General features: G+C 41.6%; 2 protein-coding genes across 5 annotated transcripts; both read left to right on the top strand.

Annotated features, from left to right (window-relative positions):
* The first annotated feature begins 32,734 nt into the window (after positions 1-32,734).
* Positions 32,735-58,693, top strand: STIL (STIL centriolar assembly protein). Of its 2 annotated transcripts, none has more exons than XM_063427780.1 (17): positions 32,735-32,939; positions 36,746-36,831; positions 38,530-38,637; positions 40,222-40,334; positions 41,232-41,416; positions 43,175-43,422; positions 45,229-45,312; positions 45,562-45,648; positions 46,336-46,483; positions 46,611-46,720; positions 48,270-48,372; positions 52,248-53,174; positions 53,453-53,591; positions 55,514-55,733; positions 56,342-56,495; positions 56,639-56,880; positions 57,230-58,693. In XM_063427780.1, the coding sequence occupies exons 2-17, from the start codon at positions 36,749-36,751 to the stop codon at positions 58,041-58,043; spliced, it is 3,765 nt and encodes a 1,254-aa protein (XP_063283850.1). In that variant the 5' UTR covers positions 32,735-32,939; positions 36,746-36,748; the 3' UTR covers positions 58,044-58,693. The 2 variants fall into 2 exon arrangements, with proteins under 2 accessions (XP_063283850.1, XP_063283849.1); XM_063427779.1 differs by lacking the exon at positions 32,735-32,939 and adding an exon at positions 33,568-33,605.
* Positions 58,694-76,315: 17,622 nt separating this feature from the next.
* Positions 76,316-92,014, top strand: TAL1 (TAL bHLH transcription factor 1, erythroid differentiation factor). 3 transcript variants are annotated; one of them, XM_063427188.1, is made up of 5 exons: positions 76,316-76,430; positions 80,997-81,675; positions 88,513-88,610; positions 88,966-89,046; positions 91,080-92,014. In XM_063427188.1, exons 2-5 carry the CDS (start codon positions 81,053-81,055, stop codon positions 91,496-91,498), a joined length of 1,221 nt encoding a protein of 406 aa, XP_063283258.1. In that variant the 5' UTR covers positions 76,316-76,430; positions 80,997-81,052; the 3' UTR covers positions 91,499-92,014. The 3 variants fall into 3 exon arrangements, with proteins under 3 accessions (XP_063283258.1, XP_063283257.1, XP_063283259.1); XM_063427187.1 differs by having other exon boundaries at positions 80,993-81,675; XM_063427189.1 differs by lacking the exon at positions 88,966-89,046 and having other exon boundaries at positions 80,993-81,675.
* Positions 92,015-144,179: the final 52,165 nt, after the last annotated feature.

Here is a 144,179-nt window from a genome sequence, read left to right as displayed (position 1 = left end):
AATACCTAGTACCTATACTGCTAAGGGACCTCTATACCTTCAGCTAACAATGGTCCCTTACTGGGATAGTAATACCTAGTTCCTATACTGCTAGGGGACCTCTATACCTTAAGCTAACAATGGTCCCGTACAGGGATAGTAATACCTAGTACCTATACTGCTAAGGGACCTCTATACCTTCAGCTAACAATGGTCCCTTACAGGGATAGTAATACCTAGTACCTATACTGCTAAGGGACCTCTATACCTTCAGCTAACAATGGTCCCTTACAGGGATAGAAATACCTAGTACCTATACTGCTAGGGGACCCTCTATACCTCCAGCTAACAATGGTCCCTTACAGGGATAGTAATACCTAGTTCCTATCCTGCTAAGGGACCCTCTATACCTCCAGCTAACAATGGCCCCTTACTGGGATAGTAATACCTAGTACCTATACTGCTAGGGGACCTCTATACCACCAGCTAACAATGGTCCCGTACAGGGATAGTAATACCTAGTACCTATACTGCTAAGGGACCCTCTATACCTCCAGCTAACAATGGTCCCTTACTGGGATAGTAATACCTAGTTCCTATACTGCTAGGGGACCTCTATACCTCTAGCTAACAATGGTCCCTTAGAGGGATAGTAATACCTAGTTCCTATACTGCTAAGGGACCTCTATACGTTCAGCTAACAATGGTCCCTTACAGGGATAGTAATACCTAGTACCTATACTGCTAAGGGACCGCTATACCTTCAGCTAACAATGGTCCCTTACAGGGATAGTAATACCTAGTTCCTATACTGCTAAGGGACCGCTATACCTTCAGCTAACAATGGTCCCTTACTGGGATAGTAATACCTAGTACCTATACTGCTAAGGGACCGCTATACCTTCAGCTAACAATGGTCCCTTACAGGGATAGTAATACCTAGTTCTTATACTGCTAAGGGACCGCTATACCTTCAGCTAACAATGGTCCCTTACAGGGATAGTAATACCTAGTTCCTATACTGCTAGGGGACCTCTATACCTTCAGCTAACAATGGTCCCTTACAGAGATAGTAATACCTAGTACCTATACTGCTAAGGGACCCTCTATACCTTCAGCTAACAATGGCCCCTTACAGAGATAGTAATACCTAGTTCCTATACTGCTAAGGGACCCTCTATACCTCCAGCTAACAATGGCCCCTTACAGGGATAGAAATACTTAGTTCCTATACTGCTAAGGGACCTCTATACCTTCAGCTAACAATGGTCCCTTACAGGGATAGTAATACCTAGTTCCTATACTGCTAGGGGACCTATATACCTCCAGCTAACAATGGTCCCTTACAGGGATAGTAATACCTAGTACCTATACTGCTAAGGGACCCTCTATACCTCCAGCTAACAATGGCCCCTTACAGGGATAGTAATACCTAGTTCCTATACTGCTAAGGGACCTGTATACCTTCAGCTAACAATGGCTTCTTACTGGGATAGTAATACCTAGTTCCTATACTGCTAAGGGACCTCTATACCTTCAGCTAACAATGGCCCCTTACAGGGATAGTAATACCTAGTACCTATACTGCTAAGGGACCTCTATACCTCCAGCTAACAATGGCCCCTTACAGAGATAGTAATACCTAGTACCTATACTGCTAAGGGACCCTCTATACCTCCAGCTAACAATGGTCCCTTACTGGGATAGTAATACCTAGTAACTATACTGCTAGGGGACCCTCTATACCTCCAGCTAACAATGGCCCCTTACAGGGATAGTAATACCTAGTACCTATACTGCTAAGGGACCCTCTATACCTTCAGCTAACAATGGTCCCTTACAGGGATAGTAATACCTAGTTCCTATACTGCTAAGGGACCTCTATACCTCCAGCTAACAATGGTCCCGTACAGGGATAGTAATACCTAGTACCTATACTGCTAAGGGACCCTCTATACCTTCAGCTAACAATGGCCCCTTACAGGGATAGTAATACCTAGTACCTATACTGCTAAGGGACCCTCTATACCTTCAGCTAACAATGGTCCCTTACAGGGATAGTAATACCTAGTTCCTATACTGCTAAGGGACCTCTATACCTCCAGCTAACAATGGTCCCTTACAGGGATAGTAATACCTAGTACCTATACTGCTAGGGGACCTCTATACCTCCAGCTAACAATGGTCCCGTACAGGGATAGTAATACCTAGTACCTATACTGCTAAGGGACCCTCTGTACCTCCAGCTAACAATGGTCCCTTACTGGGATAGTAATACCTAGTTCCTATACTGCTAGGGAACCTCTATACCTCCAGCTAACAATGGTCCCTTAGAGGGATAGTAATACCTAGTTCCTATACTGCTAAGGGACCTCTATACGTTCAGCTAACAATGGTCCCTTACAGGGATAGTAATACCTAGTACCTATACTGCTAAGGGACCGCTATACCTTCAGCTAACAATGGTCCCTTACAGGGATAGTAATACCTAGTTCCTATACTGCTAAGGGACCGCTATACCTTCAGCTAACAATGGTCCCTTACAGGGATAGTAATACCTAGTTCCTATACTGCTAAGGGACCGCTATACCTTCAGCTAACAATGGTCCCTTACTGGGATAGTAATACCTAGTACCTATACTGCTAAGGGACCGCTATACCTTCAGCTAACAATGGTCCCTTACAGGGATAGTAATACCTAGTTCTTATACTGCTAAGGGACCGCTATACCTTCAGCTAACAATGGTCCCTTACAGGGATAGTAATACCTAGTTCCTATACTGCTAGGGGACCTCTATACCTTCAGCTAACAATGGTCCCTTACAGAGATAGTAATACCTAGTACCTATACTGCTAAGGGACCCTCTATACCTTCAGCTAATACCTGCATAGTATTCGTTGTCAACGACGTTCCATTGATAAGTATTCCGGATCCCTTAGGTTGTATGGTGAAGAATTTTAAAAAGGGATTCAAAACTTGTGATTTTGGGGTTAAAATGTCTCCTGTACGTTTGGTCACTTTGTGTACTAGGGAGTGGCTTACTTTGGTTGCGGCATGGCCGCCACGTGGCAGTTTGGATCCAACTCTGGTACAGCGCTTACACGTGGCTGTATCGGGTAGGCCTGAACTTTACGGCCAGTTTCCTTATATTGATTGTTGGAGACGGGCCGTAAATGACTCGCCAAAATGGCTTCAGACATGCCACGAGGAGCAATGTCGCCTCATGGTAGCTAGGACTTGTTTGTCCACTAGGACTGGTGTTAGGCCCATTTTGGACACGCCCCCTGAGTCCGAGATCCCTTTGCCGCCCCCTTACTTTCCGTTAAGAGGAAGTGACGTAAATGCAGGAAGTCCTGCAACCCTTCCCTCATTGCCCTCATCCACTTCCGCTTCCTCCTCCAGTACAGAATCCACCCCCTCTCGTACTAAATCTCCCCTTCCGGAATCAGAGCCAAGCCCCATTAGATCCGAATATCCTGATTTGGCGCCACTTCAGACTTCCGGTCAAGCTTCTTCTAGCTCGACTCGAAGTGTTTTATTTACAACCTTTTCCCAAAACCAAGCTCCCACATCCCCATACCCTATTTCTCCCTGACTGGAACCTATGACTGACGCCCCTCCACGTAGCCCCATACAGACCCGACAACTGACCGGTACCCAACAATTAAAACACTATCAGATGCCTCTTCGTCTGAATCCTGGGTCAGCCTATATCGATGCCGCAGGCCAAATGGCACATGCTGACCCAGTCTTCGTATATGTCCCGTTCACGACAACCGATCTCTTAAATTGGAAGACCCACAATTCCTCGTATACTGAGAAACCACAAGCTATGACTGATCTGTTCACCTCAATAGTACAGACACATAACCCGACATGGGCTGATTGCCAGCAGTTATTAATGACTTTGTTCAACAATGAGGAAAGGACAAGAATTAATCAAGCGGCCATTAAAGCGCTAGAGGATAAAGCCCGTACTTTAAACCAAGCCAATCCATCAGCATGGGCCGCAACACATTATCCCAACACCGATCCCGATTGGAATGTAAATGGTGCTGATATGGTTCAACTCAGAGCCTATAGAGACGCTATAATTGCTGGCATGAAAGCCGGAGGAAAGAAAGCCATTAATATGTCGAAGACAGTTGAGGTGATTCAGAAAAGTGATGAAGCGCCCAGTGTCTTTTATGACCGATTATTGGAGGCATACCGCTTGTATACCCCCTTTAATCCGGAAGACGCAGATAATTCCCGAATGGTGAACTCCGCCTTTGTCAGCCAAGCTTACGGAGACATTAAGCGCAAGCTACAGAAGTTAGAAGGGTTTGCAGGTATGTCCATCACCCAACTAATGGAGGTAGCGAATAAGGTATATATGAATAGGGAAACAGAAAGAGGAAGAGCGCAAGATGCGTAGAAAGGCAGACATGCTAGCGGTAGCGATCGCAGGCGTAGATAGACGGGGCCCAGATAGAGGCGATAGTAGATGGAGTAGGGAGCCTTTGAGTAGGAATCAGTGCGCGTATTGCAAGGAAGAAGGGCATTGGAGGAACGAATGTCCACAAAGAGAGCAGTACGAGAGAGACCAACCCAGGGCAGGTTACGGAAACTTTAGAGGCAGAGCGAGAGGTAGAGGAGGCCCCGGAGGGAGTAATGGTAATAGAGGGAGCAATGGGAACAGAGGAAGTGTTAGGGAAGATAGGTATTTCCCAGCAGCGCAAAGGTCCCGCGATAGAGAAGGCAGGGACTTTGTAGGATTGGCTGACACGGTCATGGAGGACTATTGATACCGACCGGGCTCCATCCCCCTTGGTCGAGCGGAGCCTATGGTCGATGTATCAATAGGGGGAAAAAGGAGTGCGTTCATGATCGACACTGGTGCTGAACATTCAGTGGTGACTAATCTAGTTGCTCCTCCATCTGGAAGGACTATTACTGTAATAGGAGCAACTGGAAGAAGTGCTGAAAAACCGGTTCTTAAAAGTCGACTCTGTACATTGGGAGGCCACGTAGTAAAACATCAATTCCTTTATATGCCTGAATGTCCAGTCCAATTGCTGGGACGTGATATGCTATCAAAATTACAAGCGCAGATTACGTTCCTACCAAATGGAACAACATCCTTAAAGTTTAATGGACCTTCAGGTATTATGACATTATCCGTACCAAAGGAAGAAGAGTGGCGACTTTATACAGCGTTGACTAGCCAAAACCCTAGGAGTGATGAGTCTTTATTCAACATACCAGGAGTTTGGGCAGAGAACAACCCACCAGGACTGGCCCGCAATATTCCACCTATTAAAATTGAACTAAAACTTGGGGTTTATCCAGTAAGCCTAAGACAATACCACATCCCGCAGAAGGCTAAGAAGAACATCCAATCTTATCTGGATAAGTTCATACGGTATGGTATCCTAAAATTCTGTACTTCCCCCTGGAACACCCCATTGCTGCCTGTTCAAAAGCCCGGTACAGATGAGTATCGACCTGTGCAGGACTTGAGAGCAGTCAATGATGCAGTTGTTAGTATACATCCAGTTGTACCCAATCCATATAACCTGCTTGCTTTAATTCCGGGCGGGGCTACTTACTTTACAGTCTTAGACCTCAAAGATGCCTTCTTTTGCCTCCGAATTGCCGCAGAAAGTCAATGTATTTTCGCTTTCCAATGGGAGAACGCTGTAACGGGCTCAAAACGCCAAATGACTTGGACAAGACTGCCCCAAGGGTTTAAAAATTCACCTACCCTATTTGGTTCAGCTCTAAGTCAAGATCTACTGGATTTCGAGTCCATCCCAGGAGAGTGTGTATTGTTACAGTATGTAGATGACTTGTTGATAGCAGCAGTTACAAAAGAAATCTGTCAGCAAGCAACGCACGATCTACTACACATTCTCTGGAAGGCAGGATACAAGGTGTCTAGAAAGAAGGCTCAGTTGTGTTTGCCAACTGTCAAATATCTGGGATTCCATATCTCTGAAGGTCAAAGAATTATGGGGCCAGAGAGAAAAGAAGCTGTGTGCCAAATACCGATACCCAAGAATAGAAGACAAGTGCGAGAATTCTTGGGGGCAGCAGGCTTCTGCAGGATATGGATTCCCAGCTACGCGATACTGGCAAAACCTCTGTACGCAGCTATCAAAGGTACAGAGCACGACCCCTTCTTATGGACCCAAGAACAGCAAACGGCATTTGAAGATGTGAAGAAGGCTTTGATGAGTGCCCCAGCATTAGGTCTACCTGATCACACACGACCATTCTACCTGTATGTACATGAGCAAAGAAGAATGGCTGTGGGAGTATTGACACAGTACTTGGGATCATGGCAAAGACCTGTTGCCTACATGTCTAAGCAATTGGATGCAGTGGCCAGCGGACTTCCACCTTGTCTAAGAGCCGTAGCTGCAGCCGCCCTGCTAGTAGCTGAAGCTGATAAACTCACTCTGGGTCAAGAACTTTATGTACGAGTCCCACATGCAGTACAGACGTTGTTGGATTACAAAGGAAATCATTGGTTTAGTAACAGCCGTATGACCAAGTATCAAGCAATGTTGTGTGAAAACCCAAGAGTGCATTTAGAGACTGTAAACACCTTAAATCCAGCTACCCTTTTGCCACAACCTACTGAAAGTCAACATGATTGTTTGGAAGTAATGGATGAAGTATTCTCAAGTAGACCAGATCTTCGTGATTTTCCCATCCAGAACCCCGATGTTCAATATTATACCGACGGCAGTAGTTATGTGAAAGAAGGGATCCGCTATGCAGGATATGCAGTGACAACAATAGACAAGGTGATAGAAGCTCGGCCACTGGCGAAAGGAACATCAGCACAAAAGGCAGAATTGATAGCACTGACACGAGCGTTACAATTGGCTGAAGGTTTAAGAGTGAACATCTACACGGACTCCAAATATGCGTTTTTTTTTTTTTTTTTTTTTTTAAATTCTTTATTTTTGCGTGCCAGGGTTAACAAAAAAGTATACATCGCCACAACAGCGGTGATAAACAATATAAAGACAGATGATATAACGTTTTGTCATGGTTAGCGAGGAACTTGCACATTTTTATAATTTGATACGGAACACTTATAAAAGGTATAGCACCCATGTGTGTCGCCCTGTTGGAACAGACATTTTAACAGTAGCCGGGTGGGAGCTTCATAGCGTCAACAATAGCAAAGAGAACCGGCATTCGCAGTAAAGCGAGCGACACATGTTGGGTGTGTTTAAATAAAATATGGTCTGCTACACAGGGGTGGCTAAAAAAAAAGGTGAGCGTCGGGAAACAGACCATGTAGTGTTATCCCCCATAGAGGGTCAGTGACACCATAGGGTGTTTGCGAGTTGCTTAAGTTTTCTTGGGGGGGGGGGGGAGGGTATTTAAAGTACCTGTGGGGCATTTCTGGCGGTGACCAGGGCTCTAATTGATTATCTGGGTGGGATTTTAAGCAGGGTACCTGCCGGTGTACAGTACAGTATGGCCGGGGTCGCCGGTAGTGTGTGGTCATATGACTCAGCGAGGGTTAGCTCTGATTAGCCTATTCGGGGAGTGAGCATAGAGATAAAATATCTCAGTAGCTGGGCAAAAACAATAAAGCACGTCAGTACGTGATGGTCAATGAAAAAAGCAAACAAACAACAATTTAAAATAAACATTGGACTGTAAGAAATAACAGCGGTGGTATAGTTGGGTATGTCCCGTATTAAAGAGAGAGGCCTACTCAGCCAGGTTATCTCCCTGTCGGCATTCTCAGCCTTGGAGTCAGGTTAAGTCTCTGGACGACAATGAGGCTCGGGCCGTGCGGGGTGTAAATTCCGGGATTGTGGCTGGGTTTAGGTGAGCTAGTCCTGAACCAGAGGTTGTGCTTGGGGTTAGGATTCCCAGCTTACCCAGTTGTTCTTCCAGCTCCTTCGAGGTGCCCGCACGGAACGTTTCTCCTTTTGCTTGGAATCGGACTATTCTTGGGTGTCCCCACCGATAGGAGATGTTGTTTGCTCGCAGAAGCTGCAGAAGTGGACGCAGGGAGCGGCGCCATGCTAACGTGTTTCTGGTGATGTCTGGAAAGATTTGCAGCGTTGCTCCTTCAAATTCCAATGAAGACTTCTCTCTCACCGCCGTGAGGAGTAGGGCCTTATCTTGCAGAGATTGGAACCGCACGATGAGGTCTGGCGTTGCAGTTGTCGGTGCGCTCGTGGGCTTCTGCAGGCGAAACACGCCATCGAGCTTAATTGCCTTCGCTTGTTTGTGAGGGATGAGTGCAGCAAAGAATCGCCGTAGGAAATGTGGCAGGTCAGAAGTCTCCAGCATCTCCGGCACACCTCTGATCTTGAGGTTGTACCTTCGTCTCACATCCTCCATAGCGTCAAGCTTATTCATGGCGGTACCTTGTGCCTGCTCCAGTTCTTCAATCTTCTTCTCAGCCCTGGTTAATCTCGAGTCATGGGCACTGCGCGCCACCTCAAGCTGGGCGATCTTCGTTGTAGCGCCTTCCATGGCTTTTTGGAAGTGGGCCATGTCTCCCGCTATGTTGGCGCGGAGCTCCGCAAGCATTGTTTTCAGCTGAGCGGCGGTGACTGGGTCTCTATTTTCCGGGTTGCTTGTTCTGGGACCCGTGCGAAGTCTGAGGGCAGCTCCCTCCTCCGGCTCGGCATAAAAGTCATCAGATGAGTACGAGGAACCTTCCTCGAGGGACGCCATCTTGTCCCATGCGGCCTTCTGTGTGTTGCGGAGCATCTCGCCTATGTCTCGGCTCGGTATGCCTGCGTCCGCTTTAGGCTTTTTATTTTTTCGACCCATAATGGTGTGGGTGCTTAGGGCAGAGTGGGTAGCCCGCTTGTTTGCCAGGTAGCCTTAGAAAAATAGCCTTTTAGGGCAAGTTATAGCAGAGCTCGGAAAAGTGTGGCCGCTCTGGTTCGCTGCTAGGCTCCGCCCAAATATGCGTTTTTAACCACTCATGCCCACGGAGCTTTGTATAAAGAAAGAGGACTACTGAATTCAGAAGGCAAAGAAATCAAATACGCAGCTGAAATCCTACAACTATTGGAAGCAGTGTGGGAGCCGAAAGAAGTCGGTATCATACATTGTCGAGCGCATCTGAGAGGAGATGGTGATGTAACCAAGGGAAATCGGATGGCAGATAGTGCAGCTAAGCGTGCTGCTGAATCAGGAAGACAGGAATATGTGGGGCATATAGCTGCTCTTATACCAACTCCACTGTCCCAATGGACTCCAGTCTATACAGCTCAAGAAGAGGAGTGGTTAAAGACTGAACCAGGAAAGTATTTGGAGAACAAGTGGTATCAGCTAGAAGATGGAAGAATAGTCATACCAGCATCACTAGCGGTAGAAATTGTCCAAAATTATCACAACGGGACACATTCTGGGAGAGACAGCACAGAAGAATCTCTCAGAAAACATTTCTACATACCAAGATTGTCCAACTTGACTCAGGCCATTGTACGAAGATGTGTAACGTGTGCTAAAAATAATGCAAGACAAGGACCAGTAAAGCCACCAGGAGTCCAGTTTATGGGGGGACTCCCCATGTCCGATTTACAAATTGACTTTACAGTGATGCCTAAATCGGGTGGACATCGTTACCTGCTGGTAATTGTGTGCACCTATTCAGGCTGGGTAGAAGCATGTCCTACTCGTACAGAGAAAGCAGGAGAAGTTGTGAGATTCCTGCTACGAGAAATAATACCCCGATATGGACTACCCTGTTCTATAGGATCGGACAATGGTCCAGCTTTTGTTCATCAGTGCCTACAACAACTGACTCATATGCTTGGTATAAAGTGGAGGCTTCATACAGCATATAGACCCCAGAGTTCTGGTAAGGTAGAGAGAATGAATAGAACTATTAAGAATCAGTTGGCTAAAATGTGTCAGGAAACCCAACTTAAGTGGAACGTTCTCTTACCCATAGCTCTATTGCGAATCCGCAGTACCCCTACCAGAAGGATGGGCCTCTCTCCTTTTGAAATCATGTATGGGCGACCACCTCCCGTACTTGGTAACTTAAGGGGGGACTTAAGTCAGTTGGGAGAAGGAATTACCCGGCAGCAGGTTGTAGAGTTGGGTAAGACTACGGAGGAGGTACAGAAATGGGTACAAGATAGATTACCTGTGAATATTTATCCCCCAGTTCATAGTTATCATCCAGGAGATCAAGTGTGGATTAAAGAGTGGAATAATGTACCGTTAGGGCCCAAGTGGAGAGGTCCTTATGTTGTTCTTTTGTCTACCCCTACAGCGATAAAAGTAGCCGAAGTGACTCCGTGGATACATCACTCCAGGGTTAAACCAGCAGCAGTCGATTCTTGGCAAGTTACAGCAGATCCAACGATGTATACTATTGCACAAGATTTACCTTACCGCTATTTCTCGCTCTGCATCTCCTGTGTAACAGTAAGGAACTTAATTGGTGTTGCTACAAAAAAAAAAAAAAACCCTCGATAGGGGGCAGGTATTACAGACTGCATACAGTGAATTGTTGTGGGTGCCAAAGGTGATATATATGTCTTTGATTGTGTGTTCCTGTATATTTTGGCTTCTGCGCAAGCTTACATGTCGTATTACTTTTGCCTTCCCTGTCGAGTGCAAAAATAAAGAATTTTAAAAAAAAAAGTTACAGCAGATCCAGAGAATCCCTGCAAGATCCGGTTATAACGCACGACTCAGTCGGAGTAACGAGGAATTATTGTGGATTACAAATTTTATTATTTTTGGGATTTGGTGCGTGAGTGAGAAGGCCATAATAAAGCCTGTCCGCCCACCGACGTATAGTTTATAAGCCAGGGAAAGTCTCGAAGGGACTCCTGTGAAGACGAGTAGAACTCCATTCCCTGCAGCCCTTACATCCTGGAAGCTGAGGTGCCTTCGCACGGACGAAGACTGAGAATGACGGCGAAAGATGTGTTGATGATAATGTTTATTTATGTGTATTTTTATATTCAGGAAGGTAGAGGTACCGACACTCCTAGCTGTGAGGTATGCATTAAGACTACAAGAACAGGTAACCATATTTCCCAAACCCTAATTTGGCATTCACAATATGAGTGTAAAGGAGATGTATCGAGATGTAGATACCTAAATATAGACTATAGTGTGTGCCATTTAGGAATAGGAGAACCTAAGTGCTTCAGTCCAGAGTATCAACCCCGTACAATTTGGTTGACTCTCAGGAATGGAGATCCTCAGGGGACCCTAATTAATTAGACAGTGTTAGAATCCGTACATTCTTCGGGTGTTCTGCTATTTGATGCGTGTAAAGCGATATCAAGTGGTAGAAAGCCGTGGAATGTATGTGGGGATCTTAGATGGGAGAGGACGTATGGGTCTAATGATAAATATATTTGTCCCAGTAGTAAAAATAAATATGTGAGTCCTAGATGCCCAAATAAAGACTATAACTTTTGCCCATATTGGTCTTGTGTGGGGTGGGCGACCTGGGGACAGACAGTAGACAAAGACATGATAGTGACTAAGTTGCCTACCAGCCCATATTGTAAGTCAATGGAATGCAATCCCATCCATATACTTATAAATAACCCCGATAAGTTCTTAGACAAGTATGGCAATTTATTTGGGTTTCAAATATACGGGACGGGTTTAGATCCTGGGACAGTATTGTTTATAGGGATAGAGACTGATACGGTATCCTCCCAAACTCATCAAGTATACCATTCCTTTTATGAAGAGATGAGTATAGATAATAAGATCCCCCATAATGCTAAAAACCTGTTCATTGACTTAGCTGAAAGTATTGCCGGTAGTCTTAATGTTACCAACTGCTATGTGTGTGGAGGTACTAACATGGGAGACCAATGGCCTTGGGAAGCAAAGGAGGTAATGTCCGGTTCTGAGGCAGTTGACCAATTAATATCTACACAAGCCGATTATCATATGAGTGTTAGAGGTAAATCTGAGTGGAGATTAAAGACCTCCATCATAGGTTATGTTTGCATAGCAAGGAAAGGAATAATGTATAATACTTCTGTAGGAGAATTAACTTGTCTAGGGCAAAAAGCTTATGATGATGATACAAAGAATACAACTTGGTGGTCGGCTTCAAATGTCTCAGAACCATCTAACCCGTTTGCTAGATACGCCAATTTAAAGGATGTGTGGTTTGATTTATCCATCACATCTACCTGGAGAGCCCCAGCAAATTTGTACTGGATCTGTGGTAAGAAAGCCTATTCGGAGTTGCCACAGGACTGGGAAGGGGCATGTGTGTTGGGTATGCTCAAACCATCCTTCTTCTTGTTACTTATTGAAACAGGTGAGACTTTAGGTGTTAAAGTGTATGATGTGAATCATAGGAAGAAAAGGGGACCCATAGAGATAGGCGCCTGGGAAGATGATGAATGGCCTCCCCAGCGTATTATAGATTATTATGGGCCAGCCACGTGGGCAGAAGATGGTACCTTTGGTTATAGAACCCCTATTTATATGCTCAACCGTATTATAAGATTACAGGCGGTGGTTGAGATTATTACTAACGAAACATCACAAGCGCTCAATCTTCTAGCGAAGCATAATACCAGGATGAGGACAGCAGTCTACCAAAATAGATTAGCCTTGGATTACCTTTTAGCAGTAGAGGGAGGTGTATGTGGGAAGTTTAACCTGAGCAATTGCTGTCTTCAAATAGATGACGAAGGGCAAGCAATAGCTGAGCTTACTAGCCATATGGTTAAACTAGCGCATGTGCCTACTCAGGTATGGAAAGGGTATAATCCAAGTAGTTGGTTTGGTAGCTGGTATGAGTGGTTTGGAGGGCTTAAGGCAGTGGTAGGTGGAGTCCTACTGATTTTAATGTTGTGTCTACTCCTGCCGTGTCTTATACCCTTAGTAGTTAGGTCTGTGCAAAGCCTGATAGAAAATATAGCAGAGAGGAAGGCTGCTGCACAGATAATGGCAATTTATAAATATGAGGCTCTAGATCAAGGAGAACCAATGCAGGAAGATGAGTGTTGAAGATTCACATCATAAGTTAAGTCTGGTCTGGTTCAGGGTAACTTGCGGTGTATGCAAACTAAGGTTAAGTGATGCCTCAAGTAATTGTGAAATATCAAGAGGCATCAAAGGGGGGAATGTGGTGGAATCTCGGTAAAAATAAATTTAGTAGGCCGAGATTACCACGTGGCATGTGTACGTGCATATGCTGACGTATCGATCAGTTGGTTGCACGAGGCAAGATACGATCAGTAGTGTACGGAGCATGTGCAAGAATACAGGATGTAGTATTCCCCTCCTCCATTGTGCTGGACAGGCCATGCGGTCAAGCAGGAAGTTAATTCTTATTTGTATTGATTGGTCAAGAGAATGTGCGGGTGGAGCTTAATATGGGAGGAGTTATGTGCCTATATAAGGAGCCTGCACTATTGTCCGGGGCTCAGAACTTGTGGTATTTTGGTGACGCTAGTCCCTCTGAGTCCCGATCGGTGATCCAATAAAGAATCTCTTCCTTCCTGAAGAAACCTGTGTCCATCTCTCTGTGCTTCGCTTCCGTCAGTTTCTCCGGTATCAATAGTAATACCTAGTTCCTATACTGCTAAGGGACCTCTATACCTTCAGCTAACAATGGCCCCTTACTGGGATAGTAATACCTAGTTCCTATACTGCTAAGGGACATCTATACCTTCAGCTAACAATGGTCCCTTACAGGGATAGTAATACCTAGTTCCTATAGTGCTAAGGGACCTCTATACCTTCAGCTAACAATGGTCCCTTACAGGGATAGTAATACCTAGTTACTATACTGCTAAGGGACCCTCTATACCTTCAGCTAACAATGGTCCCTTACAGGGATAGTAATACCTAGTTCCTATACTGCTAAGGGACCCTCTATACCTCCAGCTAACAATGGCCCCTTACAGGGATAGAAATACCTAGTTCCTATACTGCTAAGGGACCTCTATACCTTCAGCTAACAATGGTCCCTTACAGGGATAGTAATACCTAGTTCCTATACTGCTAGGGGACCTATATACCTCCAGCTAACAATGGTCCCTTACAGGGATAGTAATACCTAGTACTTATACTGCTAAGGGACCCTCTATACCTCCAGCTAACAATGGCCCCTTACAGGGATAGTAATACCTAGTTCCTATACTGCTAAGGGACCTCTATACCTTCAGCTAACAATGGCCCCTTACTGGGATAGTAATACCTAGTTCCTATACTGCTAAGGGACCTCTATACCTTCAGCTAACAATAGTCCCTTACAGGGATAGTAATACCTAGTTCCTATAGTGCTAAGGGACCTCTATACCTTCAGCTAACAATGGTCCCTTACAGGGATAGTAATACCTAGTTACTATACTGCTAAGGGACCCTCTATACCTTCAGCTAACAATGGTCCCTTACAGGGATAGTAATACCTAGTTCCTATACTGCTAGGGGACCTCTATACCTCCAGCTAACAATGGTCCCTTACAGGGATAGTAATACCTAGTACCTATACTACTAAGGGACCCTCTATACCTTCAGCTAACAATGGCCCCTTACAGAGATAGTAATACCTAGTTCCTATACTGCTAAGGGACCTCTATACCTTCAGCTAACAATGGTCCCTTACAGGGATAGTAATACCTAGTACCTATACTGCTAAGGGACCTCTATACCTTCAGCTAACAATGGTCCCTTACAGGGATAGAAATACCTAGTACCTATACTGCTAGGGGACCCTCTATACCTCCAGCTAACAATGGTCCCTTACAGGGATAGTAATACCTAGTTCCTATACTGCTAAGGGACCCTCTATACCTCCAGCTAACAATGGCCCCTTACTGGGATAGTAATACCTAGTACCTATACTGCTAGGGGACCTCTATACCTCCAGCTAACAATGGTCCCGTACAGGGATAGTAATACCTAGTACCTATTCTGCTAAGGGACCCTCTATACCTCCAGCTAACAATGGTCCCTTACTGGGATAGTAATACCTAGTTCCTATACTGCTAGGGGACCTCTATACCTCCAGCTAACAATTGTCCCTTAGAGGGATAGTAATACCTAGTTCCTATACTGCTAAGGGACCTCTATACGTTCAGCTAACAATGGTCCCTTACAGGGATAGTAATACCTAGTACCTATACTGCTAAGGGACCGCTATACCTTCAGCTAACAATGGTCCCTTACAGGGATAGTAATACCTAGTTCCTATACTGCTAAGGGACCGCTATACCTTCAGCTAACAATGGTCCCTTACAGGGATAGAAATACCTAGTTCCTATAGTGCTAAGGGACCTCTATACCTCCAGCTAACAATGGTCCCTTACTGGGATAGTAATACCTAGTACCTATACTGCTAAGGGACCTCTATACCTTCAGCTAACAATAGTCCCTTACAGGGATAGTAATACCTAGTTCCTATAGTGCTAAGGGACCTCTATACCTCCAGCTAACAATGGTCCCTTACAGGGATAGTAATACCTAGTTCCTATACTGCTAAGGGACCCTCTATACCTCCAGCTAACAATGGCCCCTTACAGGGATAGTAATACCTAGTTCCTATACTGCTAAGGGACCTCTATACCTTTAGCTAACAATGGTCCCTTACAGGGATAGTAATACCTAGTTCCTATACTGCTAGGGGACCCTCTATACCTCCAGCTAACAATGGCCCCTTACAGGGATAGTAATACCTAGTTCCTATACTGCTAGGGGACCTCTATACCTTCAGCTAACAATGGTCTCTTACAGGGATAGTAATACCTAGTTCCTATACTGCTAAGGGACCTCTATACCTTCAGCTAACAATGGTCTCTTACAGAGATAGTAATACCTAGTTCCTATACTGCTAAGGGACCTCTATACCTTCAGCTAACAATGGCCCCTTACAGGGATAGTAATACCTAGTACCTATACTGCTAAGGGACCTCTATACCTTCAGCTAACAATGGCCCCTTACAGTGATAGTAATACCTAGTTCCTATACTGCTAAGGGACCTATATACCTCCAGCTAACAATGGTCCCTTACAGGGATACTAATACCTAGTACCTATACTGCTATGGGACCTCTATACCTCCAGCTAACAATGGCCCCTTAGTAATACCTAGTTCCTGTACTGCTAATGGACCGCTATACCTTCAGCTAACAATGGTCCCTTACAGGGATAGTAATACCTAGTTCCTATACTGCTAAGGGACCCTCTATACCTTCAGCTAACAATGGCCCCTTACAGTGATAGTAATACCTAGTTCCTGTACTGCTAATGGACCGCTATACCTTCAGCTAACAATGGTCCCTTACAGGGATAGTAATACCTAGTTCCTATACTGCTAAGGGACCCTCTATACCTTCAGCTAACAATGCCCCCTTACTGGGATACTGATACCTAGTACCTATACTGCTAAGGGACCCTCTATACCTTCAGCTAACAATGCACCCTTACAGTGATAGTAATACCTAGTTCCTATACTGCTAAGGGACCTCTATACCTCCAGCTAACAATAGTCCCTTACAGGGATAGTAATACCTAGTTCCTATACTGCTAAGGGACCCTCTATACCTCCAGCTAACAATGGTCCCTTACAGAGATAGTAATACCTAGTTCCTATACTGCTAAGGGACCCTCTATACCTCCAGCTAACAATGCCCCCTTACAGTGATAGTAATACCTAGTTCCTATACTGCTAAGGGACCTCTATACCTCCAGCTAACAATGGTCCCTTACAGGGATAGTAATACCTAGTTCCTATACTGCTAAGGGACCCTCTATACCTCCAGCTAACAATGGTCCCTTACAGAGATAGTAATACCTAGTTCCTATACTGCTAAGGGACCCTCTATACCTCCAGCTAATAATGGTCCCTTACTGGGATAGTAATACCTAGTACCTATAGTGCTAAGGGACCTCTATACCTCCAGCTAACAATGGTCCCTTACATTGATAGTAATACCTAATTCCAATACTGCTAATTTCCAATCAGAATTAACAATCACACGTGGGAGGTATCTAAACCTCCCACTGTGATTGAGGCACTGTGTCTTTAACGCCGGGTCAGGTGACTGACCCCGGCGTTTAACAAATTGGGCGGTCTCCCAGCGTGCAGCGTCATGCATGCTGCCACTGGGGGCTTTGGAGGAAGATGCGGGCGGCATATGTGGCTGGGAGGATGCCGCCCGCCGAACACATGGCAGGAAGGGGACCGCGGACGGCTGGAGGGTGAGTGCCGCGAGCGGACTGCAGCCTCCCCTCGCAGCCGCCCGCGGGATCCTGACATTTTCAGGGGGGGCTAACCCGTAGCCAGCCCCCCTCAACAAAAATGTGTACAAAATGTTGTTGATTATGATAGCTCTACTTTAGATCAGGCAAAATTTTTGTTAGATCTAGTCTAATTACTGAGATATTGCATATATAATTAGGGGGGCTGGCCTTGGTCCAGCAAAGGCATCCCATAATAGGCCAGGGCCTTTGTAATCCTCGCCCTGTGGTCTGTCGCACTTAGCCATCCTGGGAACACGCTGAACTGCATACCAATGTAGCGCCTGGTATGTTTCATTGAGCCCCGGGCCTGTAGTCGCTGCTCCTTGCTGGAAAGAGACGCTCACCTCGCCAACGCTGGACACCCTACAGGGCTTAGTCCCACATCTCTTTCCTGGCGCCCTCTCTGCAGTCCAAACTGGTTGCCTCTGATACTGGCTCACCCAATGGGGCCAAGAGGCTCTGTCACCTCCAGTCAAACTGGAATAGCATGGAATAGCCTTCCAGCTGAAGTGGTAGAGGTTAACACAGTAAAGGAGTTTAAGCATGCGTGGGATAGGCATAAGGCTATCCTAACTATAAGATAATGCCAGGGACTAATGAAAGTATTTAGAAAACTGGGCAGACTAGATGGGCCGAATGGTTCTTATCTGCCGTCACATTCTATGTTTCTATGTTTAAACTCATCCTCCACTTCGAGCGCTGTCCAGAGACTTGCTGGCTCCATATCACTCCGTAATAATTCTCGTGTCTCCAGGATGCTCCTCACACTAGAAAGCCATCCCACCGCTGCCACCACTGTAACGTAGTACGGCGTTGATGGACGCTTCCTAGCTTGCGCCGAGGACCACAAGCACCGCACCAGACACCTCAACCACCGCAGACTCCGCAACCGCCGTAGCTTCACTGGAGTCTTGCCATCTTCCTTCCACCATGAATCAGCTTCTGTCCTCCAGGACCATGTGGGAAAGACCTCTTCCTTCCACCCTGTATGAACCTCCAGCATCCAGGACTGTGTTGGGAAGACCTCTCCTCCAAGAAGAGCGTTCCAGGAACAGCTGTTAAAATAGCTAAGTGAGTCAAGCTCAGGTGAGTATGCAGAACTTAGCAATCCCCAATGTGATTATAACAGCTCCCTCCAATAACGAGACAAGGCTACATTTTGAGGGATCAAGAAGAACTGTATAAAACTTTATTTTACTTGGGACTAGGCCATATGGTCATTACATTAACATTGCTGTGAAAACTCAATAAAATTACAAACAGTCAAATCATAGCAGGCAATATACAGTGACTTATGATAACACAATGGCATATTTTTAAAGGGGTGGGGGAGACAATATTTAACAGAAAATATCTCATGTGCCTGCAGAATTAGCAATATGCAAATCTACCCGAATATGCAAATGAACCAGTCTTGCTATTCAGGTAGTGCATATTGCTGTTGCTACCAACAGAGGCACTAGACAAGCTCCATAGCCAAATCCATCTAGTTGGTAGCAAACCTCAGCAGTACAGGAGAGCAGGCAATACATTTCACAGTACACACACACACTATAAACAATTACATTACACATACCCTGCACCTATAATGGGTACAGGGTGACTAAAACATAAGAGAAATAAAGCAACCTACATAAATAGTCTGTCTGAAGGTAGAATAGGGGCTTTAAAGCCAAATACATCAAAGAGTCATAGTCACAGGGGAGGAGAATGGCAAGCAGGCCTCTCCAGGACCAAGTGGCGAAGGGCACTTTGTCACAATTCCCTTTATGCATTTAAATGTTTCTCTCATATCCCCCCTGTCTCGTCTTTCCTCCAAGCTATACATGTTAAGTTCCTTTAATCTTTCCTGGTAAGTTTTATCCTGCAATCCATGAACCAGTTTAGTAGCCCTTCTCTGAACTCTCTCTAAGGTATCAATATCCTTCTGAAGATACGGTCTCCAGTACTGCGTACAATACTCCAAGTGAGGTCTCACCAGTGCTCTGTACAATGGCATGAGCACTTCCCTCTTTCACTGCTAATCAGGGCCGGCCTTAGGGGTGTGCGAGCTGTGCGGCCGCACAGGGCGCCATGCCAACAGGGGCGCCGGGCAACCGACAAAGCTCGCACAACCAGGTCCTGCCCTACCTCAGGGCGCCCTGGTGGGTGAAAGATTGCGCCCTGGCCGGCCCTTACAGAGTGCGCTCTGCTTTGGTATTGGCTGGTGAGGTTATTGAGTACCTCTCTCACCGGCCCGTTGTTTGGATAATGGGAGCAAGCAGTGAGCGCTATGATTCTGCCCTCCTCTCGCGAGCTCGGCATTCGGAGTGTTGCCGCGGCAACGCTCTCATACTATCAACGCGGAGCTCGCGAGAGGAGGGCTCCTGTTCTGCAAGGTGCAGAACTTCAAGAGCTCGCAGAGACCGCTGGACCACCAGGTAATCGGTATTCTCCCATCCCTGCCCAAAGGTATGCAAGAGGGAGGGGGGCAGAAAGGGGGAATCAACAATTAATTTAAGAAAACAAAACCTAAAATTGCTCTCCCACCTCCTAATTTAAAGTCTTATGTCACCCCCTCCTACCCACAAATCATCACTATCCCACCCTTACTGTGTTAACTACACACACTCTAACACACAAACACACACACACTACATAATCTACTCACAAACACACACACACTACATAATCTACCACCAGGTAATCGGTATTCTCCCATCCCTGCCCAAAGGTATGCAAGAGGGAGGGGGGCAGAAAGGGGGAATCAACAATTAATTTAAGAAAACAAAACCTAAAATTGCTCTCCCACCTCCTAATTTAAAGTCTTATGTCACCCCCTCCTACCCACAAATCATCACTATCCCACCCTTACTGTGTTAACTACACACACTCTAACACACAAACACACACACACTACATAATCTACTCACAAACACACACACACTACATAATCTACTCACACACACACACTACATGATGGCATGGCAACTTCAGGGAGACAGGACACTCATGTAAGAAATTTGTTTTTACTCCTAATGCAAATCTATACATGTGGGAGGAATTCTTCTAGTATATATATATATATATATATATATATATATATATATATATATATATGTGTGTGTGTGTGTGTGTTCTGCTCTTTAACCCCTTAAAGAGGAATAAAAGGAAAATCATGACATGTCACACATGTCATGTGTCCTTAAGGGGTTAAAAATACCAGAAATTGGAGGCGGGGCTTAGCAGCCGAGACAGACAGTCGCACTATTCCGGAGCTCCGTGGCCCAAACGAGAGAAAACTGACACAATCCCAAAGAATCGGCACCCGAACCACGGCAAAAGTCATAGACCTACACCCCAACGATATGGGTCGCAAAACCGGCAAGAAAATCCCGGGGAAAATCAACCCGGGACTGACTATAGGAGACATGTGGCGGCAGGCCCGAGGCGCAAACGAAGCCAGCATGGCGGCGCTCCACGGAGGCTGCTCAGACGTCTCCGACGATCTCTCAGGTGAGGAATACCTACCGGTCCACACAGCCAGACGGCCCTCACCACCGACCAATGCCTCTCCAGACTCCACTCCACTGCAGCACCACTTTTACTATCCTTAGGCCTCACCCTGGACTCCATCCAACCAGAAGCCCAGAAGAGCCAAGCATCCCCGCAACACAGCTGGGACCCATCCAAGACCGTCCCGTTCATCCCGCAGGGCCTCACACCGGACCCATACGCCACCATCACCACCTGAACAGCGATGGGCGACCACAGGGACTATCGGTCCCGAGGACAAGCACACATATGGCAGAGGACTTATACCAGTTTTCCCTTTTTATCCTGGACTTTTTCCTGGAAACCAACTCCCACATATTAAGACCCTACCCAGGGTTGGTTCGATGGTACCGGGACTCTTGGACAGAGCATCACCGAACCCGTGTCATACTGGCCTGGTCACCAACCCTGCTGGACCTAATCACATGGCTTCAGCATTGCACGTCTTCACGCTGTCCCATACGAACTCGTTTTCTCCCCTTTTTTATTTTTTTTATTTTCTTAAGCATGCCACACTTCGCAAAGTGTGACCACCCACAGTCCTAAGACTCCAAGCCAGATGGTTGAATGCTACATGTATAACCTGTCTGTTAGCATTACTCAGCCAGACCTCACATAACGGGTTCCTAAAAGTTAAAATTTTGGTATTCTTTCACTCTCTCTCACTTACATGTAAGAGGCAAATCAACCCCACCCAACGTGTACCAGCCCACCTATACTGACACATCGATTATATACCACAAGTCCCTCCGTTAATGGAGTACTACAGGAATCGCCTTAACAGACGAGCTCACATTGCTGGGTAGGCCAGTGGCAATGTAACGAACGGCTCCATAGAGCTAGTAGGCACCCAGGCTTACCTATATTGGCTACATGCATAATATACTCCACACCTGTACTAACATAATGTGTTCTACCATATAGAGAGGCACACCGCCTAAAGTCCCCAAGCAGACACTGAGCAACGGCTGTCGAGCCCACCTCAGCGCCTCTCAAGTACACAGGCCACGCTTGCTCATAGATGACACACTCCTACTGATACAACACTTTTAACTTTGCTCCAAGTACCGTCTCAAAATTATACTAACGATGCTAGCAAACCATCCGCACACACACGCGTGCAGCCCCTTAATTCAAATGTAATGTCGGGATAACGGAGGTGACCACTACAGTTACAAAAGCATATTTTATTTAACAATGTTATCTTTACCCTTTATTTCGATACCTAGCCTCACAGCCCTTCATGTAAGCACAATATGATTATCTGCTCAGCGTGCACAAAAGCATACTGCTCTCGCTACTCATGCTAGCCTAGTAACTGCTTAGCTTGGTATATTAACCAACAGTTCTGTAAACCCCACCAAAATGCAATATGTTTAGCGAGGTGTGCGAACCAAGCGCCTCATATAAGATCCAGAAAGGGGTTACAAGGAGCTTTTGATTTCGGTTTTGCTTTGTTTTCCTTGTTTGTTTGTTTTTTTTTTTTCTTAGGGTAAATGCCTAAAAATAACCCATCTTGAATATTCTATGATATGCTGCCATGGCAACTTTAACCTTAGCGTCTAATCTGTACACCAAATGTGTCCCGCACATCTAACATATCCTCCCTCCAGATAAAAATGCCTGTATGTTAAATGACCGTACCAACATAATCCCCATGTTCATAGTTAAGGCTTTATGCCTTCCTAGCAATGTTAAGACATGGTATATAGTGGAACTGTCACACACGTACCATTGCATGTTTTTCAAGCCTGTATATAATATGTTTTCGTTACACAATATAAAAACAAAAATGAGGCATCAATGTCGCGGAAATGTACAACTTTAATGTTATTGCTGTAACGGCCCTACATTGTGTATCATTTGTATATTTCACTTTCTCCATTCTGTAACCCAACTTATATGCCTTAATAAAAGAAAGATTGACAAAAATACCAGAAATTGTGTGTACCATAATAAGTAGAATTTAACATGATTTCTGAGAGTAATATTTAAATATACATGTATATTAATATGGGTGTATTATTAATATTATTATATGTGTTATTACGCCTATAACATTTACAAATGTATTAATATACGTGTATATGCATGATATGCCCAGAAATCACATTAATACGTAACACCTATGTAATGGAGGCTTAGCACTTTTTACAAGATGGACGAGGGCATGTGACCATGGAGGGGCGCTGTGAATATTTTTCGCACAGGGCGCCTAAAGGCCTAAGGGCGGCCCTGCTGCTAATACCTCTCCCTATGCAACCAAGCATTCTGCTAGCATTTCCTGCTGCTCTATTACATTGTCTGCCTACCTTTAAGTCATCAGAAATAATCACCCCTAAATCCCTTTCCTCAGATGTTGAGGTTAGGACTCTATCAAATATTCTGTACTCTGCCCTTGGGTTTGTACGTCCAAGATGCATTATCTTGCACTTATCCACATTAAATGTCAATTGCCACAACTCTGACCATTTTTCTAGTTTACCTAAATCATATGCCATTTGGAAAATGCAAATTTTAGTTGAGGGGGGGCTAACCCGTAGTCACACCCTCAAAGTTAAGTAGTGAATACCGCCTCTTGCGTGATAGATCTAATGAAAAACACAGTTGATCAAACCTGATCTAACGAATATCTACCAAAATCAGTAAAATGTTGTCCAAATTTCAGTTGTGGGGGGCCAGCCCCCCCTAATTATATATGCAATATCTCAGTAATTAGACTAGATCTAACAAAAATTTTGCCTGATCAAACCTGATCTAATGTAGAGCTATCATAATCAACAACATTTTGTACACATTTTTGTTAAGGGGGGGCTGGCTACGGGTTAGCCCCCCCTGAAAATGATTGTTAATATTGCATATTTTAGAGTAGATCTAACGAAATAAATTGTTGATCAAACTTGATCAAACAAATGGAATAATCTTTTGTTAAAATTCTCAATATGGGGGGGCTAACCCGGGGGTGGTCAATAATCATGCTGTCTAATTAGCATCTTGATATGCCACACCTGTGAGGTGGATGGATTATCTCGGAAAAGGAGAAGTGCTCACTAACACAGATTTAGACAGATTTGTGAACATTATTTGAGAGAAATAGGCCTTTTGTGTACATAGAAAAAGTCTTAGATCTTTGAGTTCAGCTCATGAAAAATGGGGGCAAAAACAAAAGTGTTGCTTTTATAATTTTGTTTAGTGAATATGTAATACTCAAGGATTAGTAAGTGATGGAGTACTTAAAGGGACATTATAGTCACCCAGACCACTTCAGCTCAATGAAGTGGTCTGGGTGCCAGGTGCCTCAGGTTTTAACCCTTACATGTAAACATAGCAGTTTCAGAGAAACTGCTATGTTTACATAGCAGGGTTAATCCAACCTCTAGTGGCTGTCTTCCCGACAGCCTCTAGAGGCGCTTCTGCGACGTTGGATGCGGTATTCGCATCCAACGTGCAGAACGTCCATAGGAAAGCACTGAGAAATGTTTTCCTATGGACTCTTGCCGCGTATGTGCGCATGTGCATTCCGCTCCACTCGGGAGCTGACGTCGGCGGGGGAGGAGAGGCACTGGATTAAGGGAGCCCGGCACTGGATTAAGATAAACTGCTGAAGGGGTTTTAACCCCTTCAGCCCCACGGGAGGGGGACCCTGAGGGTGAGGGTCCCACAAGGATAATAGGAGCCTCTGTGTCTTTAATAAAATTAATAGCTGTGCTGCAAAGTGTCCCTGGAATTTATTTCAAATGCTCTTTTTTCTTCATACGTTCTAACATTTCAAACGCACAAAGGGGTGGGGGAATTGGACAGGGGTGCGGCTGTTCGGAGGCATTATAGGTGACTTACTAATTAAAAATTATTCAACTAAAATCTAATTTAGATCAAGAGCAATGTATCTTAATTACACAGACTGATTTATAAACATATTTATGGCAGTTCCAAAACACATTACTGTGACTGTTATTGCTGTGAAGCACTCAGATTCACCAATAATATGGAGCTCCCAGAAAAGAGGGACGACATGCATTCTTTAATATGGCTATAGTCTGAATTTTGCAATACAATTGTCAGTTTGCTGAATGAAGTACTCTTTTCAGTGAATAAATGAATTGGGACAAAGGGACTTATAATTAACCCCTAAAGCACTTCCACATGCTGAAGTGCTTTAGGGGTCTCGGCTGCCCCTTTAAAACAGCCATCCTGTAGGGTTGTGTCTTATACAAAGCACTCTAGAATACAGTCTTAAAAAAATAGTATTGCAATAAGAAAGCATTACAAGTGAAGTATATTGTATACCTTATCTTCTGTCTTCTTCATGATCTCAAATGTTCAAGCAAGATTTATTGGGCTAATACCACATTCAACACATCTGAGTTAAAGAACACTGTAGCATTAGAAATACAAACGTGTTCCCCTACCGAATTAGAATGGGTAACCTTATTTGCATGCTCTGTCTGGTGTTGCCCAGCAAAGCATATAAATGTAACAAAATGAAACTAAAGAATTGAAACATTTTTAGCATCCTATCCATAATGGTGCAGAGGATCACTGAGCACCAATGATGCCCTTGGTTGCTCCAAATACTGCTAAGAATCCATTTTCTAATTTTATTAACCAGTAATTCTGGACAAACTGTCATTAGCAATGAAGCACAACCAGCAATAATGTATTTCTGTTGCTCCAATGACTCATGCATTAATCTTGCCTGTGTAAGGTTAAAACCAAATGAACCTGTCTGACGGGCTTTGTAGTGCCATGTCAGCAAATGGGGAAAGGCTTATGTCTGCATTGGGGCAGGGCTTAGATCTATATTGCCTATTTAATTCACTTATACAATGACACTTACAGGGTTATTTACTAAATTGAGAATTAAAAGAGAATTTCAAATTTAGGGCTAGAGTACTCAAACTGAAAGCAAAACTGACTTAAAGAACACTGTAGTCATCTCATTGAAGTGGGCTGAGTTCAGTGTCCCTGTCTCACTTAGACTGCCTCTAATTACATTGCAGTACTAAGACCACCTCTAGTGGCTGTCAATCAGATATCCACTAGAGGCACTTCCTGGTGGCTAATCAACAACTGACGCTGGAAAATATACATGATGTATATGTTAAAAATGAGAAAAACTCATCCCTACCTTTAGTATATGACAGGAGCCTTCAGCCATACACACGCACCTTGGGTCAGACAGTGTTTGATTTCCGACAGTCTCTGTGGTCTACCCTGCATGTGTGTATGGATAGAAGCGGGGAAAATTGTAGAGACTAACTGTCTGTTTTGAAACACTGTTAGACCAAAGGTGCATGTATATCACTGAAGGATCCTGTCATATACTAAAGATACGGACACATCTTTCTCATTGTTTTTTTTACATATACTGTACTTCAAAAAAAATCTATTTTCCTTCAAAACTTGATTATATGATTATTATATTAAAAGATAGTTTTGAGATGACCGTTGTACTTTGAATTTTAGTGAATAACCCAGGCAGAATTACCTCTGCTCCCATGATCTATCGCCTTCTCTCATGCAACATGTTACCAGTTGTCTCTTTTCTATCTCAATGTGGATGACCACAATTCCTTTGTCCCTCTACACCAGTGACAGAACTACCGCCGGTGCAATCGGTGCGCTGTCACTGGGACCCGCACACTAAATGCATGGGCCACCCGGTGGACATTTGTCAGCAGGGGCCCGGTCAGACACTGTGGCCCTTTATCAGTGCGACTGGGCCACCTTTTTTTTTCTGCATCTGGCTGGAAAGAAGTGAGACTGGAGCTGCAATGGAGGGAGCACTGAGGAGCGGGGGAGCAGGAGGAGAATGCAGTGAGGAGCGGGCCTGGACCAGGAGAGCCAGTTCTCCCTCTAGTCTCACTTCCTTCCAGCCAGATGCAGAAAAGAAGGTGGCCCAGTCGCACTGATAAAGGGCCACAGTGTCTGACCGGGCTCCTGCTGACAAATGTCCACGCTGACAGACATACAGATACACACTGACAGACATACACACACACACACACACACATTCACACATATGGCATATAAAAATATGCTTACATTTAAACACACAATCACTGCTCAGTGCTAAATACAACCCTGCATGAATGGAAAAATGGTAGAACCCCAGCTGTCAAAGCATTTTGGGAGATGTATGACATATGGGGAGCTACACTTTGGCCACCCTTGCGATGGGGGGGCAAAAAAAGATTCTTACACCAGGGCCCTCTCTACATGACTTCCGTCACTGCTCTACACCCATTACCACAATCCCTGAAGCTCGTTCGCTTGGTGTGATTTTTGATTCTGGCGTCACCTTTTCTCTCCACATCCAGCCTGTCTGCAAAGCATGCAGCCTCCACCCTAGAAAACGTTACTTGTATTTGGACCTAACTGACACAAAATGCTATTATTGCACTTGTTTGTGCCTTGTCTCAATCTTTGTTAGTTTTTCCAAGTAATACTTAGAATGTTTTTAGCTTAAGGGGAATCTATAGTATTAGGAATTCAAAGTTATATTCCTAACACTATAGTGCTCTCTGCCCCCTCCACCCCGTGCACCTGTCACATACAGGATTAAATAACCTTACCTGATTTCAGTGCCAATGTCCATCGGTGCTGGCTCGCATTCCGCCTCGTCCGACATCATCCAACGGATGGGCACCTAATGCATATGAGCGGTGAACGCTGTGAGCGCATTAGGTTTTCGCCATAGGAAAGCATTGAATCAGTGCTTTCCTATGGGACTTTCACTGGTGATGGATGTCCTTATGCAAAATGTGAGGAAGGTCAAGATCATTTGAGGGAGTCAAAATCCGTTAGAATCCAGGAAGCGCCTCTAGTGGTACAGAGTGACTAGAGTCAGTCTTAAAAGGATACTCCAGGCACCCAGACCACTTCTGCCCATTGGAGTGGTCTGGGTGCCAACTCCCACTACCCTTAACCCTGCAAGTATAACTATTGCAATTTTTATAAACTGCAATAATTACCTTGCAGGGTTAACTCCTCCTCTAGTGGCTGTCTACTAGACAGCGCTTTACAATGTTATTATGGGGGAAATTAACAACAAACAAGACAAACTGTTACAATTTTTTACATGTATGCTAGTTTGATTAAACGAACTTACAGTCTAGAGAAGATGGGTTATAAAAACACAAAAGGAAGGGCAGCATGGGGGATAGCCAGTGGCGGATCCAAAAGCTAATCTCGGGAGGGGCAATGGCAGATCATTTTAAGAAACAATCCAGGCACAATAACCACTACAGCTCTCTGTAGTGGTTTTGGTGCCAGGATTTTCTATGGTGCCCTTCCAGAGTAAGTAGTCAAACCGTTTAAAAAAAAGTTTGATAACTTACCCAGGGTCTGCTGGGATAGTGGCTGTAGTGTGTGTGTGTGTGTGTGTGTGAATGGGTCGCAGTATGTGTGTGGAGGGTTAGTGCGTGTGTGAGAGGGGTGCAGTGTATGTATGGGGTAGCAATTTGTATATTGGGAGCAGTGTGTTTGTGTGTAAAGGGTGCAGTGTGTGTATTGGGAGCAGTGTGTTTGTGTGTGAGTGGTGCAGTGTGTTTGTGTGTGAGTGGCGCTGTGTGTGTGTATGGGTGGCTGTGTGTGTATTGGGGCTATGTGTTTAAGGGGGGGCAGTGTGTGTATTGGGGGCAGTGTGTATAAGGGGGCAGTGTGTGTATTGGGGGCTATGTGTGTTTATGGGTGGCAGTGTGTGTGTAAGGGGGGGCTGTGTATGTGTGTAAAGGGGGGCTGTATATTTGTGTGTGGTGCAGTGTGCAGGGGGTTATAGTTTGTGTGAGGGGATAGGGGGGCTGTGTGTGTAAGGGGGGGCTGTGTGTGGTGCAGTGTGTGAGGGGATCGGGGGGCAGATTAAAGATATTTGTGTGTTTTTTTAAATTATTAAATAGAGACATTGCTTTCTTTCCATCCCCTGGTTGTTCTAGTGGGGAGTGAACTCTAACCTGCAGCTCAGGCCAGAGATCACTCTCGTGAGAACGGAGCGTTGCCATGGTAACCGCTGCAACGCTCCGTGCTCGCGAGAGGAGAACCCGGCGGATGTACAACCAAAAAAAAGTTAAAGCGCACACACACACCAAACAGGAGTGATTACCTGAAATATAGCAAATAGGTATCTCCTCCTTAGTACACAATGATTAGATTGACTAATGGAAAATCCCTATACAAAAAATATAAACACAAAGAGGGACATAGTGCAACCTGTATATTGTATATACTACAAAGGGAAATTTTGAGATGGAATCACTCACACTTTTATGAGCCGTTTAGAAGTAGGCTCAGGACTTATACAGCTTCCATGTCACTTAAATGGGACATGCACATTTCCTTAAATCCTCAGGCCGGTTCCCCTTAGGTCTCAATGATCATCAAGTTTGGAGTCAGGAGTCAGGAGCCAGGAGCCAGGAGCCAGGAGTATCAGGATAAGTAATTCATTTTAACAGATAGTTAAAAGATAAGTAATAAAAAGCAATATTTGCACACACAACGCGTTTCAACCAACTGTTTGTGGTCTTCCTCAGGTGCTCTTCTAAATTACAATGAATATATCACAACTTATATAGGGGGAAGCATTACATCCTTAATTGTTGAATTAACAACACTTGTATAGATAATTACCCTTATATGGTCCGGACCGGATGTAGTCTGCCACCTCCAATATGGCTCCACATCCGGTTCGGAAGGGCACATTAATAAATCCAATAATACAAACATAACAGCAAGAACAAAGTATAGACAAAAAATATAACCTCCCCCCATCATAGTCAGCATCCATGATATAGTGAAATCATGTGTGACTACGAGGCGAGGGGTATCTAAAGTCTTCTCGATGTTCCGTTGCGTCACTTCCGGTGACGTATCCGAAAATGGAGTCCGTCCGTCGCGTCACTTCCGGTGACGCATCTAACCGTAGAAACCGTCCGTATCACTTCCGGTTTCATGATCAGGTGGCGGAAACACTTTCTTCACTCTCCCAGGAGTATAGGCATGTCCATTTTCGAATTGAGGGCAAGGTGGCCATCTTAGGAGTGGGCAAGCAGTCCTCTTATAAATATACTCATTCGCAGGGCACATATTGCATACAGATAAGAAAAAAACACAAAACGAAAAAATATATATATTAATTACATCATCCAATATAAAAGTATAAATGTAACTCATTATGTAGCTCGCTAATATAAATAGTAAGTGAGCTACATTATTATAGGGTGCATAGACCTAAAAATGCTTAATAGACCCAATACAGGATTCCTATACAAAGGTCACTAAAGTAAAAACAGCTGTCCAGTAATTTCTCGATCCCAACCGACAAGACCAGAAAAAATATAGAATAAAAATTTTTCTGGTCTTGTCGGTTGGGATCGAGAAATTACTGGACAGCTGTTTTTACTTTAGTGACCTTTGTATAGGAATCCTGTATTGGGTCTATTAAGCATTTTTAGGTCTATGCACCCTATAATAATGTAGCTCACTTACTATTTATATTAGCGAGCTACATAATGAGTTACATTTATACTTTTATATTGGATGATGTAATTAATATATATATTTTTTCGTTTTGTGTTTTTTTCTTATCTGTATGCAATATGTGCCCTGCGAATGAGTATATTTATAAGAGGACTGCTTGCCCACTCCTAAGATGGCCACCTTGCCCTCAATTCGAAAATGGACATGCCTATACTCCTGGGAGAGTGAAGAAAGTGTTTCCGCCACCTGATCATGAAACCGGAAGTGATACGGACGGTTTCTACGGTTAGATGCGTCACCGGAAGTGACGCGACGGACGGACTCCATTTTCAGATACGTCACCGGAAGTGACGCAACGGAACATCGAGAAGACTTTAGATACCCCTCGCCTCGTAGTCACACATGATTTCACTATATCATGGATGCTGACTATGATGGGGGGAGGTTATATTTTTTGTCTATACTTTGTTCTTGCTGTTATGTTTGTATTATTGGATTTATTAATGTGCCCTTCCGAACCGGATGTGGAGCCATATTGGAGGTGGCAGACTACATCCGGTCCGGACCATATAAGGGTAATTATCTATACAAGTGTTGTTAATTCAACAATTAAGGATGTAATGCTTCCCCCTATATAAGTTGTGATATATTCATTGTAATTTAGAAGAGCACCTGAGGAAGACCACAAACAGTTGGTTGAAACGCGTTGTGTGTGCAAATATTGCTTTTTATTACTTATCTTTTAACTATCTGTTAAAATGAATTACTTATCCTGATACTCCTGGCTCCTGGCTCCTGGCTCCTGACTCCTGACTCCAAACTTGATGATCATTGAGACCTAAGGGGAACCGGCCTGAGGATTTAAGGAAATGTGCATGTCCCATTTAAGTGACATGGAAGCTGTATAAGTCCTGAGCCTACTTCTAAACGGCTCATAAAAGTGTGAGTGATTCCATCTCAAAATTTCCCTTTGTAGTATATACAATATACAGGTTGCACTATGTCCCTCTTTGTGTTTATATTTTTTGTATAGGGATTTTCCATTAGTCAATCTAATCATTGTGTACTAAGGAGGAGATACCTATTTGCTATATTTCAGGTAATCACTCCTGTTTGGTGTGTGTGTGCGCTTTAACTTTTTTTTGGTTGTACATGTTTCTTTAAGTATATATAGTGGTGATATACTTGGTTTTGGCTGCACCATCCACTGATTTGATCCTTTAGCGCCACTTCTATACTATTTCTTGTAACCCGGCGGATGTGCCTGTGAGCCGGGGAGGGAGATCTCTGATCTCCCCTCTGGTCCGTGATGGCAAACAGCCGGGCTGGTGTTTGGATGGCACCAGCTCTGCATGGGCTGGCAGACGAGAGCCTCGGCAGCACTATTTTCTTGGGGGTGGGGAGGGGGGCAATTGCCCCCTTGCCCCCACCCCCTGGATCCACCAATGGGGATAGCACCAAGTGACTGAGTGAGAAATTGCAAAGAATTGAAAGGTAAGAGTGGAATGTGGACCATTTAGTTGAGCAAGTAGGATATGGGTTTGAGGAATGACCATAGGTGGATTTTAAGGGACTTCTTAAAGGATTGAAGAGTAGGGAAGAGCCAGATTGGGGAAAGAATGGTTTCCCCATAAGAATGGAATTGCCCTCGAGTTGTTCTGTAAATGCAAGTTAGCAGTACGGTACAGGTAAGGGGGTAATTCTCATTCCTGGGCTGCCATAACCAATCTGGCAAATTTCAATGTGTAAAAAACAAACTGGGCAAGCCTTAAATTTCACTCTGCAACTTTCCAAAATACGCCCCAGATTTTTGCCTTGCTTCTATAAATTCAACTCGTTATGTAATGAGTGGAATCGCTCTTCGTGCATAAATTGCTCATACAATACAAAATAAGACCTGCTGAATAGGGCATCGCAGGGTAATAAAGACAAGTATTTTATTATTTTTTTAATGCATTACTTTTATTATTATTATTTTTTTAATGCATTACTATTATTATTTTTATTATTTTTAATGCATTACTATTATTTTTATTATTTTTTAATGCATTACTTTTATTATTTTTTATTTTGTAATGCATTACTATTATTATTTTTTATTATTTTTAAATGCATTACTTTGATGTTTTAATGCATTGCTATTATTATTTTTAGTGCATTACTTATACAATGCATTATAAAATAGGGTGTAATTTTTTTTCTCTATGGTTTTCCTTTAGAGCAATTCACAGTAAAGTGAATCAGTTCTATGATAATAAATGGAAAGCTCTCATCAAGCTTGGCTTGACTGAACACACAGATTAAAGAGCCAGCGTCCCCTCTGTTGCTAAGCAACCAGACTCCCCCCTGTCACTGGGCGGAAGCAGTGCGCCTGCGCAGATTTGCCGCGCCCTAGGCTGCCGTTAGCCGTTTGAAAAGTAGGCGTTGTGATAGGCTGATGGCTGCTCAGTTCTCTCCTGTGATTGGCTGAGACGAGCCCGGCGTCGCGGGTTGATGAGGGCGTGGTTTGCGACGCGGGCCTGGAGGATGTCCTGGCGCCATGTTTGTTTATGTCACTGTTTGTGCTCGGGAGCGAGGAAGCCGGTAACTGTCAGCGGGTTTCACGGTGACCCCGCCTCTGGGAGCTGCCGCCTGTCCTGCCGCCTTGCTCTCACACAGTTCCAGGGTGTCCCTCTAAGTCGGGTCTGTCAGTGTGACAGGAAGCAGGATCCATGCTGTGCTCCAGGTAAACCTCCATCCCCTGTGTGTGTGTGTGTGTGTGTGTGTGTGTGTGTCTGTCTGTCCTGTGTGTGTGTCTGTATGTCAGTGTGATTGGTAGCAGGATCCATGCTGTGCTCCAGGTAAACCTCCATCCCCTGTGTGTGTGTCTGTCCTGTGTGTGTGTGTGTGTGTCTGTCTGTCAGTGTGATGGGTAGCAGGATCCATGCTGTGCTCCAGGTAAACCTCCATCCCCTGTGTGTGTGTGTGTGTGTCTGTCCTGTGTGTGTGTGTGTGTCTGTATGTCAGTGTGATTGGTAGCAGGATCCATGCTGTGCTCCAGGTAAACCTCCATCCCCTGTGTGTGTGTCTGTCCTGTGTGTGTGTGTGTGTGTGTCTGTCTGTCAGTGTGATAGGTAGCAGGATCCATGCTGTGCTCCAGGTAAACCTCCATCCCCTGTGTGTGTGTGTGTGTGTGTGTCTGTCTGTCTGTCAGTGTGATAGGTAGCAGGATCCATGCTGTGCTCCAGGTAAACCTCCATCCCCTGTCTGTCCTGTGTGTGTGTCTGTCTGTCAGTGTGATAGGTAGCAGGATCCATGCTCTGCTCCAGGTAAACCTCCATCTCCCGTATGTCTGTCCTCTCTGTGTCTGTCTGTCAGTGTGACAGGTAGCAGGATCCATGCTGTGCTCCAGGTAAACCTCCTGTCTGTCCTGAATGGGGTATTCACTAAACGCGAGTTTATACCGCTCAAATAATAATGTACATTTATTATGCCAAAGTAGTTGGTTGGTAAGGGTTTCCCAAGGCAGCCATGTTAGCAGTTTGGATATTTTGGTTAAATGGAAAATTCCCCCTTGAACCACCGCTCCCCATTTATATTGAATGGCAATGTGGGTGTAATGTAACTGTAGCAGATCACTGACACTCCAGAGGTTATTATCCTTACTAGCATTCGAAATGGGGTTCAGTGCTGTTCCCAGAATGGGGAATGCAGTGCTAACGTTTCCATTTATTAAACATTATATCTAGTCTGTTGTGTTCTAACCAACACAGACCTGATGGATACATTGACCTGATTATTGGATCACCTGACAGGTCCTCAATAGCTTGAGTGTCACATTTTAGCCATCACTGCTTCCTAAAGTTTTAAAAATAACTTTACACTCCTTATATTTAATACATGTTTATTGAATCCACAGGCAAAGCACTGGGCTTAAGTGATGTGTTGAATTTTTTTGTAATCTTTAATAAAAGTGGTCTATTGCTTTACTGTAATCTTTTAGGACATTCGAGGGAAAGGTTTATATGTTCTCGTGTGTGTTAGGAAGTTCTGGCCTTGTTGGGTGAGATTATCTCGAATGTAAACTTGTATGTATTGGCTATGTGAGTATCTCAGTTTTTGTTTCTGTGACTGTGTGTGAAAACCACCATGAACAGAATTGCATTTAGCTTGCGCACTGACGATACTGTCTATAAAAGTTTATTTGGTACTTTCTTTTTCAGTTTGTCAGAGTTCTGCAAGGTTCTGTTAAAGGAACACTACAGTCCACTTTATTGATTATGGTGCACTGAAACCCTCATTGTAAATAGTCAAACACCTTTAGAACACTTTTGATACCTGTCAGCCAATGAGCTAAGCCCTGCACTGCTAGGCTTAATTTAGTAGAGACAGGCAGCGGCATGCTGGCAGACCCCAGGTAAAATGTCAAACTGTTATAAAATGGTTTCACCACTTACAGTGGGTGGGTACCAGGGCATTCCTGATACCATAACCACTACCATGTGTTGTAAACATTATGGTTATTAGAGTGTTTTTCACTACAAAGTGAATTCGTGGGAATTTAAATTCACATTTCAGGCCTAACTAGTCAAAATGGAAACATAACTAACTTTGTTAATTTTTTCAGTTTAGCTGTTTTGACATAAAATGTGCAAGTCACAGCAGTTTGCTCTTTATTGAATAACCCTATAAGATTATACTTACCTAATAGCCCCACGGTCCTGTATTCTGCATGACAAGGCATAATATGTTCCTGCCACCACTTTTCTTTTTTCACACACTTTCTCTATATACCTACCAATTCCAATGCATGTATTAAAGTCTACCTGTCATGCTTAACTTGATTGGTCACTTGTGAATGTATAATGAATAGAACTTCCCTAGCCATTACTTTTAGCCATTGGCTATAGCTGTGTACACAGCAGAACCTCTAAAATATTTTGTCCAGCTAAGCATGTACAATAGTCAGACCCAAAATAATTTTGTTGAGAAACCGTTGCATCAGGCAGACATGCCAATTGATAGTGCAACAAATGCATGCTTGAGGGCTCCATGTAAAATATGCGTTCTTTTTAAATATTGATTTAAGGGACACTGTTGCTGGGTATGTGGTGGCCTGGGGGTGCATAGGAAGTGATTTATACTTGCCTGATGCCCCGCCGTCTTCTTTATTCAGCTCCTGATGCTTTATCCACCAGGAGCCCAGATCAGTGAGGTACTCGAGCATGTGCCAGAGTACAACACTGATGCTAAGGAGAATCCTGCTGGAGTTTCCATAGATATTGTCCTGCGTTGCGCAAGATGATGCTTTTTTACTACATCCATCACTAGTGCAGATTGAGAAACAGCGTAAATGCAAAAATTGTTTTTTTTTTTTGTTTTTTTTTTTAATTTTACAAGACTACTTAAAAGGACACTAGTCACCAAAACCACTACAGCTTAATGTAGTTGTTCTGTTGTCTATAGCCAGTCCCTGTGGGCTTTTTAATGTAAACAATGCCTTTTCAGAAAAAAGGCAGTGTTTACATTGCTCCCTAGTAACTAACACCTGTAGTTTCCACTCGTTAGATGGCTACTAGAGGTGCTTCCTGGGTCAGTGCTGCACAGTTTGCACAACTGGAGTTAAGCATCTCCACACTCTGCATAGAGATGCTGAACGCTCCCCATAGAGATGCATTAATGAAGAGATTCTAATTGGCGCAGTGTGGCATTTGCCACAGTACCCCAATATTGGTGGGTCCTACACTAATTTTAACATTGGAGGCAAACAACTGCTAAAATAGTGACGGTGTTAAATGAATATAAATTAAATTAATCCATTGTAAATGCATTCTTAATATATATCGCTCAAAACACAAGCAAAAGCAATCAAAATATAAAGGGCCATAATTAAAGTAAGAGTGCTTTTTATGAATATATGAACAATGCATGTAATAATTCTTCTATTTATCAAATAAACAAAAAACAAATTTAAGTATATTTTGGATAGCAACATCGCCTTAACAATATTTATTAATTTTTTTGTGTGTGTTTTAAAGAGGGGGAAGGGTGGAGTGGGAGCCCACTCGTGTAATTCTCAACAGTGGTGCTGCCATAAAGAACAACATTTATACAAACTACAGATTAAGGAACAAGACACACAAAAATCCAGTTCTTGTGGCAGCTGGGGGAACTGACAAAACATGACACCGGTATCTCTCCCTCTTGCCAAATTTGGCTAGCAGAGCTGAAGTACATAACACAGTCGTTCTTACTTTTTCTTATATCTTTTGACTATTGGAATGTCAGTTTTTGCATTTTGTAGATTAAAGGGATGCTATAGGTACCCAGACCACTTAATCTCATTGTGCAGTGTCCCTGTCCCACGTAGTCTTGCAGTGTAAAACATTGCTGTTTTAGAGAAAGTACAATGTTTATATTTCAGTACTTAGACTGCCTCTATATTTGTAACACCAAAGTGTTTATAAAATGGATACATTTATTTGAGTATCTTATTTCTATCTCTTGTCTGCAAGACAGATTTAAGTAATTTCCATATAATTTGACTTTAAGGAAATGAGTGCTAAGATAAGCTTGAAGCCTTTCCAGTGCCCAAGAGAATCAAACGGTCTCTCTTCTGAAAATCAGATACATCTAAGGTAATGCCCGCAAAATCGACCTTATTGTTGTGTTTATTGAATTTTAAATTCTACATTTGCCGATTTATACTGTAAATTGCTTGGAATAAACTGGATAATCCAATTAACAAAGGGAAGTTGCTGGCAACCTTTATTGCACCTTAAAGCAGCACTGTCATGCCGAATTTACCTTTCTTTAATCGATTCCTCTTCTCTCCCTCTGTCAGGAAAAACAAACCAAACCTTAGTGTCCACCCTTGCCGCGCAAGTGGGGGCTATTAAACTGAATGTGGGACCTGTTGTCCCCTCCTAAATGGAGTACGGGGCAGGGGGGTCTATTGTCATGTCCCGACCCCTGAGCAGCCAGTGGGGGCCCTAAATAACAATAAGGGGGGGGAGGCACCTATTGTCCTCCCCTGCAACCCACACCGCTGAGCGGCGGGTGGGGGCCCTAAATTACAATAAGCGGGGACCTATTGTCTTTCCCTGCAGACCCCAACCCTGGACGGTGGGTGGGGGCCCTAAATAACAATAAGGGGGGAGACCTATTGTCTCCACCCAATCATAGTGCTCTGTGTCATTTTACACAGCGTGGAAAAGTTCTTTGGATCACCGGAAACGAAGCACACTTTGCTCCTCTGCTGGTCAGAGATGGTCAGGCGTAGGAAACCTCCATAAGACAAAGTAGTCCCTACTTTGTCTTATGTTTTAAAGAAAACTAGAGCAGACAGGAAGAAATAAAGAACAGATCCTAAAAGAGGGAGAGAAGAGGAATCGATTAAAGAAAGCTAAGTTCAGCATGACAGTGCCGCTTTAAGGTGCCGTTGACCCTATTATAATGCTTTAAAGAAAAGATGCAAAAATAAAACTAGAAAATAGTTCTGTTTTTGAAGTTCCTTCATTTGCTGCTAACACCCAGGATTAAAGCTGCAGAGCGTTTTGTAAATCATTGTAGGTATAAGCAGCTGTGTATAGGCGATAAAATAAAAGAATGTAGCATAAGTGATTACCAGTAAGTGCTGGATCCCTTTTTTTTTTTTTTTTTTTTTTTTAAGCATGGAGTACAGTTCTGCTAATGCACATTCATCATAGGTTTCTCAGTCTAATGTTTTTTGTTGTTAAATGTAGGTGAATATTTTTATTTTAACCCTGTGGGTCTGCTTGCTTAAGTTGTGTTCATGCTTATTGGAGTGTTTACATTATCTAGGATATATATATCTCTCTGCATTATCAAACCCTGTGCCAGATGGTTTCTTGAGGGTTATCAAGCTCTACCACTATATCTTTATACCCTTTTTCTTCGTGTCATGTTAGCAATACACCTATTTTGAAATATAACTTCTTGATGTGAAAGGTGACGTTACTTTCATCCCTTTCTTAAAGCGATATTGACACAAGGCTAGGGCTGTAATTTTAATGAACCCATGCTAATTTATGCTAATCACTCTAGTAGGAATCCTTTAAGGGTCTACATTGACAGATGGTAAAATGAGTCTTTACCGAATAAACTCCCACACATCTGTTTCTCAAAAAAATAAATGACTCTCCCAAACTGTGCAGTTAAGGCATTACAATGTATCTTAGAAATAGATTTTGAATAGCTTTTCTTCTATGTATGATTTTTCATATTACTATTATGTAGTGTGTGTGTGTGTGTGTGTGTGTGTGTGTGTATATATATATTTATTTATTTATTTTTATTTTTGTTTTTCCATTTAGGAATATGTCAAATCGAGTACTACCATTTAATTTTCCTCCCTCTAAAATGGCCCTTTGGGATTCAACACCCAGGGGGAATCCTATTGGTTTGCATATCAGCTATTACAGGTATATAAGATTTAATCTTTCCAATTAACTGGTTGTAAAAATAATTATGATTGTCTGGGAATAAATCTAAAGTTTCAGAAATTGGTTTCATCATGTCTAAATTTATCAGTCTTTTAAGGTTTTTGTTTTTTTATAAAGGTATGATTTTTTTGTTTTAATGAAAATTCGGGCGCAATGTATTGAAGCTTTAAAACAAAAAAAAACAAAAAAACATCACTGGGAATCAAAGAATTCGAGGGAAGAAAAAAAAATACACAATTACTTCCTTTGTATTTCTATGTTGTCAATGTGATGCCTTAGACATCCGTGGGTATTCCTTCAGTAGTTCAATACTCGCTCATATGCTATGTGTTTGGCACTGTAGGGTATAAATTTAATTTACATGCAATGTCTAGAACTTCATCTAAAGAGCTCAAAGAAAAATGCAGCATTTTAATAAATAAACCCAGAGCTAATGTTTAACGTTGGTATTTAACTATAGAACAAGTTATCAAAATATGTTCTGTGGTTTCCACAAAGTTATAAAACTTAGAATTAAAGAAACATTCTAATTAGCAAAAGTATATATTATTTATTTAGTTTGACTGTTATTGAACTGTTTGTATATTAGTGCTGGAAGAATCTGTTTGCTGTGTCTTTGACCTGCTTCATATGAATTTATCATTACTGACAACTTGTGTCAATTCAGATGCTTCTCCTAGATGGGTAGTGTGACACATGGTACCTGTTGCTACTCTAGAAGTGCTAATTTATTCTTTGAAATACAGATCATAGCATGAAGCAGGAAACAAATAGACTTTTGTACTTCTCTCTCCTCACCCCCCCCCCTCAATTTTCTTGTGCATTTTGCATCTTAAAGGGGCACTATATTGGTACCAAAACAGATTTTGCTTAATTAAGCAGTTATGGTGTATATATGGTCAATTCTGACATTTGAGTTAAATCACTGTTTATGCAGCCCTAGCCACACCTCCATGCATGTGGCTTACCAAGCATTCCTAAACACTTCCTGTAATGAGATCTAATGTTTACACTTCCTTTATTGCACATTGTTTCCTTTTAGAACTTATGCCTATGATATGCTTATCATGCAGGAGCCTCCTGTGTGTGATTCATGTTTGATTTACAGAGTTAATGTGTAAAGAACGTTAAGATCTTATTTGAAACCATTTTTTCATGTCCGTCACGACCAGGGGAAGGGTGGCTAGGTCTGCATAAACAGAAACAAATGCGATTTCTTCTAAACGGCAGAGAATTGAGTAGTGGGATTGCAGAGGTATGATCTACACACCAAACTGCTTACTTTGAGCCCATTAATGATTATACTCCCTCACTTGCCACATATCCTTTATATATTCACTTTTATTCTTTGCACTGGATCTCAGTACCTGAGTGCCGCCATTTTGTTCTCATTTGTTCATGCTGTTCGTCTTGTGGGGGGATTCAGACCGAGAAAGCTAAATAGAAGAGGATTTGATGAAATTGTATATTTGGTGACAGATCTGCTTTTTAGAGTTTTGACTAAATCAAAACTGTTGGTGATGTATACTGTCTGATACCATGTTTTGTTTCTGAACGGGCTAGAAACCCCAAGCTGTTGGTGTCTGAGAAGGCTCTGCGGCTCTCCTATCGCCACGCCAAATCCGAGAGAAGGCTGTTTTCCTGTTTCCTACTCGGGTCTTTTACTGTGGATGAAGGTCTGTGTTTATGAATGCTCTTTTGCTTTCGCTAGTAAAGAAATGTTTTAAAACAGAAATGGCTCTTGTGGAGTCTTTGCATTATTTTTTTTCCTGTCTGAAAGATACCCTAATTCTGATCTTGTGGTGCAATATAATGGCAAATGTGGTGGCCAAAACTGATTGAAGCTCTGGCCACTTCCACATTATGCTAAATAGTGTTTTATTCATCAAATAAAGTAGTCCTATTTTTTTTTTTTTTTTTTTATCTTCTGAAAGTATTTAATTTTTTTTAAGGTTACAGTGAATTTTAAATATACGGTACTTTTCCCCTTAAACTAGTGATGGATGTTCTTGCCACCCCTGATATTTATTAATTACGTTCTCTCACTCAGATCGGTATAGCCACCAGTGCCCCAAAATAATTTAAAAATGTAGACTCCCTTTCTGACCGAATCCTGAGCCCAGTTTACCTTCTTATCATTGCATTCTTTTTGCATCAATGTTACAATTAAAATTCCGAAACTTTTTTATTTTTTTTAAACTACTTGATCGCGCACATTTTAGATGGTATCTGAAACTGCAATTGTTTAAGTGCAGATCCCATACTTCCTGTATTTATTTAAATACATATATAAGATGAAGTTATTTGTTTCCATCAAAAATGTTTTGCGATTTCAGCCCATGTTGGATAGTTCTGGAAAATTACTAGGAAGTAAAATCTAGAAAATTTTGTGCTGAAGTGAGCAATTGTCTGTCCATACCCATTGATTGTGTGTAATTGTCCAATTAGATATTGTTGTCTTAAATTGTTACCTATATTGCAATGGACTAACAAGTTACAGGTCTGTATAGCCTTAAAACAAGAATATCCCTCTCATAACTCTGGAATGTAATTTCTGGAATTATTTCTTTTAGATGAGGAAGGCATTACTTTAACTGTTGATCGATTTGATCCTGGCCGGGAGATCATCTCTGGTGGTGGCAAAATTCCAAGTACTCTGCTCCCTGGAGATTTTGTTATACCCTGTTCCATTGTCAACAGAGAACATTCAGGGCCTCTTGCTGTGCATACTCCAGAGGATTTTAAATCTTCATTTATGGTAAATTTTAAGAGGAGTTGTGTGTTTTTTTATTTTTTATTATTTTATTTATATCTATCTATCTGTGTGTATGTGTGTATATATATATCTCTATCTATCTCTATATCCAATCTCCCTTTTGAAAAATAAATAAAATAAAACCGTCTTTGCAAACTGTTTACTGTTGGCTAATATTAGACCTTTTACGTTTTGAAACGTCTAGTCTTCCTTTCACCATGTGTTTTATTTTTTTTTAATATGTGTAATGATTAACCTGATAAAGTGTCTCCAGGGACACTATAGGCACCCAGGCCACTTCATCTCATTGAAGTGATCTTGGTGCAGTGTCCCTGTGCCCTATAGTCCTGGAGGGGGGCTTACTCATCGAGAGGGAGAAACAGAGGGTACTATAGTGTAAGGAATACAACTTTTGTATTCCTTACATTATACAATCCCTTTAAGGTACATTGGGGTATACTGGCTAAACAATTGTTCTTCGAACTGAATCCCTGATAAAGAGAACTCTAAGCATCAGTAGTTGTACTGATTTTTGTGCCAGGATTGTCCTGGTGCTGTCCCACTGTCATTATTGAAACAGTTTTTAGTACAATTTCATGGTTTACCTGGCTCCCCAAATGGCCATGCCACATTGGGCCTTATTTTGAAGAAAAAGCTAAATGTCACTGTAGAGTGACGACTGACCGATGTGGGATGGTGCTAATTGGCTGAAAGCACTCAGCTGATCCTGTCCATCAATAAAAACAGTCCTGCATTATACCTACTTAATTCTGTAGGGCTGCAGGTAAGTTGTCAAACCATATCCTTTTAATTTCTCATGATGATTGTACATGCCCTTGGCCTATTTAACAATGTCTGATATAAATAATAATTTATTTGAAGGGAAAAAGAAAAACTAAACTAAATCAGTTTGACAATTATTGTGGAACGGCGCCAGAACACTCCTGGCTCCCTAACTGCTACTGTGAGCTGCAATCTTTGAGGTGCTTGGAGTGTTCTTTGAACCGTGAGATCCAGGGGTGCGTATTCGCTGAACAAAAGAAACCTGAAATTGTGGAGAACTGATTAGGGCACTAATTCTTAACCTATTCTATGAAAGAGGCACATCATGTACTTGGCATTATCTTGGTCACTCATCCTTAAGGTGCAGAAATAGCTCCGTGAACTATTAATTATAGCTTAATGAGCGTTTTTAGCCCTCTTTAGGATCATACCCGTATCAGATGGTCTCCACTCCTCGGGAATGCAATGTAGATGCAGTAAATAGCTCATTGTGAGCATTGTGGCCATGATGAACCTGTTACTTAAAATTAGCACGGGGTCCATTTTGTGTTCCTACTTGCTTATTAATAACAACTGGACCAATTCATTGTTGCACATATCTTTCTCTCTCACTGTCTTTTTATATATTTGAGAAGTCCTTGAGCATAGAAACTCAATGAATCCTGTTAATAAAGAAACATAAATAATGTATGTGTATTGAAACTTCTAATGCCAAGATGCTCAACCACACTGAATGTGTGTATGTGATAACTTTTTGAGTGCAATCTATTTTTTTTAATATCATTGTTTTGTGTGAAATGTTTGGTTTTTAGAGGTTTTTTTTGTTCTTCCTCCAGTTTTATTTTTTGTACGTACAAAGCTGATGTAGTCATTTCAGGATGTCAAGTAGGAAAGAGGAGGTGAAAATTACCATTGTTGGGCTCTAATTGTATTGTTTGACAGATGAAAAAGAAATGCATGTATTTTTTTTGTTTTAAGGGCCTGCAGAGCCATCTTCACTGCAAAGAAGCCTTGGATGTCTCTAAATTGCTGATTACGCGAGCACATATCACTTACACAGAAGACATGGACAATGTTCACTTTGATCTTCACTGGGCGGCAATCACTGTAGCGAATACATTTGAAAGTACTCCCGTCAAGCCTCTCCCAATTATCCCCACAGCCCTAGCCAGGAACCTGAGCAGTCACAATAATATTGCACAGCTTCAAGGAACACACAAATGCGGGTAAGTTCCATTTATTTTGAGTGTTCTTTAATATATCAAAATAATACTAGTTTGTTTCAACTTTACAAATGCTTGTGGTTATGGCCTTGTTGCAAAGTGATATTTAAAGTACTTGTTTGTTTCCATTTTCACAAAATACTACTTTTTGACCACTGATGTAATCTAAATTGAATGCATCTGCACTGAACTCTGAAGGCAAACTTCATGTGAAAGTTTATTATGCTCGCTCTTTTTTTTTTTTTTTTTCTCTCCCCTCTCCTCTATTGTACGGTCTGGTTTTAACCCTTTGAGTATATTTCTAAATCCTAATGTTGCCATGTTGTACTGCTAGAGTGCTTGCAAACAGCATTTTGGTAATAATTGGGCTTTAAGCAATGTGTATACCTTATGCACATCTACAATCTTTTTTTCCTGTTAAAATCTATCAAATTTACCTATAATAAACAAACGCTATTATACTTTACTGAAAGAGGTGTGTGTGTGTGTGTGTAAAATTGTGGCCGTAGATGTTGCAAATCCACTGGAGATTTTCAGTTTCCAAGGTTATTACAATGCATTACATTATGTTGGTACATTTGGATAATCTAATTACGAACAGTAATGGATGCTGAATATGCTCTTCAGAATGCTTTGTCTAATTATTATTTATTTTTATTTATTTTTTTTATCGTGTTTTGCTATGTTTAGTAAGTCAGGGCTCAAATTTTCTACTCACCACTAGCCTTTTAAAGAGTAGAATATTCTGCCCTGGTAAGTGTCGTGGACCCTCTGGGCTTGCCATGTCAAGTAACTTTAAAGGCCTGACTAATGGTGAAAGACTGAATACTTGGTATAAGTTATCGGGGAAGTTAAACAGACATTTTAAAGGGTCACTCTTGGAATTAACACAAGTACAATGGGCACTCTGGCCATCGTAAACACTACATGTTGTTATGGTGCTATGATACCCCAGGTGCTGCCTTCTTGTAGTCTTTTAAAAATCATTTATTTTCCTTGTTGTCCGCAGTCTGCAATTCTTCTGGGCTGGTAAATGATGCTACCGGGGTGGATTTACACCACCAACAGCAAAAGGGTTGAATTTTGTGTGTGCAGTATTTTGTAACGAAGCTCTGCTCCTACAGACTCAAAGCACCATGACCACTTAAAATCACTGAAGTGGTCATAGTGCTTGGAGTAACTCTTTAAATGGGACATTAGTTTAATTCCATACCTTTTTAGTAGATTATTTAGAAAACCTAGATTCTGCTTACCCCTGTGCTCGAACTGTTTGACAAAAAGCCAAGCACGCCCATCTGGTGAAAAAGGATGGATACACTATAAAGTGCTAGGACTACAAATATGTTTGATGAATAATGATAGGTGTATGCATAAAAAAAAGTAATCAAAGGAAATATGTAAATAAATAGAAATTGCATTCCATTGATAGAATGAGCAGTTGGATACCGGTTGGTAATATATCTGAGAAGGGACATGACAAACTTATTTAAGTGCATATGGCGCTTGGAAAATTGTCTTTAGTTTTAATTACTTGGCAAACTGACAAAATAGAAGCTTCAAAGTGCAGCGTGCAGCTCTGGCTGCAAGTCCTGTCCATCAGAAAGCACTTAGTCTCTCAGCACCCTTAGCGTGTCAAGATGACAGGGACTCCGTGGGTAGTTGTACATTTGTTTTTGTGTATGTGGCCTGTATATTCATACACCTTATCTTGGTTATTGCAGCAATACTGTGCTTTTGGTTGGCCTTTTATTGTTCAGTTTTGCACACATGGGTTTGAAATGTACTTTATTCCTCCTGTTCTTTTGATAGATATTTGACAATGGATCAAACACGAAAACTCCTCCTCCTCTTAGAATCTGATCCCAAAGTGTATACATTGCCTCTTGTTGGGATGTAAGTATGAACCTTGAACCTTTTTAGAAAAGCTGCCTGTTCCTAGTATGTGTTTTTTGCTTTTTTTTTTTTTTAAATATGCAATGGTTGCAAAGAAAATAGTGTGTGTGTGTGTGTGTGTGTTAATTGCACCATTGGTGAAATTCAGACCTGGTAATGACTTTTCAGCCTTTTATATTAAATATGTGTGCAATACCAAGTGGGGTAAATATGAATCTGGATGATGTTTCTATTGATTTCTCCTTACAGTTGGCTGAGTGGAATAACCCACATTCACAGTCCACAGGTGTGGTCTAGCTGTCTGCGTTATATGTTCAGCTCTTCAATTAAAGAAAGGTAGCTACTTGTGTTGCAAAAAGCAGTTTTTCGTCTCATTTGATATACATTTAATTTTAAAAATGCCCCTCTTCCTATAGTTGGCTAATCTAATGCTAATGTCTGTTTTCAAATATGAATTCATTTTTAATCTGCATCTTATAAAACGTGATATTCAGTAGGGGGCACTTTGTCCTATGTATTTTTCATATGCTTGACAAATGCAGTACAACCTTTTGTGATTATTTACAACTTTAACATGAAGGCCACCATAGCCACTTTATGTCAATGTAGTGGTTATGGTGCCATTCGGCTGCAGGTTTTTTTTTTTTTTTGGTGTGTGTGTGTGTGTGTTTTAAAGCCATTTTCTGGATAACCTGCTCAACTCACCTGCTATGGGAGTTAATTGTTTTAAAATGTGGGTGACATTGATATTGCTAATATGAAAGCAGAGCAGAGGCCAGGCTACTTGAGCCTCGGGAACCCCTGTTATGGTCAAACCGTTTGAACAGTTTTACTAAGTCCAATGGCATCATAAACATTGTGTGCGCAGGTAGTGGTTGTGTTGTCTAGACTGACAATCCAATCAGGTGGGGATACTGGAGTTTACTAGCAATATGCAACAAGTGTAGCTTATATGGACCAAGTAAATATAGGTGATCACTCAAAAAAAAATAATTTAATCTCTGGCATTGTTTCTGTTCACAGAGTTCTGTCCGAGTTGGGGAGTTTTCTAATCGTCCTTTATTCACGTACACATAAAGAACCTGAGTTTTATGAGTGTGTATCTTGTGCAGGACATGATCATCTTGCCTTCCAGCTGCTAACTAATGAGGATGTTTTGCATCTATTCAAAGTAAGATTCGGTTTGCTCACAGCAATATCCTAGTTTGTGGACCGTTAATCTATTGTATGTGTTTTTCAGGTACAAGGAAAAAAATAACGTTATAACTGATGCAGAAGTTTTCATTGTTTTGTTTCAGAACGTTGAAGTTGGAAGAAAAACACATCATCAGTTTGAGTTTTCCACGGAAAGCCACAATCCTGATTCATTTCTATTTAAGGAAGCCGCCAAAAGCATTTCGGATACAGTGTAAGGTTCCCTAAAAAGCACACCAGTCATGTAAAGGGTTACTCAAACCACCACGACAAATTCTGCTTTTAGTATAAGTGGTCATATTAGTAGGAGTTGTTTGTGTAGTGTTTCTGCTTAAAAAGCTGCAAATACAGAAAGCTTTGTGCCGAGGGCTACTTGCACTCCTGTACATTTCACTTAGACGGTCTGTGTTCCAGGCTGCCTCATGTCAGTTCTGTGCAAAAAATAAATCTGCCGTTGGTTAGTACTGCACACTGGCGAAAGAGGTTCACATCTCATCTATGTCCCATCCCTTCCCTGTTTAAGCCTTTATGTGATCTTAAGATGCTGGTTGTGTCTATTCTGTTTTTGTTTTGTGTTTTCTCCCCTCACTTTGTGTCTGGCCCCATTCTCTCTTTCGTGTGCACTATGAGCAAGTAAGATAGTCCAATCAAATGCTTCTTTCTGAAAAGTATTTGATTGGAGCACAATCAGACAGCAGTGATGTCAATCGATACATGGAAACCAGTGCGGAGAACTTAGTCGAGCATTGGTTTCCAGGTCAGTAATTTCTTTATTTTCAGCATTATAAAGGGAGGGAAAAAACCTGATATTGTCCATTATGGCTTTTTACACAAAATGCAAGAATGTTATGCAAAGAGTAACCCTTTAACAGATATCGTAATATGAAATAATGAATGTCCATGATATTTCATCTGTTGTGCTCAGCAAATGTGTACATCAAATATTTCTCTTGCCTGAATCCGTCATTTTGGTGTGCGGAATGTGTACTAATATTTCACCTTCCCACAATGCTAAGTGTGTAATCCTGCATTGTTTATTGCATATCTACATGTTTGACTTTAGTGTTTAGTGGACTTGTCATGCCCATGCATTTTATACTGAAGTATGCAGCAATGGCATAAGAAACTATTTTTTACAAAGTGTGGGGGTATTTGAATTCACTTTATTGCTGCTCGAAAGGAAGCACTGTTCATAGGTTCTCTACTTCCCCCTTACAACTCCTGGCAGAACTGCTGTTTTGTGTATACACATGCACGCAGACACACAGAACTGGCTTCTGGTGAACATCCCATGTTACAGTTGATTTTACTACAATATATCTACATGGGGGTTCTCTTGGTGTGTCGCCAAGACATGCTATAATTAAAATATGGGTGTCTAAATTCTTTTCATGCAAGTGGCTGCATTGATTACCCTTTCTAAATCTATAACAAATGCCCATTCTCTCCCTCCCAATGACAAAATAATTTTGTTAGGGAAGGGCCTAACCTTCACATTAGGCGCAACCGGTAAAACATGGTGATGCTCAGAAAGTTGAAACCTGCTGAAGTGATGCCCGATTAAGTTGGATTCTCAGCCTTGAGATAGAATAGTCTAAGAGATATGGGGTAGTTTAGGAAAGGATTCTGGTTGTAGCAGGTTAGAAAGACCTGCATAACGAGATCTAGTCTGCAGCCGTAGACTGGGCTTGCTTTTTTTTTCAGAACATGCTGAGATCAGATCATTAAATATATGTATAATCTTATATATTCCCTCCCTGCAGTGCATCTCCAAACAAATTGTCAACAAGCGACCATGACTCGGGAGTGGAAGATGAAGATTTTTCTCCTAGACCATCCCCTCGTCCTCATCCTTCAGTACCTCAGGTAAAACATTGCCTAAATGTTTTATTTACTTTGTGGGCATGTGTTCAAAATCGCTGAGCTTCTTCTCAAAGGCAGTTATTAATTGTGGCATAAATGTAAACGTTTCGTTTTTTTGCGTAGCAGAAAACAAAAACACAGTCATCAAGTTGCATTAAGATGAAAATTTTGTTGCCTCAAAAATGTACTATACTATTAAATGTGAGTTGTGATAGAGATCTACATCTCTCTCTCTCTATATAAATCCGACCTGTGCATCGTATGCTGTGTAGTCACTTTGATAGGGAAAGTGGATGTGATATAGATTCTTTTAAGCAAACAAATAAGTTTGAATGTCTATCTGTTCCTGTCCAAATTTGAGATGATTAAATTGCGTATACGCAGAAGTAAATTCACACTGACACACGGAGTTCAGGTTAAAAGAACTTCGAGAAAATTTAATGGCATCTGGTTAAAAAGCGGGCTCGCAGACCCTTATAAAAGCAATATTACATCATCATAGAATATCAAGATAACCACAAATAAACATCATTAATTGGGTTAGGTGTTAAGTGGCTATGTCAATACCCACCCATCAATATTATTAATTGGCTTAAGTACTAAGTGGCCGGCTAAATGTCCTCCCACCGAGAGGTTGCGTCATCTTGGACACGGGAGTGGACACGATGGCTCAGACGCCATCTTGCTAGCACGAGGCTTCACTCGATGGGAGGGGGGCTTTAGGCGCCATTTTGAGTAGTTAGTGCTGTTAGATTCGAGGTCAGGTTCAAGGCTTTTTAGTGAATGGACATTTCATTAGTACAGTTCTCATGATCTAACTATGGCATACAATGTTTCATACTACAGGAACTTGACCATTCCGGTGTTGCTCATATCCTTCTAGAAAATACATTCTCTTTCTAATATTCTAAATGCTGTTAGGAAAATCTGTCATATATGAAGTTAATGTGAAGTTTTAATAAGAGTTTTAATTATTCTATAACAGATGCTGTAATGTGACCTCGTGTTCTGGCACACGTAGCCTGTACTTTGTATTTCTAACATTTACCGGTATGGTTATAAATTGGTAAGGAGACCAATCTGGCTGGAAATTTATGACCAAATGAAGCAACTAATGTGTGCCACTATTTTAAATAATTTTCAGATGTTCACTCCTTTACTTTTCTCATGATATAAGTATTCCTGTATTGACATTAATAGGGCTTCTGAGTTGGGAGCTTGTTTACTGTAACCACTATTGCTTTTTATCATAGGATGTGCATTATCCCGGTCTTCCTTTTGTTCATTCCATTGACGTAAAATCTACTTCATCCCCAACTCTTTAACAATAGATGGGGAAACTTTGTTTTTTGTGTTTTCCCGGATCTCACAAGGCTTTTTTTCAGCCTGTAGTGCACCTCTAATGTGTCTGATTGCAGGAGTCCAGACAGATCTTGAGATGAAAAGAGGAGTGTAGAAATGTGTGCATGGTTACTCTGCCTTTTCAAAAGGAAATTGTAATGTCAGAGTGAAATGGATCAGACATTCGTAATAGCTGCCTTTATTGTACATTAAAAAATGTTCTAAACTCCAAGCACATATAAATATATTAAACTGCCAGTAGATGGCACTGTTTGTTTTGAATTTAAATTCTGTGTAATTCTTGTGCAATGTGTACTTGTTTTGGAAGCTGATGAAAATCTTATAACATTGGTTAACACTTATTTTTATTTTTCCACACCTCACAAATACATTCTTGTTAAATATAACATTGAAAATCCTGGGAAATGACTGTTCTCTTTAATACACCATTATGTGAAAATTGTACAACTAATTACTGTGCTATCCTGACTTCAGCGGCTGCTAGAACCGATTCACTTTTTTTTTTTTTTTCCATATGAAGAAATGGACATTATAGGCACATAGACCACTTCATCTCATTGATCCCTGTTCCCTTAACACTGCCATGTAAAACACTGCAGTTTTTAGAGAAACGGCAATGTCTACAATATTATTCATAAAGCTTAAACAAATTCCGTAACTCTTTGGGTTAAGACAGCCTCTAGCGGATGTCGACCAGACAGCCACTACTTGTGCTTCCTGCAGTTTCATGGAGTTTGACACCATGAAACGTCGCTGTACCTCCTCACACTTTGCATGAGGACGTCCAGCATGTTGAAAAACTTCACTGGAAAGCATTGAGTAAATGCTTTCCTATGGGGAAGGCATAATATGCTTGTCGCACTTGCCGTGCATGTGTTTTGGCTTCCCCACCATAGGATGACCTCTGAGGAGGCGTAGTCCAACCCAGTGCCGAGGGACATACATGCTGGAGTCTTATTTATTATTTTTTTGTTAATCCTTTTACATGGGTGGGTCAGATGGACATTATAATGTTAGCAATACAGTTTTGTATTTTGTATTGCTAACTTAAAGCGACTCAGTCGCTCCCACTACTACCACCAAAAAAATAAATTTGAGCATTTCGTAAAGATAAAATCTTTATGAAATGCTCATAAAGATTGTTGGAATTTAATTCAAATGCCAATGCAGTCCATATTTATCACAAGTCAGAGTAGGGACTGCTTGTCTGTCTTCGTCATTTGTCAGGTGGTGATGCAAGACAGCAGAAGCTGACAGACCTGCTTTAAAGGGACACTCCAGTGCCAGGAATGTTTTTCTGGCACTGCAGGTCCCCTCTCCCTCCCGCCCCCCATCCCAAGTTGCTGAAGGGGTTAAAACCCCATCAGTGACTTACCTTTTATCCAGCTCAGATGTCCCTCAGTGCTGGTTCATGGTCCGCCCACGCTCCTCCCCCGCGCGCGTTAGACCTCACTATAGGAAAGCATTAACATATGCTTTCCTATGGGGATTGCAGCGACGCTTGAGGTCCTCACATAGCGTGAGGACATCCAGCGACACTATAGCACAGGAAGTGCCCTCTAGTGGCTGTCCAGTAGACAGCCACTAGAGGAGGTGTTAACCCTGCAAGGTAAATATTGCAGTTTATGAAAACTGCAATATTTACAGTTGCAGGGTGAATGGTAGCACCCAGACCACTCCAATGGGCAGAAGTGGATTTTCTTATAGAAATTACCACATACTTGCTTTCTTAATGCACAACAGAGCCCTGTTCAGCTTGCATTAAAAAAAGAAATGGGCAGCTGTTTTGTGTCTGGGTCAGTGATAGTACCTATAATGCCAACCGTGACATTGTTAAAGGGACACTCCAAGCACTATAACTCATTGTATGGTTCGTGGCCTGGCGGCTTCCATTCGCTTTCCTGAGCTAAGCTCTACTGTTTATTAGCTGATAGCTTTAGCTAATTACTCTCAGCCAATGAGCTACTCTGCACTGTGGATGTAAACCATGGACCCCAGGTAAGCTGTCAAACTGTTGGGAAATAGGTTGACTACTTACACTAGGGGGCGCCAAAGGACTTTAGACACCATGTCCTCTACAGTGCACTCACTTGGCTAGGGTGCTTGGGGTGTTCCTTTTTAACATGGGAAACACTGTTTCACTATACAGTTGTTTGACTGCTGTAGTCTTTTTAGTACTATGCGGTTTCCATATCTATACAAACTATAAATATGGATGTGGTGGCTGCATGCACAAGCCATCTTAATGTGCATCTGAGATGGCTGCATGATATAACCAGGCAACTATTGCACAATCATCAAAACTCACCCGATCTCCATGAATAAACTGTCAATATTCTGATTTGAAGGTGTCAAGATGACTGCCCCTATTGGTATACTTTTAAGTTGAATTTAGATATTTATTTTGATCACAAAATACCTTAATCATAGCATCCATGACATTTTTTTGTGTGTGTGTTTGTGTAAACAAACAAAAAACCCTCAAACAATTGTCCACATGTGCTTCTTTCACGCAGGTAACAAGAATTCATCCATCGGTTCCTGAACTTTCTCTCGTCTTTGGCAGCATCATAGAACCAAATTCTCCATCACAGAATCCAGAAACTATCCAGAATAAGCGAATTTTGGCTTCACCCTCTACTCCAGACAGTGAAAAACCTAATTTTGGTGAATCCGTTATAAAATCAACCCCAGCAAATGTAAGCTCAGAAGTATCAACAAGAAAAATGTCCAAAGGGAAAAACTCTCTGGCCGATTCCCAGCCAGCTCGACCGAAATCAAGCAACCAATCCAGAAGAAATTCCACATCATCTTCTTCTCTTTCTACGCCTCGAAGTGGATCCTCACCAGATTCCTCACTCCACCTGAACAAACCTGAGCTAAACTGTCAAATGAAAGGGCCACAACACTGTTCGCTTCCCATGAGAGCGACATCTCGCTGCCGACAGACAGCTGGACCACAGTCTCCTGACTACAATGGGACCTTTCCACTTCCTTCAAGGAAATCTGTGGAAATGCCAAAACAAATGCTGAATTTGCATCCTTCATACCTAAATAGTGGTTGCAACTGCTGTCACAATCCTAGTCCAGTCCAATGCCATTCAGCCAGTTCATGGGCAGGCATGGGTCATCATGTTATGGAGAATAAGTCTGAACAGCATGGAAATGTCACCCCTACATATACTAACATGGCTTGCCAAAATATGTGCTGCAGCCCAATCTGTGTAAATAGCTGCCAGAAAAGTGCAGGACGTGCTTCATTGGATAACGTAATGTCCCCAGGGAGAAGAGAGTCGTTGCTCATGAGTCCTTGCAGCCCTCACTCGTGCCATCACAGCCCACCCCTGATGTTACCCACAGCTAATGGAATGTTGGGGCTTTCTGCCGAAGCATACCAGCTGTTAGCAGAGCAGGATAAACAGCTCAAATTGCTCCAATCACAGGTTAGATTTTCATTCTAAATCATTCTTCTTTCCATGTGTGTGTATCGTTCTCCTGCTGTTATTGTTTTCTTAAATAATTGGCAATAGGAAATCCCCCAAATATTTAACTTTCCCCAAAATATTTAACTTTCAGGGGTACACTATGCTAGTAGTAAAAAACACCACTCTTTGGGTTCTATTCCCCACGATGCTCCACCAGATTGTCATCATAACAGTTTTTTTTTATCTGTTAATATATAGGTAGTGTGTGTGATATATGTACCTCATCTTCTTTGTAGATTCAGCGCTTACTTGAAGCCCAGACTGTAGCCTTTGAATCGTGTAAGCCTCCATTAACCAAGAAACAAACTGAGTCAGTTTCCACGGAAACATCAGAAAGTGAGAAGAAAACATGTGTGAGCATTGCTGTTAGTACAGGTAATTTTGTTGCCCTTGTCTTTGCAACTTTCTTTAAAGGGAAGCAAATTAGAGCAGGTATAGATCTAATCTATGCAGTTTGCTGGTGGGGTTATCTCACAATTTGTAGGAGTTGTTGTATGCAACTGTAATTTAATGGTTTGCAGCCTGCTTTACTGTTATGAAGATGGCATGCCAATGGCACGGCTCCAACCTAGAACAGTGCCTTACTGCTGGCACAGTCCCCATCCATTGAGAAAAAAAATAACAAACTACACTCCTCTTAGATCCCACGCTGAGGCTAAGTTATCCCTGCAAACCTGGTCTTTCTTCAATGACATCCTCGCCCTTCTCGGCAGGCTGAGAGAGGACTTGGGGTATCACGAAAGGGAGGAAAGAGGGGCATGCCACTGCTTGTCGACACCTGTTGCCAGCATGCAATGTGTAATAAGCAGCACCTTTTTATCCACACAATTGACAATAGCAGCCAGGGCTGGTAATGACTCAGAGGTGCAGTTAGACCTCTGGCACCCAAGTGCCATATCTCTGCTTGTGCAGTGCTTCTTGGTAAGATGATAAACATACAGACTCCAGGCACCATGACCAATTCAAACCACTGACGTTGCTATGGTTATTTTGCTTGTGTGTATTTACCCCTTGCTCATTTAAACAAAGCTTTCTTCAACTTTTGCCTCTCTTAATATTTTGTATGTCAATTACTTGATGTAAATGTCCCATTTTAAAATTGTATAGGGCTGCTGAATATGGTGATGATAATAATGGTGCTTGGAGTGACCCTTTAATCCAGAGGTCCTCAAACTCCGGCCCCCCAGATGTTGCTGAACTACAACTCCCCTGATTCTTTGAATTGCCTAGATAGCCAGAGAATCATGGGAGTTGTAGTTCAGCAACATCTGGGGGGCCGGAGTTTGAGGGCCCCTGCTTTAATCTTTGCAATATATTGCTTTTTAAAATATCACCAGCAGATGGCCATGTTGAGCAAACTTTATTAAATGGGCAGTCCCTGCAACTGCTGACACTAGTTTTGGTGTGTCTCTTTACAATAAGCCAAATACACATGCTTTTTGTACTTGTGAAGTTTAACTTTTCTGTTAAGGAAATAGACATGTTGGACTGCATATCTGCCATTTAGTTTGTGGTTTGCTTTTGTACACAATATTAAGTGTTTAGAGTTAGTTCTGTCAAAAAGGAAGCCGTCCTAAAGGCTTTTTGTATAGAACATGATATTTTGACTCCATTATTTTTACTGCAACTCGCAGTGAATTCAAGCCTAGTACTGTGATAGGATGCAACCTTTGTCATAAGTCAGTTTGTAAAATTTTATCCCGGCCAGATATTCCACGCACAACTGTATGTGGTATTATTGTAAAGTAGAAGATATAGAAACAGTTTGGGGAAGGCCCCTTTATATTCCATGACTGTGCCTCAGTGCACAAAACAAGTTCCATAAAGACGTGGTTAGCTGATTGTGGAAGAGCATGACTGGCCCACACAGAACCCTGACCTCCACACCATCAACACCCTTGGGATGAACTGGAATGGAGATTGTGAGCCTGGCCTTCTCGTTCAACATTGTGTCTGACCTCACAAATCCTCTACTGGATGAGTGGGCAAAAGTTCCCACGGAAGCACTCCAACGTCTTTTAGAAAGCCTTCCCAGAAGAGTAGAAGCTGTTATAGCTGGACTGCCTATTATAGTCTGTCTTTAGAATGCAATGCTATAAAAGCCTCATGGTGGTGAAATGGTCTGGTGTCCCAATGCCATTGTGTATTTCTTAATCTAACATGATCTAGATTTCAGTGCTTACACGTAGAAAAGTATCCTTTCAGATTCATTTAAAACATTGAAATTCTGGAAACAAAAGTGACAGAATTCACTTTATTTTTTTTAATTTTTTTTTTTTTCTTCTCCATTCTTTAAGGTGCTAGTTTGTTTTGGAACTCCCCATATCCTGAGGAAGAAGAGTCTGTGGACCAACAGGATGATTCTGTCCTGTGTAATGAGTTACGTGCTGCTGTGAACAATGAACAAGATGCAAGCCGTACCAGCATTGCTTCCTCTCTAAAAGCCGTGGACATCTGCAGTTTTGCAGAAAGCAGTCAGCTGACAGAGAGAGGCAACATCTCCTCTGCTCCATTCCAGTAAGTACCCTTTGTACACTCGCTGTCCTGTTATAATTATTATATATCGCGTATTTACACTCAAACGTTTCAGCAGCTGTCACTTTCCTCTCCTCGTAGAATTCTAGCTGTTATTTCTGTTCCTTAATGTATGTTCAGTTGGCAATATTATCTACCACAAACCATGGTGCAGGGTGGTTATCCCCACACCCTTAGACCCCCGTCTTTATAAAGTTATCTTCCTTTTCTTTTTTGTGATTGCTTCAGAAATGTCACCATTTTATCGATGACTATATTAATTAGTAACTTTTTTTTTTTTTCTCTCAACTGTTCGCTCAACTACTTTGCTTGCCCCACACAATTGCAGTATGGCAGAGAAATTCAAGAAATTATATATTTTGCTACACCAAAACTTTATTAGGTGTTTGTTTTTTGACATTAATTATATATATATTAATTATATGGGCATTTTTCCCCTCCACCAACACCAAAACAATTCAACAATTTCTGTTCTGTCCTCTGTAGATGGTGTGAAGAACAATTTGGGATTGAGGTTGTGAAAAATTATTTGATATTGTGATTATTATTTTTTAATTCAATATGAACTGTACAAATATATTACTTTCTAGTTCTTTAAAGAACAAGCCCTTCTTTCCTGTTTTGCAACGGGATGGTGTCCGTGATCAGGCAGCTCGACCAGAGGACTCAGGGAGCCCAACAAAAGCTGAGCTGGATCAAAATATGCCCTCTGATCCTCCGGAGAAGTTTTACCAAGACTTAATGGTGAGCTTTACTTTATAAGATTAGTGTCATTGCTGCATTTGTGCTTCCTATGCTCTATACAAATACAAATCTCTAATGTGTGATTAAATGATGTTGTGTAGATGTTAATCCAATTTTTGTTTATTATTTTTTTGCGTTCCCAGTGCCAAGTGAACAATTTGTTAAAGACCTCAACTACTGTAGATGAGGAATCTTGTGTCAGTGTCTCAAATACCCCATCCAGATCATGTCCTCCTACCAAGGAGAAGAAAAAGTCTAATTCAAAGAAGGATGACAACAGTGTGTTGAAAGCAACCCTTAAGCAACTGAAGAGTCTGGGAGTAAATATCAATGCGGATGCATCTGACGTGAAGACCAGACATTATGATACAGCAGACAATGCATGGTAATTTTAACTTGATTCTTGTTTTGTTTGAGATGTCCTATTCTAAAGTTTGAGGTGCCAGTTTGCAAAATGTTCTTATTACACCTTCATAGTGGTGGAAAATATTCTGCAATATTAAACGTTCCTGGGTAAATGTGCTTAATTCATGGCAGATCAATACATTGGGTATACTGCACCTTGTTAAAAGCCTCATCTGATTTCCAAAGATGGACTGAGAGCTTGAACATAATGGTTTGTTTAAATAATTCTTAGCATTTCATAGTATGTTTGTTTATTTTTTTTTCTCATTATTATTAAACCTTAATGATGTACAGTATTAAAATATGTCTCTCTCTCTCTCATCTTTCAGTGTACTCGCCTGCATTAACCCAGAGGCAGTCATTCCAAGGTTAAACTATGTCTCGTTTACAAATATTGGCTTGAGTGGGTTTGCCCCCAATGGAGTTGATTTGAGCATGGAGGCCAATGCTATTGCCTTAAAATATCTAAGTGAGTCCCAACTGATACAGCTCTCTGCAAGCAACTCACACAAGGGCAAACTGGTGGATTCTTCAACAATCGCCAGTCTCTTTCCTGGGAATACAGATAAAAGCATGGTTGGCCTCAGTTTAATTTCCCCAAACAATATGTCCTTTGCCACAAGGAAGTATATGAAACGGTATGCCCTGATAGACAGCAGCGACAGAAGTGATGACGAAGATGATCTAACAGCTGACTATAGCTTGGCTGAGAGTACTGGGGATGGGAAATATGTAGATGATAAACGGGCGATTTCTAGTTTCTCTGTCACTGAAAGCTTTGAAAGGATTAGTGACAGATCTTACCGTGATAGAAAGAACTCAAACCGAGATGTTGACGTTGGATGTGTTAATCACCAAGAGACAAATAAACTGAGAAACATTACAAACGAGATCCCACCAAAGAGTGGAATTGTGCCGCAGCACTCAGAGGAGATAGATTTGCCATTTTTTAAGGACTTTAACACCAAACCAAAAGTACTTGGACATGCTCAATTCACCAGGCACCCAGAGAAGGAAAACTCTGGCACCCCATTAGTCTTACCTAAAAAAGACTCCTCGCTAAAGCAAATACCAGATTCCACAGGTTCTGTTGGGGACATTTTAGATGTCAACCGACTTAGACAACTTCCAAAACTGTTCTGAGTGTTTGTTATAAGCGGGTCATTGTAATGCCAAACGGCTCCTGTTCAGTATCCCTTCCTATGGAAGTACTGGCAACAGCTATTCAGGTCTCTGTCAAACCAACACCATTATAGTCTTGTTTCTATTGCACTGCGAATACTGTGAAAGTAACTTGCTGATTACTGTACTAGGTCAATCTGTCAGACCTTGTGTGGCTGTACATGTATTGATATCACAATGTGTGTAATTGGATTAGCAACACATTAGTGCCTTTTCTGTGAGGGAATTTTGTACTTTTTGTTTTGAAACCTTACAGCTTTGTCATTGTCAAACTCGTGAATCAGTTGTCACTTATTTTCGTCTTCAACAAATTTTAATTGAGCTCAAAAGATCGTCTTCTGCAGGGATATTTGTATTGTATTATGTTTTTTTTAATAATGGCATGTTGGATTATTTAATGGTGCCAGGTTTTATTCCTGATCATGTCTGTTGACAATAGGGTAACTTATATACCCGCTGCGTGTTTTGTGTGTGTGTGTAATCAAGGTTTACACTTTACAGAATCCAAAAATGGTTGAGACTGTTACTCTAGATAACTTTCTATATTTTTGTGCACATTTTATGATCTAATGTGGTCTTAATTGTTTCCTCACTTTTTTTTATTTGTATTTGAATGTCGCTATATTAAATATTTTATATTTTTTAATAAAGACAAATTTTACTTTTTTCAGGTTGTTAAGCAAATGCAAAGTAGCTCAGTAGATTCTTATTCAAACATCAGTGTCATTGGTGCTGTTCCCAACAGGGAAAACAAAGTATTTCCTAATCCCTTTCTTGATAACCCCTCCTTGTGGAACACATTTTATCTATGAATCAGGACGTGCTTGAAATTCAATTAAATGCTTAGTGTGTTATTGCTAATAAAGCACTTTGGTGGGGGCAACAAATACCCATTTCTTTGTGAATTATCCACAAATTCCATGTCATTTGACACTGTGAAGTGCATTTTTTTTTTCACAGGCTTAAATAGAAGAGGAGACTGACTCAAGCACTGTGAACAATAAGCAGAAATCACACACACGCTCTCTCGCTCTCTTAGCTTGGAGGAAAGACGAGACAGGGGGGATATGATAGAAACATTTAAATACATAAAGGGAATCAACACAGTAAAGGAGGAGACTATATTTAAAAGAAGAAAAACTACCACAACAAGAGGACATAGTCTTACATTTAATCTAAAAATAATACCAGGAAGTATTACTTTACTGAGAGGGTAGTGGATGCATGGAATAGCCTTCCAGCTGAAGTGGTAGAGGTTAACACAGTAAAGGAGTTTAAGCATGCGTGGGATAGGCATAAGGCTATCCTAACTATAAGATAAGGCCAGGGACTAATGAAAGTATTTAGAAAATTGGGCAGACTAGATGGGCCGAATGGTTCTTATCTGCCATCACATTCTATGACGTGTTCTTTTATTTCCATCAACTTTGTTTTTAAAATGGATACTATATTGGCAGCTTCTAAGATGGTCTCAAATGTATTTATTTTTTTTGGTGGGAAGATTTTGCCCTCATGTTACAGGTTGCAATTGACCGTAACAAATGATAAAAATACAAAGTTGGATTTAGATGTTAATAGAGAAGAAACGTATTAACCTCTTAGGTGAGTCCTACAATTCAAAAGCAATTCTAAATGAAACTCTGTGCCCATGAGTAGGGGGGAGTTTGAGCACCAGGTTTAATTTTGTTTGTTTAAAACTTTAAAGCGGTTGATAGATTTTGGCCTCATTAATGTGCTGTATTTTCTGCCTGCTCAAATCTATATTGTTTTTGCACAAAAAAGAAAAAAATGTTTTGCAGAATGTTGTACCGTAAACCGATAGCCTAGCCACACACCCTCATGCCAGAAAAACTTCCGTATTTAAAGGTATGCACACATTCTCAGCCCCAGCAGCACTGAGTGAGAGAAACTATAAACTGGTAGTGATATCCTGGCTATATGGCTCGCTGGGTGTCCTCTCCTTCTAAAACAGGTTGTTTTGTTGTTCAGTTCATTCAGTACGGTCAATGGCTGAGCTGTGTGCATACATTTGGTAAGGAAGTATTTTTCTGGAGTGAGGGGGGTGTGGTTAAAGAGGTAGGCTTATGGTGCAGCGTTCTGCAAAACTTTATTTTATTTATGCAAAAGCTATACGTTGCTTATTGATGAGGACAAAACCTTCACTAAGGTTGTAATGGTGCTTGGGGTGTCTCTTTAAGAACAAGCACATATACAGTGCTCTTTCAAAAAGGTACAGAAACTATTTCATCAGGTCATCCCAATTGCTGCATACCTCCCAACATTTAAAGTGGGCAAGAAGGGACAAGGAGTGTGGCCACGGGAGGGCTTACCCTGAGACATTTTTGGTAACTTACTAATAACAGTTTATGTAACTTAAATTTAATTTAGAGCAAGAACAATGTGTCTTATATACACAGGCTGATTTTCTAAACACATTTATTGTAGTTTAAATACGCATTACTGTGAGTATTATTGCTGTGGAACTCTGTGATACACTCACACACCAGCTATATAGAGCTCCAAGAAAAGAGGGGCATTGGGATAGAAAACCTATAGGATATGGACAGCGGGATTTGGGATCAACATAGGGGGTTGTCTCTCCTATATAGAGATATTTTGGAGGTATGCTGCAGATAGCGTTTATGGTGTGTATTTATATTGTTTATATGGTATTGTTCTAAAGAGCCAGTGGCTAGAGCTATCTGGCCAGTGGCATATTTTCAGATTAACATGTGCATGTGCTGGACACGTAGGATGGTGTATGTGTCTGTATAGTTGCAGTAAAATAAGCTGGATAAAGCCGGTGTTAAATCTCATTCAATTCCACAAACGAAATTTCATCAAGGAAGTACAATGGGTAGCTAAAGTTACGTTGGAACTGCTACACTGCAATGGTTTGCCATAATTTGTGTCCAATTATACAATTTCAGCAGAATTTGTACAATGTATTGTCTGTTTTATGGAAGTGGCTGTGTAAGTGTAAAAATGATGTAAAGTTGAGTAACTCTTTTAACTACACATATCCTTGCAGATTAGGCAGTACTATGTGTAGTTTGCGTTTTTTTTCTCTCTTCAAAATGACTCCTATACATAGGAAAAAGTAGTCTGTACTTTTTCTCGTGTGTTTTATGAAAAACTAGAGCTCTCTGGGAAAAACAATAAAGTGATTCAGACACAGGGAGCTACATAAGTGAATTTTTGGTGACAGATCTGCTTTAATATCAAGTCAGTTTAATTATGCCAGTTACACTTTACACAGCAGGAGTGATCTATATCCGAAGAGAAGTCCAGAGTACAAAGCATGTTTTTGTTTATAGATGTTGAACTGACTAATGATTTACAAACCACATTCATATTTGTATACAAACCTCTAAAGTGTAATATGTGGTGCTTTTACAAAGTGCAATAAATACTTAACCCCTTAAGGACCAAACTTCTGGAATAAAAGGGAATCATGACATGTCATGTGTCCTTAACCCCTTAAGGACACATGACATGTGACATGTCATGATTCCCTTTTATTCCAGAAGTTTGGTCCTTAAGGGGTTAAAGTGCAGCTAGTTATCACTGTGAAACCAATAATGATAATTTCACACAACAAAGAACACCGCAAACAAATTGTGAACAGCGCACAATAAAATATTGTAATGGGTTATATCTTACTTTATCCGTAAGTGCAATGACTTGCAACCCTCTAAAAATGTGTATACATATGTATTCTAAAATATAATGGCACACATATAGCCCCCCAAGTCTGGTATAATTATCCCTGCAGAAAATTAGAAAACAGAAAAAAAAAAAAAAATCTCATAGGGTAGTATAGTAATCACAGGTACTTGGATGATAATGCTCTTACAGTATCACACTCACATTTTTCTGAGCCTGTTCGAATAACCGGCTCAGCTAATACAGCATAGGGGTGATAGTTGTAGTTCCAGATAGGGTAAGTGGCACAGCACACTTCCTGAGGTGCCTGAGGAAGATGCAAGGAGCGTTGAAACGCTTTGTGCTGTATTATATTACTGTGGACTTGTATTCTAAGGCACTCCAGTTACTTGAATGTAAGATTTTTATATTTTTGTTTAATAAATATTGTTTCTTACCTTAACTGGTGTTGCATTCTCCTGTTTCTACTGTTGAAGAAAAGCTGCCCCTTACCCTGTCTGAAACTCTCACACCTATGCTGTATTACCTGAGCCAGACATTTTGTGTAGAAGTTCACAAAACATAGATTCTGGCAAAAAAAAATGTAATGCAATGAGTTTCCCCTCTAGCAACAGAAGGAACACATTGAAACATTAAAAGAAAGTGTGTAAATAAGTAGATCCTTTGTCTTCCACGCAAACTGGGAAAATGTTTTTATGGTTTAACTTAAAACGCTATTTGACAACAATTAAAAAAATCAGACTGTTAATATAATCTCCATTGCTTGATATTACTCCTATCTTTTTAATGGTTAATCTATCTGAATATTACTCTGTTTACATTTATGATGAAAGCCTAGCCAAACTTCACGTACAACAAAAAAATTGAAATGTCACACACCAAGGTATTGTTATAGGATTTATGAGCGAGAAACAAATAGCTGTTTGGAAGGACTTTAAATTGAAAACGTAGTTTCTAAAAATAAAGAATCCCCTGTAGATAACCCGCCTCCCCGTCTTTTGGGACAAGGTCACACGTTCTTTCAAACGATTATGAACATATGAGGCTGCGGGAGGTTTCATGGAAGTTTGAGTTATGGAAAAACTCCCAATAAATTGCCTGTTCGGTAACACTCGGCTTGTAAAGACGTTTAATCTAAAAATAACAGTCACTTTGCCAAGTCTGTTCCCTCTCTAGCATTTCCTGTTGGGCAGAGGAAGTGGGCTGAAACCGATAGTGTTTCCTGGATGTAACCTAAACATCACAGAGAGGCAGCAGTGAATAGGCTTTCATACTGTAAATATCTCTTCCTGCTTCATACTGAAGGCCTAGCATCGTTTGCTGCCTGTCTCTGCTCTGTAATAACGCAGACAGATAACGGAGGTCTGAGAAGCCAGTCTCTGATTAGTCCGTGTGGGACCTACCCCATGCTGATTTGGGTTTGCATTAAAGACAAAATGTTCAGCATTAAAATCTGCCTATCAATCTCCATAAATCAATAATATGACTACTCTTGTTTCTAAACATTCCTGTGGATTATCGAACGTGTGAATTGTCAAGAATTCAAAGTGAATTTCAAATTTCAGGCTACAGTAACCAAATTGTCAGGGTTATTTTCAGCATTTGCACCAAATATAGTTGAATTGGAAGGTTTCCAGTTCAGTAATTTTATGTTGTAATTATTCTATTGAGAAAAAAAAAGTAATGAATATAAACAATTCCATCATAAATCTATGTATATCAGAATTTAATGATAACTGTACAAAGGATTAAAGACAACATTGAGATATATATACATAAAAAAAAAAAAGTAAATTGAGAAAAATAAATTTGAGTTGCGCCCCCTCTTTCTCCAGTTCAGCGATTTTGGCCTTAAAATTACAATTAACATTTAAATTCTCAGTGCAAGGTTTATTTACTAAATCCGAATTGCCAGGAGTTCAGAGTAAATTTCAAATTTTAGGATAAAATAAGTGCAAATGTAGCTGGCTTGAAGAATTTCTCCAATTTACTTATATGTTCCTAAAATGTGCTGCTCCAAGTCCCTACCATAATAATTTGCTCGCAACACATTCTCTCTCCATTGATCTTGGCAAAGTTTAAAGGGACAATGTAGGCGCCAAAACAACTTTATATCATACCCCTGAAGTCTCACTTCTCAAGTCTCTGTCAATGAGGAGTTAAATCACTTTTGTTTCTGTTTATGCAGCCCTAGCCACACCTCCCCTGGCTGTGACTGACACAGCCTGCATGAAAAAAAGTTTTCATTTTCAATCTGATGTTAACTTCCTTTACATCTTGTTACCTCCTGCTCTGTGAATTGAACTTGAATCACACGCAGTAGGCTCCTGCAGGGTTTAGCAGGCAATTAACAAAGCAGGAGATAATACATTCTATTTTAAATAGTCTGTGCAGCAAAGGAAGTTTAAACATTAGATGTCTCTATGCAGGAAGTATTTAGAAAGGGTATGCAAGTCACATGCAGGAAGGTGTGACTAAGGTTGTAAAAGCAATGTGATTTAACTCCTAAATGGCAGAGAGATGAGCAGTGAGGCTACAGGGGCATGATCTATACACCAAAACTGCTTCATTAAGCTAAAGTTATATATAGTGTCCCTTTAAGCAACACGCACTAAACTACTAGCAAGATATGATATATGCTGTGATTGCTTTCAATCTTTTTTTTTTTTTTATCTGTCAAATCTCATCTTTTGATCTCACGGCTTTATGAATATGCCTTATATTTTGGTTAAATGAAAGAGTTGTCAATAACTTTGATATTGCATTTCTATGTGAAATGTGAAGATCGGAATGTGGGGAGAATTGGAAAGAAAGTTGCCAATTTTGAGTAATTGTTAGGTGTTTTGGCCTAAAAATTGCAAATATTCCCTTATTGACAATCCTCTGGCACTTGAGCTTTTTTTTTGTCATTTTCAACACGTAATACATGTCTGTCAAAGCTCTGAGTGTTCAGCATCTAAAGTGGCAGTTTTCTCTGTATTTAAGGTGAAAAATAATTGAGTGTTCCAGTTCATTACTATTCATTACTTTTCGGCATGAGAGTTGCTAAGTCAGACTGCAAGTCGATGCTTCTTTATGTGTACTGTTACCTCCGCTGACCAAGCAAGAAATGATAGAGATTCGAAAGCCACAAATGCCCTAGTTTTAAACAACCACGTTTTATCATCCTGCTGTTAGAGAAATTGGCTGAAAAAGAACAGATAAGAATTATTTAATAAAAACTCCCAGCCACAGACATCGTAACAATGTAATTATAAATATGGCCTCCCTGCTCCAGCCAATACTTCTCTTTGGAGACACATTAATGGTCATTTTTGTATAGATCTGCTTTACCTAATCTAGCAATTTCGCTTTTTTCTATATGTTTTACAGCTATAGTTGATAGTTCATTGTCCATTCATCTCGGTAAACACTATTGATGGATGTGCCTTCATTAAATGTGCAGATTAAATAACGTTCCCCCATTTACTGAAGCAGGTTCCATGTTTCTGGATAATTTAATATTCAGATATATATGAAAATTCACCTTGATTTCCCACAATAATCTCTCATCATTTTGCCAAAATAGGAAATGTATTTAAGAATGTTTTCTACACTAATCTATAGAATGTAAGCTCGATTGAGCAGGGTCCTCTTCAACCTATTGTTCCTGTAAGTTTTCTTGTAATTGTCCTATTTATAGTTAAATCCCCTCCTAATATTGTAAAGCGCTACGGAATCTGTTGGCGCTATATAAATGATAATAATAATAATAATAATAATACCTGCTTGTATTTAACAGATTCATAAGACTCTCATTGCACCTGTAGCACATATTAAATCTGAGAACAAAACAGACAAACTGGAGAAATAATTCATGTGTTTCTTCCCGAGTAGACTGTTTTGGGCTAAAATATGTAATTTCCTGTAAAAATAAATCCTAGTATATCTGAAAAATAAAGCGTATCCCTTATTTGTGCCATCATATTCTCGTACATACCACAATGGTAAATATTGCAATTATCATGCCCACCCCACTGTTATACATATCTTATTTTAAATTATATGACTTTAGGGAAGTTACGCTTCTGGACTGAAACTGCAAATTATGGTAGACACGGATTCTGTCCCTGTGTAATTAGTAATATGAGTTTTTCATTACAGCGAAAATATCGGATATGAGAACAAAAGCTCAGAGAAACCTCAATAGCTTGCCCTTCGGTTAGTTTTTGATAACTTGTGCCATTACAGAGAGAACCTATACCATTTACATATCAGATATAACCCGCCCATAAGGGCAGTTCAGAACTGAAATGCAAGCAAGTTCCCTCTGTACGAGAGATACAGCAATTGTAAACGATCGTTTTGGCCTTTTTTGGGCTGTATCAGTGAGGTGTAGTTGATCCCCCTCTAAGTACAGTGAGCATGGATGGGATCAATATCTGGATTAACATTTTAACTTAGGGAGAGCCCAAGCAATGCTTTGAAATAAAAACAGAGAATATGAGGGTTTATTCACTAACAACCAGATTGTGTTGAGTTGAAAAATGTAATTTGCAACATTCAGGCTAAAATAAGCAAGTTATGGCCATAAGGAGAGATGGAGACATTTTCCACAGGTACTGTTTGGACCTAAATGTTCCTCTTCAGATTTAATTAGCTACAATTCTGGGTTTATTAAATAAACTCTAGTGCTGACCTTTTGCTCACTGTGAAACTGATCTTGAATGTCTCTATGTTATTGTGAGAACCTCTATGCTACCCGGACCTCCTTACCCAGTGGCGGCTCTAGACTTTGTGAGGCCTTAGGCGAAACTCAAGCATGAGGCCCCCACTAACACACAAAGCGGAAAAAATAATAGGGGTTGCATTGTGTGTATAAGGTGCTGTAGTTGTATTGAAGGACAAGCTTGCAGCGCTGGATACACAGAGCTAGTCTCTGTATTCATTGTTCAGAGGCTTGCAGTGTAGCGGCTCCCTGTGCCGCTGTGTTGTGAGCTCTCCGACTGTAGTTATGGCATAATTTGCAAACTAAATTAATTTGTAATCAACAAATGTAATTAGCAATCATGCTAATCATTTATACATGACTGCGGGTTATGATTACATAGTCTTGCAGTCGTATATACACTACTGCCAGTGTGTGTATTTCTGAGTGTGTCTGGCATTGTCTACCTGTGTATGGGCATGAAAGTGTGTGTCTGACTGAGAGTATCCTTGTGTGTGAATATATGTCTTGATGAGTATGAGTCTGGGACCGTATATGTGTGTGGGGTAGCTGCTTGCAGTGTGTTGTGTTTATGGGGGCTGCCTGTGACCTTTGTGCATGTGTGTATGATGAATGTCTTCAGTTTGTGACTGACAAGGTGAGTAAAGGGGTGAGTGTGACAGGGTGAAAGGGGTAAATGAGACAGGTTTGGAGGCTGAGTGTAACAGAATGAGGGAGGGTAAGAATCAGGCCCGGACTGGCCATCGGGCATACCAGGCAAATGGCCGGTGGGCTGTGATGGCCGTGGGGCCGAGGCCGGCATGGGAGATCACAGGATCTCTCCCGCCGGCCGCTGCAGGGCCAGCGCGCTACCCGAGCACCGACCCTGCTGTGTGCCTCCATGGGCCGGTGGGGAGATCAAAGATCTCCCTCACCGGCCCAGAGGCAGTTACAGGCGGCCGCTTGCTGGGGTGTGAGGGAGGGAGGCAGGAGAGAGGACAGGCGGAGCTCTAGCCAGCAGCTCCGCAGGGTCCTCTCGCGAGGTCTGAGCGTTGCCGTGGTTACCGCGGCAACGCTCAGATCTCGCGAGAGTGAACTCTAGTCTACAGGCTAAAGTTTACTCTCACCACTGGACCACCAGGGAAGGATGGCAGCACGGCACCCACCCTCCCCCCAGGCAGAACGGATCCCCTCCCAGGCTAAAGGTAAGAAGGGAGGGGGGGGATATAACTTTTTTTTTTTATTAATTAAAAAAATATATTTAAATTTAAATAAAATATTCATTCACACTCACACACACAGCACCCTCAGACACATACAGCACCCAAACACACACAGCACCCAGACACACACAGCACCCTCAGACACACACAGCACCCAAACACACACACAGCACCCAGACACACACAGCACCCTCAGACACACACAGCACCCAAACACACACAGCACCCTCAGACACACACAGCACCCAGACACACACAGAGCACCCTCAGACACACACACAGCATCCTCAGACACACACACAGCACCCTCAGACACACACACAGCACCCTCGCTCACACATATACAGCACACTCCCACACACACACACACATATATATATATATAATATATAAAATAACCCTCAGTGAGTTAACAGACAAAGAAAATTAGAAACCTACACACTACACACTACAGCACCCCTCACACTGCACCACTACACACATTACGCTCCCGACACACGCTAGATCCCTTACCCTATATGCACTCTTAATGCTCTACACAGACACACACACACACACAATCTCCTATACACACTCTGGGTCCTTTACACAGTAGATCTCCTACACACACACACTGCACCACCTACAAACACACTACATTCCTTGTCAGCAAACACATACAACATTCTCTAAACACACCCTCTCTACAACCCCTACGCACACTACGTCACCTATACACACACACTACAGCCCGTATGCACACACTAGCTACATCCCCTATAACACTATGCCCCCTATACACACACTCTCTACAGCCCCTAGCCACACATATTACACCACAAACACAAATTAAATTGACCTATTTACACAATACCACACCACACTCTACACACACGCAATCCCACAAGCAGGCTCCAAACATATGCACCATGCCCTTTCCGGGCCCTTTTGTCCTCTGGTATCCCACTTGTGGAGACACCAGAGACAATTTAAAAGCAAACACAGCGCAAGCATGTTATTAAATTTGCTTGCGCTGCACAGAACAAATTCAGGGCCTTTTTCTAATGCCAGAGCTCTTCAGCGGGGCTCTGCGCATTGAACAAACATGCTCACTTTGAGAGGGGGCGTGCTTGTCATTAGTGATGACAAAACACACCCTCTCTGGCCCCGCCCCCTTCTTAGGGGGCCGCTCTGATTGAAAAATGCCCGGGCCTAATTTTTTTCCCAGTCCGGCCCTGGTAAGAATGATATGATTGTGACATGGTTGGAGGAGGGAGTGTGACAGGATTGTAGGAAGTTAATGTGACAGGCTGTATGTGGCATAGTTCGGGGGTGTATCACAGGGTTGGGGTGAATGTGCCATGTTTGGAGGAGGCAGTGTAACAGAACGGGTGGAGAGGCAGTGACTGGGGGGTAGGGGGTTGGAGGGGCAGTGACGGGGGGTAGGGTGGGTGGAGGGGCAATTACAGGGGCAGTGACAGGGGCTAGAGGGGTAAAAACAGAGGGTAGGGGGATGGAGGGGCAGTGACAGCGCATAGGGGGGATGGAGCGGCAGTGACAGGGGGTAGTGGAGATAGAGGGGCAGTGGTAGGGGGGTAGTAACAGGGGGTACAGGGGATTGAGGGGCAGTAACAGTTGGTAGTAACAGGGGGTAGCGGGATGGAGGGGCAGGCGGTAGGGGGATGGAGGGGTGGCGGGGTGGCCTTAACAGGGGATAGGGAGGTGGAGGGGCTGTGACAGGGGGAGGGGGTTCATAAATACCTTCCCTGGTGGTCCTGTGGGCGCCCTCTCTGCCCGGTGGTGCGGCTCTCTGGTCTGCAGCTCCGCCGGGAGTGAGCTGCAGACCACTTGGTAAATCTTGCGATCTCCACTCAGAGCGTTACCGTGGTAACCCGCAGCAACGCTCTGACAGGCGGGAGATCGCGAGACACTTCAGTCTGCAGCTCACTCCCGGCGGAGCTGCAGACTGACGGCTAGCTCTCTTCCGGGCAGACTGACTGGAGGGGCCATGCACCCAGCTGCATTATGGGCAAGATGCTGGGCCAAATCCTGGGCCAACCCGACATGGTAGTAATAAGAAGAAAACTCACCTTTTTCCGGTGCTGTGCAGGTCCTCCGGCGCTGGTCCTGCCCCTAGGAAAGCATTGGATTGGCCAAGATTGTCCATGCAGATGATCTTAGTCAAGGAGGAGGGACTGGGGGAGGAGCCAAACACCGCCCTGGCAAATAAGCATCTCCTCATAGAGATGTATTGAATCAATGCATCTCTGTGGGGAAAGATCAGCGACTTCATGCAGAGGGTGAAGACGCTGAACGTCAGTACTGCACCCTGTGCAGCACTGACCCAGGAAGCTCCTTTAGTGGCCGTCTGAGGTGTGGCCCATAGAAGTGTTCCTGGGCCACAATGTAAACACTGCCTTTTTTCTGAAAAGGCAGTGTTTACAGCAAAACACCAGCAGGGACTGACTTTTCTCACAAGAACTACAATAAGCTGTAGTTGTTCTGGTGACCAGGGGCGTATTTGCCGCGAGGCAAACAAGGCATTTGCCTTGGGCGGCATTTTCCAGGGGGCGGCAAAAAAAGCCGCCCCCAAACGCCCAGGGCAAATGCCTTGTTAGCCTTGCGGCTAACAGACATCCTGGGCTGGTGGCTGCTGGGCTGGTTGCTGGGCGGGCGGGCGGCTGGCGAGGGAGCACTTCCTCTGAGCTGTCTGCTCAGCTCCCTCGCGCGCCGCAGAGTGAGGCTGGGAGCCGGAATATGACGTCATATTCCGGCTCCGCCTCCCAGCCTCACTCTGCGGCGCGCGAGGGAGCTGAGCAGACAGCTCAAAGGAAGTGCTCCCTCGCCAGCCGCCCGCCCAGCAACCAGCCCAGCAGCCCGACCGGCAGCCCCACTAGACCCCAGGGAGAGGGAGAACCCCCCCCAGCATTCCCAAAGGTAAGGAGGCTGGGGGGGTAAATTAAAAAAAAAATGAGTTAATGTGAGTGAGTGTGTCTGTTAGTGTGTGTCTGTTAGTGAGTGTGTCTGTTAGTGTGTGTGTGTGTGTCTGTTAGTGTGTGTGAGTGTGTCTGACTGTGTGTGTCTGTTAGTGTATGTGAGTGTGTCTGTTAGTGTGTGTGAGTGTGTCTGTTAGTGTGTGTGTGTGTGTCTGTTAGTGAGTGTGAGAGTGTGTGTGAGTGTGTCTGACTGTGTGTGTCTGTTAGTGTGTGTGAGTGTGTCTGTTAGTGTGTGTGAGTGTGTCTGTTAGTGTGTGTCTGTTAGTGAGTGTGAGTGTGTCTGTTTGTCTGTTAGAGTGTGTGTGTGTGAGAGTGTGTCTGTTAGAGTGTGTGTGTGTGTCTGACTGTGTGTGTCTGTTAGTGTGTGTATGTCAGTGTGTGTGAGTGTGTCTGTTAGTGAGTGTGTGAGTGTGTCTGTTAGCAGCTAACAGACACACTCACACACTCACTAACAGACACTCACACACACTGACATACACACACTAACAGACACACACTAACAGACACACACACTAACAGACACACTCACTAACAGACACACTCACTAACAGACACACTCACTAACAGACACACTCACACACAGACACACTCATACACTCACACACACACACACTGACAGATACGCATCCATTAGCTAACAGTTAGCTAATGGATGCATATCTGTCAGTGTGTGTGTATTTAGAAGGCGGGGGAAGGGTTGGGTGGGGGGGGGGGTGGGGGTGAGGGGGGCGCCTGAGTTTTGTCCTGCCTAGGGCAGCACAAAACCAGGATACACCCCTGCTGGTGACTAAACTGTCCCTTTAACACTGATTGGAGGGACAGTGCTAGGGGACTCCAGACACTATAAACAATTCAATGAGATGGAGTAGTTATAGTGGGTCCCTTGAAGGGACGTTCCCCAGGGTTCTACTTGTAATATTTTAGACAGGTAAGTTGTCCTGTTAGAAGAATTGTCGGTTTCAACAGTGTGAAGATTTGAGGATCATTGAATTGTTTTACATTGTTTTTTTCTACAGAGAGTATTCTGACAAGTGGCCTACTCAAGTAGGGTGGGCTCAGCAAAGGCACTCTAATGCCTTGTGGTCCAGTTGGGGAAAAAATATCTTCCTCAAATGACCGCATTGCATAACTTCCGTGGAGTAGGTTTCTTGCCAACACCTCTCTTGCACTGTCTCGGCAGTGCTGGGAGAATATAATTATTTTACAAGATGTCAGTTCAAGCACAGATAGAAACCCGAAATTGCCCACTCACCGCTCAGCTCAAGGGAAATCCACGAAAAAGGTGGGAATGAGTCTAGAATACTGAATCCAGGGCACTCACTCAACTAACCACCTGCTACAAATCTCACAAAATGGAATAGTTTTTAAAAACACCTTCGTTGGGCAAAAATAATGGGGGTTTAGTTACATTGTATGATCATACATTGCAAAAGGCCTGCCACATTGTCCCATTTTTGGCAGGTCCTATTATAGCAACCTAGTGCCTGCTCTTCACTTACTCTGGAAATGCGTCCTACCGGGACTCACTGCAATGCAAGGTTAAGTAGGGCCCTGGAATAGGGGTGACAGGGAGGGGTGTCACTAGGGAGTTGGCCTGGACTCCCAAATATAAATATGGAACCAAGATGGCTGCAGCCCTAGGTGCGCTGAATGTTATGTTGTATTGCAATTTAGGAAGCTAAACTCTTTAAAGTCCGTGGGGAATCATATTTACTTTGTTTTCTCCAACATGCATGCGCTGACTTGGTTTATGGTGTTTTCGGTGAGCACACCCAGCCAACTATATGTTTTGATGGCCTTTGCAGCCCAGCTCAGGCAGGTGCTAGGAATTACACTCAGCTAACAAATGAATGATCTGATCCAAATGTTTACAGAAATAATACATCCTGCATCCTCACTTCAATTATTTTTATATAGGATTTGGGCTCCATGTTCCAGGAAACAGGATGCGACTTTCCCAAAAAGGAATCTTTAACTTGTCACTTCAAGAAATCCAATACCTTCCAGAGATACACTAATTGGTCTTTTTAGGGAACAACGCTGGGTCAGATGTTCACATTTAAGATTTCAGGTCTTATGATCAATTTAATTGTGTTAGTACAATGTTTGTAATAAAAATATAATAAAAATAACGTAACTAATACAAATGAGATAAAAACTACAGTTACTCCCTACGGCCCATGGTCTTTCCATCAAACACTGGCTGACCCAAGGTGTATGTATATGGCTGAAGGATCCCGTCACATACTAAATGTTAGGGACGACTTGGATATTTTGAGGTGACCGTTGTGCTTTAAATTTAGAGTTTTCTTGTTCATTCTTTCCAATCCCAATCCAATCTGATATTTTGGGTGCTTTTCTATATATTCAATTTTTTTCTCTTTTTGGTCCAAAAACCTCTTTACTGAGTCGCTCTTATTGCTGACCGTGTTCCCGCCACTGTCAGATTGGCGTGTGTTCTGTGACAGGTAAGTGCTTTCACATATTCTGTTCCCCTTTTTGTGGTCATAGTAAAGAAATATAACGTAAAGTGCAAAAATGACTTTTTTTTTTATTACAAAATTTATCTTTTATCCTCTAATTTTGCAAGTGAGTTGCAGTCAAATTAATAAAAAAGAAAAAAAAAGGAATAAATAGTGACCCAAAGACAGATCATTTTAGCAAATTACAGAAAAAACTGAAAACTTTATTTTTATTCTGAATATCCCCCCCCCCCTTTTTGTTTGTATTTACTTTTTTATATAATGTTTTATGTCTGTATTGGTTTGAGGGCATAGGATATTGAGCTTAATAGTAATATGTATGGCATGTTTGTAGAATAACCATAATCGTTTTATTTAAGTATACCATCATGTTATATGATCCCATATATGTATAATGTATACTTGATTGAATGGAGTATTTATTTACCTCAGTTTATCCCTTTTTAATTTATTTCCTTTCCCATTGTTGTTTCTCCCCATAATTCCCCATCCCCCCCCCCCCCCCCAAAAAAAAAAAATCTATAAAAATATTTGAAAAGAAAGGGAACCAGTATATATTGGGTGGAGTAAGAGTTGTATACAGTTATAGAATATTGTACACAACACTGTGGCCAATGTGAAAGTGAACACAAAACTCGTTATGCCTAGCCCATAATGCTTTACTATATGTAATAAATCCACCCTAGATTGCCCCCTCAAAGCTCCAGTCATGGAACCAGAACTCAATGTGACAGTCAGCCATAGGCTATTTACTTGATACCTTGACAAGTAGCACTTTGCCAGCCTTAGCCATAACCCAGCTTGTCCCTTTCAGGAATATGATCAATGTGAAATGGCACATGCACTAACCAGCTTAGGGGAGAACATCAAATGGGCTTGGTATAAAAATGAAGACTTGAAAAATTGCTCAAAGTGTGACAATCCCTATGGAAACTAATGGGATGCTTCACCCCCTACTGCCTTTTAGGATTTTACCCCAAAATGTTGCTTATATAATGAGAGTTTTCCTGAACCTGGTGGCCTCCAGAGACCCTCATGCATCAGATTTTAGCCAATAGAAATTTAGAATATGATCTGAAATGTTCATTTTGTTCAATGCTGAGAATGGGAGCCCAGCCAAAAGGAAATACTGTCTGAGAAATAAATGGATCTTACATCATGATAGACAGACAGACAGATATATGTTTGTCTTATGGACAGTAATGTGTAATTAATGTTATCATTAGTTTATAAACAATATTTTAGTTGATCCATATTTGATGTACGATGCAAAAAAATCTAATAAATGACAAATGAATGGAGTAAAGGAACCATATTAATTTCTATAATTTGCAAGTTATTAAAATGGCGAGTTAGGTGTAAACAAGGTGCTTTGGGTACATAGCTCCGCCGCCTGTGTATAGCTGTTACTGGGAGTGAAGGGGTTACTGAATTGCAGGAGACCCACCCAGCAGCCAGCTAGAATCATTTTCCAGTTCCTGCCCAAACAATGCTCATTCTCCAGCACATACCCCAACAAACACAGCACTCAGACTAATAGTATCTGCAATCTAGACCTCAAAATAGAGCCACATTGCATCAGAACAAAACCCACTGACCTTCCCAGCCTGCCCCAGATAATGCAGTGCAGACTATGTATCTAAATGTGTCAAGTGCATTGAAAACACCAACAGGAGACACACAATACAAACACACACAAAAAAACAAAACATTAAAAAAATGCATGATGTCATCAGCCCTGAAAGCCCATGTATTGCTCTCAAAATAATTTGCAAACAGAAGTATACATGCCAGTACATTGCACAGCTCACTGGCATTTACAGGGTTAATCTTAAATCCATTATATTATTAAATCAATTAGGGCTATTAACCCATTGCCTGTCAGACATGTAGACAAGGGAAAGATCCCTTCTCAATATGCAGATAGTGTGATGCACTACAACTCTCATAATGCACAGCCAGCAGGATAAGAGGTGAGCGGCTACTCCCTGCAATCAGCCCATCCTGTGTTTGGAGGAGGGAGACAAATGTAAGTTTTAACCCAATGAGTGCCATATAGGAGAAATATATATAAATATACTCACTGTATATAGCATATTTACACCTCCCTCCCCAACCCTGGCAGTTTTAACCCAATGATTGCCAGATAGAATATATATATGTAAATATACTCACTGTATATAGCATATTTACACACCCCATCCTCGCAGTTTTAACCCAATGATTGCCAGATAGAATATATATAAATATACTCACTGTATATAGCATATTTACACACCCCATCCTGGTAGTTTTAACCCAATGATTGCCAGATAGAATATATATATGTAAATATACTCACTGTATATAGCATATTTACACCCCTACCTCCCACCCCTGTAGTTTTAACCCAATGATTGCCAGATAGAATATATATAAATGTACTCACTGTATATAGCATATTTACACACCCCATCCTGGCAGTTTTAACCCAATGATTGCCAGATAGAATATATATAAATATACTCACTGTATGTAGCATATTTACACACCCCATCCTGGTAGTTTTAACCCAATGATTGCCAGATAGAATATATATAAATATACTCACTGTATATAGCATATTTACACACCCCACCCTGGCAGTTTTAACCCAATGATTGCCAGATAGAATATATATAAATATACTCACTGTATATAGCATATTTACACACCCCATCCTGGTAGTTTTAACCCAATGATTGCCAGATAGAATATATATAAATATACTCACTGTATATAGCATATTTACACACCCCACCCTGGCAGTTTTAACCCACTCACTGAGTGAAGGGCAGTTTTGTGATGCTATATTTAATAAAACACACAAGATAATGACACACACGGTGAAATTAAGAACAGAATTAGCATCTTGTCATTGCTTTTATTAGGGATATTCTGCAATGTCTTTTTTTTTTTCTTCTTCCAAGATCACATATTAGCCATTTGCAAAGAAAAATAGGGAAAATAAATCCTACAAGCCATCTATTCCTCTGCACATATCCTTGCCATATTTTCCCTTTTTCCCTCGATAAAATTGCCAAATAATAATGAATCATTTCATAACTAATGGGTTTAGGGACTTATCAGGGCAGGCTGGCCACTGCTGAGTCTCTTATCAGTGCTGGACACATTGCTGAAGTGTTCCTTTCTACATACTAAGTAGGAAGGCAGTCAGGCTGGGGATTAGATCCAATTCTCCTGCAGCCACTAAACTACTCCCCTAAAAACACCCACTGCAGTCATGAATAGGCCACAAAATGGCCCCAGTCACTTTTACAAATGAAAGGCAAACGGTGAGTAAATCCTTAAATGTCTTTTGTTTTTGCTAGGTGGGTGATGAAAGGTGTGGGTGATATGGGGTTGTGTGGGGTTCGCAGGGTCTTTATAGTCTAGTGACCCACCAGAGATCCTTGTTTATACAGCAGTAATGTTGGATTAGACGTGACATGTTTTTTTTTTTTTTTTTTTTTTTTTTTTTTTTCGTTTTATGAGATGTGTAGGGGTATGGGGGCCTGGGGAAAAGAAATGGAAAATAGTATAGATTTGGGAAATGGGTGTTTATATATATATATATATATATATATATATATATATATATATATATTTATTGTTTTCATATATTTATCTATATCTGCAGATGTTTAACCCACACAAATAGGGACTTTTTTTCGTTTGAGAAACGTATAATTTACATTCATTACATTAATAAAGATATATATATATATATACACACACACACAGACACACACACACACAATCAATTTTCTTTCGTACCACATCAGGCCTCCCTGGCAAACCGCAGCTTCTCCATGTATCTGGGAGATTATTTACTTTTTATTCATTTTTCCCCATTTTTAATCGGATTCCTTTTTACATCAGTTATTCGTTTTGTGAATGATTCTAATCGTTACCGGTATGATCGAGCGGGTTGTGCGCCGTTTCCCTGCTAAAAACACGTTCCCTGTCTTAGAACGTTCGTTTTCTCGTTCGATAAATATTGAGACATTTTATTTACATATTGTTACACCGCGTTCTACGGTCCTAGGTCACCGACTGCATACATTGTATGCGATATATTGCTACATTACGGCTACAATTAATAACATACACAAACACGGAATTTTATACAGTAGAAAATGCGTTAGATTTGGTAATTTATGTGTTCAGCTATTTCTATATATTTACTTACAATATTCATATAATTAAGTGGAATTAGGATGAAATATATAAAACAGGAATATACACATATATTATTAATGTATTAATACAATATTAATATATTATTATCCCGATGATTTTGTCATACATACACACACACACATATATATCGACATTATATTATTATTATTATTATTATTATTATTATTATTATTATTACTAGTATATTATAGCTTAGGTGCTTTATATAACATTTTCAGTCTTACATTATTTAGAGACTTGGGATTTTTAAATTTTCATATATTTTCATTCTGTTGGTCTTTTGAACAATATAGTTTATATGTGTGTGTGTGTGTGTGTGTGTGTTTTATTATGGCTGTATATAATAAACACATGCACACAGACACATTGCTGACTGTCCTGCTGAGTGGTTAATGTGGGATGAGATCTTATTAGGTGTACGGGGAGGTTATTGAGATAAGACACACAGGCTGTCTGTCTGTCTGTCTGCTGACTGCAAAGTCATGGAGTCACACATACATTTTGATGGGTTCGATAACATGAATTGTTTGAGGGTATTTTTTTTCCATTGTTCACCAAATGAATTTCGTCACCGAATTAACCATTTCGATACTGTAATTGTGATTAATAATCTAATTCCTCTAGTATTTGGAGAATTTATTTCCACCCCTTAGACCTAATTCGTTCTTTTATGCCAAGAGTTTCAATCTATCCTTGAAGAGTTCTTTATATAGATATTTTGATATGTCACTACGAAATAAATCAAACACACACACACACACACACACACACACTCTCTCTCTCTCTCTCTCTCTCTCTCTCTCTCTCTCTCTCTCTCTCTCTCTCTCTCTCTGTAATCTGTATTTTTTTTAACTTTTTTTTAAACTTTTTTTACACTAGCATTTTGATCATTCCCACCCTATTATGTCAGCTAAATGCCAGTTGTCAAAAACAAAAGAAAAAAACAAAAAACAAAACCATTTCAATGCAATATATTTATATATTGATACAGTAACAAGAACTGTAAAGGTTATCTTTTATGAGGTATGATGTGTGTATATATATATAATATCCCGAATTATTTCAGATGATCCATAGATAGGTATAATTATAATAAATTCGTAATGTGTATAATAGCGATAATAATAATATTGCGGCCATGTTGTATAATAATAACACTAATTATAATAAGAATAATATAGCTGCCATGTTGTATAACAATAATAAAATAATAATAATAATAAAATAATAATAATATAGCTGCCATGTTGTATAATTATAATAATAATAATAATAATAATAATAATAATAATAAAAAATAAAAAAATAATAATATTGCTGCCATGTTGTATAATAATAATATATTTTGCTGCCATGTATAATACTAATAATATTTACAATAATTATTATTATTATACAGCATGGCAGCAGGGGTCCTGTCTTTGTGTGTGTCTGTTTGGCTTTTCCATTGCTATCCCCATGCAGTTTGTGTTCACCCAGTATAGGTCTGTGAGTGCCACTGGCTGCTTTATTCATTCCATATCATTATTTATATCCCAGTGAGGCTCCTCTCGCTGATATGGAAATCAGTCCCAGCTAAATGGAGTGATTAGATTTACCTGATAATTGAGATAGGTTTTATCAGCATGCCACATTGCACAATTCCCAGTATAACCCAGAGATCTGTCATTTCAGCATAGTGAGGGTTAACACACACTCTCTCTCTCTCCCTCTCTCTCTCTCTCTCCGTCCCTCTCCCTCTCTCTCTCTCTCTCTCTCTCTCTCAAGGGTTAATGCATGTTACATTGTAGCAGAAATGACTGAACTCCTGTCCTTCCTCTATGAACCTGGAATCTTAACAATGTGAGTGCTTTGTTTTTGTTTTCTATTTTTCGATTACTCACATTTTACATTTCAACATTATCAATAAAATAAGATATCAATCAAACACACACATTAAATAGATAGATAGACAGACAGACAGTTATGGTGTACATCTTTACACATTTCTCTATGGAAATATGGAAATATAGAAATATACAGCCCCAAAATTGATTTCTGTTTTCTTATTTGTTTTGCTTTCCTTAAAGCCCCCAATAGGGGCATATCTGCACCTAGGGGTATTAACCCGTTGCTTTGCATGGGCATGGTGTATTGTGTGACAGCGCTCATAGGGTTAATAAGCTACTAGGACCGATGATTCGGTGGCAGTTTTAGGTGGCTGAGCATGAAAGGGGTTGGAATCCCTGTTAAATATATTGACACTATTTACAATTGTTTGAGGACCTCTCGTTATTTCCTACCTCGATTCATTATGTTGTCTTAGTTATTTTTCCAAATGACAAATAGTAATTCTTAATGTAAAAGATAGTTTGCAAAACAAATATTGTTTGTTAGACAATGCCAAACACACAGAGACAGCTCAGGGTTAATATATTTTTTGTATATATTTTATATATATATATATATATATATATATATATATATATATATATATATATATATATATATATATATATATATATATATATATATATATATATATATATATATATATATATATGTGTGTGTGTGTGTGTATATATATTTTATAGAGGTAAGACAATGTTAAACAAAAATCTGCACACCAGTCAAGCCATAAGACGTGTTTCTACTGGTGTGTAGATTGTTGTTTAACATTGTATTAACTATCCACAGACTTCAGCTGGAAGGTTTTTGTAATCACATTTTTCCCCCCACCATAACCTTTTTTGTTTTTGCTTCCTATATATATATATATATATATATATATATATATATATATATATATATATATATATATATATATATATATATATATATATATATATATATAATATTATGGGAGTAAATAGCAGGCGTGTGTGATTCTTTGTGTGTAGGAAATTAAGGGAGTAGGTAATAAATATAGATCAGTTGCTTAGGCAAGTAAGGCTTTTTGTTAATAGTTATTGTTGCGGTATATAGATGATATTTGTGAAGGGGTTAATGGATATTGTTGGGGTATATAGATTGTTGTATATTGATGTTTGTGGAGGGGGTTAATATATATTGTTGATGTATGTAGATGTTTGTGGGGTTAATATATATTGTTAAGGTATATAGATGATGTTTGTGTGTAGTTAATAGATATTCATTAGGTCTATAGATGATGTTTGTGTGGAGTTAATCGTCAATCATTAGGTCCATATTTGATGTTTTGTGTGATATTTCTAGGTATAGAGATGCTATAGTCTGTATATTGTGTTTGGGGAGTTACTGTGTGTGATTCTGAAGGAGGATAAATCAGGGAGGTGTAGCATGGTTTGTGGGGTACATTGTTAGATATATGGTGTGTAATTTTATTATAGCTATGTATAGGGTGTGCAGGATTGTGTCTAGCTTTCGTGGCCCCTGGGTAAACATGCTATGGCAATTTCAAGTGAGCTATATTTGAGGTCTAGTAGAAACATTGCCAAGGTAGGCTCTAGGTCCATACAGAGTGATCACTGGTAAGTCATGTTGGCATTGGAAATGGCTGATTGTTGTTTTTGGAGTTCATTGTATGAAGAGTTGCACTTGGTGAACAGTTCAATCAGCTATAATGGGGTCTAGGGGTGGGTGTTTGGGATCAATGTAAGTGCTGCTAGAATTTAAACATTCTATTTTCTCTTGGCAGGTAGTAATCACTGGGAGGTGACATTCCTGCCAGGAATATTGTCCTCTCCTGTCCCAGAAGATGATGGAGAGGTTGGGACCAGAAATGGATGATGCTCAAGAGGTTGCATCTCCCCACCAGGACACGACTGAAGCGGAGAGCACGCGTGGTGTGGAGCAGAGTGGGGTGAATGAGGGGGCGGCGGCCCCCTGCTCCCCCCCCAGGGCTGTGCCAGTGATTGAGCTGCTCAGGAGGGGGGAGGGATCAGGGAATATAAAGGGCAGAGAGCAGGAGCTGAGACTGCAAAGTCTGAGGACCACCGAGCTGTGCAGAGCCCCCCTCACTCCAGCTACAGAGCTTTGCAGAGCCCCCCTGACACCAGCTACAGAACTTTGCAGAGCCCCTCTAACACCAGCCACAGAGCTTTGCAGAGCCTCCCTGACACCAGCTACAGAGCTCTGCAGAGCCACCCTGACTCCAGCGACAGAGCTCTGCAGAGCCCCTCTGTCAGTTGCAGGACCCCCTCTTACTGCCACCACCGAGCTGTGCAGACCCCCGATACCCTTACCAATTCCTGGACCGCCAGCTGAACAAGCCCAAGAAGCCCGAATGGTGCAGCTGAGCCCCCCAGCTTCCCTCCCCCTGCAGGCTGCAGGCAGGACCATGCTGTATGGGCTGAGTCAACCCCTGACTCCAGCAAACAGGTGGGTACCATCTTTCTATGATCAGCTATACTGCAGATCATGTCACAATATCTCAACTGCAGAACATCTCATCACAGCGTGTTGGTTTTATCAAAGTATTCATATTATCTCATTCCACTCACCAGACTCTCATGTTCATTTCTTCATATTTCAACATAGTACTGAAGTTTTTAAACGTTGCATCTTTTCCGTGTTATTGTTGATATTATTATTGTTATTATATGTATTATTATTTATGTCATTATTATTGCGATTATATGTATTATTATTATTATTATTATTATTATTATTATAATTCCTATAAGTATCTTCATACTGTGTCTTCCAGCTTCTTTCGTTATAGTTTTATGTGTTTTATTTTCACACCCCTCCCAGGTTCCCTCAGTAAATCTGCCCTTTATTTGACAATAATATCTAGATGTTTGTAATCCTGACAGTTATTAAATCTCTATACAGTATCTGGCTGCAATACGCAGAGCATCACACACTGTGTTTATACATTAGGCTGCAGATCATCCCAGTGCAGCCTGCATCTCTTACCCAATTCTCAGAGCATCCCAGTGCAGCCTGCATCTCTTACCCAATTCTCAGAGCATCCCAGTGCAGCCTGCATCTCTTACCCAATTCCCAGATCATCCCAGTGCAGCCTGCATCTCTTACTCAATTCTCAGAGCATCCCAGTGCAGCCTGCATCTCTTACCCAATTCCCAGATCATCCCAGTGCAGCCTGCATCTCCTACCCAATTCTCAGAGCATCCCAGTGCAGCCTGCATCTCCTACCCAATTCTCAGAGCATCACAGTGCAGCCTGCATCTCCTACCCAATTCTCAGAGCATCCCAGTGCAGCCTGCATCTCCTACCCAATTCTCAGATCATCCCAGTGCAGCCTGCATCTCTTACCCAATTCTCAGAGCATCCCAGTGCAGCCTGCATCTATTACCCAATTCTCAGAGCATCCCAGTGCAGCCTGCATCTCCTACCCAATTCTCAGAGCATCCCAGTGCAGCCTGCATCTCCTACCCAATTCTCAGAGCATCCCAGTGCAGCCTGCATCTCCTACCCAATTCTCAGAGCATCCCAGTGTAGCTTGCATCTCCTACCCAATTCTCAGTGCATCCCAGTGCAGCCTGCATCTCCTACCCAATTCTCAGTGCATCCCAATGCAGCCTGCATCTCCTACCCAATTCTCAGAGCATCACAGTGTAGCCTGCATCTCCTACCCAATTCTCAGTGCATCCCAGTGCAGCCTGCATCTCCTACCCAATTCTCAGAGCATCACAGTGCAGCCTGCATCTCCTACCCAATTCTCAGAGCATCCCAGTGCAGCCTGCATCTCCTACCCAATTCTCAGAGCAAACTGAATTCCTACTCACCTTGCAGAGCATCTCAGCACAACCTGCATCTTTAACCCAATGTGCAGAGCATTTCAATGGAACCCTATCTCCTACTCACTCTGCAGAGCATCTCAGTGTAACCTATCTCCCAATTCTCTTGTAGAGAATGTCAATGTACCCCATCTCCTAGTTACCTTGCAGAGACTCTCAATGTTGCTCATAATACTCCACCCTTGGGGCAAGTAGCCACCCTATTCCCCCTTATAGAGCATCCTAATGTCAAATCGCTGTCCATATATATGTACACCCTGCAGATCATTTCAAGCTGGCCGAATACACTGTCGTAAAATGCCAGTTTCTCTGCAGGCTGGAGTTCAATCCCCTGAAATGAAATCCCACCACTATGCAAACCCTCACATGTATCTGGTTTGATGATTGCATTCACATTGCAGAGCATTCCAGCCTGTCTTTCAGATGACGTCACTCTGCAGAGCATGTCCTGACAGAGCTTCTATACTCTGTCTCAGTGCAACACTATTATATCACCTTGCAGAGCATCTGAACACACCACCCAAATCCACTGCAGAGCATCTCAGCAGTCACCCACCTCACCTTACTGCCTGTAGATCGGATTCTATATATATATTCTTACTGTTTCCTAGAGACAGAAATGTCAGAGTATTTTTTGATTGCTGCTCTCCTTGGCCACACACAGGGCTCTTTGTGTCTGATGATGCACAGGTTTAGAATGTATCACTCATTCATTTGGATTTATTAAATGGACACATTTACTTACATTGCCTTATATAGGAAGTGCAATCATTTGTGTGTTTGTTCAATGTTTGTAAACTACAATATGCCCTTGATAGGGCATATTCTGATTTATACCTGGTGAATTGTAATTTTTTTTACTATCTCCATCAAAAACTCTGAAAACAGATAAAATAAAAAAAATAAAAATCAACTATAAACAATCTACATTAAGCCAGCTCTTTGGTGCAGAAGTAGCACAAGAAACAAATAATAGTATGTTTTATTGTAAAACAATAAAAAAAAATAGCAAATAGGGCTTATTCACTAAACGCAACTCTGGTTAAAAAACAAACAAAACGAAATGAACTAAAATAGCAGATTTGGGACATGAGATGAGCTGGAGAGTTTTTTTTTCAAATCAGCATTATTTTGCCTAAATGTTAGAATTCTGTTTAAAATTGACCAACATTCACTGTTTATTTAAAATAAAATAATGATAAAATGTAGCAGGCTGGTCGGGTCTTGGGTCATAAAGAACAGACACAGTTCTTTCTTCCAACATGAGGAAAGCTTTATTTAGTAAGCCGGCCTTAATTTAGCCACAGCAAAGCATTGAACAAAAATAAAATCCTTCTCCACACTAGAGACTAACATAGAGTACCCTGTCTATGCTACTGGGCAGCTAAGCTGACTCCAGTAGTTTAACAAATAAAATAAAAGGCTTGCAAAATTACAGTTTCAGCAGTCTCTTTGACTCACAGTCTCACATTCTTTCAGTCTCTCATTTCCACAGTCCTACAGTCCCACAGTCCCACAGTCTCTCAGTCTCTCAGTGCCTCAGTCTCTCTCTCAGTGCCTCAGTCTCTCAGTCTCTCAGTCTCAAAGTCTCTCAGTCTCTCAGTCTCTCAGTCTCACAGTCCCTCAGTCTCACAGTCTCTCAGTCTCTCAGTCTCTCAGTCTCTCAGTCCCTCAGTCCCTCAGTCTCTCAGTCTCTCAGTCTCACAGTCCCTCAGTCTCACAGTCTCTCAGTCTCTCAGTCTCTCAGTCCCTCAGTCCCTCAGTCTCTCAGTCCCTCAGTCTCACAGTCCCTCAGTCTCACAGTCTCACAGTCTCTCAGTCCCTCAGTCCCTCAGTCTCTCAGTCTCTCAGTCTCTCAGTCTCACAGTCCCTCAGTCTCACAGTCTCTCAGTCTCTCAGTCTCTCAGTCCCTCAGTCCCTCAGTCTCACAGTCTCTCAGTCTCTCAGTCTCTCAGTCCCTCAGTCCCTCAGTCTCTCAGTCCCTCAGTCTCACAGTCCCTCAGTCTCACAGTCTCACAGTCTCTCAGTCCCTCAGTCCCTCAGTCTCTCAGTCTCTCAGTCTCTCAGTCTCACAGTCCCTCAGTCTCACAGTCTCTCAGTCTCTCAGTCTCTCAGTCTCACAGTCCCTCAGTCTCACAGTCTCTCAGTCTCTCAGTCTCTCAGTCCCTCAGTCCCTCAGTCTCTCAGTCCCTCAGTCTCACAGTCCCTCAGTCTCACAGTCTCACAGTCTCTCAGTCCCTCAGTCCCTCAGTCTCTCAGTCTCTCAGTCTCTCAGTCTCACAGTCCCTCAGTCTCACAGTCTCTCAGTCTCTCAGTCTCTCAGTCTCTCAGTCCCTCAGTCCCTCAGTCTCTCAGTCTCTCAGTCTCACAGTCCCTCAGTCTCACAGTCTCTCAGTCTCTCAGTCTCTCAGTCCCTCAGTCCCTCAGTCTCTCAGTCCCTCAGTCTCACAGTCCCTCAGTCTCACAGTCTCACAGTCTCTCAGTCCCTCAGTCCCTCAGTCTCTCAGTCTCTCAGTCTCACAGTCCCTCAGTCCCTCAGTCTCTCAGTCTCACAGTCCCTCAGTCTCACAGTCTCACAGTCTCTCAGTCTCTGATTCCTCTGTGCATATTGTTTATGTAGCTCCCTAATTGGTGTACTAGAGTAGGCATAGGCAACCTTCGGCACAGAAGATGCTTTGGACTACACCTCCCATGATGCTTTGCCAGCATTATGTGTGTAAGAGCATTATGGGGGGTGTAGTCCACAACATCTGGAGTGTCAAAGGTTGCCTATCCCTGTAATTAGAGCAACCTGATTTTTAACCCCTTAAGGACCAAACTTCTGGAATAAAAGGGAATCATGACATGTCACACATGTCATGTGTCCTTAAGGGGTTAACCCCCTCTAGTCAGGGAACACCGAAAGTGCCATTCTGGGGCTAATATAGCAGTGTTCCCTCACACTGCCACAAAAAATGAATTAATACATATATAAATGATAATATGATAAAATAAAGAATTTCTCTATTTTGTAGCAGGAATATATTTAATTGTTTTATTCTATATTATTATTCTATATTATTTTCTGTCTCAGCATTGTAATGGCAAACAACAAACACATAAACAAACAATAGAAAACAAACAACCAATCATGCACAATGATTAATCAAATATCTCCATTTGCTGCATGGACAAAACATTAGTTATTATTAATGGCGTTAATAAAACTGTTAATTTTTTTATATCGCTATTGCGATGTACTATTTTATTTTGTGCTTATCAGTTTATTTGATCTCAGTTTTTCAGCCGCATTTTTAACTCCATTATCTTCACATTATGTTTTTATGAACATTTTGTCTGTTTATTTTTTTTATAAAGCAGGATGTCCTTGTTAATTAGGCACAGATACAGTTATTTGCTCTCCTTTTGTAATTGTCGGATAGTTCTTTCATGCTGTATTCTAACAATTAGTAGTCGATCTTAAACCTACCTTCCATAGATCCTCTTACACCAAGGATTATGTACTACTTCCTCTATCTGTGTAATTGGATCCGTCTTCCTGGTTCCCACTTCCCTTTCCTTGTTACTTCTTTACTACATCCTCTTATTACTTCCTTTAATTTCAATCCCTCTTCACTGAGTTCCATTTCTACCACCCAACCCCATAGCCATAAGTGCTTATTGTGTTTCCACCAAGATATTGCCGATACAATGAATTGCTAACTGCAAAGCATCATGGGAAATGTAGTCCACAAGCATCTGCAGTGCCAGCGTTAGCCATCACGTGTACGCTTTATTCTTATATATTGTTAGGGAATCTTTTCTTTACCAAGTGACGCTTGCATCTTCTTTGCATAAACAAATAACCATTGCAGAGGAAGTTATTGGCACTAACATTTTTTTTTGCTACTAAATTCCATAAACATCATAAATTAATGATTTCTATATAACCAACAAAGACCTGTCTGAGTCAGACAATGGGTTACACATGCTACAGGCAACAATCACTACTAGTAAACCGTAAAACCAGCCAGTATTATGGCGCCGATCGCCAAGACTTACCACACGCCCCAGCATTCAACATTAAATTGGGTCATTTAGAAAAACAATAATAGAAAACATTTGTTGCCTAGGAAAGTCTTGCTATCAGATTTAATAGATGCCATTTATAAAGAATTCGGCACCTTTAACGCAGGAATATATATATACACAAGGATTTAATACACAATGAAATATTGGTTACAATAAAATAAAACAGACATTTTTATTTTGATTAAACAAACTGCTGTTCCTGTTCTGATACCCGCTACATGATAGGATAACAAATTATTATTACATTTATTTTTTGTAATTTGTTATATAACATTAGCATATTATACGGTGAAAATATTTTAATCCCAGTGAATAGAATTGGTATACGAGCAGGGCCATCATCAACCTATTGTTCCTAGTAGTAGTATGTCTCCTTTGTTGTTAAATTGCCCAACCACTCCTTAAAATATTGTAAAACACTGCAGAATACGTTGGCGCTATTTAAACACTAATATTATTAGATATTATTGGGCGCCATTCCTGCACGTTCTAAGCAGGGAGTGTTGACTCTAATGCAGTAATGGGTGAAGCCAGAGGAGATTTGAAATGCATTAACTGTTACCCTGCCACTCATTGTAAGGAGCTTCTCATTGGGAGGAATAGAACTCTATGGGTTTTCCGAATTCCTGTATTTTTAGTAATCCCACTCCCCAATCCTCAATGGACCATAATTGACAATTTTTAACTGAACTTTGAAAAATGTGCACTTTGGTGCCTTAACATACTATAATCAGATTTCCTTTCTACCTATGGGTTGTTTAAAAACAATCTATCATATGGGGAAGCCTTGTTTTTACTATAAATGTGCATTATATACACTTCATAAAAGTGTCAATGTTTTACCCTTGATGGAAAAAATGAGGCATATCTCATATCATCAGGGTCTTGGCACATAATGAGTCGTGAAGATGTTCAAAGTGTGATATCTGGTTAATACTAAAAATATTGCCACGCAAGTTGAAGGTGTGTTTAAAGTAAAATATTGGATAGCAATTTTCAGATGCATAATATAAAACAGATCAAAATCTATATTTGCAACATCACCATATATTTACATACGCCGCGCACTGCTTACACTAACACAAAGTTATCATGACTGTTAATATAAATTAGATTATTTTCCAGTGTATTTTTATTTATAAACCTGTAATTCTTTTTTCGGCTCATTTTAAATGTCTATTTCATTTATTAACTAAATACCGAATTGCAAATTTAAAACAAAAACTTCTGCTTTGGATAAAATTCCCAATTTCTTATTCACTACAAATTCATTGTTTACTAAATAAATTCTGTGTGTCCTAAATTTTAATATTTATGTAATTTATGTTTAAATGTCTCCTCTACATAAAGCAGTTTTTTTTTTTTTTTTATTGTTTTACAGTGGCTTCTTCGCAGACCCGGACACCTATTCAATGTACAACAATAATTCCAGAGTCAAAAGGCGTACGCCTGGCCCTTACGAAGTTGATGTAACAGAAGGTAAATATAATTACTGTAATAAATCTGCTGTCGTGAAGCAATCTGGGCAGTAATGACCCACCCGGCACCATAGATGTTTGGGAACTGCACTTCACACTATGTACAGTCAGTCCAACAGGGATATTGACCAAAGTAAGAAGGCCAAGTGAATTTAAGGTGAATTTCAAATGTAAAGCTAGAGTAGTCCATCTGAAAGAGTTAGATCATTTTTTTTCCATTTTGACTGTTTTAGCCTTAAATTAAAAATTCACTTTGAATTAACTTTGAATTCTCACTTTCGTAAATAACTCTGTAAATATTCACACACATCAGATTATGTTTCATGGTAATAATGTACGCTTTATTTTAAATACAGGAGGCATGGCTAGCGAGCCAAATAAGGACAAAACAACTATTTTGTGTATAGATTGCTGTTCAGGGACAACACAACATTCAGGTATATATACAGAATATTTTTTTTTTTTCATTTATTCATTCATCCATTGAAGAAATATTGGGGGATGTATAACATTGCACTAATTATACAATATTTATTATGTTGAAATCCTCCGTAAAAACTATAAAGACTCCCGTAATTGATATCATTTTTTTGGGAACATGCATCACTTCTGACATTGCAATATTGTGTTGTGAAACACTCAAATATGTCTAATCACGATATTTGTATGGAATCCACACATACTCTTAACGATGACTGCAGTTATAAATAAATAAGAACATATCTTCAATTGTCTCTATAAAATCACTCGTACCTGCATATGAAATTGAAATGCTGTTGCAATTTGCAGTGTGCAGGCTTGTTATCACAGAGTCGTCTACTGCACCCACGCCGTTTGCAATTCTGAATCACTCTGCAACAACAACTACAGTATGGGAGTGGGAGAAGACGTCATATGCAGTCTCTCTGCATGAGGCAGAGAGATTGTTGCAGTGATTGGCATAATTTTTATGTGACAGGAAGAGGAACAGTGTAAGGGCATTGAGGAATTCAATAGTCTTTTTTTCATTAAGTTTGTCGTAATCTAAGTCAATATAGTCACGTAGGATTGGGGTTGGCTGCAGACTTCTGCTAACTGTGCATATATGGTAATATAAGGGATACATAGGAACATTATATATCAAAAAAAGCTCAATTTGCACACATTGCCTTATGTTGAATAAAAGAACGCCAATGTTCAGTGACTAATAAGTGACAAATTACATCATTTTCACACATGTTTTTAGATATCTAATGACTGATGTTACTTATGCAATTAGGAATGGTCCATATTAAACTACCGGTCACTGTGACTCATGTCAATTTAACTGTATTCCCTGAAAGGGACAGTTTATCTTAATTTAGTGCATAGATCCTATCGCCACAGTCTGACAAATGTAAGCATTTCTGTTTGCAAGAAACGGCAGTGTTTCCATTTGTCAGTCAGGATGCCTCCAATAGCTGTCAATCATACAATCAATCAGTCAATCAGTCAGTCAGACAGCCAATAGAGACACTTCCTTGTAAAAAAAATTCACTATACACTTTCACTTCTTCTGATAGAGAAGCACGGAATTCAATGCTTCTATTATATTGACTGGCTGAGCGCAGTGATTGCTGCTCATGCACCATGGGGCCCCAATACTTCTCTATGAGACTGAGACCAGTCGGCGATGGATAATAGGCGAGTTTAAGTAATGTTTTATCCTCATAGGGGGAGGGGCAATATTATAAGCAAACGAAGGAGGACTGCCATGTTATCAATGAGGTAGCAATGTAATCATGATTTAAAAGTGTGCATGACGTCATCATGTCAGGCAGGCAATGCGTTTTCTCTTTGCATCCATTAGATAGATGATTGTTAAACTTTGGGAATGATAGTGCTTCCCCATTGAACTTGTGATATCAGCAGAGCAGGATTAACTATAAGGCAAACCTAGGTGGCTGCCTAGAACCATGAATTTGCTTGCACCCATTTACCATCACTGTGTGAAGAATAAATCGGAAGGCACAAACTGGTATCCTGTAGTATTAACTAGAAGGCAACCCTAGGTGGCTGCCTAAGGCCCAGGGGATGAATTTGCTCGAAAACCATTAACCATCCCTATGTGAAGAATTAATAAGGTGGAGCCAAAACTGGTAAACTTCCTAAGGCCCTGTGGGATCTTAATCTTTCTATTGATGTCAGGAGAGGGTCAGTTCCACTGTGTTTGATTTTGAAGCACTCTATAAAAAAAATAAAAAAATATTGATAAATGGAAAAAGTCTGTGTTTGCCATATCTTTATTAAAAATGCATGTAATTGAAATAGAAAGTATTTAATTGACTGCGCAAAGCACTCAAGACAGTGATCTGTGCAAAGCACCCGAGACAGTGAACTTAACTATATAAATATTAAACAGCTCAATGTCTTTCAAGCTGTAAAATTAACCTTCTATAGATTTGTTATTGGTAGACGTAAAATTTTAATGTTAGGTACTTATTCTTGGCAGGTCCCCACACCAAAGTCGTTCGTCGTATCTTCACAAACAGCCGGGAGAGGTGGAGGCAACAAAATGTGAATGGAGCTTTCGCTGAACTGCGCAAGTTGATCCCAACACATCCCCCAGATAAAAAACTCAGCAAGAATGAAATTCTTCGCCTGGCCATGAAATACATCAACTTTTTGGCCAAGCTTCTCGATGACCAAGAAGAAGAAGGTAACCAGAGAACCAAGATGAACAAAGATAATGGAATGATACAACAAGACCTTCTACAGGATATGTTGTCACCAAACTCCAGCTGTGGAAGTACTTTGGATGGTGCACCAAGCCCCGACAGCTTCTCAGAAGACCATGACACACTGGACTCCAAACATAATCGGAATCTTCAACAGTCCATGCTCCCAGTAGAAAACAGTGGACAACGATGACTAACTTCTCCAACTGGGTACTGACTGTAACCCCTAGGCTTTGGACCTTTATCCCAGATTGGTGTTGGTACACATTTGGGTTGGTATGAAGATGTGTATCCCAGAGGTACTTTATTTGAAACAAAGAGGAACTCTGTGTTTGTACTAACAAAACTGTTTTGTGCAAAAGAACTTGTACAAGAATATTTTTTTTATTCTTCCTCTTGATTGATTTAGGTATATTATTATGTCCTAAGTGTGTCCCAGTTTTAGGAGGGCTTGTAGCAATTTGTTAGCTAAATACTTTATGGGGACCAACACCACTAAGAGCACCAAGCTAAATAATGTAATATATATATAATGCACATACATACCTATAAATCTTTGGAAAAAAAGCCTCAGGTGAAATTTGAAAACCTGCGGGAACAGACAATGGATAATATTTTTATTTGGTACCTGTTGAAATGAAGGTACATTATACATACATTTGTATCCGATTGGTGAAGTACACATCCGTATTATTTATAAAAGAGCTTCAGTTTGCAACAAGGACTTACATTTTTAATGCATTTCTTTTTTATATTTCAATGCTTTTTAGTAAGTAAGGCGGTGTTTTGTTTTGCTGTATTATGTATAGGGTGGAAATGTATGTGTTATTTTCTGTTTCATTTTTATTTCATTTTATACAGCAAAGCCCCTGCTATTGTCCTATTGGCCAATCTCTGACCTTGCACTTGTTAAAATGAAAGATGTTTGATTCAGCAATGTCACTTGTTAAGATTTGGATACTTATGCTGGCCACAGACGTTGGATAGCTTGTACAAAATTACAAAAACACTGTTGAATTTGTGGTTGGATTCAGACAATAATATAGTCTTGAACATTGTGTCAAGGAATTGCAACCATGGGAAGACTTATTCAGAAGTAAGAAGTTGGAGAGTGGACCTTCTAAGATTGTTGCATGGACCTTTGTAAATGATCACGAATAGAACTAATCAAACACAATTGCAAACTGGAATGTCACTCTCCAGCTTTTAACCACTTCATAAGTCCATCGAGAACCATCTAGTGTTCTGGCAGTCTAGGATCGAGGAAACAAACAGCTTCTACATTCATGGAGACTTTGTAAATTTTTTCAAAAAATTATAATTCCCCTTACCCTTGCACCATCCTTTGGTGTCAACCTCCAAATCCGATTCCAGGTGCTCTTATTTTTTTTAATTTATTTATATTTGGAGGAGCTGCACACATATTTTTAGTGGAACATTTTCCTAGTGACATGGTTGAGGGAAGACTGAATGTTTTAGTCTGCCGTAGCTTAATTCATAGTCAATAGCCATCTGCAAGCATGCCATAAATTTAAACAGTTGTGTGACACTAGTGTTGGCAGATCAGCTGACGGGTCATGGATACTTATAAAGTGATGCATACGTCAGGGTTTTAATTTAACCAAAACATTGCTGAAAAAATATATTGCTCATAAGTGTCGCTTATATCAAATCATGAATTGGCCATGTTCATTTTAACCCATAGTAAATGTATTGGCTTCAATACATGGGTCTTTGTAATGTTTGGTCATTCAGGAATTCCTGCCTGTTATGTGTCCAATATGTTTATTCATAAATGTGGATTTTTGGAGAAAGGGAACTTCAACATTTCTATCTAATTGAATCATTCCACAGCTTAGTTCTTTTTAAGCTCTGCTATGTTGCCCTTAAGTTTGCAATTCCATTTGTAATTATTCAAAGGTCCCTATTTAGTGAATTCAAAATTTTGCCTCTAAAATAAATCTCAGCTCCTACTAGCAGAGTTTTTTTTCCCCCCATCAGCTTAAATTTTTAAATTCGCCTCAGTGATAATTAAAGAGACTTCTCACAAAGGACCAAATTAGTTAATAACTTCTCGATTTTGAATTTGCTCAAATTAACCAAATCCCACAAATGATAACTAGACCAGAATGAAACATGACATCATGACTTCAGGATCCTTTGCAATTTCTAAATATCCAGCTGCTATCATTTTTTTTGTTTATTTAATTTCTTTTAATTCCGAACCATCCCTACTGTCATATACTGACAACAGAAACAGCATCAACTCGGGTCCTCGAGACTTGGTTTCAAATTTGTTTCTGCTATATAAGGTACAGCACATTGACCTTCATGCAGTTCTGAAATATTTTTTGCAATAACTGTTGCCTTGGAAATGCAAATGATCAGAGATTTTTTTTCCAAACTGAGCTCCCTCTTCTTTGGAAAGGTACATCGATTTTAAATCACTCTCCTCTTTTTCGCTTGCGCTAAATCTTGATGTAAATGACTGCACTTTCTGTTATTGTTGTACTGTTAGAGTTAAGTGTTGAGTTTGAGTTCTGCATTTTCTGCAGAATTTAAGTAACCAGGCCTGGTACCCATAACTCTCCTCGTGCCCCTTCAGCAGAGGAAGAGTTAACATTGTAAAGCCGTTTAGGCGATAGATTCAATGTGCGACTTCGAAAACGCCTTTTGGTTTATTATATTTGAGGACATTCCTAAATAAAGGTTCTACAAAGTATGTTATTTCTCTGTGGACGTATATTTCGACCAGTCATGTTCTGCTTGTCATTGAGTGTGAATGGGATGAAAAACTGTATCAATTTATCAATTAAATATTTTTTTAAAATCACCTGCGCTCTGTCTCTGATTAATGTACAGCAATGTTATATTACAAATAAAGTCGTGAATACTTACCTTTCCTTGCTAATGAGGAATGAATATGAATTCAATTTCCACATATCATAACTGTCTTAAAGAGACAGCAATATTTCAAAATACGTTAACTCCATCACTACTGAAAATAATAAATGCAATATTCCAACATTCATTTAACATTTGAATGCATATACTGTTAGGCTGACCAGTAGTTTTGTATACAGATCACTGTTCAGAGATACTTTATTATTTATTTGTTAGTCAATGCTTTGCAGAAATATCGAATAGTTAAAATAAAAACAGCTTTGAAGAACCAATAGCAGTTTTTTTTTTACATACATCAACTGCAAATGTAACCTTCAAATAAAAATGTTGATATTAAGTGCTGAGGTTAAGGAATCTGCTGGCATGTTTGGAAAAGTAGATTCTCAACATTTCCTTCCGATTGTAAACATGTAAACTTTACAGGTTTTTTGTTTTTTTTGCTTAAACATTTTGATTGTTTTTAGTATGACAATATATAACAAAAATAGCTGCTAAACCGACACTGCAGTCACCAAAACAATTTTATCTTAAGCTGCTTTGGTGTGTAGATTGTGCCCCTGTAGTCTCACTGCTTATTTCTCTGTCATTTAGAAGTTGTATCACTTTTTTTATACAGCCATAGTCACACCTCCCTGCATATGTCTCACACAGCTTTTCTAAACATTTCCTGTAAAGAGAAATCTAAAGCTTAAATTTTCTTTATTGCACATTGTGTTTATTTTAGACTTTCTTATCACATGCTCTGTTACTAGCTTTCTAGACTCTATAGGAGCCTCCTGTGTGTGACTAAGGTTCAATTTACACACAGGAGATACAAACTATTAAAGCTAGTTAACATCTGATTGAAAATAAAACTATTTGTTTCCTTCAGACTGTGTGAGTCACAGCCAGGGGAGGTATGGCTAGGGCTGCACAAACAGAAACAAAAATGATTTCATTCCTAAATGACAAAGAATTGATTGAGCAGTGACACTGCATGGGCATGATCTATACACCAAAACTACTTTATTAAACTAAAGCTATTTTGATACCTATAGTATCCCATTAATGAAGCAGATTTAGTGTATAGAACAGTTTTACTGCTCAATTCTCTGCCACTGAGGAGTCAAATCACTTTTGTTTCTGTTTATGCAACCCTAGTCACACCTCCTCTGGCTGAGACTGACAGAAATGGTTTCATTTTCAATCAGATCTTACAGCTCAGTGTGTTTAGTTTATAAGTTACTGTCTCGTGTTCTGTTAATGAGGCTTTAATCACACAGGTTCTACCAGACAATTACAGAGAGGAGATAAAATAAAATCTATCTGAATGAAATCACACAAGGCTTCTCCATCTTGTCTTCATAGCTATATCATGGGTTGTAAATGTTGCCCCTTTCTGCTATTGAACATAGACCTCAATTTAATATTATTGGATGAACATTTCAGATTATTTAATATTTTTTGGATAATCTTTTCAAATGATTTAATATTTTTTGAATATATTAAAAAAATAAAATAAAAGCTAAGTTTTATATATATATATATATATATATATATATATATATATATATAAAAATATATATTATATTAAAACATTACCAAATGTAAAACATTTTTGAATAACATTATATCATTTTAAATATGGAATTATTTGAAAAGCGTATCCAACAATATTTAGTTGAGGCCATGGTTAGTGGAAGAGAATACAGTGAAACAATGTTTCTCCTCTCCTTCTCGTTACCATTGTATGGATGCTTCTCCATGAGAATCATTTGATTGGACCATGAGTAGGATAGGTTACATCAATTGATGTATATTAACCAGCACAGGGGATTATTCTTTATTTGCAGCATTATAGGGGAGGAGAGCTAGTTAATAATACCCAGTAGGTCATTGTAAACTTAAAGGCACACTCCAGGCACCAAAAGGGTCACTCCAGGCTTTTCATGTACAGTTGTGCTCAAATGTTTGCATACCCTTAGAGAATTGGTAATATATGCACCATTTTTAAAGAAAGATCTGCATACCCTTAGTTACCTATTGTCCCCTTTAGCATCAATGACAGCGTGCAGTCTTTTGTAATAGTTGTCTATGAGGCCCCTAATTCTTGCAGGTGGTATAGCTGCCCATTCGACTTGGCAAAATGCCTCCAGGTCATGCAAAGTCTTTGGTCGTCTTGCATGAACCGCACGTTTGAGATCTGAGTGGCTCAATGATATTAAGGTCAGGAGACTGTGATGGCCACTCCAGAAGCTTCACCTTTTTCTGCTGTAACAACTGGAGGGTTAACTTGGCCTTGTGCATAGGGTTATTGTCCTCCCCCCAGCCCCCACCCCTGTGTGGTGGGTGGGGGCCCTAAATAAAAATTGGGGGGGGGACCTAATGTCCTCCCCCTGGCCCCCACCTCTGAGCGGTGGGTGGGGGCCATAAATAAAAATCCCCCCCCAGATAACTAGGGGTCCCCAAATCACTAGTCACCCCCTCCCCTAAAAAAAATACCCATACCTACCCCCCTCATCCTAAAAATAAGGAGGGGGGACCCTTGTCTAAATACCTGTAAAAAAAAAAAATAGACTTACCATTTGATGTCTTCTTTCTTCTGAAATCTTCTTTTTTCAGCCCCAAAAAAGGCCAAATAAAAATCCAGAATAACCGACACACTTTAAAAAAAAAAAAGAAAACGAGCACAAAAAAATAATAATCCTTCTTCACCCATGGAGGGCTTCACGCAGACTGAGCTCTGCAGGGCGGCGGAAGGCTTATAAAGCCTTGCCTCACCCTGCAATTACGCTCAGAGCACTCTAATTGGTGGGTTTAAGCCATCCAATCAGAGTGCTCTGACAGGTAAATGAAGAGACTGACAGGTAAGTCTCTACATTTACCTGTCATAGCACTCTGATTGGTTGGCTTGAAATCCACCAATCAGAGTGCTCTGTGTCATTTTACACAGCGTGGGAAAGTTCTATGGAATTTTCCCACGCTGTGTAAAATGACACAGAGCACTCTGGTGGATTAAGTAACCAATCAGAGTGTTATGAATCAAATTAAACAGCGTGTGAAAATTCCAAAGAACTTTCCCATGCTGTGTAAAATGACAGAGAGTACTCTGATTGGCTGTATTTCAAGCTAACCAATCAGAGTGCTATGTGTCATTTTACACAGTGTGGGAGAGTTCTTTGGATTGGTTACCTTGAAATCCAGCCAATCAGAGTGCTCTTTGGAATTTCTTTGGGAAAGTGGGAAAGTTCTTTGGAATTTCCCCATGCTGTGTAAAGTGACACAGAGCACTCTGATTGGTGCTCTGTGTCACCCGCCGCGCAGGGGTAGGGGCCGGGGGGGAGGACATTAGGTCCCCCCCGCAATTTTTATTTATAGCCCCCACCCACCGCTCAGGGGTGGGAGGCAGGGGGAGGACATTAGGTCCCGCCCCATTTTTTATTTATGGCCCCCACCCACTGCTCAGGGGTGGGGCCGGGGGGGAGGACAGTAGTCCCCCCCTTATTGTGATTTAGGGCCCCCACCTGCCGCGCAGGGGTGGGGGCCAGAGGGAGGACATTAGGTCCCCCCACTTAATGTAATTTAGGGCCCCCACCCGCCGCGCAGGGGTGGGGGCCGGGGGGGAGGACAGTAGGCCCCCCCTCCACATTCTTATTTAGGGCCCCCACCCGTCGCACAGGGGTGGGGGCAATAGGTTTTTTGTTTTTTTTGTTTTTACAGTGAGCAGCCACTGGCTGCTCACTGTTTACTAGACACGCCTCTACTCGCGGTATAGCGAGTAGGGGCTGAATTTACTAATACTAAGTAATTTTTACTCAGTATTAGTAAATGTGGCTGAAAGACCAATTTAGGTCTTTCAGCCTTTTGGTAGATAGCTCCCTAATACCGTGGGAATTAGGGAGTTATCTACTAAGCGGCTGCTTATTTTATGTTATTTTAAGTGATTTCGCTATCCACATTTGTTTGCATGGCACTTGTCCTACTCTTACCCCAATGTTACTTCCTTTTGCAGCCCTCTAGACCTTTCCAGGACTTTTTTAGAGCCATGTTTGTGGCCAAAAGTTCGGGTCCCCATTGACTTCAATGGGGTTCGGGGTCAAGGTCAAGCCCGAACCCGGATTTTTTTTCAAAGTTCGTCCGAACCCACTGGACCTGAACATCCAGGTGTCCGCTCAACTCTAGTTATTAGCACAGATTACCAAATTTCTCATAATCTACATTGTATAGAAAAATCAGTTGAGGAGCTCTACTGCTTCTTGTTAATAACCAATGTTCTGCTTGATGGAAGGAAACAAGAATATAATGTCAGAAATCAGGTTTGTTCTTTTTTACAGAAAGAGTTGTAGATGCATGGAATAGCTTTCAAGCAGAGGTGGTAGAGACTATTGTTGTATTGCAGGATGAGTTGTGTGATGTCTTCATGCTCAGTAATATTTTGCTAGTGTCCTGTGCCATCCTTATGCCAGACTAGCAACTGTGGGTAGCCAAGTCTGGTTCTCAGGAGCATGCACCTTGAATGTTTGAAGAGAAGCAAAGTGGAAGCTATGTGTACTTATAGAAAATCCAGGAAAGGACCAAGGGATAACCCCATAAATAAATATAGTAGAAAAAGGAAAAGGAGCATTAGCTGTCCTAAAGATGATGAAAGTAAAAGTCTTTAACACATCACATTTATTGAGTATATATTAAAACAAAAGAAAGACACTACTAAATAAACCAAGATATAATAAAAGTAAGGAAAGAAAAAATATATATGAATATGAAGGTATATAAAGCATATCTAGTGGTGAAATACTAATAAAGATCACAATGAACCACTAGACAACTAAAACGTAGCAAGAGTGTATAGAAATGTTAACACGAATCACAGTTGACAAATGTACATCTTGTAAATCAAAGATGTAAACACTGTTGCCACCGTCTTTATATTGTGTCTGAACACTCAGTAATAAAAACCCATGAAGGGAACACAAAGGGGAATGTCACAATAGACAAGGTGATCACATGGTATAAATGGTGTCTAAATCAAAAATCCCAATTGTTAAACCGAACCGGGAAATTGAGCAGAAGTAAACACCATTATATGTTGTCTAAATGACATTAGAAGAGAATCCCATGTTAGACTAAAGATCAACAAAAATATATGTAGTCCCTAATCTGTGCCTTCAAGGGCACCTACGATTCTAAGTATAAGAGAGCGCTCTAGTCTAACTATCTTTTACGAAAAGCAAAACAAATAGTAGTAGAAAAAGGTTAGACACTGGACTATAGAAATAATTATTGTGGTAGCCAGCTAGTACGGCCGTACCGAGCTAGGAGCTACACCGCCCGGTATTGGCAATGAGTAGCAGCCACAGTGTCTGGAAAATCACAATACCCCAGCTTGCCAGACTTTTGTATGTCTGATAATGGCTAAAATTAGCAATGAAGAAATAGTGATAATTGAAGTCTCAAGTCACAAACACACATTACATCCTTTACAATAACACATAACACATAACATATCCCCTACACACACACACTCCACTCCCTGTGAGCAAACTCATGGGTGGGCCCTGTAGGCATCATGCTTATGGGCAGGCCTTGTAGGCATACTCACAGTCAGGCCCTGGGGGCCCAGACCTTGAACTATGTAAGGGGACCCCAAAAAAAGAGCTGCTTCCTGTTAGTTGTTTTTGTGAGCACTGCTTACAGAGAGCCTGTTTTAACACCAGACCTGTGGAGCCAGATTGCAACCTGAGCCCATCATCATCCCCTTGTCCTCATCTGGTGGTAAGTAGGCAATCCAGTATATTATTATTGGTACAAATCGCTAATTTACCTCACATTAAAGGGACACTATAGTCCCCAGAACCACTACAGCTTGGTGTAGTGGTTCTGGTGTTTATAGCCTTTACCTGCAGGCTTTTAAATGTAAACACACTGCCTTTATAGAGAAAAGAAACTGTGTCCAGCACTGGCGTGGCTCATGGCAGATCATATGGGTGGGGCATTGTGATGGGGGGAGAGGGGCGGCAAAAATCCTTGCACCGGCCCTGCCCCATTATGACATTTAAAATATGAAACAAAGACTCTGAAAAGTGTCTCAAAGCTTGAACAAACAAAACTCTAAATAATAAAATAATAATAATAATAATACTATTATTTATAGTAATAATAAAAACGGTAATTTCTTTAAATGCATTGTACTTAGGAAGGTTTAGCAAAGATAAATGAATACCCAGAAACCCCACCAAATTCATAAATAATTCTGTTAATAAAGATGTTTAAACAAGCAGTATAGACACTATAATCACTATATGCCGATGTAGTGGACACGGTGTCAGTAGCATTTCTTGGGAAGGAAGCCGGGCTAGGGTTTCCTTAGAAACACTTTGACGAAGAATTAGAGGACGGAATCTGCTGTCTAACAGCACCATAATCACTACATTAACTTAAAGTGGTTATGGTGCCTAGATTTCCTCTTGATATTTACAGGAACATAAAACCCATACTGCGTGCAGGCTAACCAACACCAAACCAGCTCAAACACACTTCATGCCAGTTAGAACGTAGGATTATTTCCTCAACAGTGTTCAGTGAAACTTTAAATGTGCCGTTTTACATTCATTTAAAGAAAATACATATATAAATCATCATTGTGATAAATTATATAATAATTGCTTTTGAGCTGTTTAACCCCTTAAGGACCAAACTTCTGGAATAAAAGGGAATCATGACATGTCACACATGTCATGTGTCCTTAAAGGGTTAAAATAGTTCAAGAAAAAACTTTGCTCAGACCCCACCCCCAACTTTAAAATGTAAAAAATATCTGCAGTTTTTTCTTAATGTTTTCAAGAATGTTAGAATATTTATTGCACAAATTTGTAAATTGTACGTTAGAAAGAGTCCCCTAAAGGATACTACAATATAGTCTAATGGGCCCTGGAAAGGGGTCTCTCTAAAACTCTGTCCCTCATTCACAATATAGTGATATAGTTTAGCTCTCTAATACCCAGCCCAAGTTTGCTCTTCTCACCAATTACTGTTGCTGGCTGCGTTCCTGTGGCTGGTTGGCAGGCTGACTGGCTGCTTTGGGAGGATGCTGTGTCTGGCAGCTTTGACTGCCAGACTGGTGTGGCTGGCTGGCAGGCCTCTTTCTTCTCCCAACCCCTTTGTGCATCTGTTTTTCCCTCATTTCCTTTTTTTTTCACTTCCCCTCTGTGTGTCTCTCCCCACCCAGCCCTTCTGTGAGCCGCTTTGTCCTCCCTAGCCCCTTTGTGTGTCTCCTTCTTCCCCCACCATCTTTGTGCATCTGTTTCTCCCCTGGTGTAGAATAATGGGACATGCCACAGTGTTAGAGAGACCAATACAGCAAGAGCATTTACTTAAAGTCCATGCCCCCAAAACGTTCTTGGGACGCTTCGTGCCATAAGAAGGGGCGTGATTTTAGTGTCCAGCATGGGACATGCCGATCTGCCTGTGAGTGCTGCACCAGGTGGGTGCGCTGGAGAGAGGTAAGAGATGGTGACAGCTGGTGAGGGTGATCTGTGAGCTCCCCAGTGGTCAGTAAAGGCACACAGCAAGAGCCTAACTTTTACACTACTTTTTATAATACTTTTATAAACTCCCTTAGTGTAAGTAAATATCCTCATCGCGGAATCTAAATCAGAGCTGGTTGGGCTTTTGATGACAAGGAGATCTTTGCTTTCTGTAAAACTTTTTATAGAGATTCGAGTGGGCTCCCAAGTAACCCAAAGATCCCTTCACTGATACTACTTCCAAGTAGGCCAACTTTGACATATATGAAACCAGGACTGTGGGGAGGGGGGTGGACAGAGCTGATGTAAAGACTTACAGCTATCTAGTTTGTTGCAGGTGATGGAAAAAAGGTGCGTAATCTGTGCATAGGTGTCAGAAGGAAAGGCTAACTAAAGGTAGCTAACTAAGACTGTGAAAGGCAGAATTCTACTGAAAGGCTGGCTTCCAGTGTGACTTGCAGTGTCCTGTAATTCGTACCTAGGGCAGAGTAGGTGCAGAACACCCAGGACAGGGGCCCAGCAACTTTTCTGTCTACCTTGGGGCTGTTAGTAATTATGCAAAGGATTAGGGGGCAATAAGGGTTAAATTCTACCTAGGAATAGGGAAATCTCATGTTAGTTCATTGGGCACCAGCACTCAAGCTGAAATGGACTGTAAGTCACATCATTCTCAGTCAGACAAATTCTGTCTGAGAGTGGTGTGAATTTCAGTCCACGGGCTCTCCTTAGTTCACTAGGGATAAGGAATACACAGCTTTATTACAAAAACAAACAAACAAACAAACAAACAAACAAACAAACAAAAAGCCCCTAAAAATATTGAGTTACAGCTTGGGGGGATGAACCTTGCTTTGTAATGATGGGCGCCATTAGAAGCGTAGCTATAATTACACTGCGCTATTACGAATGCGGAACAATCACAACGTATGATGTGCTGAGTTTTTAATTTGTAATTTCTAAAGCGAATCCTGCATGACGGCATGCAGATATACAGCTTCATTTTCCTTTTTGTAATTAAGTATCTGCGTAACATTTATTCTCATACGCCTAGGACTGAGGAAGTCTGACAGCCCATCATGATCTAAACACGATACTGCAAGAATTGATTCATTATTTTATTTATTCAGTTGGGAATACAGTGTCATCAGAAATGGTGAAATGCATTCCCAGCCTTGAACTAACGATGGGAAGATCTTCCTGGCTGCGTAATTAATATACAGTGAACGCCAGTGGGAAAGATCTGGTTTTATCTGTCTGACTGTAATCAATATGTCTGTCCTCCCATGAGTACCACTGAGTCCAGCTAGTTATGTCTATTGCCTCCATATATTCCCAGTCCTTAACAATGGTTGGGGAAGCAAACTGTGCTCTAGGGAGACCGCCTGGTTAATTGTATTGCTGGGATCTAAGCAGCTCCTAAAAACATTACAATGTATATTAACACAGAGAGTTCCACCCCTTGCCTTTCACAGGCGCTGACACTGGCAGAACTGCAAATCAGAGATAAACGCAGTTCATTCACGAACCCTATTTTATACAAATCAGAAACAGATTCGAGGGGCTGCAAAGGTTCCCCAGAGGTTTTATTTTTTTAAATGCAATTCTGCAACCCAATATGGAAAGCGATGGAATAACTCAACCTCGATGCTCTGGACAGACAATAACTACCGTGGCTCTCAGCCAACTGTTAGAGGAGAGTGATGGGTGTTTTAACTCAGCCGCTGATATTTTGACCCAAAAACAGGTAGTTTTTGGAGATGAGAGGAATTAATTCACTAATCACCACTTTATGTTGAAGTATAAACCAACCTGTATGATTTTTGACTAATATAACCAAGCTGTGATTATAGCAGAGTTGGATCGTTTTACAAACTTCCTAAATGTTGCAATTTGATTTTCAGATTATTGGTTCATTAGGGGTTTAGGATATGTGCAATAAACTGAGAATTGTGGTGATCTGACAAGAGAAAGGTACATTTGAGGTCAAAATAGGCAAATATAACATGCAAATAAGTCATCGCTATCTGAGATATTTTACAGCTTGGATTTTTCAGTCTTATAATTGTGAATCCCTTGTCAAATCTCCAAAATTAAACGTTTGGTGAACAGACCACATTGAATTGCATCTTTGTGTCTCGGCTTTTATCTATGTTTTTTTTTCCAATAATTAGTGGCTGTACATTAAAGATTTCTTTTTACAAACCACTGTCAAATTGTTTTTCAATCTTGATCAAGATTATTTACTAAAGTGGGAATTCAAAATTAATTTTAAATACAAGGCCAGAGTAGCCAAAGTGAAGCAAAGCTGACTTAGAGAATTTTTTGAACTTCAATGTCTAATTCACCTTGAATTCTAACTTCAAAGAACCCAGAAGGGATCACAGGTTACCATTCGATTTATTCATTTTTTTTAACCTGGTGAAATGCGGCACTTTATCTCTTATTAAATAAGGGGTTTGGAACAAACCAGTACATGTTGGTGAGCTCAGGATGAAGTAAGCCAAATTTTGCCTGTATTTGCATTTTCGCTTTATAATTGACTACTACTCGCTGTTCAGTGTAAAAAGCCTAAAGTTTACTCTTTGAAGCCATACACGTATTGCTAGAGATTATAGGAATACTATAGAGTTAATAATACAACAGCTACTCCTATCACTATAGTGTTGAACAACCTATTTAGATTGAAGATAATGAAAAGGTAAAAAGGTGAGTTTACTTACTTAAATCAACTTACCAAGCTGGTCCCACTGCGGTCGCCCCGCCTCCCTGGCTCTCAGATAATCAAGATTGATGATGTCAGCCAATCCAATGGTTTCCCATGGTGGGTGAAGCATTGTGAGGCTAGCAAACCATTGCCCAATCAAATGCTCTTTATGAGAATCATTTGCCTGAATAACTGAGTCTGACTGGGTTATTCATCAGTAGCCCCATCCAATGGCTGTAATGAAGGCAGCCTCTATTCATGTGTTAAACCTGCAATGGTGATATCTCCGTATATACTAAATGACAGTTTTTTACAGTGCAAGGTTTGAACTAAAGGCTCGCTGCACCCATTGAGATGAAGTGGTCAGGGTGCCTTTAGTGGACCTTTGATCATTAGATGCACATGGATCATTCACACAGCTTGACCATCAATCTGTCTACTTTCCTTTGCAGCTGTTTAAAAAAATTTACAAAAATTTACAAAAATTTTTATTTCATACGCTTATAATAAATTTACAATGGTGTCGTTTTACCATGCTGTGTTTGGCAAGTTTGCAAATAATAACATTTCTACTGAAATATTATTAAAAAACAAAAACCTCCATCCTCCATCCACTTTCGTTTACGGCCACAGAGCAGTAAGGAAAATTTGGACACTTAGTGCCAAGAGAATGGATATTCACCTTGTCTTCGTCCAGGGTTAGGGATAACTCTATTAATACCAGGGTTACTGGGTACCAATAATACAGGGGAGGCTAGACTTGACACTCACTCATCTGTTGCATTATATCCTGCTTTCTATTGGAGCTGAACTGCAGGCATTTAAATAGCTGTCATATTGCAGTTGACATGGCAACAGTCTTAACATTCAGTGAGGATTATGACTGCAGGGGCTCATGCCGAATCTTGTCTCCTTTGCATATACTCAAACATGAAATCGAACTGCCAGGAGCCTCAGCAGACCTGGGAACAAATTCATGGCAGCCGCAGCGTGCCAACAAAACAGTGTCAGCTAAGAAATCAGAATTTCCAAACACAGTCCAAGGACACTTTGCCGCTGGCTAATCAAACCTCAACACTTCACTGGTTTTGTTGCGTCCGTCTGCTTTTTGAAGGGTTCGCATTGTGAATAGACGTTCCATGACATTGACCTTGTGTGAACTTATCTAGGCCTAACCTATTCTGTATCCTCTACTAACCCATCCATGACCTTTTACCACCCCGTTCTGTGACCTCTACTAACCCATTCATGACCTTTTCTACCCCCGTTCTGTGACGTCTACTAAAACTGATCTCTGCCAGAACTACACTCACACGTTACAGTCCTGTAGCTAAAATGAATCATGTATACAACTTTACTTTGATTTTATTCAGTCGGAAAACATTTGCAGAAAATTTTGCACAATAATTAATATTTATTGATTAATGAGATATTGTCATGTTGGCATGGCTTAAACCATCTGCTTCTGTTTCTTAACACTTTTTTAAGAAGTTGCCATTAAACCAGTGAGAAGACCAGTGAGAAGACAGTGTAGTAGAGCATACGGTGTCTTCAAAAATGTCCTACCTCTCGAAAGGCTGATCCTATGAGTGCAATTGTTGCTACACCAGTCACACTTCGTGACATGTGCTCTTCAGATTAGACGCCATTATCACCTAGCTCCATGGCCTCTAGATCCACAACCTTGTCTATTTCTGCCTCTGTTTAGTTGACCTGTTTGGATGAAATCAAGGAAGATCTGAAGACAATGGTAGGGGTTTCAATATACTTTCCTAATGATTCGATACTGTTTGAAAAACATTCGAAAAGATTTCTCTACAAAAATTCCCTTAGACTTTAATGGTGACTTCTGCAGATAAATCATTTAGAAAGTTTTTCGAACAATAGTGAATTATTTGGAAAAAGCTTATTAAATTAAGGCCATTGTCTTCAATTCAAAGCTGTATTCCTGGCACTATCGCTCCCCCTGCCTCTAAACCCCCTTAGTGCGCCACTTCACCGGTAAATAAAGGGTTAAATAATTTTAAAAGTTTAAATAACTTTAAAAGGGTTAAATAGTTTTAAAAGTTTAGGGTTAAATCATTTGTAAAACCTATCCGTAGGTCATTATTTAATACGTTTTCCAAATGATTCGATAATGTTAGATACCTTTCTAAATAATTTATCTACAGATTTATCTATAGATAAATCATTTGTAAACTTTCCTAACAATATTGAGTCACTTGGAAAGCTTCTCCTGACGTGACAGCTACCTCGCATGGTCCCATCAAATTCTCCTTATAGAGCAGTATTTGACTGGCCAATTAAACTGGCTAAGGCTACATGTGCACGATTTATCAGATGTATTAGTGATTACTGTTAGGTTAGGAAACCTGCTAGGAAATGTTAAGAAACCTGCTATCTACGGTAAGCACTGATAACATGCACTATTTTTCTCAATGGACCCCCATTCATTGGCTGACCTGGTTAATCCTTCCTTGTACTGCACAGAACAACGGGATGGAAGCCTGGATTATGGGGGGTGGGAGTGTTCCTTTAACATAGCGCTGGAGCCCAAAGTGGATCCGTCTTAGAACAGGAGTTATATTTCCCAGTTCCATTTCCGTTATATGAGAAAAACTCTAGCAAAGCTGCATTTGGTTGATTGTTGTTGGGCATACCAGTACAAGGATGACAAGGATTCATATTACATCAGCAACTACATTTTCAAAACCAAGGAAAATCTCTCGAATTTGACTTGACTCTGTCAGAACGCGCTTGGTAATTGTCAACATGACTTCCCCATTGTCAGAAACCTAAAGACAGGCAGTGGCTCTTTAATGAGTTGTGGTTCTCCGATCCTGAGCTGGTAGGACAAGCCTGCCGTACTAGTTACATATACCATATCCAGGGCCGGATTAACATAGGGGCTGATGGAGCTGCAGCTCCAGGCCCAGGCCCTAGGCCTATGGAATAGGCCCATTTAAAAAAAAACATTTTTTTTACTTTTTAATTTTTTTTATTTTAACACACTACTCTTAGGTTTGCCACCTGACTGGTATTTTAAGGCACAGCCTGTATTTGAGGCTGCCTGGCTGTGATGGTATTGCAGTAATACCAGCAATAAAAATGAAAAAAAATTCTCAGTATAAACGGAGATTACTCTGCAATACCAGCACCGGCCAGTAGGGACAGAGAGACAGGGAGAGGAAGTTACAGCATATCCCATAGACATAGAATACATAGACGCCGCATTCTCTGCTGAGCATGTCATTAATGCCCCTACCCCCTAATACCCCTACACACACAGTGTTAATACCCCTACCCCATGTCATTAATGCCCCTACCCCTATGGTGTTAATACCCCTACAGTGTTAATACCCTTCACTTACCTTTAGTAAGATGGGCTTTCCAAGTGTTCTTCAACAGCTTCAGTAGAGCGGCGACCGATCCAAGATGGCAGCCGCATTTCTCGCCGCTCAGCAGAGAATTCCATAGGCATCTAGGTATTCTATGTCTATGGAATATCCCTCCCTGTCTCTCTCTCTACTCACTGATCCGCGGGGGAGCAACTACACGGCACAGAGAGTTCAGACAGCAGCTCCCAGCCTGCAGAGACGGACTACAGCTCAGGGAAGTGAGGGATGAGGGAAAAGGCAGCATGGACACATGGGGACACTGAGACACTAGGGGACACATGGTGACACTGAGACACTAGGGGACACTGGGAGACGTGGGGACACTGAGACACATGGGGACACTGAGACACATGGGGACACTGTGAGACATAGGTAGACACATTGGGACACGGAGACACTAGGGACACAGTGTCCACATGTCCCCATGCCTCCCAGACAGTGTCCCTAGTGTCTCAGTGTCCCCATGGCTCCCAGTGTCTCCATGGCTCCCAGTGTCCCCAAATGTCTGTGTCCCCTTGTCTCCCATTGTCCCCATGTCTCCCAGTGTCCCTATGTCTCCCAGCCAGTGTCCCCCTGTCTCCCAGTGTCTGTGTCCCCATATCTCTGTGTCCCCATGTCTCCCAGTGTCTGCGTCCCCATGTCTCTGTGTCCCTAGTGTCTGTGACCCCATTTCTCCCAGTGTACCCAAATGTCTGTGTCCCCATGTCTCCCATGTCTCCCAGTGTCCCTATGTCTCCCAGCCAGTGTCCCCCTGTCTCCCAGTGTCTGTGTCCCCATATCTCTGTGTCCCCATGTCTCCCAGTGTCTGCGTCCCCATGTCTCTGTGTCTCTAGTGTCTGTGACCCCATTTCTCCCAGTGTACCCAAATGTCTGTGTCCCCATGTCTCCCAGTGTCTCCATGTCTCAGTGTCCCCATGTCTGTATCCACAAGTGCCTCCATGTCTCCTAGTGTCCCCAAGTGTCTCAGTGCCCCCATGTCTCCCAGTGTTCTCAAGTGTCTCAGTGTTCCCGTGTCTCTGTGTCCCCATGTCTCTCAGTGTCACCTAGTATCCTAGTGACACGGGACACACTGAGACATGGGGACACTGGGAGAAATGGGCACACAGACACTGGGAGACTAGGGGACTGGGCGTCATGGGGACACTGACACTGTGATGCATAGGGACACTGATGCCAGGCTGGCCTTCCAATTCTTTGGACAGACATACCCCCTTTTTGGGCATGTTCGCCCCTCTTGGCAGTTCTGGTCATGTGATTCGCATTAGTGGCCTACTCTTTTACCCCGCCCATTGGCTTCCTGCTTCACTGGACACTGCTGTTGGGATGGATTTACTTTAAAGATGAAAGCATAAATTAGATAAAGAGATTAGCATAGAGTAGGTGTTTTCTTATAGCTGCATCCTCCAACACCATCTCCATCAGATACATGACGCTTGAGAGGTATGACTGTTTTAGTGTTTTTGTTCGATAAGATTCTGTAATTAGGCCCCATCATAATTGTCAGCACCAGGCCCACTGGGCTCTTAATCCAGCCCTGACCATATCCCAGAAACAAATGCTACTCAACTCTAGGAGGAATCTTGGAATCATGGAATATTTTATGAGATTCCTTCAAATGACCTTTTGTCACATAAAGTTTAAAGGGACACTATAGGCACCCAGACCACTTGATCTCATTGAAGCTGCTGGGCGGCTGGTTACTGCAGGTGGCGAGGGAGCACTGATCGCGCCGCTTAATGATGCCGGAGCCGAAGTGACGTCATATTCCGGCTCCGGCATCACTGCGGTGTGCACGAGGGAGCTGGTCAGAGAGAGCTCAGGGGAGATGGCTCCCTCGCCCACCTGCCCGCAAAGTGATGCCACTGCCAGCCTCGGGGGGCCCTGAGGTGGCCAGCTCCTGGGCCCCCCAGGACCCATAGCATTATATAAAGTGGTCTAGATCAGCGGTTCCCAAACTGTGCGCTGCATACAGGGGTGCCGCAAAATGTTTCCCCAAGTCTGTAATGCTGAGGGGGCCCATCGGTCGGTCCATTTCGAAGGTTATTATTTCTTGATCGCTAATAAGGGGCCTTTAAGAGCCTTTAAGAGCCTGAACAGGCTGCTGAAGTATCCTTCGGCTGGGAGGAAGTGATAAAGCCTGTCACTTCCTCCCAACTTCATGCAGAGAGCGCTGCATGGGAGAGAGAAGAGTCAGCCACACAGGCAGCACGAGGGGAGAGGAGCATGAACGTCGAGCTGCCCTCGCTGTGGACTGGACACAAAAGGTAAGCTAACAGGAGGGTAGCTGCAGATAAAAAAATTATCACATGTATATATATTTATGTTACAAAAAAAAAAACTAAATTAGGTGCTCAATATATACTTTAAGGAAGCAGTACATCTTACAAGGATCCCCCAAAACCTGTTTGTCATGTCATGTGCATGTGTCATTGATTGTGTGTGTCAGGGTGAGTTTATCTGTGCATCAGGGTGCGCGTTTGTGTGTTTGCAAATGCCATCGTATGTGTTAAGGTGTGTACAGTGTACAGTGTGTGTATGTGTCAGTGTGTGTATATCTATGTGTGGGAAAAATAGGGGGAGGGGAGAAGACTGTCCAGTGACCCCAGAGTTTACTAAAATATAACTTTTAATAGTTTACCGAAATATAAAAGGAACTAGAAAGATATCTAGATCGTAATGAACAGACAAATAGAAATAAAGGAAAAAAATATATATATAAAGAGGTGATAATAGTAACAATACCCTCTAAAAGGCAATTAGGTCACAGAGGAGGTCTGGAACCCTGGGAGGCAATAAATATATACATATGTAGAAATAAGCAACATAAATAAAAACGGAAAATCTTTGGAAAGAAAACATTGAATAATATAGAACATATCAACAGAGAATAAACAATGGAATAATAAAAGGCAAATATAAAAACCAAGAGAAATAAATCACAGGATAATAAAATAATCTGAGAGACAAAATGTGAGCTGTTACTTATCTTTGGAGCAGCAAAGAAAGAGGGAAATGGAAGGGAAGTGCTGCCTATTATACTGGGACCTGAGAGGGGAGGGGCCTATGTTACTGTATGTTCATTGTTTTTTCACTTTGTTTATATCCTTTGCTGCTATTGGTGGAAAGTAAAGAAAGGGATATGCAATATGAGCCTCCGTGTCTTGTGATAAAATCAGAAGTTTCTCTATCTGAGCTTAATCGAGACTCCTGTCTGTAAATAGCTAGGTCAATATTAAAAAGTATCTACATAATGAGAAAGAGATACATCCACATATAAATAGTAACCATAGCGGAGTTCGAAAGTACAGAAAAATATATAGAGACAAAGAATCAGAAGAGATAGCCCAGGACAGAGTTAACCTGGTACTACCTATAAAAGTGTAGCTAGCTAAGCGAAAACAATCTCTGCTGCAGCTAACAATTTTTGTCAGAGTACAGCAAGTGATCAGGCTAGAAAATCCCTCGGTTTCCCAAGTTTTGCTAATCTCTTACACTATCTTCTTACCATATAATATATTCAAGCTTATACTATCATTATTTACACAGTGTCATTTTCGGCAGTCTTTGGACTGAATATGACTGCCACGAATTTGCAGACATCTCTTGGCACTCCTTTTTATCCCATACATTAAGTCAGATACATTTTAGAGGGTATTGTTACTACTATCACCTCTTTATATATATATTTATATTTTTTTCCTTTATTTCTATTTGTCTGTTCATTACGAACTAGATATCTTTCTAGTTCCTTTTATATTTCGGTAAACTATTAAAAGTTATATTTTAGTAAACTCTGGGGTCACTGGACAGTCTTCTCCCCTCCCCCTATTTTTCCTATTTATTCTATGGGTTAACCCCTATTACCTCTGTCCAGTTTATTACTGCTTCATCTCCTTAAACTCTATATCTATGTGTGTGTATGTATCAGTGTCTATATGAATTTGTGTGTATGTGTCAGTGTATTAATGTGTATGTATATCTATGTAAGTATGTATGTATGTGGCAGTGTATGCGTGTATGTGCATAAATCCAAGCAATCAAACACCAGCACAACATGCAAACAACATGCAAACACATTCCTGCATTCTAACACAAATATTACATACAAACAAACCCCTGCATTTAAACTCCATAATTATATACAAACACACCCTTCACTCAAACGCAAATATTACACACAAATGTACATCTGCATTTAAAAGCTAACATAACATCTAAACACGACCCTGCGTTCAAACGCAAACATTACCAACAAACACACCCCTGTATTAAAACACTAAAATTATATACAAGCACCTCTTCAATCAAACACCAAGACAACACATTATACTACAGTGCGAGTATGTGTCGCAGTGCGGTACAGGTATACAACCTAGAACTTTGTTTTGACTAGGTATGCCTTAAGAAAATATTGAAGTATTAAGTGCGCCTTGAGTCTAAAAAGTTTGGGAGTCACTGGTCTAGAAGATTTTTGGCAGTGTGGCTCGTTGAGATTTATAAGATTAATCAATTAGAGTACGAGGAAAACACTTCTTTTCAATGGGATGATTTAACAAACTCGTGTGTTGTTACAAGGGTACTCACGCGTGCTTAACAAAAGAATTCTCCTCAGTGACGACTAAACATTTATTATTAGCCAGTCCGCATCTGTTGAGAGGAGCATGGAGGCTAATTTCCATAACACAGAGTTAGGATTTGGCGAAGCTCCTTAAACCGTATTTGTTGTGAAAGCCCAAACTGTAGACGCTGTTTAATCAATTATTGGCATTGGACCAGCTAAACAGATGCACTGACAGGAATCTAGACTTTGACTTTTGGTCTCATGAATGACATTCTACTTCGCTTTCTAACTAGTGTTATATAACTCGTTAGACTGTATCTCCCATATTATAATAACTGGCAAACTCAGAAGCCGATTTTAGGTTTTAAGAATATCCCTGGATGGGTAACTTCATGAAAAAATTACATAAAATTCATGGATACAACTGTAATTCATTGTGTGACATCATTGAAGCCATACCTGACGTGTATGCTTAAGTCTACAGACTTGAAAACAGTAAAATGTAATTCATATTTATCAGCTAATTTTACCTGCCCTAATACAAATTCAGACCACCCAGGTGCAGTGAAAAAATAAGTAAATAAAAAGGATAATTACTTCCCTTTTCTAGTCAGGTAAAACAAGAGGATTCCTCTTAATCCTCACAAATATAGAAACAGGGTAGAATATACCTAAACATATAAAAAATAAAAGAAAACGCTCATAGGGGATTAACGTAAAACACACGGATGCCCCTTATGTTTATGTCACACTCACGCGATATATGTGGTTTTCAGGCACATCAAATAGATGAGTATTCATAAGTCCCTCAGAGTCAGAATAGTAGTTTGAACATGTAAAAAATAAAAATTGACATAGTGTAACGTTGTTATGCAAATAAAATCACAGCTTTAATGGTTGCACTTACAGTGTAACACTTGTAAAAAGGCCCATCAGAACAAGTCTTTTCCTCGCATCAAAAATGGAGCAGGACGTCCTTGTTGAAATTTCAGGCAGGCAGTACACAATAGTAAAATAATAAAATCACAAATAGCAGTCACTATCAGTCTCTACGCGTTTCGTCCGGTTCGCCGGACTTCCTCAGGAGTAGTGGAGTGCTTCAATCCTTCTGGGGCTTCCAATCCCTTTTAAATCTTCCCGCCGGCATTTTAGTCCCAATTCTCAATTCCGAACAGCTGATTGTCAATACGTTCATACACTCCATATATGGAGTTCCGGCTCACATTCGTGGAACGCACGTGCGTTCCACAGACCCGGAAATGCCCGCGTCACCCTGGACTGAGCGGATGTGTGTCACTGGAACGCACTGTCAGGATCGGGACAGGGATCCAACACGCAGAGTACAAAGAGTGGAAAGGTACGTATACCGGGCCTTAGAATGGCCGGACTAACGTACCGAGAGTAAAGAATAGTCAGAGGCAAGCCGAGGTCGAGGGAACGAGAAGACAGATAAGCGAGAGACAAGCCGGGTCAAGGGATAACAGAGAAACAGGGTAGTACAACGAGCCGAGACAAAACCAAAAGAGCAAACTAGAATACCAGAGCACTGAGTGACTAGACAAGCTAGAACCACGACAGGGCAATGAGCTGAAGTAAGGAGTAAGCTTAAATACCCTGGTTCTGGATGGAAATCACGCCTCTGAAAAGTACCGATTGGATATCGGACACTTGAGTGACAGATTGCTCGTGCTAGCGTCATGACGTCACGTATTGAGCGTCCTGCTAGAAAAGGACGTGGATTCCTCGCGGCCGGTGTTTAAGTGACTGGATGAACCGCGAGGAACGGAGGAGACAGCTCGCCTGGACGGATACACCACCAAGTCTCTACCTCCCTTAGAGGTAGAGGCCTCAGGTACCCTGACAGTACCCCCCCTCTCAGATACGCCCACCGGGCGGAATGAACCGGGGCGAGATGGGAAGCGAAGGTGAAATGCTCTGCGAAGGCGAGAAGCATGGACGTCCTCCTGAGGTACCCAACTCCTCTCCTCAGGACCATATCCCCTCCAGTTGACCAGATATTGCAATTTTCCCCTTGAAATTCTGGAGTCAATGATGGAGCTGACCTCGTACTCCTCCCGACCCTCCACCTGAACAGGACGAGGCGAGGAGACCTTAGAGGAGAATTTGTTGCAAATGAGGGGTTTCAACAAGGAGACATGAAAAGAGTTAGGAATGCGTAAGGCAGGTGGCAGAGCAAGGCGATACGCAACCGGATTGATACGAGTGAGAACCCTGTAAGGACCTATGTAACGAGGAGCAAATTTCATGGACGGAACTTTTAGGCGAATATTCTTAGTACTCAACCATACCCTATCCCCAGGAACAAAAACAGGAGCCGCTCTTCTATGTTTGTCAGCGTGTTTCTTGAACAGCGAGGAACTATGTAATAGAATTTGTCGAGTTTGATCCCATAATTTCTTCAGGTTGGCGACATGATCATCAACCGACGGTATCCCCTGAGAAGAGGAAACCGAAGGAAAAATCGAAGGATGAAAGCCATAGTTCATGAAGAAAGGGCTAGAGCGAGTTGAATCGCAAACAAGGTTATTGTGTGCGAACTCCGCCCAAGGAATCAGACCGACCCAATCGTCCTGGTGTTCGGAAACAAAGCAACGCAGATACTGTTCGATCTTTTGATTAGTACGTTCAGCAGCTCCGTTAGACTGAGGGTGATAGGCAGAGGAAAAGTTCAATTTGATGCCCATTTGAGAACAAAAGGATCTCCAGAAACGTGAGACAAATTGAGAACCTCTATCAGAAACAATCTCTGAAGGAATCCCATGTAGGCGAAAAACTTCTCTCGCAAAAATCTCCGCCAATTCAGGGGAAGTCGGAAGTTTAGGTAATGGCACGAAATGGGCCATCTTGGTAAATCTATCCACCACCGTGAGAATAACAGTCTGTCTTTTGGAAGCAGGCAAATCAACGATAAAGTCAATGGACAAACAGGACCAAGGTTTCTCAGGAATGTCCAAGGGGTGTAACAGGCCACATGGGGATGCATGAGATAGTTTAGTCTTGGCACAAGTCTCACAAGCTGCGACGAACTCCTCAATATCCTTACGAAGTGAAGGCCACCAGAAATCCTTGGATATCAGAGAGTACGTCTTGCGAATACCAGGATGACCAGCTATTTTACTTTCATGAAAACATTGTAAGAGCTCCAGTTGAAGTTCAGGAGGAACAAAGTTTCTTCCTTCAGGAGTGTTTCCGGGAGCTAGATGTTGTGACTTCAAGATCTGGTCAAGTAGCGGGGAATGAATTTTGAGACTGGTATTAGCAATAATATTGCATTTGGGTACAATGGAAGACAAAAGTGGTTCAACTGAAGCAGAGGGTTCATATTGGCGAGATAGCGCATCGGCTTTAGAATTCTTTGACCCAGGTCTGTAAGTCAGAACGTAATTGAAATGGGTAAGAAACAACGACCAACGAGCCTGCCTGGAGGACAGACGCTTGGCCTCTCCGATATAAGACAAGTTTTTGTGGTCTGTCAGGATGGTAACAGGATGTAATGTACCTTCCAATAAATGTCTCCATTCTTTCAAAGCCTTGATAACCGCTAGTAATTCTCTGTCACCAATGTCATACCTGCTTTCAGTACCGGTCAATTTTTTAGAGAAAAATCCACATGGATGTAATGGTTTATCAACACCCAACCTTTGAGATAGAACAGCACCTAAACCAGTCTCTGATGCGTCTACCTCGAGCAAAAATGGCAGAGAAGTGTCAGGGTGAACTAAAATTGGAGCGGAAGCGAAAAGCTCCTTGAGAGTCTTGAACGCAAGGAGAGCTTCAGTAGTCCAATTCTTAGTGTCAGCCCCCTGTTTGGTCATGTTAGTGATAGGTGCAATAATGGAAGAATAGCCCTTAATAAAGCGCCTATAATAATTGGAAAAACCAATAAATCTCTGTATGGCTTTAAGACCTGTGGGTAAAGGCCACTCTAGAATGGATTGGAGCTTATCCGGATCCATCTTAAATCCCTCCCCAGAGATCACATAGCCGAGAAAGGTTACCTGGGTTTGATCAAAGCTACATTTCTCCAACTTGCAGTACAAACCATGCTGGAGAAGTTTGTGCAAAACCCTCCTGACTTGTTTGTGATGAATCTCAATGTCACTAGAATGAATGAGTATATCATCTAGGTATACAATGACGCACTCTTGCTGAAATTCCCTAAGAACCTCATTAATCAGATCTTGGAATACTGCTGGTGCATTGCATAACCCAAAAGGCATGACGGTATATTCATAGTGGCCATATCGAGTATTGAATGCCGTCATCCACTCATGTCCCTGCTGGATTCTCACCAAGTTATATGCCCCTCTGAGGTCTAACTTGGTGAAAATTGTAGAGCCCTTCAAACGATCGAAGAGTTCGGTGATCAAGGGAATCGGGAAGGCATTTTTAATGGTTATCTTATTCAGGCCTCGATAATCAATACAAGGTCTCAAAGAACCATCTTTCTTTTTAACAAAAAAAAATCCAGCCCCGGCAGGGGAGGAGGACCTCCTGATGAATCCCTTGTCTAAATTCTCGTGAATATATTCCTCTAGGACTGAGTTCTCCTTTATAGATAATGGGTATACATGACCTCTGGGAGGCATGGTACCAGGGAGTAGGTTAATTTTGCAATCAAAGGACCTGTGTGGGGGTAAGGTATCGGCTTTCTTTTTGTCAAATACTGCCTTTAAATCTAGATACTGAGGCGGAATTTGTGTCTCTGTAGGATTGTCAGAGGTATTCGATGTATTAGTTAATCCAAGAGGTAAGACCTTCCGCAAGCATTTTTCTTGACAATTCTCTCCCCATGAAACTATCTCCCCTGATTCCCAATTAATAATAGGGTTGTGTCTCCTCAACCAGGAGTACCCCAGAACTATGGGAATAGACGGAGAAGAAATGAGCATCAAGGATATATCCTCTTTATGCAGGATGCCAACAGTCAAGTTAATCGGTATGGTCTCATGAAAAATAACAGGCTCAAGTAACGGTCTACCATCGATGGCCTCAACAGCCAGAGGTGTCTCTTTTAACTGGGATGGAATAGCATGCTTGGCAGCAAAACCCTGATCTATAAAGCTCTCAGCAGCTCCAGAATCGATTAGTGCCATAGTCTTAACTACTCCCTTCTCCCACTTTAAAGAAACGGGTAACACAAGCCTGAGCTCCTTGTAGTTGTGAATAGAGGACAAAGTAGAAACACCCAAGGCCTGTCCTCTAGAGGAACTTAGGTGCGAGCGTTTCCCGAACGATTGGGACAATTAAGGCGTAAATGACCCCTGACTCCACAATACATACATAAACCCTCCCTTCTCCTGTACTGTCTCTCCCTTTCAGTGAGATGAGTACTGCCTATCTGCATAGGTTCAGGAATACGTAAGTCTTCGAACTCAGAGATTTGAAAGGTAGGCGCTAGTTTAAAGGAGGGTCTACGGGTCCTATCTCGAGTGTTCTGCCTCTCTCTTAAGCGTTCATCAATACGAGATATAAAAGAAATTAAATCCTCCAAATTTTCAGGGAGTTCTCTAGTAGCGACCTCGTCAAGAATTACATCTGATAACCCATTCAGAAACACATCTATATAAGCCTGTTCGTTCCACTTAACTTCTGCCGCCAAGGATCTGAACTCTAGTGCATAATCCACAAGTGTTCGATTGTCCTGTTTAAGGCGCAACATTAATCTAGCTGCATTGACCTTTCTGCCAGGAGGGTCAAAAGTTCTTCTAAACGCAGCTACAAAGGCATTATAATTATAGACGATTGGATTATCATTCTCCCATAAAGGATTGGCCCATCTCAAAGCTTTTTCAATGAGCAGAGTAATAATAAATCCAACCTTTGCTCTATCTGTAGGATAAGAGCGGGGTTGTAGTTCGAAATGGATGCTAATCTGGTTTAGAAAGCCACGACACTTCTCCGGTGACCCGCCATAACGTACTGGTGGGGTAATACGGGAAGAAGCACCTACAGTGGCTACCTCTAGACCTGAGACTGCAGGAGAGATAGAAGGAGTACGTGTCTCCTCAGGTGGATTACTAGCACGAGACAAAAGTGCCTGTAGTGCCAAAGCCATCTGATCCATCCTATGTTCCATGGCGTCAAACCTGGGATCCGAAGAACCAAGCTGACTGTTTGTACCTGCAGGATCCATTGGCCCTGTCGTAATGTCAGGATCGGGACAGGGATCCAACACGCAGAGTACAAAGAGTGGAAAGGTACGTATACCGGGCCTTAGAATGGCCGGACTAACGTACCGAGAGTAAAGAATAGTCAGAGGCAAGCCGAGGTCGAGGGAACGAGAAGACAGATAAGCGAGAGACAAGCCGGGTCAAGGGATAACAGAGAAACAGGGTAGTACAACGAGCCGAGACAAAACCAAAAGAGCAAACTAGAATACCAGAGCACTGAGTGACTAGACAAGCTAGAACCACGACAGGGCAATGAGCTGAAGTAAGGAGTAAGCTTAAATACCCTGGTTCTGGATGGAAATCACGCCTCTGAAAAGTACCGATTGGATATCGGACACTTGAGTGACAGATTGCTCGTGCTAGCGTCATGACGTCACGTATTGAGCGTCCTGCTAGAAAAGGACGTGGATTCCTCGCGGCCGGTGTTTAAGTGACTGGATGAACCGCGAGGAACGGAGGAGACAGCTCGCCTGGACGGATACACCACCAAGTCTCTACCTCCCTTAGAGGTAGAGGCCTCAGGTACCCTGACACGCACGTGCGTTCCACTTCGTCCGGTCGTCAGCGGCATTGGAAAAAACCCCATACGAGGAACAACGTGCGTTCCAGTGACACACATCCGCTCAGTCCAGGGTGACGCGGGCATTTCCGGGTCTGTTGAACGCACGTGCGTTCCACGAATGTGAGCCGGAACTCCATATATGGAGTGTATGAACGTATTGACAATCAGCTGTTCGGAATTGAGAATTGGGACTAAAATGCCGGCGGGAAGATTTAAAAGGGATTGGAAGCCCCAGAAGGATTGAAGCACTCCACTACTCCTGAGGAAGTCCGGCGAACCGGACGAAACGCGTAGAGACTGATAGTGACTGCTATTTGTGATTTTATTATTTTACTATTGTGTACTGCCTGCCTGAAATTTCAACAAGGACGTCCTGCTCCATTTTTGATGGGAGGAAAAGACTTGTTCTGATGGGCCTTTTTACAAGTGTTACACTGTAAGTGCAACCATTAAAGCTGTGATTTTATTTGCATAACAACGTTACACTATGTCAATTTTTATTTTTTACATGTCCAAATTACTATTCTGACTCTGAGGGACTTATGAATACTCATCTTTTTGATGTGCCTGAAAACCACATATATCTCGTGAGTGTGACATAAACATAAGGGGCATCCGTGTGTTTTACGTTAATCCCCTATGAGCGGTTTCTTTTATTTTTTATATGTTTAGGTATATTCTACCCTGTTTCTAATTTTACCTGCCCTGCCTGACTAGCAGATTTCAAAGCCCCCTGTGCATAATCTCAGTTCTGATAGCAGGGGTTTTGTGATCTTGTAGTTCAGATAAAAGGTAGCTCATAGATATAACTCCCAGAAACTTTACTGTGCTTCCTGGGGGCGAGTTATGAGAACCATTGCAAGTTAATTTCACTGTGTAGGTTAGGTTACAGTTAGTTATACTGAGTTGGTTTATATTATTAAAAGGGACACTCCAGGCTCCCACATACCTTAGGTTCACTGTGTAGGTTAGGTTACAGTTGGTTATACTGGGTGGGTTTATATTAAAGGGACACTCCAGGGTCCCACACACGTTAGGTGCACTGTGTAGGTTAGGTTACAGTTAGTTATACTGGGTGGGTTTATATTATTAAAAGGGACACTCCAGGTTCCCACACACGTTAGGTGCACTGTGTAGGTTAGGTTACAGTTAGTTATACTGGGTGGGTTTATATTATTAATGGGACACTCCAGGCTCCCACACACGTTAGGTGCACTGTGTAGGTTAGGTTACAGTTAGTTATACTGGGTGGGTTTATATTATTAAAGGGACACTCCAGGTTCCCACACACGTTAGGTGCACTGTGTAGGTTAGGTTACAGTTAGTTATACTGCGTGGATTTATATTATTAAAGGGACCCTCCAGGCTCACAAACACCTTAGGTGCACTGTGTAGGTTAGATTACAGTTAGTTATACTGCGTGGATTTATATTATTACAGGGACACTTCAGGCTCCCACACACGTTAGGTGCACTGTGTAGATTAGGTTACAGTTAGTTATACTGGGTGGGTTTATATTATTAAAGGGACACTCCAGGCTCCCACACACGTTAGATGCACTGTGTAGGTTAGGTTACAGTTAGTTATACTGGGTGGGTTTATATAATTAAAGGGACACTCCAGGCTCCCACACACGTTAGGTGCACTGTGTAGATTAGGTTACAGTTAGTTATACTGGGTGGGTTTATATTATTAAAGGGACACTCCAGGCTCCCACACACGTTAGGTGCACTGTGTAGATTAGGTTACAGTTAGTTATACTGGGTGGGTTTATATTATTAAAGGGACACTCCAGGCTCCCACACACGTTAGGTGCACTGCGTAGGTTAAATTACAGTTCGTTATACGGGGTGGGTTTATATTATTAACGGAACACTCCGGGCTCCCACACACGTTAGGTGCACTGTGTAGGTTAGGTTACAGTTAGTCACACTGGGTGAGTTTATATAATTAAAGGGACACTCCAGGCTCCCACACACGTTAGGTGCACTGTGTAGATTAAGTTAAAGTTAGTTATACTGGGTGGGTTTATATTATTAAAGGGACACTCCAGGCTCCCACACACGTTAGGTGCACTGTGTAGGTTAGGTTACAGTTAGTTATACTGGGTGGGTTTATATTATTAAAGGGACACTCCAGGCTCCCACACACGTTAGGTGCACTGTGTAGGTTAGGTTACAGTTAGTTATACTGGGTGGGTTTATATTATTAAAGGGACACTCCAGGCTCCCACACGTTAGAGGCATTGTGTAGGTTAGATTACAGTTAGTTATACTGGGTGGATTTATATTATTAAAGGGACCCTCCAGGCTCCCACACACGTTAGGTGCACTGTGTAGGTTAGGTTACAGTTAGTTATACTGGGTATGTTTATATTATTAAAGGGACACTCCAGGCTCCCACACACGTTAGGTGCACTGTGTAGGTTAGGTTACAGTTAGTTATACTGGGTGGGTTTATATTATTAAAGGGACACTCCAGGCTCCCACACACGTTAGGTGCACTGTGTAGGTTAGGTTACAGTTAGTTATACTGGGTAGGTTTATATAATTAAAGGGATACTCCAGGCTCCCACACACGTTAGGTGCACTGTGTAGGTTAGGTTACAGTTAGTTATACTGCGTGGGTTTATATTATTAAAGGGACACTCCAGGCTCCCACACACGTTAGGTGCACTGTGTAGGTTAGGTTACAGTTAGTTATACTGTGTAGGTTTATATAATTAAAGGGATACTCCAGGCTCCCACACACGTTATGTGCACTGTGTAGGTTAGGTTACAGTTAGTTATACTGGGTGGGTTTATATTATTAAAGGGATACTCCAGGCTCCCACACACGTTAGGTGCACTGTGTAGGTTAGGTTACAGTTAGTTATACTGGGTGGGTTTATATTATTAAAGGGACACTCCAGGCTCCCACACACGTTAGGTGCACTGTGTAGGTTAGGTTACAGTTAGTTATACTGGGTAGGTTTATATAATTAAAGGGACACTCCAGACTCTCACACACGTTAGATGCACTGTGTAGGTTAGGTTACAGTTAGTTATACTGGGTGGGTTTATATTATTAAAGGGACACGCTAGGCTCCACACACTTTAGATGCACTGTGTAGGTTAGGTTACAGTTATACTGGGTGGGTTTATATTATTAAAGGGACACTCCAGGCTCCTACACACGTTAGGTGCACTGTGTAGGTTAGGTTACAGTTAGTTATACTGGGTGGGTTTATATTATTAAAGGGACACTCTAGGCTCCCACACACATTAGATGCACTGTGTAGGTTAGGTTACAGTTATACTGGGTGGGTTTATATTATTAAAGGGACACTCCAGGCTCCCACACACGTTAGGTGCACTTTGTAGGTAAGGTTATAGTTATACTGGGTGGATTTATATTATTAAAGGGACACTCCAGGCTCCCACACACGTTAGATGCACTGTGTAGGTTAGGTTACAGTTAGTTATATTGGGTGGGTTTATATTATTAAAGGGACACTCCAGGCTCCCACACACGTTAGGTGCACTGTGTAGGTTAGGTTATAATTAGTTATACTGGGTGGGTTTATATTATTAAAAGGACACTCCAGGCTCCCACACACGTTAGATGCACTGTGTAGGTTAGGTTACAGTTAGTCACACTGGGTGGGTTTATATTATTAAAGGGACACTCCAGACTCCCACACACGTTAGGTGCACTGTGTAGGTTAGGTTACAGTTAGTTATACTGGGTGGATTTATATTATTAAAGGGACACTCCAGGCTCCCACACACTTTAGGTGTACTGTGTAGGTTAGGTTACAGTTGGTTATACTGGGTGGGTTTATATTATTAAAGGGACACTCTAGGCTCCCACACACGTTAGATGCACTGTGTAGGTTAGGTTACAGTTATACTGGGTGGGTTTATATTATTAAAGGGACACTCCAGGCTCCCACACACTTTAGATGCACTGTGTAGGTTAGGTTACAGTTATACTGGGTGGGTTTATATTATTAAAGGGACACTCCAGGCTCCTACACACGTTAGGTGCACTGTGTAGGTTAGGTTACAGTTAGTTATACTGGGTGGGTTTAATATATTAAAGGGACACTCTAGGCTCCCACACACATTAGATGCACTGTGTAGGTTAGGTTACAGTTATACTGGGTGGGTTTATATTATTAAAGGGACACTCCAGGGTCCCACACACATTAGGTGCACTGTGTAGGTAAGGTTATAGTTATACTGGGTGGATTTATATTATTAAAGGGACACTCCAGGCTCCCACACACTTTAGATGCACTGTGTAGGTTAGGTTACAGTTAGTTATATTGGGTGGGTTTATATTATTAAAGGGACACTCCAGGCTCCCACACACGTTAGGTGCACTGTGTAGGTTAGGTTATAGTTAGTTATACTGGGTAGGTTTATATTATTAAAAGGACACTCCAGGCTCCCACACACGTTAGATGCACTGTGTAGGTTAGGTTACAGTTAGTCACACTGGGTGGGTTTATATTATTAAAGGGACACTCCAGACTCCCACACACGTTAGGTGCACTGTGTAGCTTAGGTTACAGTTAGTTATACTGGGTGGGTTTATATTATTAAAGGGACACTCCAGGCTCCCACACACATTAGGTGCACTGTGTAGGTTAGGTTACAGTTAGTTATACTGGGTGGATTTATATTATTAAAGGGACACTCCAGGCTCCCACACACTTTAGGTGCACTGTGTAGGTAAGGTTACAGTTGGTTATACTGGGTGGGTTTATATTATTAAAGGGACACTCTAGGCTCCCACACACGTTAGATGCACTGTGTAGGTTAGGTTACAGTTATACTGGGTGTGTTTATATTATTAAAGGGACACTCCAGGCTCCTACACACGTTAGGTGCACTGTGTAGGTTAGGTTACAGTTAGTTATACTGGGTGGGTTTATATTATTAAAGGGACACTCTAGGCTCCCACACACGTTAGATGCACTGTGTAGGTTAGGTTACAGTTATACTGGGTGGGTTTATATTATTAAAGGGACACTCCAGGCTCCCACACACGTTAGGTGCACTGTGTAGGTAAGGTTATAGTTATACTGGGTGGATTTATATTATTAAAGGGACACTCCAGGCTCCCACACACGTTAGATCGTTAGATGCACTGTGTAGGTTAGGTTACAGTTAGTTATGTTGGGTGGGTTTATATTATTAAAGGGACACTCCAGGCTCCCACACACGTTAGGTGCACTGTGTAGGTTAGGTTACAGTTAGTTATACTGGGTGGGTTTATATTATTAAAGGGACACTCCAGACTCCCACACACGTTAGATGCACTGTGTAGGTTAGGTTACAGTTAGTTATACTGGGTGGATTTATATTATTAAAGGGACACTCCAGGCTCCCACACACTTTAGGTGCACTGTGTAGGTTAGGTTACAGTTGGTTATACTGGGTGGGTTTATATTATTAAAGGGACACTCTAGGCTCCCACACACGTTAGATGCACTTTGTAGGTTAGGTTACAGTTATACTGGGTGTGTTTATATTATTAAAGGGACACTCCAGGCTCCTACACACGTTAGGTGCACTGTGTAGGTTAGGTTACAGTTAGTTATACTGGGTGGGTTTATATTATTAAAGGGACACTCTAGGCTCCCACACACGTTAGATGCACTGTGTAGGTTAGGTTACAGTTATACTGGGTGGGTTTATATTATTAAAGGGACACTCCAGGCTCCCACACACGTTAGATTAACTGTGTAGGTTAGGTTACAGTTAGTTATACTGGGTATGTTTATATTATTAAAGGGACACTCCAGGCTCCCAGACACGTAAGCAGCACTGTGTAGGTTAGGTTACAGTTAGTTATACTGAGTGGGTTTATATTATTAAAGGGACACTCCAGGCTCCCACACACGTTAGATGCACTGTGTAGGTTAGGTTACAGTTAGTTATACTGGGTGGGTTTATATAATTAAAGGGACATTCCAGGCTCCCACACACGTTAGGTGCACTGTGTAGATTAGGTTACAGTTAGTTATACTGGGTGGGTTTATATTATTAAAGGGACACTCCAGGCTCCCACACACGTTAGGTGCACTGTGTAGATTAGGTTACAGTTAGTTATACTGGGTGGGTTTATATTATTAAAGGGACACTCCAGGCTCCCACACACGTTAGGTGCACTGTGTAGGTTAAATTACAGTTCGTTATACCGGGTGGGTTTATATTATTAACGGAACACTCCGGGCTCCCACACACGTTAGGTGCACTGTGTAGGTTAGGTTACAGTTAGTCACACTGGGTGAGTTTATATAATTAAAGGGACACTCCAGGCTCCCACACACGTTAGGTGCACTGTGTAGATTAGGTTACAGTTAGTTATACTGGGTGGGTTTATATTATTAAAGGGACACTCCAGGCTCCCACACACGTTAGGTGCACTGTGTAGGTTAGGTTACAGTTAGTTATACTGGGTGGGTTTATATTATTAAAGGGACACTCCAGGCTCCCACACACGTTAGATTAACTGTGTAGGTTAGGTTACAGTTAGTTATACTGGGTATGTTTATATTATTAAAGGGACACTCCAGGCTCCCAGACACGTAAGGTGCACTGTGTAGGTTAGGTTACAGTTAGTTATACTGAGTGGGTTTATATTATTAAAGGGACACTCCAGGCTCCCACACACGTTAGATGCACTGTGTAGGTTAGGTTACAGTTAGTTATACTGGGTGGGTTTATATAATTAAAGGGACACTCCAGGCTCCCACACACGTTAGGTGCACTGTGTAGATTAGGTTACAGTTAGTTATACTGGGTGGGTTTATATTATTAAAGGGACACTCCAGGCTCCCACACACGTTAGGTGCACTGTGTAGATTAGGTTACAGTTAGTTATACTGGGTGGGTTTATATTATTAAAGGGACACTCCAGGCTCCCACACACGTTAGGTGCACTGTGTAGGTTAAATTACAGTTCGTTATACGGGGTGGGTTTATATTATTAACGGAACACTCCGGGCTCCCACACACGTTAGGTGCACTGTGTAGGTTAGGTTACAGTTAGTCACACTGGGTGAGTTTATATAATTAAAGGGACACTCCAGGCTCCCACACACGTTAGGTGCACTGTGTAGATTAGGTTACAGTTAGTTATACTGGGTGGGTTTCTATTATTAAAGGGACACTCCAGGCTCCCACACACGTTAGGTGCACTGTGTAGGTTAGGTTACAGTTAGTTATACTGGGTGGGTTTATATTATTAAAGGGACACTCCAGGCTCCCACACACGTTAGGTGCACTGTGTAGGTTAGGTTACAGTTAGTTATACTGGGTGGGTTTATATTATTAAAGGGACACTCCAGGCTCCCACACGTTAGAGGCATTGTGTAGGTTAGATTACAGTTAGTTATACTGGGTGTATTTATATTATTAAAGGGACCCTCCAGGCTCCCACACACGTTAGGTGCACTGTGTAGGTTAGGTTACAGTTAGTTATACTGGGTATGTTTATATTATTAAAGGGACACTCCAGGCTCCCACACACGTTAGGTGCACTGTGTAGGTTAGGTTACAGTTAGTTATACTGGGTGGGTTTATATTATTAAAGGGACACTCCAGGCTCCCACACACGTTAGGTGCACTGTGTAGGTTAGGTTACAGTTAGTTATACTGGGTAGGTTTATATAATTAAAGGGATACTCCAGGCTCCCACACACGTTAGGTGCACTGTGTAGGTTAGGTTACAGTTAGTTATACTGCATGGGTTTATATTATTAAAGGGACACTCCAGGCTCCCACACACGTTAGGTGCACTGTGTAGGTTAGGTTACAGTTAGTTATACTGGGTAGGTTTATATAATTAAAGGGGTACTCCAGGCTCCCACACACGTTATGTGCACTGTGTAGGTTAGGTTACAGTTAGTTATACTGGGTGGGTTTATATTATTAAAGGGATACTCCAGGCTCCCACACACGTTAGGTGCACTGTGTAGGTTAGGTTACAGTTAGTTATACTGGGTGGGTTTATATTATTAAAGGGACACTCCAGGCTCCCACACACGTTAGGTGCACTGTGTAGGTTAGGTTACAGTTAGTTATACTGGGTAGGTTTATATAATTAAAGGGACACTCCAGACTCCCACACACGTTAGATGCACTGTGTAGGTTAGGTTACAGTTAGTTATACTGGGTGGGTTTATATTATTAAAGGGACACTCTAGGCTCCACACACTTTAGATGCACTGTGTAGGTTAGGTTACAGTTATACTGGGTGGGTTTATATTATTAAAGGGACACTCCAGGCTCCTACACACGTTAGGTGCACTGTGTAGGTTAGGTTACAGTTAGTTATACTGGGTGGGTTTATATTATTAAAGGGACACTCTAGGCTCCCACACACATTAGATGCACTGTGTAGGTTAGGTTACAGTTATACTGGGTGGGTTTATATTATTAAAGGGACACTCCAGGCTCCCACACACGTTAGGTGCACTGTGTAGGTAAGGTTATAGTTATACTGGGTGGATTTATATTATTAAAGGGACACTCTAGGCTCCCACACACGTTAGATGCACTGTGTAGGTTAGGTTACAGTTAGTTATATTGGGTGGGTTTATATTATTAAAGGGACACTCCAGGCTCCCACACACGTTAGGTGCACTGTGTAGGTTAGGTTATAGTTAGTTATACTGGGTGGGTTTATATTATTAAAAGGACACTCCAGGCTCCCACACACGTTAGATGCACTGTGTAGGTTAGGTTACAGTTAGTCACACTGGGTGGGTTTATATTATTAAAGGGACACTCCAGACTCCCACACACGTTAGGTGCACTGTGTAGGTTAGGTTACAGTTAGTTATACTGGGTGGATTTATATTATTAAAGGGACACTCCAGGCTCCCACACACTTTAGGTGCACTGTGTAGGTTAGGTTACAGTTGGTTATACTGGGTGGGTTTATATTATTAAAGGGACACTCTAGGCTCCCACACACGTTAGATGCACTGTGTAGGTTAGGTTACAGTTATACTGGGTGGGTTTATATTATTAAAGGGACACTCCAGGCTCCCACACACTTTAGATGCACTGTGTAGGTTAGGTTACAGTTATACTGGGTGGGTTTATATTATTAAAGGGACACTCCAGGCTCCTACACACGTTAGGTGCACTGTGTAGGTTAGGTTACAGTTAGTTATACTGGGTGGGTTTATATTATTAAAGGGACACTCTAGGCTCCCACACACATTAGATGCACTGTGTAGGTTAGGTTATAGTTAGTTATACTGGGTAGGTTTATATTATTAAAGGGACACTCCAGGCTCCCACACACGTTAGGTGCACTGTGTAGGTTAGGTTATAGTTAGTTATACTGGGTAGGTTTATATTATTAAAAGGACACTCCAGGCTCCCACACACATTAGATGCACTGTGTAGGTTAGGTTACAGTTAGTCACACTGGGTGGGTTTATATTATTAAAGGGACACTCCAGACTCCCACACACGTTAGGTGCACTGTGTAGGTTAGGTTACAGTTAGTTATACTGGGTGGGTTTATATTATTAAAGGGACACTCCAGGCTGCCACACACATTAGGTGCACTGTGTAGGTTAGGTTACAGTTGGTTATACTGAGTGGGTTTATATTATTAAAGGGACACTCTAGGCTCCCACACACGTTAGATGCACTGTGTAGGTTAGGTTACAGTTATACTGGGTGTGTTTATATTATTAAAGGGACACTCCAGGCTCCTACACACGTTAGGTGCACTGTGTAGGTTAGGTTACAGTTAGTTATACTGGGTGGGTTTATATTATTAAAGGGACACTCTAGGCTCCCACACACATTAGATGCACTGTGTAGGTTAGGTTACAGTTATACTGGGTGGGTTTATATTATTAAAGGGACACTCCAGGCTCCCACACACGTTAGGTGCACTGTGTAGGTAAGGTTATAGTTATACTGGGTGGATTTATATTATTAAAGGGACACTCCAGGCTCCCACACACGTTAGATCGTTAGATGCACTGTGTAGGTTAGGTTACAGTTAGTTATGTTGGGTGGGTTTATATTATTAAAGGGACACTCCAGGCTCCCACACACGTTAGGTGCACTGTGTAGGTTAGGTTACAGTTAGTTATACTGGGTGGGTTTATATTATTAAAGGGACACTCCAGACTCCCACACACGTTAGATGCACTGTGAAGGTTAGGTTACAGTTAGTTATTCTGGTGGGTTTATATTATTAAAGGGACACTCTAGGCTCCCACACACGTTAGATGCACTGTGTAGGTTAGGTTACAGTTATACTGGGTGGGTTTATATTATTAAAGGGACACTCCAGGCTCCTACACACGTTAGGTGCACTGTGTAGGTTAGGTTACAGTTAGTTATACTGGGTGGGTTTATATTATTAAAGGGACACTCTAGGCTCCCACACACGTTAGATGCACTGTGTAGGTTAGGTTACAGTTAGTTATACTGGGTGGGTTTATATTATTAAAGGGACACTCTAGGCTCCCACACACTTTAGGTGCACTGTGTAGGTTAGGTTACAGTTGGTTATACTGGGTGGGTTTATATTATTAAAGGGACACTCTAGGCTCCCACACACGTTAGATGCACTGTGTAGGTTAGGTTACAGTTATACTGGGTGGGTTTATATTATTAAAGGGACACACACGTTAGGTGCACTGTGTAGGTTAGGTTACAGTTAGTTATACTGGGTGGGTTTATATTATTAAAGGGACACTCTAGGCTCCCACACACTTTAGATGCACTGTGTAGGTTAGGTTACAGTTATACTGGGTGGGTTTATATTATTAAAGGGACACTCCAGGCTCCTACACACGTTAGGTGCACTGTGTAGGTTAGGTTACAGTTAGTTATACTGGGTGGGTTTATATTATTAAAGGGACACTCTAGGCTCCCACACACATTAGATGCACTGTGTAGGTTAGGTTACAGTTATACTGGGTGGGTTTATATTATTAAAGGGACACTCCAGGCTCCCACACACGTTAGATGCACTGTGTAGGTTAGGTTACAGTTAGTTATATTGGGTGGGTTTATATTATTAAAGGGACACTCCAGGCTCCCACACACGTTAGATGCACTGTGTAGGTTAGGTTACAGTTAGTCACACTGGGTGGGTTTATATTATTAAAGGGACACTCCAGACTCCCACACACGTTAGGTGCACTGTGTAGGTTAGGTTACAGTTAGTTATACTGGGTGGGTTTATATTATTAAAGGGACACTCCAGGCTCCCACACACATTAGGTGCACTGTGTAGGTTAGGTTACAGTTAGTTATACTGGGTGGATTTATATTATTAAAGGGACACTCCAGGCTCCCACACACTTTAGGTGCACTGTGTAGGTTAGGTTACAGTTGGTTATACTGGGTGGGTTTATATTATTAAAGGGACACTCTAGGCTCCCACACACGTTAGATGCACTGTGTAGGTTAGGTTACAGTTATACTGGGTGTGTTTATATTATTAAAGGGACACTCCAGGCTCCCACACACGTTAGGTGCACTGTGTAGGTAAGGTTATAGTTATTCTGGGTGGATTTATATTATTAAAGGGACACTCCAGGCTCCCACACACGTTAGATCGTTAGATGCACTGTGTAGGTTAGGTTACAGTTAGTTATGTTGGGTGGGTTTATATTATTAAAGGGACACTCCAGGCTCCCACACACGTTAGGTGCACTGTGTAGGTTAGGTTACAGTTAGTTATACTGGGTGGGTTTATATTATTAAAGGGACACTCTAGGCTCCCACACACGTTAGATGCACTGTGTAGGTTAGGTTACAGTTATACTGGGTGGGTTTATATTATTAAAGGGACACTCCAGGCTCCTACACACGTTAGGTGCACTGTGTAGGTTAGGTTACAGTTAGTTATACTGGGTGGGTTTATATTATTAAAGGGACACTCTAGGCTCCCACACACGTTAGATGCACTGTGTAGGTTAGGTTACAGTTATACTGGGTGGGTTTATATTATTAAAGGGACACTCCAGGCTCCCACACACGTTAGGTGCACTGTGTAGGTAAGGTTATAGTTATACTGGGTGGATTTATATTATTAAAGGGACACTCCAGGCTCCCACACACGTTAGATGCACTGTGTAGGTTAGGTTACAGTTAGTTATATTGGGTGGGTTTATATTATTAAAGGGACACTCCAGGCTCCCACACACTTTAGGTGCACTGTGTATGTTAGGTTATAGTTAGTTATACTGGGTGGGTTTATATTATTAAAAGGACACTCCAGGCTCCCACACACATTAGATGCACTGTGTAGGTTAGGTTACAGTTAGTCACACTGGGTGTGTTTATATTATTAAAGGGACACTCCAGGCTCCCACACACATTAGGTGCACTGTGTAGGTTAGGTTACATTTGGTTATACTGGGTGGGTTTATATTATTAAAGGGACACTCTAGGCTCCCACACACGTTAGATGCACTGTGTAGGTTAGGTTACAGTTATACTGGGTGGGTTTATATTATTAAAGGGACACTCCAGGCTCCTACACACGTTAGGTGCACTGTGTAGGTTAGGTTACAGTTAGTTATACTGGGTGGGTTTATATTATTAAAGGGACACTCTAGGCTCCCACACACTTTAGATGCACTGTGTAGGTTAGGTTACAGTTATACTGGGTGGGTTTATATTATTAAAGGGACACTCCAGGCTCCTACACACATTAGGTGCACTGTGTAGGTTAGGTTACAGTTAGTTATACTGGGTGGGTTTATATTATTAAAGGGACACTCTAGGCTCCCACACACATTAGATGCACTGTGTAGGTTAGGTTACAGTTATACTGGGTGGGTTTATATTATTAAAGGGACACTCCAGGCTCCCACACACGTTAGATGCACTGTGTAGGTTAGGTTACAGTTAGTTATATTGGGTGGGTTTATATTATTAAAGGGACACTCCAGGCTCCCACACACGTTAGGTGCACTGTGTAGGTTAGGTTATAGTTAGTTATACTGGGTAGGTTTATATTATTAAAAGGACACTCCAGGCTCCCAAACACGTTAGATGCACTGTGTAGGTTAGGTTACAGTTATACTGGGTGTGTTTATATTATTAAAGGGACACTCCAGGCTCCTACACACGTTAGGTGCACTGTGTAGGTTAGGTTACAGTTAGTTATACTGGGTGGGTTTATATTATTAAAGGGACACTCTAGGCTCCCACACACGCTAGATGCACTGTGTAGGTTAGGTTACAGTTATACTGGGTGGGTTTATATTATTAAAGGGACACTCCAGGCTCCCACACACGTTAGGTGCACTGTGTAGGTAAGGTTATAGTTATACTGGGAGGATTTATATTATTAAAGGGACACTCCAGGCTCCCACACACGTTAGATCGTTAGATGCACTGTGTAGGTTAGGTTACAGTTAGTTATGTTGGGTGGGTTTATATTATTAAAGGGACACTCCAGGCTCCCACACACGTTAGGTGCACTGTGTAGGTTAGGTTACAGTTAGTTATACTGGGTGGGTTTATATTATTAAAGGGACACTCCAGACTCCCACACACGTTAGATGCACTGTGTAGGTTAGGTTACAGTTAGTTATTCTGGTGGGTTTATATTATTAAAGGGACACTCTAGGCTCCCACACACGTTAGATGCACTGTGTAGGTTAGGTTACAGTTATACTTGGTGGGTTTATATTATTAAAGGGACACTCCAGGCTCCTACACACGTTAGGTGCACTGTGTAGGTTAGGTTACAGTTAGTTATACTGGGTGGGTTTATATTATTAAAGGGACACTCTAGGCTCCCACACACGTTAGATACACTGTGTAGGTTAGGTTACAGTTAGTTATACTGGGTGGGTTTATATTAATAAAGGGACACTCTAGGCTCCCACACACTTTAGATGCACTGTGTAGGTTAGGTTACAGTTATACTGGGTGGGTTTATATTATTAAAGGGACACTCCAGGCTCCTACACACGTTAGGTGCACTGTGTAGGTTAGGTTACAGTTAGTTATACTGGGTGGGTTTATATTATTAAAGGGACACTCTAGGCTCCCACACACATTAGATGCACTGTGTAGGTTAGGTTACAGTTATACTGGGTGGGTTTATATTATTAAAGGGACACTCCAGGCTCCCACACACGTTAGGTGCACTGTGTAGGTAAGGTTATAGTTATACTGGGTGGATTTATATTATTAAAGGGACACTCCAGGCTCCCACACACGTTAGATGCACTGTGTAGGTTAGGTTACAGTTAGTTATATTGGGTGGGTTTATATTATTAAAGGGACACTCCAGGCTCCCACACACGTTAGGTGCACTGTGTAGGTTAGGTTATAGTTAGTAATACTGGGTGGGTTTATATTATTAAAAGGACACTCCAGGCTCCCACACACGTTAGATGCACTGTGTAGGTTAGGTTACAGTTAGTCACACTGGGTGGGTTTATATTATTAAAGGGACACTCCAGACTCCCACACACGTTAGGTGCACTGTGTAGGTTAGGTTACAGTTAGTTATACTGGGTGGGTTTATATTATTAAAGGGACACTCCAGGCTCCCATACACATTAGGTGCACTGTGTAGGTTAGGTTACAGTTAGTTATACTGGGTGGATTTATATTATTAAAGGGACACTCCAGGCTCCCACACACTTTAGGTGCACTGTGTAGGTTAGGTTACAGTTGGTTATACTGGGTGGGTTTATATTATTAAAGGGACACTCTAGGCTCCCACACACGTTAGATGCACTGTGTAGGTTAGGTTACAGTTATACTGGGTGGGTTTATATTATTAAAGGGACAATCCAGGCTCCTACACACGTTAGGTGCACTGTGTAGGTTAGGTTACAGTTAGTTATACTGGGTGGGTTTATATTATTAAAGGGACACTCTAGGCTCCCACACACTTTAGATGCACTGTGTAGGTTAGGTTACAGTTATACTGGGTGGGTTTATATTATTAAAGGGACACTCCAGGCTCCTACACACGTTAGGTGCACTGTGTAGGTTAGGTTACAGTTAGTTATACTGGGTGGGTTTATATTATTAAAGGGACACTCTAGGCTCCCACACACATTAGATGCACTGTGTAGGTTAGGTTACAGTTATACTGGGTGGGTTTATATTATTAAAGGGACACTCCAGGCTCCCACACACGTTAGGTGCACTGTGTAGGTAAGGTTATAGTTATACTGGGTGGATTTATATTATTAAAGGGACACTCCAGGCTCCCACACACGTTAGATGCACTGTGTAGGTTAGGTTACAGTTAGTTATATTGGGTGGGTTTATATTATTAAAGGGACACTCCAGGCTCCCACACACGTTAGGTGCACTGTGTAGGTTAGGTTATAGTTAGTTATACTGGGTGGGTTTATATTATTAAAAGGACACTCCAGGCTCCCACACACGTTAGATGCACTGTGTAGGTTAGGTTACAGTTAGTCACACTGGGTGGGTTTATATTATTAAAGGGACACTCCAGACTCCCACACACGTTAGGTGCACTGTGTAGGTTAGGTTACAGTTAGTTATACTGGGTGGGTTTATATTATTAAAGGGACACTCCAGGCTCCCACACACTTTAGGTGCACTGTGTAGGTTAGGTTACAGTTGGTTATACTGGGTGGGTTTATATTATTAAAGGGACACTCTAGGCTCCCACACACGTTAGATGCACTGTGTAGGTTAGGTTACAGTTATACTGGGTGTGTTTATATTATTAAAGGGACACTCCAGGCTCCTACACTCGTTAGGTGCACTGTGTAGGTTAGGTTACAGTTAGTTATACTGGGTGGGTTTATATTATTAAAGGGACACTCTAGGCTCCCACACACGTTAGATGCACTGTGTAGGTTAGGTTACAGTTATACTGGGTGGGTTTATATTATTAAAGGGACACTCCAGGCTCCCACACACGTTAGGTGCACTGTGTAGGTAAGGTTATAGTTATACTGGGTGGATTTATATTATTAAAGGGACACTCCAGGCTCCCACACACGTTAGATCGTTAGATGCACTGTGTAGGTTAGGTTACAGTTAGTTATGTTGGGTGGGTTTATATTATTAAAGGGACACTCCAGGCTCCCACACACGTTAGATGCACTGTGTAGGTTAGGTTACAGTTAGTTATACTGGGTGGGTTTATATTATTAAAGGGACACTCTAGGCTCCCACACACGTTAGATGCACTGTGTAGGTTAGGTTACAGTTATACTGGGTGGGTTTATATTATTAAAGGGACACTCCAGGCTCCTACACACGTTAGGTGCACTGTGTAGGTTAGGTTACAGTTAGTTATACTGGGTGGGTTTATATTATTAAAGGGACACTCTAGGCTCCAACACACGTTAGATGCACTGTGTAGGTTAGGTTACAGTTATACTGGGTGGGTTTATATTATTAAAGGGACACTCCAGGCTCCTACACACGTTAGGTGCACTGTGTAGGTTAGGTTACAGTTAGTTATACTGGGTGGGTTTATATTATTAAAGGGACACTCTAGGCTCCCACACACGTTAGATGCACTGTGTAGGTTAGGTTACAGTTATACTGGGTGGGTTTATATTATTAAAGGGACACTCCAGGCTCCCACACACGTTAGGTGCACTGTGTAGGTAAGGTTATAGTTATACTGGGTGGATTTATATTATTAAAGGGACACTCCAGGCTCCCACACACGTTAGATGCACTGTGTAGGTTAGGTTACAGTTAGTTATATTGGGTGGGTTTATATTATTAAAGGGACACTCCAGGCTCCCACACACGTTAGGTGCACTGTGTAGGTTAGGTTATAGTTAGTTATACTGGGTGGGTTTATATTATTAAAAGGACACTCCAGGCTCCCACACACATTAGATGCACTGTGTAGGTTAGGTTACAGTTAGTCACACTGGGTGGGTTTATATTATTAAAGGGACACTCCAGGCTCCCACACACGTTAGGTGCACTGTGTAGGTTAGGTTACAGTTAGTTATACTGGGTGGGTTTATATTATTAAAGGGACACTCCAGGCTCCCACACACATTAGGTGCACTGTGTAGGTTAGGTTACAGTTAGTTATACTGGGTGGGTTTATATTATTAAAGAGACACTCCAGGCTCCCACACACGTTAGGTGCAATGTGTAGATTAGGTTACAGTTGGTTATACTGGGTGGGTTTATATTATTAAAGGGACACTCCAGGCTCCCACACACGTTAGATGCACTGTGTAGGTTAGGTTACAGTTATACTGAGTGGGTTTATATTATTAACGGGACACTCCAGGCTCCCACACACGTTAGGTGCACTGTGTAGGTTAGGTTACAGTTAGTTATACTGGGTGGGTTTATATTATTAAAGGGACTCTGTGTAGGTTAGGTTACAGTTAGTTATACTGGGTGGGTTTATATTATTAAAGGGACACTCCAGGCTCCCACACACGTTAGATGCACTGTGCAGGTTAGGTTACAGTTAGGTATACTGGGTGGGTTTATATTATTAAAGGGACACTCCAGGCTCCCACACACGTTAGGTGCACTGTGTAGGTAAGGTTATAGTTATACTGGGTGGATTTATATTATTAAAGGGACACTTCAGGCTCCCACACACGTTAGATCGTTAGATGCACTGTGTAGGTTAGGTTACAGTTAGTTATGTTGGGTGGGTTTATATTATTAAAGGGACACTCCAGGCTCCCACACACGTTAGGTGCACTGTGTAGGTTAGGTTACAGTTAGTTATACTGGGTGGGTTTATATTATTAAAGGAACACTCCAGACTCCCACACACGTTAGATGCACTGTGTAGGTTAGGTTACAGTTAGTTATACTGGGCAGGGCCGGATTAAGAGCCCAGTGGGCCTGGTGCTGATAATTATGATGGGCCTAATTACAAAATCTTATTGACCAAAAACACTAAAACAGTCCTACCTCCTAAGCGTCATGTATCTGATGGAGATGATGCTGTAGGGAAACTCATAGGACGCAACTATGAGAAAACACATACCCTTTGTTAATCTCATGCTTTCATCTTTCAAGTAAACCCATACCTCCTAACAGCAGTGTCCAGTAAAGCAGGAAGTCTATGGATGCGGTAAAAGGGTGGGCTACTGACACAAATCACATAACCAGAACGTCCGAAAGGGCGAACATACACAAAAAGGGGGATTGTCTGTGTCCCTATGTCTCCCAGTCCCTTAGTGTTTGTGTCCTCATGTCTCCCAGTGTCCCCATGTCACTAGGGGACATTGAGAGACATTGGGACACTGGGAGACATGGGGACACAGATACTAGTGAACACTGGGAGACCTGGGAAATCTGAGACTCTTGGGGACACTGGGTGACAGACACGAGGGGAGACATGGGGCACTGAGACACTGTGATATATAGGGGACACTGGAGACTTGATAAAAACCTGGGTACAGGTCAAAATGTTGCGGTGTCCAATAAACCTGCTTAAAGCTATCACAGTGAGTGCCTGAGATTTTTTTCTTTTATACTAGGGGGCACAGAGACACTACGGGCACAGAGACACTACGGGCACAGAGACACTACGGGCACAGAGACACTACGGGCACAGAGACACTACGGGCACAGAGACACTACGGGCACAGAGACACTACGGGCACAGAGACACTACGGGCACAGAGACACTACGGGCACAGAGACACATGGGGCACTGAGAGACATGGGGCACTGAGACACTGATACATAGGGGACACTGATACATAGGGGACACTGATACATAGGGGACACTGATACATAGGGGACATTGGAGACTTGATAAAGACCTGGGTACAGGTCGAAACGTTACGGTGTCCAATAAACCTGCCTAAATCTATCACAGTGAGTGCCTGAGATTTTTTCTTTTATACTAGGGGACACTGAGACACTAGGAGACATGGGGACACAGAGACATTGGGAGTCTAGGGAACACTGAGACACTAGGGACAATGGCACACTACAGACACTGAGAGACACCAGGGACACATGGGGATACTGAGATACTAGGAACACTGGCTGGGAGACATGGGGACACTGCCATGTCTCCTATGTCTCAAAGTCGCCCAGTGTCCCCATGTCTCCCAGTGTCTCCATGCCTCTCAGTGTCCCCATGTCGCCCAGTGTCCCCTAGTGTTTGTATCCCCATGTCTCCCAGTGTCCCTTAGAGTCTGTGTCCTCATGTCTCCCAGTGTCCTGATGTCACTAGGACACTAGGGGACACTTAGAGACATGGGGACACTGGGAGACATGGGGACACTGAGCCACTAGGGACAGTGGCTGGGAGACATGGGGACACAGACTAGGGGCCACTGGGAGACATGGGGCCACTGTGTCCCTAGTGTCTCAGGGTCATGGGCATCCGAATGGGGGGGTAAAGGGGGGTACTTGCCTCCCCCCCCCCCCCCCCGATTTTTCAGCTTGTGCTGCTATTTTTCGTTTTAGTGTGAGAATACTGTGCAATACCAGCGCTGGCCAGTAGGTGGCGCTGTGAATGGAGAAAGGCAGGAAGCTACAGCTTATCCCTGCCTCTCTCTCATGACTGAAACTGCAGGGGAGCAGCACAGAGGCAGCCTACAGAGCAGGTAAGTGAGGGATGGGGGGTGGGGGAGACCGCATAGAGGAAGGTAATGTAGAAGGAGCAGAAAGGTTCTGCAATGGGCAGGAGGGGTCAGCAAGTAATAGAAAGGGGCAGCAAGAAGCAGGAAGGGGTCGAAAGGTTTTCAAGGAGCAGGAGGGGAAAGTAGAAGGAGCAGCAAGGATCAGGAGGGGTCAGCAAGGAGCAGGAGGGGTCAGCAAGGAATAGGAAGGGGCAGCAGGAAGGGGTAGGGATGGTCTGCAAGGAGCAGGAGGGGTCTGCAAGGAGTAGGAAGGGTCTGCAAGGAGTAGGAAGGGTCTGCAAGGAGTAGGAAGGGTCTGCAAGGAGTAGGAAGAGGCAGCAAGGAGTAGGAAGAGGCAGCAAGGAGTAGGAAGAGGCAGCAAGGAGCAGGAAGGGGCAGAATGGAGTAGGAAGGGGCAGAATGGAGTAGGAAGGGGCAGCATGGAGTAGGAAGAGGCACCAAGGAGCAGGCGGAGTCAGCAAGGAGTAGAAAGGGTCTGCAAGGGGCAGGAGTGGTCAGCAAGGAGTAGTAAGGGTTTTCCTGGCACTAGAGTGCCCTGAGGGTGCCCCCACCCTCAGGGACCCACTCCCGCCGGGCTCTGGGGGGAGGAAGGGGTTAAACCTACCTCTTTCTCCAGCGCCGGGCGGGGAGCTTTCCTCCTCCTCTCCTTCTTCCTTGCGACGTCATCGGCTGAATGCGCATGCGCGGCAGGAGCCGCGCTCGCATTCAGCCGGTCGCATAGGAAAGCATTTACAATGCTTTCCTATGGACGCTTGCGTGCTCTCACTGTGATTTTCACAGTGAGAAGCACGCAAGCGCCTCTAGCGGCTGTCAATGAGACAGCCACTAGAGGTTTAGGAGGCTGGATTAACCCTCAGTATAAACATAGCAGTTTCTCTGAAACTGCTATGTTTATAAAAAAAAGGGTTAATCCTAGAGGGACCTGGCACCCAGACCACCTCATTAAGCTGAAGTGGTCTGGGTGCCTAGAGTGGTCCTTTAATGTGTTCACTTTTATTTACTGAGTGTCAGGAAACACAGAGGGCCACTGGGTAGGGGTGCCGCTGATTGGCTAGATGGGTCAGCTAGCACTCATAAAAACGTAAAACAGTTTTATGAATCGGGAACTAGCGATTGGCTTAGAGTGTCAGCTGACCACTCTAGCCAATCAGCGGCACCCATGCCCAACGTCAATCTGTACTTCCTGACACTCTGTTTCAGAAGTCGAATACCTCTGAGCGACCTGGAGATCTGGAGCTGAAGGAAGCCTTTGGGGGTAAACCATTTGAGAGCGGTTTCACCCCTTCAAAGAAAGAGCACCCAGGGGCCTCCTTGCATCACAGCATTTTCATTTAGATAAAGTTGTTATGGTACCAGAATGTTCCTGTAATTTGATGAAAGGAACACTATAGTGTCAGGAATACAAACATATATTCCTGACACCATAGTTGTGAAAACGCTATTCATCCTTGCTTTATGTGAAAATGACTATGCTCCTTCCCTTTCATGACACTGTCAAAAAGGGGACAAGCATGGATGTCATTACAATTATGCCCCCCTCCCCCCCCCCACCCCCGGAAAAATTCCTGCGGACGTCCATGCTCAGGGTCCCCATGTTCCCCAGTGTCCCAATGTCTCAGCGTCCCCATGTCTCGGAGCTGCTGTCTGGACTCTCTGTGCAGAGCTGCTCCCCCGCGGATCAGTGAGTAGAGAGAGGCAGGGAGGGAGATGCCGTAACTTCTTATCACTGCCTCTCTCCACACAAACAGCTACCCCTACTGGCCGGCGCTGGTATTGCAGAATAATCTATGTTTATACTGAGACAGACATTTGTATTGCCGGTATTACTACAATACCGGCACCGGCTAGGCAGCCTCAAATACCTGAGAAATACTTCTGAGACATACCTGGCAACCCTAAGAAATACATGATAAATACCTGGCAACCCTAAGAGTAGTGTGTAAAAAAAAAAAAAAAAAAAATGTAAAAAAAATTTTTTTTTTTTTTTTTAAACCAATGGGCCTATTCCATGGGCCTGGGCCTGGAGCTGCAGCTCCATCAGCCCCTATGTTAATCCGGCCCTGATACTGGGTGGGTTTATATTATTAAAGGGACACTCTAGGCTCCCACACACGTTAGATGCACGGTGTAGGTTAGGTTACAGTTATACTGGTTGGGTTTATATTATTAAAGGGACACTCCAGGCTCCTACACACGTTAGGTGCACTGTGTAGGTTAGGTTACAGTTAGTTATACTGGGTGGGTTTATATTATTAAAGGGACACTCTAGGCTCCCACACACGTTAGATGCACTGTGTAGGTTAGGTTACAGTTATACTGGGTGGGTTTATATTATTAAAGGGACACTCCAGGCTCCCACACACGTTAGGTGCACTGTGTAGGTAAGGTTATAGTTATACTGGGTGGATTTATATTATTAAAGGGACACTCCAGGCTCCCACACACGTTAGATGCACTGTGTAGGTTAGGTTACAGTTAGTTATATTGGGTGGGTTTATTTTATTAAAGGGACACTCCAGGCTCCCACACACGTTAGGTGCACTGTGTAGGTTAGGTTATAGTTAGTTATACTGGGTGGGTTTATATTATTAAAAGGACACTCCAGGCTCCCACATACATTAGATGCACTGTGTAGGTTAGGTTACAGTTAGTCACACTGGGTGGGTTTATATTATTAAAGGGACACTCCAGGCTCCCACACACGTTTGGTGCACTGTGTAGGTTAGGTTACAGTTAGTTATACTGGGTGGGTTTATATTATTAAAGGGACACTCCAGGCTCCCACACACATTAGGTGCACTGTGTAGGTTAGGTTACAGTTAGTTATACTGGGTGGGTTTATATTATTAAATCGACACTCCAGGCTCCCACACACGTTAGGTGCAATGTGTAGATTAGGTTACAGTTGGTTATACTGGGTGGGTTTATATTATTAAAGGGACACTCCAGGCTCCCACACACGCTAGATGCACTGTGTAGGTTAGGTTACAGTTATACTGGGTGGGTTTATATTATTAACGGGACACTCCAGGCTCCCACACACGTTAGGTGCACTGTGTAGGTTAGGTTACAGTTAGTTATACTGGGTGGGTTTATATTACTAAAGGGACACTCCAGGCTCCCACACACGTTAGGTGCACTGTGTAGGTTAGGTTACAGTTAGTTATACTGGGTGGGTTTATATTACTAAAGGGACACGCCAGGCTCCCACGCACGTTAGATGCACTGTGTAGGTTAGGTTACAGTTAGTTAAACTGGGTGGGTTTATATTACTAAAGGGACTCTGTGTAGGTTAGGTTACAGTTAGTTATACTGGGTGGGTTTATATTATTAAAGGGACACTCCAGGCTCCCACACACGTTAGATGCACTGTGCAGGTTAGGTTACAGTTAGGTATACTGGGTGGGTTTATATTATTAAAGGGACACTCCAGGCTCCCACACATGGTTACAGACGTCAGCAAAGCTATAGCTAAATTTGTAAATTTTCAGTTTGCAGTTTGGCTTTAAATGTATTACAATTTGCTGTTTAGCTAATGAACACATTGAGGTTTATTTACTAAGCTAAGAGTTTTGTTGATAATGCTTTCTAGCTGGTTATCAACTCAAGTCTCCCCACAGCCCCACTTCCTCACTATATTGAAAAGGACAGGATTTTATCACACAACTGCTAAAATGTACGTCATATTTGAAAATAACAAATTTAGCAAAATGCGTATCCATTTTCTATTTGTGGATATTTCTAATATAGGTAAACAAATGCTTGAGCAAAACTGAGAAGAAGAAAGAAAAAAAATGATATTCAACAAATTGCAAACAAAGAAAAACAAACAAAAACACAAGAAAACAAAACAATAACATAGCGTCCGGGGAAATACGGTATTTATTATGACAAATTTGGAATCAAACAGGTTACAATGGCTGTCAATGACAGCCTGGCTGGTGACTCTGTCTCCTTGATCCCTCATCGGGGAGTTGGATGTCACACATGATGAAGATGGACTGAGCAGAGGCAGAAACAATTATCCCCAGCCAGAACCCTGGTCTCCTGGGAAGCAAGACTCAGCAGCAGCGATGGACAGTGGGTTTTCATTATGTCTCACAATCTCTGGGAAGAAAACACTTGCCCTTTAGCTACTGGTGTGAATTGACTTCAAGGACAGTACAGACCTAATACCCTAGAGAAATGCCAGGGCCTGGGAGCAGAGGAAAGACCCAATCTCCAGGACCTGTTAATTAAAAATACCAGAGCACCCAGCACAGGGCTCTGATCCTCACACTGATAGTGCAAATTGAGAGTAATAAATTCAATGACTTCGACAAATAGCTTGTCACCAGAAACTGGCTCAGAGCTGATAGCCTAACGAGATGTTATCATAGAAATATTTATACAGAAACATACATATATTCAGTATATAGTACCGTTCACTTTATATGTTACCCACCTGTTTATTTCATAGAATATAGTATCTACCTGATTATTGTATAATATTAAATATTATCCACCTGTTTGTTATATATTACATATTTTCCACCTGTTTATTATATAGTATTAAATATTATCCACCTGTTTATTGTATAGTATTAACTATTATCGATCTGTTTCTTATATAATATTAAATATTATCCACCTGTTTATTATACAGTATTAAATATTATCGATCTGTTTGTTATATAATATTAAATATTATCCACCTGTTTATTATACAGTATTAAATATTATCGATCTGTTTGTTATATAATATTAAATATTATCCACCTGTTTATTATATAGTATTAAATATTATCGATCTGTTTCTTATATAATATTACATATTTTCCACCTGTTTATTATACAGTATTAAATATTATCGATCTGTTTCTTATATAATATTACATATTTTCCACCTGTTTATTATACAGTATTAAATATTATCGATCTGTTTGTTATATAATATTAAATATTATCCACCTGTTTATTATATAGTATTAAATATTATCGATCTGTTTTCTTTATGCTCATATATATTATCCACCAGTTCGTGTTATATATTGTCCACCTGTTTATTGTATTAGCCACCTGTTTATTGTCTAGCATTAATTATTATCCACCTGATCTATTTATATAATACAAATATGATCCTGTTCACTTTATTGTATTAGAAATTATCCACCTGTTCACTTAATACTATTAAATATTATCCACCAGTCCATGTAATAGTATTAGATATTATCCACCCATTTATTTTGTGGTATTAAATATTATCCACCTGTTTATTGTATAGTATTAAATATTATCCACCTGTTATGTCATAGTTAGTGTATAGTATCCACCTGTTTATCGTACAGTATTAAATATTATCCACCAGCTACACTATTAGATTGCATTCACCAGTTAAATTCATGGTATTATATATTACCCTACTCTGCTCTTTTATATAGTATTAAATGTATACTATAGGCAACAAAACAAC

This window comes from Pelobates fuscus, chromosome 7 (assembly GCF_036172605.1).
Source record: "Pelobates fuscus isolate aPelFus1 chromosome 7, aPelFus1.pri, whole genome shotgun sequence".
NCBI lineage: Eukaryota > Metazoa > Chordata > Amphibia > Anura > Pelobatidae > Pelobates > Pelobates fuscus.
The sequence above is the reverse complement of the archived record's forward strand: the minus strand, read 5'-3'. Positions and strand labels throughout refer to the sequence as shown.

Coding starts and splice junctions, on each gene's coding strand:
- TAL1 (XM_063427188.1), top strand. CDS start 81,053: ATGATGGAGAGGTTGGGACCAGAAATGGATGATGCTCAAGAGGTTGCA. Junction 81,676..88,512: donor CCCCTGACTCCAGCAAACAG/GTGGGTACCATC, acceptor ATTGTTTTACAG/TGGCTTCTTCGCAGACCCGG. Junction 88,611..88,965: donor CGAAGTTGATGTAACAGAAG/GTAAATATAATT, acceptor TTTTAAATACAG/GAGGCATGGCTAGCGAGCCA.
- STIL (XM_063427780.1), top strand. CDS start 36,749: ATGAGTGCTAAGATAAGCTTGAAGCCTTTCCAGTGCCCAAGAGAATCA. Junction 43,423..45,228: donor CAAGGAACACACAAATGCGG/GTAAGTTCCATT, acceptor TTCTTTTGATAG/ATATTTGACAATGGATCAAA. Junction 55,734..56,341: donor ATCTCCTCTGCTCCATTCCA/GTAAGTACCCTT, acceptor ATTACTTTCTAG/TTCTTTAAAGAACAAGCCCT.